Source organism: Ischnura elegans, chromosome X (assembly GCF_921293095.1).
Source record: "Ischnura elegans chromosome X, ioIscEleg1.1, whole genome shotgun sequence".
Taxonomy (NCBI): Eukaryota; Metazoa; Arthropoda; class Insecta; order Odonata; family Coenagrionidae; genus Ischnura; species Ischnura elegans.
Genome location: NC_060259.1, coordinates 120379160 through 120508270, shown reverse-complemented (window position 1 = coordinate 120508270; position 129111 = coordinate 120379160). Strand labels below are relative to the sequence as shown.

Genomic DNA, 129111 nt, shown 5'->3' with positions numbered 1-129111 from the left:
TTCACGTAGAGATTCGAGCCGGTAAATTGTTGGGGACACTTTCCTCATGACACAGTACAGACCTTTGAATTTAGGCTCGAGTTTCTCGGCGTGGTACTCAGAGGGATCTGATAAGACGTGGTTACGTTTCCATATGAGGAATACCTAAATTTAAATGAAAAGTGAAAATTCTCAAGCGTGCAAAAATGTGACTGCTAGGTATGAATGTCAGGAAAAGCCAGTGTGACCTCATTCAGGTTCCCACTGTTGCCGTGTGAGGTTACCTTGGGGCAAGGGTATGTGTGCTGATACGATGCAGGGTACTCTGCTAGCAGGTAGCAGAGTACCCTGCTAGCAGGTAGCGCTTGGCTGAAATAAGTATTATTAATACCCTATCAAACGAAGGAAACTTTCCGACCAAAGGCAGTTTAAATAGGTGATTATTGAGAGACGTTTCCCTGAGCTCTGTTCCTCATGCATGCATTGGTAATCTCGGACGATGTAAAACTCCTATCTACTCGTATAGAAACTAGGTCCCTGTGACGTCACGTGGAGTGGAATCGTATGGGCACCAATCTGGCCTTTTTCAAATGAGGTTAAAATGGACCATTGCCATTCGTCTAAACTGGAATTTCTCAAACCAAATAATTTGTATATTATGAATACACTAATGGTGGGTAAGGAATCGCAATCAATGCCTTTCGTTTCCTTAGATGAAGGTAACTACCCTATTGATTCCATATTTTGCAAGGGGTGATACAAAAAGACCTAGCGTAAATAGATGTTTGATAAGGTGGGGGGGTAGGGGGAAGATGGTAAGGTGGTGGGGGGGGGGGGTATTTCTGAACAAACATTTAAACATTTCCTAGAAAACAATTTGAAAAATTGATATAACCCTTTTACTGCCAACGGGCTGATATATCAGTCCTTGCTGGTTGAGCGAAATTTTTTCACTTTTTTTGTGATTGTGGCCTTATTATCGGCTGTAATTTAAGTAAACCCCCTTAATCTATCTATGGTTATAAGATATAAATATATCTTAGGAATTGGGAAAACATCTAGAAGTATTAAATATTATTAAGTAGCTGAGAAATTTTTAAACCTGAAATGTTGCTAATTCCGGAAAATAGCCTTGGCAGTCTTCGTGCATCCCACCTGAAATAGGCTGCTGCAGTAAAAGGGTTAAAATCGATCATGTATTGCATAGTGAAAATGTTTAACAGGTGATATAATTGATGAACCATTTCTGGCGATACTACGTTATATCATTCATGGAAGACGGAAAATGTATTCCGTCTCCTTTGCTAGGAGATGACGACAACTTAAAAATTTCTGTTCTCACAAAATATCTTCTCCCAAACTACCTGATCATGTTAACAATTCATAATTAATTTCCTCGATTAATCTTAGTTGTTTGCACTGGAACAAATTTTCATTTTTGTCTCGCAAATATTATTTTCATAAATTTGCTTTTGCCGAAAACTTTTACATGAGCATCTTCCAGCATTTTTATTTCACGATGAATGGAACATGCAGGAGAGAGAATTGCAATGAGGGTCTTACGAGATTCTTTAGAGTAATACCCCGAAAATGAACCAGGAGAATCTTTCAGAGACCAAAAGTTAGTCAGAAAAAAGTTACAGATCTAAGACTGCAAAGTGGCTGTTTCCCAGTGTAATTAATGATCAATATATATAGCATTCAAGGTTATTTTGACAAAGTTAAAAGTTTATCAAAGGAGTTTTATGGTTTAGCAATTCGTGACAATGAATAACAAATTTAGATCATGTGCCTCTCACGTGCTGTTTAAAATGTTTGGCTGATTGTGAGTGTGGTATGACTTTACATTTTGCCTTTTTGGAAGCTGAATTTTGTGGTGAATTTTCTACTTTTTTTTTGCATATACAGTAAACTCTTGATTTTACGAAGTCAGTGGGACCGGAAAATTGGCACTTCGTAAAATCGAGTTTCGTAAATTCAAACCTTTTTCATAAGTCACGAGAAAATGCTCGCTTTTGTTTCTTCCGCCATTTTTTGTCTTCATTGGCCTTATTTAAATGTTTTTGGTGGTTATTCTCGGTATAATTCATAGAAAAGGCTTTTTGTTATCGATTTATGATGTGAAAAATCGTTAAATAATTATACCACCATAAAATTCCCATTTCTTGTTCATACTTCAACATCAACGATCGCTAAAGAAATTCCTGACCAGTTTAGGAAACGTAATCAAATAATGAATTGCAATGTTTATTATGAGAATTTAATGTTATAAGTTTGTGGTTAGGAGCGAATAGCAACTATTAAGTATGCTAAGTATAGATATTTGTTTCTGACACCCACGGAATTATAGCGGCAGCCAGCCTAACCGCCATTTATGTCGCCCTCTATCGCAAAGTGACGAGAAAAAAAGAAAAACAAGGGCCTTAGCCCGTTACCAAAATAACCTTCGTAAGTTAATATTTCGAGTTACTTCGTATTTTCAGCAGAATGTGCTCTATTTTCACTGAGATTCAATTACGATCATAAATAAGGTAGGATGTGATTATCTTCTGGCGAATATTTGAAGTAAATTCTGTTTGCGTTATCCGTCCGACTACTGTGCTCCATCATCTTTGCAGACGTTGCCATAAAAGACTTAATTTTTCATCAGGACCATATTTTTCATACTGGGTGTGAGGTGACCTGTTCATATAGTATGTTTTTCTCCTTTTATGCCGACAGGAGCAAGGTTCCAACCGGAAAAACGACAGGAGAAACATCTTACAGTTTCGGAGAAATAGGGAGAGAAACGTTATTATCCACATTGATTGTTTTCCTACAAGAGACGTTTTAACATTTCTCAACGTGGTGAAATATTGGTTCACTTGCGTGGATTCCCAAAAATGATACGCAAAAACCTGTACCTTCACCTCATTTAGTTTTCGTGTTTCTTTTTCCGCCGTATTGAAAGTTATGCAAAGGATCATTGACATAGAGAAAAGATTTTCTTCGTTTTAGCACTAAAAAATAGGCGTGTCATAATCGTAAATAAATATAGAGTGGAAAGCGCAAAGAAAATAATTAAATTTCAATTTTTAAGTCAGCAGAGAAGAAGAGCGACAATTTTATAAGCACGGCACCATTTCCCTGACAATGGAAGATACTTCTCCAGCCTCTCTCCGGTTAAAAACTTACCCCCCCTTGCCAGTAAATATGAACCATGCCCTTCTCTACAGTCGGAGAACATTCCCAGTGGATGGGGTGAATAGGAGTGGGATGGGGATTGCCTGAGGAAATAAGTGTGGTCAGCATAAGGAGAGGTGAAGGGGGCAGGAGAAAGAAGGGTGGGGAAAGGTCCTTCAGCTCTGCCTCAGACTACGTTTGGGGGCCGTATTTTGTTGCGACGCAAGCAAGCTCCGTGACCTTAGGAAGGGAGTGAATGGGATATGCTGGGGAAGGAGGGGTTTGGGATGCGTAAGGTGGGTGTCAGCAAGATCAGCCAAAGGCGGCAGGAGGGAGTAAACAAAGAATTGGGAAAGAAAGAATTCTCAGCATGGGAAAATGGGGAAGCGCATGAGAAGAAAGTTGATGGTTAGACTTGGAAGTGCGTCTTCATTACAAGAAGCCTGAAAAATAAATTGGCGGTAAATAGAGCCTGTTACTTGAGATATTTAAGTTGTTTATTCACAAAGGCCTAGATATATACACGAAAAGATATTACCCAAAAAAATCTGTTATTTTTTTGCTTTTTCCCTTCTCCATTGCCGCTTCCACCATGGTTTCTAACTTGCATATGTGGTAATTAAATTGGGGGTCCAAATCGTTAGCCAGATCAAAATGTCTTGAATGTTTGGAAGGCAGCGTATACTTCTTTTTTATTAGGTGGAATTACTTCCTCACTTTCATCATCGTCGTCACTGCTATTCTGACTAGTCCCGGCCGCTGCTTCTTCGGACACAGGCACCGGCGTCGAATCATCGCAAGCCTGGAGATCATCATCTAGCACAATATAATCACTAGCTGTTGCGCGCTGTGCTCCTGCTTTTTCCAAATATTTTTTAAAATCTTCTTTTAAGCCACTAATCTCCTCCGCGATTTCATCTGCCGCGGCTTCCTGAAGGTACAACATAACGATTCAACCAGAGCCGTGATATTAAAGCAGTAAAATTACTATTAGGTTAGTTGTATCAATTACTAACCTCGAGAACATCCTCATGATGCGCTATCGGAGGGAATCCGGCCGATTTCCAGCAATTTGCGATGGTAGTGGAGGAAATCTCTCTCCAGGACTCGGCTATGGCGTGGATTGCATGTATCAACGTCCATTTCGGGATGTTATTCATTTCTGTTCCCATTTCTAAAAGTAGCAAATAGATTTGAAAGAATGATAATCATGAATAAAAATATCTAAATCGATATCCAAACGCACATGAGCAAAATAGATGAATGTATACATACCGATCCATCGCAAGTAATACCGCTCAAGCTCCTTCTGGTATAGGACTTAAAAATCCTGGATAATGCCTTGGTCCAAGGGCTGGGACTTGCTAGTCGAGTTCGGGGGTAAAAAGAGGACTCGAACATTAGCCAATTTTAGATCTTCCACGTATTTATGAACGGTGGCATTATCCATTATTAAAAAAGTTTTGCGGTTCTCTCCAGCAATTTTTCTCTGTAGTATAACTGTTTGCTGGAAAATTTCTCGGGTCATCCAGCTGTTTTTATTTGCATGGTAAAAAACTGGGATGGCTTCCAATTTTACATGTTTTAAGCACCGTGGCTTTTCAAATTTCCCAATGACAACGGGCTTGATTTTGTCCGTGCCTGTTTGGTTGACGCACAGCCCCACAGTAACATGCACTTTACTCTTTTTCCCCTCATGGCACCCCTGCCCTTTGAAACCCAGGGTTGCGTCAGGTAATGTATTAGAAAATAGCCCAGTTTCATCAAAATTGTAGCGATCTCTGGGACTATATTCTTGAAGTATATCATCGTTATCGATGTGCCATTTATCAATAATTTCAGTACTAACAGAGCCTTCTTCCCCACTTATCTTCAGAGATACAATGTTGAATCTTGATTTAAAATTAGTCAACCACCCACCAGAACATTTAAAATCGTCAATTTTTCTGTTGCAAGGCTATGTATTCGGCCTTTTCTTGTAATATTGGTCCACTAATTGGAAGATTTTGCTCACGGCACTTACAAAAGAAAGTGTATAGCTCCTCTTCAACCTCCGCGAACTTGGCGCAGCTCAGATATTTCCTTTTCAGCGAAACACCCGACCCCACTTTTTCTTGTAGTTTGCCGCTGTTTGCTAGAATTGTCGGCAAAGTCGACAGTGGGATTCCAAACTTTTCCGCTATCTCACTTTTAGTTAATCTCTTTGCCTTCTCCTCTTCAATAATTTTCATTTTTATTTCTAAAGGTTATACTCTTCTTTTTTGTTTTAGCTGTGAAGGCTCCATTCTCCCAAATTTCAAACACACTCGCTAAGAAAATGTTACTATTGTAGATCCAGAGAAGCACTGGTTGTTGCTTACGCACTCGCAAGGCACAGACTGAAGCCCTTCGCACCCTCGTGAATTAAGCACAAGCCCATCCGGTACGATTCAGCGCTTTCAGGACGAAAGACAGCCAGACAGCCTTGTGGATAGATACCAATGTGCTTGGGCGAAAACTTAATGCACAGAATCATCAAATCCCCATTCGAATTAGCAATAGAGGAGCCATTTCTCCCTCAATATAGGCTCGTGTATAAAATATGATATCATCAGTGATATCCTTACTACTTCTCCCCCATCTCTTGTCGCTGGCAACCGCAGTATTTTCCCCGACCTTCCCCCCCTCCAAAATATAACGTTAGCGTCTAAAATGAAATATATTTCCTCTATCACCGAGTGCATTAATTCTCTTCCTTCCTCATATTTCCAACTGTTAATGAGAAAAGTGTTGTCACGAGGTTATTATTATAGATTATTAACCCGCAAGAACGTTGAAATTTGAGTATTTTTATGGACTTTTGACATATTCGTGGTATGATTCAATTACGCAGGGTTTAAGTAGGAGTGTAAGAAATACCCTGAGTGACCTTCCTGACATGTTAAACTACGAATTATTGTCGATGATATGTTTACGAACAGGCACGTAAATAGGGGCATAATGTCAGCCGCGATATTTTTACTGAACTCCTACTTCCCCTAAATTCCCACAGTGAGGTTTTTGGCGATCCATTTCTCTCCAAAGTTGCATTATCATTTACGATTTCGCACTTTTGATGGACCACAGTTGGAAGCGCTGATTTTTTAGCTTTTTATGCCGGCGTAACTAGTTTGGTTGACAAATTTTTCGCCGTAGTTCGTATAAACGAATGCCATTTGCTCCTAGGGACCAAGCCGAGGTTCGTAAATTCAAATCATTTCATATAATCGAAACTTTGTATAATCCAATAGTGCCATGTATTTAGCATAGGCTTTTCGCCAGGACCACAATATCACTTCGTATAATTGAAAACTTCGTAAAATCAAGAGTTTACTGTAATCCCTTTTCAAATACTCCAAATTATCCAGCTGCGGCATTAATTATAAATGATCAATATATATAAAGCGTTAAAGGTTATTTTGACAGTTTAAAGTTCATCAAAAGAGTTTTATGGTTTAAAAATTGGTGAGAACTAGTAACAAATATTGGTCATATGCCTCCCACATGCTGTTTAAAATGTTTGGCTGAGTGTGGTATGACTTTACATTTTGCCTTTTTGGAAGCTGAATTTTGTGGTGAATTTTCTACTTTTTTGCGTATAATCCCTTTTCAAATACTCCAAATTATCCAGCTGTGGCATATCAGTGTCGCAGATTATCAATGCATGATTTTAACTCTCATTTGATGTTTTCCGCAATCTTCATTATAAATAAAATTGTATGCAAAATCACTAGAATGACTGCATTTTAATGTTAGAAAACACAGGGCTTATTATTCCAATCGTAAAATGGATGCGATCGTGTGTTAGCTGCATTCATGGGAGCTCCGTGTTCCTTTTTCCAAGCGTCTCATATTTCCAGGTCTTATATGGACCAGTAGGGATACAAGTACACTCGTGCTATCATCTCTAAAAAGATTGGGTGAAGAAAGCTCTTAGTGAACCCAGAAAGCAATCTTAAATAAGAGAAAATGTACGTAAATAAAAATAAATTGTTTGCTTTACCTTCATTATAAATATGTAAGCACTAAGCTTACAGGAAGGGCCAGGTTCGTAGAAGGCAGAATGCGATGACAAGTCTGGTTCCACACGTTTAATTGTCAGAGCGCAGGTACAAACTCCCCCTCCGAGATACAGCGTAAGACTATTCCCTCCAAGAGGCTTCCTCCCGTGTCGCGTCCGTCTCGTGACCCTCTCGGCATCTTCCTATTGGCCGGAAGAGGTCGCATGATTATGCACATCATACGCCTTCCCACGCCAAGATACTGCAACGTGTTACGGCATAAAGTGTTGGAGGAATACGCGGAGACCAATTCCCACGCGAGAGCATGTTGCAAGTTGTTAATTGGAGTAGGGTGTCAGAGTCATGCACGAGGATGGATCCCACGCAAGAGGTTGCAACGTGTTATGAGTTTCAGATACTGGACCCATCACTCGAACGCGACTCTGCGATTCTTCCGTTACCCTGAGAGCGAAACCGAGGTGGCACGAGACGGCAATCGAGACACCCTTACAAATATTAAAAAAAATTAAAAGTCGAAGTTTGGTTTATCCGTGTATTCCGATTGTTCGTGCCGTCTCTTCTCCCTGTCATCTCAGCCCACTAGGATATATGTAATTGGGAGTGTAACGTACCTCAATGCGGCCGTTCTTGCACCGTGTGAGATGGGCTGTGGTTATGAAATATGTTCATGTGCAGGCAGGAAAGTTTCATTTTCACTTGCTCACTTGCTATCCAGTGGTGTAGCGAGGAATTTCGTTCGGGGGGGAGGTCCGAAGCCATGGGGGAAAATGTTTGAAAAACAGGATAAAAAGTAATGGTTTTTCAACTAATTTTAATAATCGACAAAACTTTATTTATTAAAGAAATAATTTTTAAATTCATGATTTTTCAATGTTTCATTTTCTTTTATGAAGGAAAATAATTTTGTTTTTATATTCTGGGGGGGGGGTCCGGATCCCCTGGACACCCCCCTGGCTATGCCAATGATGCTATAACGAGATATGAATGAATTAAATGACTACCTCTGTAAATGGAAAAATATTCATTAAGCTGTCCTAAGGAAATAGACGTCATAAAAAGAATATAAGCACAGATTTGGAATAAGAATGAAAAATATATCTAAGATCGACCAACTATGTCTCTAGGACATAATCTATCTTGAACAGTGTAAATAATGATGTATATAATTTTCACGATTATTTTAACAAAGTTTTAAGTTTACCAAAAGAGTTCTATGGTTTAACAATGGGTGAGAATGAATAACAAATTTAGTGTATGCCGTTTAAAATATATGGCTGTGTGTGGTATGACTACATTTTGCCTTTTTGGAAGCTGAATTTTGTGGTGAATTTTCTTATAGGTTTGTTAAACAGAAATTTCATTATGCTGAATTGTGCAAAAAATATTGCATGAAACCACACGAATGAAAGTACATAAAAAAACTCAATGAAACATCATTAGTGAAAAATATATTTTGTCAAATACAATTGAACATAACTAAAATTCAAATTCATGTACTTACTAACGGTATCTTCGATGGTGCTTATCAGTTTTCAATGTAGCGCCCATTTTCTTTATTTTAAAGGTGAAAAGAGTTCAGGAAGGCGATCCTACGAGAACTACCGATAGTAATTGTAATTATGACGACTTTTCCACAGATTGCAATTACCCCGACTGCTATTTTTTACTTTCCTCGTTAGCACGTTTTCCTGGTTAGTACGTTCATTTTTTGTGGTCCCTTCAGAAACGTACTAAACAAGTTCCACTGTATATCTAAATACTTTACGCATGGCTGATGATATTCATGAACTATTAGCTGATCAAAATCATTTAAGTTGAATGTCAGATATCTGATATTTTCTTCTACTCTTGTTTGAATACTCTAAATTATAAGCATTATGCATTTTGCGGATACATAGTAAATAGTCTTAAATTGTAGTTAAAATGAACTAAACTCACTATGGTCCACAAACCTATTGTTAAATTTTTAAAATGCTCAGGATAGTTATTTTCAATATACTTGTAATGGTAACCAATTAATTTATAAAATAATAATGGGTTCTAGTTACTGATTACAATTTTTATTGCCAAATATATTTCACGCACTCATGATAATCTTCTTGGACTGTTAGATGATCAAAATTTTCTTTTCATTCCAGGTGAATTGCAGTTGAGTGTTTAGTCCAACTGATGCCAAAGAAGATGAGAAAATGCCCTAATACATATTAAGCGGAGAGAAGGTGCCATTAGCCATCTGGGCTCTGGTACAGGATTTTTTAGTTAATAAAGTGAATAATTACTGTTCTGGAAGTTTCTATACAGTCAATTCATATACATCGTTTTGCCTCATTTCTGGTTTTTTATAGAATTCTTTTTATAAGATTTTCTTTTATATATTTTTTTTCAAGAGTGGGGCTTTACTGGAGGATTTGCGGCGTTTATATTCCCTTATTGTTGATGCCAGTTATCCCCCAAGAGAGATCTGTCTCCGATGCAACAGTTTACGTCCCTCGTATCAGTTTATCTTTAGGCTGCCCTACATCAGGCGGCGATTCAGCCGAGAGTGACTTGTGTCCCGACAACATCATCATGGTGGTGATTTAATAAAAAATTCTGTGGAAAAACAAATTTTTAGGTATTCATTAAAAAATGTCTTGCCAGGTACAAGATGGTTCCTTAACCAGAGTAATTTTTAATAGGAGAATACTCAGTCAGGTTTAAATGGAGATCACAATCACTCAATTAACCACGCTTTCACTTAGCTCCTGCTATAATTAAGGTTAGCAATTCTCAAGTAATGCAACACCTTCACTTACCTGCAATGAAACAATTTACATTAACTTATCCCTGTAAATGTATGTAATCAGATTTCAGTTGCCTACTTCAAAAATATAAGCCCTGGTTTTTCCTGAACCTGCTTTCATGACGGCGTGGAATAAGTAAGTGTTATTTTTTATTGATTTGGTATTACAAGAATCATCAGTATGTTCAGAGAAACATTACCCAGGATTCCAGGACACATACAATGGTCTCTCAGGTCGGCCTTTGGTCTGCGTTGGGTGGCAGTGACATGGGGAATACGATCGGGGTGGGACTGTCGTTCTTGTTCTCGATATTTTACCATAAATTCCAAGTTTCCCACTTGTATGGGTCCTCTCCTTCCCTATCAATGCGAGGGTGGCATGCTAGTATTTTTAACAATATTTGCTTTTTTCAAGCCAAAAAATTAAACAAATAGTGTGTTTTTTCAGCACGTCATTCCATGTATGTATGTATATGAGCAATGTAAACACAGTATGTTAGGTGGGCATATATATGTATATGGTCATCTGCTATATTGCAAGTTATTTTGACTGCTAATAATCAGGGAAAAAGATTACATATGCTTACTACTTCCCTTTCAACAGAGGATATATGTATTCAATTTTTTATTTAGAATCTATCTGAAATGGATGATTATTTTTACCATAATTACTTGTCTCAGGCGTGACATCATGGAATTGAATCAACTTAATAAATAATTTGGGTTGATTTTATTAATAAGTTATAAGTTACAATATGTTAGAGTTCCACCAGATTAAATCTGAATCATTTCTCTCCATATACCGTATTTGCACGAATCTAAGACGAGGTTTTTTTTCCTCCTAACTCCTGCAGAAAAGAGAGTTCGTCTTACAATCGGATGCAAAATTCTCGACGTCAATCGGGTTGCATAATTTACGTCAGAAAAATTATGGACACCTGAGTTTGCCACCTGATAACTATTCAACGAAAAATCAACGTCAAAAATATCTTAACAGTAATTTAGCATATTTAATTTTGTGTTCAAGTAGAAAAAAAAACATTTTCCATTTTTGGGCAGCAGGCAAAAATTCGGCGCGTGCCGATCAGCCGCCGGGTGCACTTTTGCCGTGTCTGCGAGATTGCCTGCTTTACCCTGGGTTTGGCTCCATTCAAGTTAAAGCTCGATCAACTCACAAAATGTTCGTGTGATTGGTTACAATTTACCTAAATTGTAATGTTAAAGCCTCAATGCCTTCGCGGAATAAACTGCTACAAAGTCGTTGCATTTTTCTCAGAGCAACGGTAAGAAGGCAACATGATTTGCCTCTGATTAGAGAGATCGATTCAGTTGTAATTCCGTGCCTTTCAGAGTATTACGATGGCAGAGAAAAGAAGTTATTAAGTTGCCGCTGCCACTGCCGCTTTCAAAAGAAAAGTTATTCAGTGGAACCCCGATCTATCATACCTGTATTGAACATTTTCCTGCATTCATCGTTAGCCGTTTCTGGTCCCAAATAAAGTTCCATATAGACAATGTAATTTTTTCCTGCATCTCCGAAGTATCGCTTTCCCCGCATTGATTGTTTGAAGATCGTGGTCCCGATGTATAATTTTTCCTGCATCCATCTTTTGACGAAAATGAGACGAAATAAATAAATATCATGTTACACGAGAACAATAGAAATGCGTTTCACACCCCCCATTTTCTCACCCGCTAACCTTTTTCAGCCTACTTGCTTCAAAGTTCCCAGTTTCTGGAGGTCAACCGCTGCATGAATCACCTATTAGCTCAAAAGGTGTCTAACAATGAATTTCGGCAATTTTTATTATACTTTTATTAGGCTGGAATATTTGCAATGTGCTCGTAATTCAAAAAAGAATGAGACCAAGCATGACGTATTTCTAACGTTATTTAAGTATTTGCAAGGAAATAATTGGAAAAATACGATAATGATTTTTGGGGAAACTCTATATCCTCGTAGCTGAGCTTCTCGGCAATTAATGCCGCATTTTTTTCTGAAAACAGGATATCAGGTTATTATCAGTTGTCAATTTACGAGTTATACCATAAGACTCACTTGTCAGAGTTACTGACGAAGGGATATCTTCTCAGGATATTTTGTTCCTCCCTACTAGTAATCCGAATTCATCCGCCCATCTGGCGCTACGCTAATTAGAAAAGAATGGGTATCTTTGGGACAAAAAATTTCATGGCGCAGTCAAATGGCCATGCTTCACCCTCAGCAGTATACTCTGCGTACGCCGAACGCGATAGCATAGCTCGTACGATTGGTTCCCTACTTTCCAGGGTGTCTTGCCTTCATACCACCGAGTGTTTTCCGTGTGGGTTTAATAAAGTCAGGTTTCATTTTCACTAGTTTAATTTTATTGGTCTTCGGACCATGGCCCCTCCAAAGAAATTATTAGTCGAATCAATAATAAGACCTAAGTGTCTCAATAAAGTACTACTATTCCTGTCATTACGCACCAAAAATCCCTCGTTTCCTGGGACATAGACAACCTAGCCAAACATCCCCACATTGAACGTTTTCCCTTAGAAAAATTTTTTCCCCATAGTGGAGTTCCAAAAAAGGGGGGGTTGTCTTAGAATCGTGTTCGTCTTAGATTCATGCAAATACGGTAACATTGATTTCTGACTCTATATTGTTCTCTGGAATAGAGTATGTGCACATTTTTGGGAAGTGATCTTAAAAAAGAATTTACACCTCAATTAGGCTAAATTCCGAGTCTGAGAATAGAGAGGTACTTTTTAAGCGAGATATTAATTATTAAAATTTGCAAAATTAATGATGCGCTGAAACACCAGTCGGCCATATTCTCAAGGCTGTTACGTCATTTTGTTCGACGTATTCTCAGGCATTCCTTGTTCTTTAGGGTGAGCCCCTCTACAGCGTATACTGAGTTTGGAAAGAAGCCATGGAATGCCTTATGAACTAGATTTAAAGTGTGTACATGCCATCATCTACATATTTTAATTCATTTGTTTCTCGGTTACGCTGACGACAAGACTCTATCAACTTTTCTACCTCGAACTACGTAATCGTATTTCTTACTCCTCGGTTCCCGCATTTGCGTTCGTTTGCAGATTTATAGTGACATTAAAATTAAGAGACACTTAAACAGTGATGATCCTTGAAATAGTACGACTTAATTCGTGAAAACTGAGTCACTAATTAGTAACTAACTTAGTAACTGTACCCGTACTACTAACTAAAAAACGGAAAATTAATTTTCGATAAAAGTGATAGTTTGGGTATTCAAAATGTTTGTAATTTAATTCCAAACACAGTGATGCTAATATTTTCCAAATTGGATGTGAAATAAGCTCATTATTACGTAACACAAGTCGGGACTACTTTTTGGAAATGCACCGCGCGCAGGGATTCCTCGCTTAATGGATAGTCATAACAAGACACTTGTACCTTGATAACCAATAAGCTTATGCTGTGAAGAAATATAAAATGAACCAATTATTAAATTGTGCTAACAAATGCTTCGAGAAGCATATTGAAACCGAATGAATGAAAAGTAATCGTCTCATCTAACTATCAAACATTTAATTTCCAGCCCGAGAGATTTCCGTCATTCATCCGGACCAAGTTTTCAATAACCAATTTTTAGATATACCTCACAAATGCTATTCATAAACCTCAACCAAGCAAATGTACATCTGACTGACATATCTATGTTAGCGAACTGAAAATAACTTGTAGAAACATTGAGATAATCAGAACTCTGCTTTTGAATACATTAATTCTACGAAAGAACAAATACGTCGACTAAAAGTGCGTTTTTTTTAAGAAATTAAGATCAGATTACTCCTTAAACTGGACCAAAATGTAACTTCAGTTAATTGTGCTTACGTTTAAAACCTTAAATAGCCCAGAAGAAGAAGAACCCAGCTCAGTAACGGCAATTTAATAATTAACTATGGATATTCATCCAGTCACCACGGGCCATAACTGAATATGAAAAATTATTTTTCGTGAGTCAGTAGGTTAAATAATAATAGAATAGAAAATATTTCAATAGATAGATTAAATTATGATCGGTATTTGAAATGACAATAATACAAATATCGATAGTTATCTACCTACCGGCACTTTTACTTCCGTAAACCTTCGAATCGTGCTAACAAACTTTTGGCCAATTACCTACTGTAAACAATCTCACTTAATTCACTTATGTTAGACCTAATTTCCGATGAGGTTTCCCGTCCATTTCTCTTTATTATGAATGAGACAAGACAACAAAAAAGCTCCAGTTCAACATTAAAACTTCGTGCCGAGGCATGTAGGTATAGTCCAACATAATCAGCACGGTCAATCATTGAAGCATCCACCTTCGGGATATTATTTGAAGAAACCCTCACGAAACCTGATTCCATGATAAGCACTTAAACGTATTTCTCTTTACACAGATCAGCTCCACCAACTTTTTCCAATGCATACGTAGTTTATTGAATCATAAACACGATCATAACACGATAAACACCTTGCACGCTGATGAGATAGACCAGAATGACGTCACATACCGAGGAGCCAATAGATGACCGTTTTCGTCTGCCTAATATCGTTGCGAAAACAATGCATATTAAATAGCAATTATTAAACAAACTAAGTAACAATTAATGCTGTTAATCGAAAGTAATGATATTTACGATACACTTTATCGAATAAACTGCATTTCAATCGAATTCCTCCCGAGTGCACATACTCTATTCTACGTTCCTATCCTTACTCTTCAAAAATCACTCCCCATTGTGTTGGAAATTGTCCTCTTAGTAAATAGCAAATATAATTGCACCGTAATACTCTACACACCAGTAAATAAACCTTTCTCCAACCTTTTCTTTTGCCCTCCTGTACTGTGCGTAGAAAACTTTTGTGAAGGACATTGTTGGGTATCTCGAGGGTACCCCATTTACAATTCATAAATTATATGCACTGTTTTAGTATTTCCTGTAATTCAACACCATGTCTTTCTTTTTTAATTATATAATATCTTGTTATGCATAATTCATAAATACATAGGAGGCTACATTTAGGTTTTTACATTTCTTTTCTCCGAAATGGCAGTCGAATATTTCATATTAATTGCTATTGCATGTAACTGTGCATTGACTATCATGGAATGGAAAAACAACTACTAAAGGTGCCATCATGTAGAATGTAGACATTGTTGAAGTTGAAAGTTAATAAAATTTATTGAATTCAACTTTTATTCCTGCACTCATATGAATAAACAAGTTTTTTTCTTCCCACCAACAGCTGTGGGGTAAAATTCAAAGTTTTCGAAATAAAAATTGAAGTTTTCAAAAACAATTTAATGTTTAAAAAATCATCCATCACCTAAATAATGACCAAGTGGTAGAGCTCAAATACAAAAATTGTCAAAGGGACAAAATAATTAAAAAGTGAACAAGATTAACGTAATTTGGGGTGACTAAGTTATTCACACAGCACAGTCACGGAAAGGTTGAAACTCTCATGTGATGATCCTCTCAGAAACTCTTTCCCGTTCATGAATGCTTTGGTTAAGGGTTTGCCCCCTTGTATACTAGTATTTATAGATATACTTTCCGTTACATATATATACCTACTCTAACGAATTGATATACAAACTAGCTCTAAACATATGCCCTATTTTACGTGCTCTTTTATTATGTTGCAATTGAGTGGTATAAGTTCTTTAAAGGGCCACAGCCCTCCCCTTGGGTGTCCAATGTGTGTATACACACTAGATAGAGTGGTGATTTTGTTCGAACACCCACTAATGCAGAGAGGTAATAGATACCCCCTGCTTTGGCCCTTATTCTGCATCCACCGCTGGCTGTTACAATTATACTTGCAGAACCTATTGTGCGTGTTTGGTTTTAGTATAAGAAGCAGAGAAGAGTTTCACAAAGAAATAAATAAAGGCCTCTGGACTTATATTACCTTGCGTTCACGCTCTTTGGCCAATATCCGCCCAGCTGCGAATAATTCAACCCCTTTACGACCCTCCCCTATCAGACCGTTGTGTTTTTTAGTGGCACAGCGCACAGGGGGATTTAGGGGGATAAACCCCTCCCCCCCCCCAGAGCTCATAAATTTTTTAAAGTTTAATCCATCTCACTTAATTAGATCGATATTACTAATAATATAGAATAGTGTAAGGATTAATAAAGTTTCCCTCAGAAAGCCATAAAACTCACCATTTTGAACCATTTATCTTTAACAAATATTTCTTGGGTTTGCATCCAGGTTAAAGCTTTAATGCAAGCCTGACGTTTTGGAAGACGACTTGTCTTCCATCCTCCGAAACGTCGGCTTGCATAAAAGCTTTAACCTGGATGCAAACCCGATAAATATTTGTCAGAAGTATTCACCAGGAAAAACTGAAATCGTTTATTTATCTTTAAAATTCCGCAATTTATTAATCTCGCACCTACCCCGTATCCTGGAGGGTATTCCATACCCCCACACACCCCGCGGTATTAGTTGCACGCAAACCTCTTTCCCCCCCCAGCCTTAATTGCTAGCTGCGCCCATGGTAACTGCGATTCTTACCTGTGATTGCGATCACCGATAGGAGAATCACTTTTAAAAGTCAGCCGTGATTTGTGGCGATGCTATTCTTGCTATGTATTTTGCCCGATTCCAATGAACGAGCTCCCTATAAGACCTTTGCGTTTGTGAGATTTAAAAAGAAAATACTTTTGTGTGTGTGACTGTTTATTCTCTTGTCTTCTATGCATCTTCTGTTCCAGGCGTCGAAGGCTTAGGTCGTAGCATTTTCGCACCGAACTTCGGGTTAAGCCGACGGACGTTTTCATACGCGGAAGACCAATGACGTTGGGTATAGTTGTCGCGGATGTTTTAGATGTAAACGATCGGAGGTTGTGTCTTGCTGTCGAGAGGGAAGGGAAGCGACCGCTGAGGTAGAAAAATCTCTTTTTCTAAGATCGTGGTAGCAATGTCGGATGCATTCAGGCCCAGCCTGAGACACTCAGCTTAGCGAGTCCTTTAGGGCCATTCTTCGACAGTTAAACCCAACCCTTCAACTCATTTATGATCATCTTCACTGCAGGAATCCGTTGCTATGTGGTTAAATAGTCGATAGTTTTTTTCAATGATAAATTTCGATGAATAGTACTATTTTTTCTTCTTTGAAATGAATTCTTCGGCTTTTTCTGTGCGTAAGCAGTTTTTAAACACAATTTTAGAATTAAAAATTAACAGACTTCTTCGGAAAATGGATTCTGGGGTTCCGTGGGGGAACATGTTGAGCGATCCTTCTGCGTCTAAAGAACGTGAGTGTACATTGTATTTCGATAATAACCATTAATAAATAGTAATGCCAAGAACGCACCATAACCAATCAACCAATGAAGTGTGTGCATCAGAAAAAATCACTATCAAGTGTTGAAACTTTAAAAGCAATTCAATGTGTGAAATGTAACTAAACAAATTCATGTGAAAAGTTTCATGACCTTTTCCACACAAGAAATTAAGAAAAAAATTGCTCAAATATAGCATATATGCCAATGAAAAAATAATTGTACAACAAAGTATGCGTTCTAAAAATACGCAATAGCCATTTTATCAATCTGTATTAATGTTTGCAACTTATTGTGGAAGACGAATGTTGTAGACGTATTTGTTATACCTAGGTTGAGTTGCGAAGTTCACGAAGTTGACAAAACGGCTAATTTTATGGTGCGCGGAGTCATTTATAGCACTGGCGTGTCTTGATTATTGAATTTTTCATAAAAGAAAAATATGAATCAGAATTGAGAAAAAAAATCATTAAAGTGACGTATTATTATTTACTTTCTTCACCAATATGTGCGGTTTTAGAAATCCGAGTTGAGACGAATGGCAACGGTCAATTTTATCCTCATTTGAAAAAGGCCAGATTGGCGCCCATGCGATGCCACTCCTCGTGACGTCACAGGGACCTAGTTTCTATACGAGTAGATAGGAGTTATACATTGTCTGAGATTACCAATGCATGCATGAGGCACAGAGCTAAGGGAAACATGTCTTAATAATCACTTATTGAAACTGGCTAAGGTCGGAAAGTTTTCTTCGTTTGATAAGGTATTAATAATCCTTATGTAAGCCAAGCGCTATTAGCTAGCAGGGTACTCGGCTACCTGCTAGCATCCTGCGTCGTATCAGCGCCCAGAGCCTTGCCCCAAGAACAGCTCACACCGCGACAGCGGGAACCAGAATGACGTCGCACGGGCTTTACCCAGCATACATACTTAGGCGTCGCGTTTTCGCGCGCTTGAAAATTTTCACTTTTCATTTAATCGCAAAAAATAGATATCGTCATTTAAAAATATAAAAGCGTGAAATACGTACTCCAGGAGTAATTATCTTTTGATTTAGGCAATAAAAAATAATAGGAAACCACCCTTTTTATGAATTAGGAGATATTTTCAGCAGAACGCATAGATATGGGAATTGACTTCCAATGGCTTGCCTCAACCATGCGTTACACCACTTTGCCACGTCTCCAGACCAGAAGAGAGACAGAGGAGAGGAAACCCGGCGCCACGCCGAAGAACCGCGATATTGTTGTGAGGTGACCTTGGGAAGAGACTTTGAGCGCTGATACGACGCAGGATGCTAGCAGGTGGCAGAGTACCATGCTAGCAGGTAGTGCTTGGCTTAAATAAGGATAATTATTACCCTATCAAACGAAGGAAACTTTTTAACCATAGGCAATTTTAATGGGTGATTATCAAGAGATGTTTCCCTGAGCTCTGTGCCTCATGCATGCATTAGTAGTCTTAGACAATGTAGAACTCGTATAGAAACTAGGTCCCTGTGACGTCACGTGGAGTGGCATCGTATGGGCGCCAATCTGGCCTTTTTCAAATGAGGATAAAAAATGACCATTGCCATTCGTCTTGGGACTAACTGGGATTATTAAAACCGAATAATTAGTATATTATGAATACACCAATGGTGGGTAACAAATCGCAATCAATGCATTACGTTTTCTTAGACGAAGGAAACTAACCTATTGGTCGTGCCCCTGGACAAGTTTATTATTATGGGATAGGTTGCCGCCAATAGGTCTCTGAACACCTATGTAGATAAAGACGTTTCTGAAAAGTAGGTGTAATTATTAAGCTCGAAGTTATAACAATATGGCTGTAAAGTCATCTATTTTTTTATTATGAGCATTTAAAATACGTCTTACAAGCCATCAAGGAAAAACGTAAGTCGCACCGCCGCCATCTTCAATGACGTCAGCTCATGCAATAGTGTTGTTCTTAACCACCTTGACCGTGTGCATTATTGAAGTATACAGTGGAGATATTGTGGTTATTACGCCGTATTTTTCGTGTCGTAGTTATTCCTCGATATGTCGCAGCGTATAGCTTCAAGTACTGCATTGTGCCTAAGTGCAGAAATACGGCTAGAAATGCTCCAAATAAATATTTTCATACGGTCACCAAAGACGTAGAATGAAGATTGGTTCAGATGAGAAAGTGCCGACGAATGTGAATGAATGAAAAAATTGAATTCTAATATTAACGCATTGTTTATCAGATTTGACACAATCCTATACCTACTCATCTTCACCAGTGGAAAGTTTTTTCACTTGCTGGCTTTATCCATTTCGAGGGGATCTCTGTCCGACACTTTTTTAAAAATTTATATTCCTCAGGGAGACTAATGCAACCATATAGAGCAACATTTGAGAAGTTTTACTTTAAAAAATAAAATATATATTTTTAAAACATACCTTTCTCGTGTACTATTTGTAACTATCCTTACGAGCAAAAACAGGTTAAATATTTTTTAAGATCTCTTAGTCTCCATAAGGAGAGGTGGGGTAAGTGCGACTGCGGGGTAAGTGCGACCCCCCTTCAGGTAAATCGTATTTCCGTTCTCGAAGCAGGTGGCGGTCGTGCAACATATTCCACACATTGTTATGAAACCAGAGCGAACGACTTTGTAATACTTATCCCTTAATTTCTCGTTCCCCATGCTTAGGAAATATACCCGTCCGTTCATCTCGTAGACTTAGTTGGTTGTGAGGAGAGGCTACACCGCAGTTCCCTCTGAATCAACGCATCGGAGGTGTTAGGTAAGAACTATATCTTGTTTTCTCTTCTTCATGGATTGGTTTTCCTTGCTTTACTTTAAATTTAGGAACTCGGGTCATTATATTTAGTTTAGATGGGGGGTCGCACTTTCCCCGTCGTAACCATTCATTCCTACCTTCCGGGGCAAGTGCGACCCCGTTGCCTGGGGTAAGTGCGACCCCGTTGCCCGGGGTTAATGCGACCCCCTGCCGCACTTACCCCAGGATACGAGGTTGAAGTAGGTATGGATTGAATTTTTAGCTTCTGTGTAACAGTGTTTGCGTTAAACTTTTAGTTTCTGTGTGGCAGTTCTTGCGTTAAAATTTCTTAAATAAATGTTGCAAAACACCGAAGTTTATAAAACTATGTCTTTTAATTAGAGTCCTCTCATTAACTCTTATTTCGAAGGTTTATCTGATAAAGATAGCTTACTTCAGTTTGTTGATTGATTATGATAGGGCATTGGATATCATGTCTTCTGACGAGGAGGATGTAGACGACATGGCATTAATGCCTGAAACAAGATAGCATGAGCCGAAAAAGCTTAACAAATTCGGTGACTAACATTCAAAGTGGGGATTGGATTCTGGCTAGGTTCAGCAGCAAAAAGTCAGATGCTCACTCTGCAGGGAAAATTCTGGAGATTAATGAATAAGGTGATGCCGTGGTTTGATTTTTGAGGACTTTTTTGGAACTGAAATAAGTTTCACCTGTCCATGGAATGAGGATTCCAGCGAAATACCTATGGAAGGTGTTGTAAAAATATTACCGAAGCCGTCTGTCGGCCGTCGACCAGCCGGCTTACAAATGTTATTTTTTTTTTTTTGAAAAAGTATTTCAAATACTGTTTTAGATTTCAAACTCCCAAGTCACAGGTTTTGCGCATTTCAATTTTGCCCAGCCCTACTTACACAATACTTGAACTGCTCTCAGAACTAGCTATGCAATCATTGCAAGAAAGGCTGTTAACTTCCACCTCACCGTCCTCCTCAAAAACTCGTGCCTCCACATAATAGGTTGTGCTCGGGGCACACACGAGCTCGAACTATACATTCGTTTTCATTGTGCATAATTTGCACGCAACCAATGGCAATCTGAACATATGTTTAGATTGTGCCAATGGCGTCGTCAGCGTAATCTTCCCGTCCGACCCTAATGAATGGAATTTCATTGTTAAATTTCATAAACACATTTAATATTTATTTTACAAGAGCCGGTGATATTATATTTCCATGGCTATGCATCTTCACTCCCCGGCTTTCAACCTGCATGTAGCAATTTCTGTTGCTTACGTAAGTAAACATTGCTGCCGTTGTAATTTTCGGCAAGTTTCCGGTGTCAGCCTTGGTGAAACCAGGTTCCGTGGCGTTTGTTTTTTACGATAAAACCTCCGCAAGATGTATAAGAAATAAAATCTCACGTCAAAGTCGTTAATTAAACCGAGAAATTTGGTGACAATGCGCAACGCCACTGGATTTCCCACACGATTGCATGAGCTGACGTCACTTTCCGGCTGGCCAATGGAATTGCGTTTTGAAGTGGGTGTGTTTTTGGAGCTGTTTCGGTCATTTCTTTTCAAAGTTCTTAAGAAAATATGTGAAATGAGTGCATTAAAGTGGCCTATATGACAATTTTACTATATTTTACGATTTTTAGTTAGTATTTGAAGGGATATTAAAATTTTGTCCAGAGACCTATTCAATTTATCATGTACACTGCACACAGAATGACTTTGAGAACCAAGGCAGAAAATGTGAAGGCGGCGTGAACGGTATAAATGTACATGAATGTTGAGGACCATAAACCTACTACAGACATTATTGTAAGATGGAGGAAAGCGAATTGAAAGCAAGGAGAATATGTAATGGCCTCAGGTGGGGGATGGTATGAGAAATTTAAAAATAGACCTATTGAAACTGATTGATGCTGAAAAGTACAGTAACACCTCCAGTTAACTCACAGCGCAAATAAATGCTGGGGAAATACGATAGCCCAATCAATGTATAACAACTGCTTAGGAAATACAACATCGCTGTGCCTAGGAGTGCAGCTGACGGAGCAATTAATGTACATGGAAACCTCAGTGCACATGTACTATTCAAATACTAAATTCCAGACAGCTCCTTGACAGCTAACGCCATTAAGAACAACTTCATCACTAAACTATTGTCCAATTAACGGCCTTGTGGCTTCTGGTCAAATTTCGATGAAAACTCTCCATAACAAAAATGAATGTTATTGAAAGAGACAATGAAAGATATTATTTAGAATTTAATTAACTTAGGTTTTAAAATTGGTAAAATAACGTCATATCAATTGAAGCTAGCAAAATCCAAGATTAGCTCAAAATTTAGGCAACTTGTGCTTGATAGGAAGCATCAATTGATAACTTACAGTGATACTGTGGATTTATGAAATTCGCCGATTCCGTAGAATGCTAACTTGAAACGAAGCTAATTAATTATTTTAAAGAAATTTATTTGATATCAATATTTTTATTCCCAATTATTCACTATGCATTCACAAGCAGAAAAACCTACCTCCAAGCTGGACGTCGTCTTCCTTGGTACCACCACGTCATCCAAAAACGCGCATTGGTGGTACCACACCAACGATGGCACATAGATATCTTCGGGCGCTGACCCAGTCCTACCGCTTGCCTTCACTTTCTTCTTCTCCTGCAGATACGTGGACCGTATATTATTTATTTTTTTTGACCGCTTCCACCGACAAGTTAAAAGTCTCGGCCAGGTTCAAATATGCTCGATTTTTCAAGCCAAGCCTCCGATACTCCGGTGCTTGAATGTTCCAAAGGCATTCATGCCTTTGATATTCATCGATAAATTATATCGTGTCTGCCTCGGTAAACGGTACCCTCCGGCAACTCATCTACTCCTATAGAAACTAGGTCCCTGTGACGTCACGTGGAGTGGCATAGCATGGGCGCCAATCTGGCCTTTTTCAAATGAGGATAAAATTGACCATTGCCATTCGTCTAAACCAATATTTCTAAAACCAAATAATTTGTATATTACGAATACACTAATGGTGGGTAACGAATCGCAATCAATGCCTTTCGTTTTCTTTGATGAAGGAAAATACCATATATTGATTATTCTTATTCACCGAAACCGATAGGGAGGCATAATAAAGGACCACGGAATTTTGGAAGGAGCACACGAGGTTCAATAGCAATCAATTGACCCATTGGTTTCGAAGTTAGCAGAGATTTACGTTGATTGCAACAAATCCATCAATTTTAATTGTATAGACAATATGTTTTTGCAAACTGTTAATACAAGTTTTGTGTTTCTTACGTCAAAATTGCTAACTACTGGAACGAAAATTACGGCGAAATAAACGCAAAAACGGGTACTTTTTTTTTGAAAAAAATTAAGTAAGGGAAATGCTGTGGAGCTGAAGATTTTTTAAGTAAAGATTTTTAAGTTCCACAGTTAAGTTTTTTAAGTATCAACAATCCTTATTTAAGCCAAGCGCCACCAGCTAGCAGGGTACTCTGGTACCTGCTAGCATTCTGCGTCGTATCAGCGCTCAAAGCCTCGCCCCTAAGGTCACCTTACTTGCGGCAGCGGGAACCAGAACGACGTCACACGGAGTTTACCCAGCATTCAAACTTAGCCGTCGCGTTTTCGGGCGCTCGAAAATTTTCACTTTTCATTCAATCGCGAAAAATAGAAATCGTCATTTAAAAATCTAAAAGTGTGAAATACGTACTCCAGGAGTAATAATCTTTCGATTTAGGCAATAAAAAATAATAGGAAACCACCCTATTCTGATCGCTTTGTCTCTTTTGCAAAGCCGTTTAAATTCGCGGTGAGAAAAATTCGCTGCTTATAAAATTCTTTATTTTGTAACATTGGTGTCTCTTGAATTAGCGTTTGCCGAATCTTTCCTGTTCAAAATAAATGTGCCGAGGTCCTGCCCAAGTGTAGTGCACAGTCCCCGTGGTACGTCTCGTGGGGGACATCTATGCTGAAATGAGCCGATGGAGAAATATGACGATCGTTATAATATTATACTTATGGATTTATGATTCCCCACCTCACCTTACGCTTTTACTTTACTGTCGAATCTATTGTATACCGCGGTGAGAGTTGGTCTTTTATCCCTCGCTTCATAATGAATCAGGCAATGCACTCGGAGCTAAGAATGCCCATTCGAATCCACCGAAGTGAGTAATAACTAAAATTTGCGCGTGCGGTAGACAAGGCGCATCACTGCCGTTTAACCGGACGTACCTATGCAATTTTTTAGGGACTAACAATTTGTGGGGTCATGTACTGACTGGTTGAGTTGATCGTGGCTTTAGGCCTTCGGCATGACTCAATATTGATTTGAGGGTGGAGAAAATTTCCGATCGGTGCGAAGCCACTCAGACCATAGTCCAGTTTCTGGATGGCCGTGTGATGAGAATGTCGAGTTTTTCCGAAAGGCGTGCCTTTTCCGTCTTGTGAAGTAATTGTTCCATTTTTCAATAAATTTAAGGAAGTGATTTATGCATCTTAAAACGTTTACTGTTCGTTGCGCATTGTGAACAAGTGCATTGGTCTATAAGAAGTGGGATAAAATCGGAATTTGGAAATCACTGAGTCAGTCCATGGCATAATGATAATTGTGTTCGATGGTGTGTGTGTGTGTGTGTGTGTGTAAGCACATGTGGTGATTGTATTACATTGTGTTTAGCATTTTGTGATACAATGAGAGTTACAGAAGAGGAATAAGACATCAAACGATACTCGGACCTTAGGATTAAACTTCATTCCTGTTGAAAGAGTCGGGGCTACAAATCCAAGGAAACAAGCAAGTAAGAATGATTTTAACATTTTAAAACTAATTATTAACTTTATCTAATAATATCCCCATGAAGTTCGGATCACCCTCGTTTGTAAACCAGTTAAAATGCATAGCGAGTGGCAGCTGAATGGAGAATCCTATATTTGATAATATTATAGCCTCTTTCATTTGAAATTGGCACTCAGAATATAGTTCAATTGTTGGATAACCGTTTGACGGGTGTTGATTTTATTTCTCTGTGGTGTGCCTGTTCCGCCTTGTGAAGTAATTATTCCAAATTTTCCAATGACACGTATTATTTCCACGTAAATTCAATTCCACGCATGTGAGAAAATTATTATGTCGGAAAATTTATAATTGTGAAATTTGTAATAATTACTTACTCTTAGTTTAGTTAGAATTCTTTGCCTTAAAGGCGCAGCATTAGTATAGTCTCGGAGACAAAAACCTTACCACCCAGGAGCCGAAATTTTTCTCGAGAATAAACGTCGAATTGGCGACGACGCTAAACCAACCTTTCGACTTCGCAGAACAAAAAAACCCTCGTGAGTTTGAAGGGAGGGTCAATTGTTCGGACTCGAGCGCACCCAATCACAAAAATCACTCTGCTACTCAAATTCCCTTCCTCAATAACTAATCACTCCATTTGGACCCCACCTAAGAAAAGTCTCTCCCATTGCAGCGCTTGTAGGTTTGTTGTGCTCCCACGAGGAGGCGTGGTTCATCTTATGGTCTCCCACCTAGCACGAATTCCTCGCCGCGTTGACTTACGAAGTAGACTAAAGTTCTCATTTCCTCCGCGGCTATAATTTCAATAATTATAGTGCGCTTTGCTGGGAAGGATGTGTGAGAATACAATTGAAAATGCAAAATGTCGCATCCATAGAATATGTCGCATTTGATAAATGGAAATGCCATCGTGATCGTGGTTATGTGGGATGTCTGACTGCTACGTGACGCCTTTCACAACATTAAATTTTGGCAAAAGCGACCCCCCCCCCCCCTTGGCAATGACTTATATTGAGGTCATACATGCGTGTTAAAGATTCAGCTCAGAATTTTCAACGTTTAAAGTAGAAATTTAATATTTTCCTTTGGGAAAATATTCCTTAATATCGTTCTTATTAACACGTTGGTATCTGAGTAATATAAGTTTGCACTTATGAAGGCTGATTTTATAAATTAAATCGCATTATAATGAACATATAATAACATTTTTCAAATTTATAGCGACAAATATATACACAATTAATGTAAAATCTACTGACGTACCTTCTTGAAGTTGATCCATGCCCCAATTCCAATGCCTCCAAGTAATAATAAATTAGGTACTACTCGAAGTGGGTAGGGCAAGTGTGAGGAAAGAGTTTTTCAATTACTAACTCCAGTCTGTTTCATAGATCCTACAATTCTGGAGTTTTGTGATTGGTGAAATGCCGATTTAAATAAACTGCCTAACATCCTATTCGGTAAACACGTATGTCCATCATATGTATCACGTGACGTGGGAAATTCAGACATTAATGAACCCGGGGATGGAGGAAAATTAGGTGCATATCAAAATGAAATACAATATATTAAAACTTAAATACTTTAAAATAAAATACTTTAAAACTTAATAACCAATATAAGGCCACTAGGCTTCCCTCGAATGATTTCTCTTGTCACTCAAATGCGCATCAATTTGTTAATCGTGCGTACATATGTCACGTGATGCAATACCACATTACCATTGACGCTCTGAGGCATGTTGGGACCAAAGTAGTGACGTCACCCGTCCATTAACAATTATTACTATGAGCTCTATTGGTATGTACCGGAAATTTTTTATTAATACATGGAATAAGCAGTCATCACTACGACATCCACGCATACAAAGTGTTCATAAGACGTCCGGAAGTTAAAAAAACACTTTTCCCAGATGTATTATAGGTAGAGCTACTCTACCGGCTAAAATTGGTTCACATGGAATATTTTGTGCACCATCCCGGCGTTTTGTGTATTTTGCGTATTCCCCTTCCCAAATTGAACAAGCCATGGAATGAAATTCTACAAGAGGGTTTTGTGTTGGATCACACCACTCAAAAATTCTATAACTCTGCTAAGGATGATCATCAGCTGATGCTGGCTAAAATTTCTATTGATATTATCCGGTATCAAGTCAGATAGTTGTATCTACCAAGGAAAACAATCGTAATGAAATTAAACTTCTGATATTCATTTCAGGATTGATTCGCGATTTGTTCTGTGATTGAAAGATTAAGTGGTTTATTGTTCTGATCCACCATTAATCAAGTGATGAATTTATTTGTGAACAAGGCTTTGGCATAGCTGTACAGTTACGGGCGTCGAAAATTCGGATTCATATTTAGCGCAAAACAAGTCGAGGTGAATATAATTTACTTACATCAACATAATGTTATGTCTGTTGGAAACACTTCGTGATAAATTTTTGGAAATTGATGCCTATTATGTTCGCGCGCAAGGACATTTCGTGTATGGAGTAGCTGATATCCGTAAACACCCTTATAGTAACCTAAGTCAGACCCACACTCCAAGAAATAATAAATTAGGTACTATTCGAAGTGGGTAGGGTAAGTGTGAGGAAGGAGTTTGGAGGTGGGGGCTCAAACGGTTCCTCAAAAATGTGCGAAAATCTGAAGGTCGTGGGAGGTAGCAAATCGGTCCAATAGTCGCTTGTTAATTCCATGGATTGCATTAGCGGAGGGTATATTTCGAAATGAATTTAATTTAAATTTCGATCTTTTTCTTCCATTATACACTGGAGACGCGCAATAGCAAGGAAAATACTCGTCGTCACAAGTGGAATTTTTTCGAAGATAAATTCCCTCCCCAAGAGGGAACTCTCTAAATGCATGTTCGTATAAAATTACTCTTTTACCCCGTCCTAACATTCACTGAGCTATCCAGCGGTCCAGACCAATTTAAGGGTCATCACCAAAAAATGTGAATATCACTTAGGATGGGGATGAGGGGCGATTGTGAGAAAAAGTAGGCTTATTGGAATATACAAATTAATGGTTATGGGAGTAGGAGGCGAGTCATCTGTTTTGCAATATTTAATCTTCAGGTTTGTGATGGTGAGCCGTGGAGGGAGTTGGTACCCCTGTATAGATTGCAATATCACTTGCATGTACATGAAAATTAACTTTTTCACTTACGATTATTCCGGTGTGTTTCCGTTCCGCAAACATGCACGTAACGGTGTCCCCCACCAGATTTTCTTCTCACTTCATAGGCGTGACAACTGTCCCGACGAACACCGGGATCATTTGGCAGGACGACTCGTAGTTCAGCAACTGCAAAATTGCACACGCTAGAAATATAACTGGAAGTCGGGACAGTTGATAATCATCATAAATGAATGCTTTGAATAAATGCTAAGTATTATCTTCATCTGCAGTACTTCTTGGGAATGTATAGATAAAATGATTAAATGAACCAATGGCACCAGAAAATGTAAATGATTAACCACAGATTTGTATGCTAATTAAATCTTGCTAAGAAACAGGAATGTAACTTGAGGAATTGAAACATTTAACTTTTATGGGACTGAAAATTGAGAAACAATGCCGATAATACATTAAAATCCACGCGATAAGTTTCGGGAATATTAATCATGGGTGCCAATTGAAGTGACGGTACTAAGTGCACGACTGAAAATTTGGGTTGGGGCGTAGAAGTTTAATTGAGTGGGATCATAAAAATCTAACCAATTTCATCGCTCACTCATTTCCTCAAACTAAGTGTTGGTTTGTATGCACGCAAACATGGAAGTGATAGCTGAAAGGAGAATAGTATTGAGTGCTGCGTGAAACGGTTTTCCGAATTTCCGATCTAAGATGACGGCACTTAATAGATAGGACTTCAACACTCACGTAATAATCACGATCACTCAATTGGATTTTGACTCCGCGAGCACCTCCGTACCAAACCTTCTCCTTTCACTCCGTAACAATCAGTAAATCACATTCCCCGTAAACAGAGAAGCAGATACAATGCTAGACCATAGGATCGTTGTCAAAACACACGGCGATGAAGAAGGATGCTGAAAAACGCACGTAAAAGACAGACACTAAGAAGTTTTCATTGCATTCCCGAGAGATTATCGGAGAATACCAAAGTTCGAAGTAATATCAGTTCTTACCTTTTATCAGCTCTTAAGGAGCTATTTAGAGTTTGCTATATATTGGTATAGTATCATTTAATTAAAAAAATCGACATTATCTTTGAATTTTGATGGTAATTTGTCGAGAAGCCGCGCACTAAGTGATGGAATGAAAATTATAATGGCAATAAAACTACACAACAATTTTGTACTCACTCGCTTAATCACGATCGATAACGTGAATTTCGTCCAAATAAGCCGCTGTTTGCGCCAGGTTATCTTCTAACTGAAGCTTCACTTGTACACAATTTTCACTCCTTTTTAATTTCTCCAGCGTGGTATGTGTGCAATAAACAGTCACGTCGCTGCATCCGTGAATCCGTTGGGCGTCACATCGATGTAAATGGTGTAACTGACGGTGGTATGTCGGAGTGGACACTGTTGCGCTGAGAGTGCGGAAGTAGTTTGAATGGCACGTGAGAATGAGTCATAGTCTGTCGAAGGTAAAATAAGATCGTTAATATAGGGTGGGGGAGGAGATATACCGCGAAAGTTAGTGGGTGTGGAGGTCAACAATGGAATATAGTGGGACATGAATGAATAGGGCATTGAGACCGTCGGAGAGTCAAAAGCGGCCGGGCACCGAGACTAGCGAAATTATTGGGAAAGACGTCACAAGAAAACAAAAGACAATCAATTTTCGCCAAAGGCGAACAGCATGTGACGTACCAATATTTACTCTCCGTAAAAACTAGATTTCGGAAAAATTAACTATTTTACACGAATTGATATGAAGTATTACATTTTAATATTTAATTCAAATAAATCCTATTCATTAATATATTATAACAATCCATTTTATATTTTTTTTGCGAAAATATATCTGACTTTCTCGTGACGTCACATTCGTTGTCCAATCAGGTAACTATCCTCTGGCGCTATTCATTCTGAAGCGCTTCGATTCATCAGTTTGATGTTAGCCGGCTTGGAGTGAAGAGGTAAGTAAGCAAGCCATCTTAAAGTTATCGGTTCCTTTTTATATGTGTGCCATTACTGTTTCGTGTTAGAGTTTATGATATCATTATATTTGGTGCGATTAATGCCGATAATTATTTTCGATTACACTGCTTTATTTCGCCTACGATAATATTTTACCGTTTGCAAAGTACGACAAGGCTTGAAGGGAGTGTGCTATAATACTTGGTAGGTGATATAATTTTCATCGTTGTTTCAGTAGGTGATTTGTATTCTTGCATCGTTCCTGCCAATACGAGAACAGCGAGAATATTTTTCCAATCCGTCCATTGTTATTGCCGCTTGTTCTTTTTCACGGGTGAGACGCGATTCGTCTGGATTGTTCATCATTAAGTGCGATGCCTCGTAATGTAGGTTCGGAAATGTCAATTTCGTGTCACACGTTTCAGATGGCGGTAGATTTTCCATTGATGCTATCGTGTACATCTTCCCAGATAACACACACTTCTGTAATACAGCTGTAAGAATACACCAGTTATACATATGTATCTATACAGCTGTATTACACATGTATTACTCGCGTATTTTTACATGTGGAAATGATGCACATGTAATACAGCTGTAAGAATACACCAGTTATACATATGTATCTATACAGCTGTATTACACCTGTATTTTTCGTGTATTTCTACATGTGGAAATAATAAGCGTATGTAATACAGCTGTACGTATACACCAATTATACATATGTATTTATACAGCTGTATTACAGTGGTATTACATGTGTATTTTTACATATGTACAAATACAGCTGAAATACACGAGTATGAAGGCATCATCGCCTCTAATATTCTTGAACAAATATTCAGGTAGTAATCATTTCATAATAGGATTTATTTTCGATCTATAATTGTATTTATAATGCCGGTACCCTTTTTGGAACCCATATTTAAATATGAACGCTGATGGTAATGTTTTGTTGTTAATTAATATGCTTAACGTACTACGCTGCGCCATGGCCTCCTGCGCTCAATCGCCATATTATTAGACAGTCCTCTTTTTTTTCTCCGCACTCGTTGTTTATGTTGTGAAAGTTAATGTGGCCAGCTGTTGCTCGGCAAGATTTTCCGTTAATTGTAGAAGAAATACGGCACAATATGTTGTAGCTCGGCTCCTAATTGCTCCATTAGCACCAAGGACGTGTTTAAAAATTTTAGTTTCCCTCAAAATACTGAGAGAAGAGCGAAATGGCTTCAAATATGCCGAAGGGACAAGTGGCACCCGACAACGTCTTCCCGCTTGCGTGAGGTAAGTTTTTCTACACATAATGGTTCCTGGAATACAATTACCTTAAATTTTTAATAGTGTTGATCCACGTATTTCAATCATTTGGTTTGAACTGTGCACAAGTAGTAATTTTTAAAAATTTATTCCGGTTCAGATAATCCGGCGAGGTTCGTGACGAGTGTTTTAATGCTTCTTTGTTTTCTATTCATCAATGGAATGTGTGAAATTTTGTGATTAAAATACAATATTTAATCTGGGTTACTGAGATGATTGTCGTAGTGTTTACTAAGTACCAGAAAGTGTAACAATAACTTTTTAATGATGCTACTTTTGTATTCAATAAAAATATTTGTTTGTGTCAATGCCGGTATGAAGTAATCTTACGGTCGTTTACAACAAATAAAGACAATTACGTTTTTTGACTAGAATCTGCATATTCCGATACATAATAATGGATGAAACTTCGCTTTTCATTGCTTTATTTGTGTGTTGTTCATGAGAAGATTGACTGTGATATTTCGTAGTATGAATGCTAAATTTTAAGATGCAATTAAAATCTCGACGAGTCGCTTTTGCGACGAATCTTTTCCTTGATTCATTTCGAATTTTTTAATTCCAGTTTTGTAATAATAGGATTACATTCCTTCGGCTGGTTAAAACGAAAAAATACATCAACACCGAAATTTTGTCGTGGCCCAGGGCTGATGCTGTTGTCTGCTCCTGTGTACTTGAAATTTCAACATCTTTGGCCGAATAATTACTTGTGGTAGGTATTCGAGCTTAGTAGCAAATTGTAAGATTTGAAAATTTACAATTAATTAGGTTTTTTTTTAATGGTTTCAGTGATTATCAAAGAGGACGGTGCCATTCATGCCTAAAAATTTAGAATCATTGAAAAAATATGGCTTTGGAAAACTAGGAGTTTTTCATTATTTCTTCGTACATAATTTCAATTTCAAAACGTTATTGTCAGTGTATATTATTCATATACATTTTTCTAGGACTTATTGTTTTACTTATAGATTTCCTTTTACTAAGCCTATGTGTTTAAGTGTGCTTTTATAAATGCCATGTAAATAGTGATTGTGAAGAGTGGAAGCTTATTGCTAATGGTTAGATATAACTTATTCAAGACCTGATGTGTTGTTGTGTGAAAGTATTATGGTTTTAATGATATTTTGGAGATTTCATGTGCAATTAAAACTTCTTAACACTAGAATGCCGGGAGGGTGTCATTTTGACACCCATGCTTTAATATGCATTTTACGTTGCAGATTAGTTTTATTTTGGAGTAAATAGTGTCAACTTTTGTTTAATACTGATTTTTTGCCCTAACATTAAAAAACTTAATGTTTTAATAGAGTATCACTGAAGAAAAAAATTTACAAAAAAATACTCTCCTGGAATGCGGCATCCATCGAAAAGATTGCGCTGAAACGTCGGAGGACGCATGAAGGTTGTAATAATACCTATATATAATCATTGAATACTTTTTTATTTCACTGCAATTGGTTAAATTTTATGTGCATAAAAAAATAAAATGAATATGACAGGAATGAATAGATAGAATAAAATGAATAAGACATTGTTTTTCTTCTTATTATTATTGTTAACTTTTTTCATTAATTTTTCGTCACAGACTGTAGAAGTGTGCTTCAAAAGACGAAAATTAAAATAAAACCATTGCGGTCACAAAACTACGACATTTTTAAAAATAATATGCAAAAACCTCGTATGAACCCAAAAAGAAATCGAATGCTTTTTCATACAGACTTACGAAAAGCTTCATCAAAATAGTAGATTCTCTACATTCTGGCACTTTTGGTCTGTTTTGGCCGTAGGTTTACTGACTTTTCACTGAGCTTACAAAAATCAACAGTTCTGTTTTCGTTGCATTTTATCTATACTTAACAATCCCTTGTCAGTTCTGGATTTAGTTGCAAGATATTCGTTGACTCAATGTAACGGAAAGCAAGCTATTCCGATAAATTTTGTAAAAATAATTCGGGACATCTTTTGTGAAGTTATTTCCTTATATATAGTATTCAGGAATATATAGTCACCAAGTCAAAAGTATTCTGGAAAGAAAAAAACAGGCAATCACCTGATTCTAGTTCTGACCTAGTATCAAGGACGCCGACTTACAAAAAATATTGGGGGGGCCCAAACCGGGGACCATGCCCCGGGAAATTTTCTAAGTAGTGAGTTTTAAGTTTTTTAAGCATTTTAGGAGAGTCATATGATCAACATTAGAACCCTGATCACTCGAATCTCTCGATATCTGGACACTCCGTATAAAATCGACAAGCCTGACACATTTTTTCCTCACACCCATTACGGATTTTTGAGGGGGCTCGGGCCCCCTTAAGTCCCATGGAGTCGGCGCCTATGCCTAGTATTTCCGCCCCATATGATCAATAATATTTACTTCAAAGTTTATCTCATTACAATACCTTACTGTTTCGGGCGATTTGTTAGAGTTGTTACTAATTTCAATATGAGGGCGAAGAGATCATAGAACAAGAACACATTTTTTTCTGTTTGCCCTTATGAACAGTAAGTCGAGATTCACCATTTTTGTTCAATTTATTTGAATACAACTCTTCCCGAGAAGCTTTTATTTCACCAGGTATTTCCATTCTTCCCTTATTTACGGTTCCTGAAAGGCAAGAACCCTTTTGTTTCGAGTAGAGCTAGCAAAAGTGATGCGAAACAAATGCTAGTGGTTACATTCCTGCCCTTGCTCATGTAGGGTTGCATACGTTTCATTACAACATGATCTGAAACGCGATCGCCACCTTGACGAGAGCCGTCCTTGACGCCTCTGGTCAATCTGGAATTTAATGGAATCAGTTTACCAAATACATACTGTCTTTATATACTGCAAACCAGTATTTATGCCCATACTTATCAGGATTTGGTGCCATGAATTGCTTGAATGGACATCTAGCTTTGCTTGGAAACAGCTGTTCGTCAATGGTTATGTTTGGCCCAGGTTATGATTCCTCAGCATGGCCATCTCCTTATGTAAAACAAACATTCATGAAGGTAATATACTATACTAAAATATACTATACTATACATAAAGGTACTACACATGAAGATAATGTACTACACTATACTAATTTGACAAATAATTATCAAGCCACATCCCACGAGACACCTAAACCAAAGAAAGAAATGATATAATATACTGGGTGTCAAAATGACACCCTCCGGCATTCAAGGTAAATTTGAATTTTTGAGACGAAAAAAATTAGGGGGGGTATCCCTTTTACTGTCGTTTTGTTAAGATCTAAAAATGAATAAAAGCCACGAAAGATTTTTTTCTACAACACTCTCTAAGGGCCAGCTCCGTAAAAAATGTACGCGTAGGGTGTCAAAATGACACCCTTCGGCATTCTAGTGTTAAGGCATTTCTTAGCGACATGTTGTGATAAACCTTGGATATTGTACTCCTAAATCCATTTGGTGTTTATCCTTCCTTTTAGGGGGAATTTCTGCCATTTCATTTTGCACTGATCCTATATTCTAGTGATTAGTTATGTTTACCATTGGTATACATTAATAAATTTGATTTGCATGATCACTTGCATGTTGTTGCTGCTGTTCATACAGATTCCCAATTTTATGCATCACTACTTCTGACCTGAAGCTGCCAGCAGGATGGCTGGAGAAACTGTCGACACCTATGGACAACTCAATGCGGAGGAATGCCCGGAAGCCAAGGCTCTTATGATATACCTACTTCAGTATATAATGAACTTTAAATTAATTGAAAATTTTTGAATGACAGAATATGCACAATTTGTGTGATATGTGATTTGTGTGATAAATATTTAATAATGTATACATTTTACATTAAATGATAATTTTATATGAAAGAATTTGTATAGTTCCTGTTATATTTAATGATGTACATATTGTGCATTAAATGATAATTTTTAAATGAAGGAATTTTTTGTCTTCACCATATTCTTAATTTGCATTACAAATGGTTATTGGATGCATTCCTTTCTCATGGAATTCAGGATTCCCAGCATGACATTCACTTTGTCATTGGTCAGGAATTGCTAGGATTGACTCCTTCATTGTCCTAACCTCCACTCTTCCCTGTGCTAGTCCTCACTGCTTGATAACACATCCTACGTACTTCCCTTTCTTTTATCCGTGAACTTCATAAAATGTTTTCCATCGAGAACTGTTCCATTTTCCCTTCAATCTTGCTCTTCATGCACTCAGGGTTTGTCCAATCCATTTTATTCCTCTCTGGTATCGTATATGGTCCTCCTTTTTTACTACTCTGTAAAATGTATTGTTTCTGTCTGTTCATATTATATTGTCAATGATGTTCGATCTTCAGGTTATGAGGGCCATCACGTTTTCTCAAGGAAGATGAAGGGCCTCTGCATTTGAACTAGTGCAGCTGCTGCTTAGAGTAGCTATGGTAAGATGATGTGTGATCAAGTGAAATTAGAAATACAGAGCATAAGTAAGGTTTAGGCAGATAAGTAATTTTTCCATTGATTGCATTTATGTCAGAGAAAATTCTTCTATTAATTCCCAGAGCAGCTAATATTAGAGGAATCAGCATGTTTAAGATAATGAGGTCAGCTAATGAATACTATTGAGCAAGAAACATAATTTAGATGTATCCATACATAGGATATACAGCTACATACATGTGTATATGTACATGTACAGCTGTAATACACGTGTATATGTACATATACAGCTGTAATACACATGTATATTTGCTGTACATGTACATATACAGCTGTAATACACATGTATATTTGCTGTACATGTACATATACAGCTGTAATACACGAGTATTACAGCTGTATTTTCCAGAAAAATACAGCTGTAATACATGTGTATTACAGCTGTATGGCAGGACTTTTGAGCTACTTTTACACGTGTAATACAGCTGTATTACAGATGTATACATCTGCTATACACCATGTATAATGCATGTAATACAGCTGTATTACAGGTGTATTACATGTTTTGTGTTATCTGGGTTGTCACTTCGGTGGACTCTGATTAATTTTACCTGATTTTTGTTTTTTTGGATCGTTGACGAAGTGCTTTACCCAAGGTCATTCGTGTGTGCTACTTGGTTGATTTCTTAAGGACTTGAGAACACTCAAAATGTTATGATTTGTCTCCCATCGTTGGCTAAAAACTATTGTGATCGAGTTTTCACCTAATCGCCGCAAGAAAATTTTGGAAGATATACCGGTGGCTTGTCATCAAGAGGTCATTGAGTTGTGTAGGACTGTCCTATTTGACAGCAGACTGCCTTGCATTGATGTTATCAGTCACGTAGTATTATGCGGAGCCTACGGGACTGAGTTCTTAATATTTCGTGTTCTGAGTTGGAATAGACGCCTCTCTTTAGTGTACTCGCCTAGTGGTTGTCATTCCTTAAATTTATCTCAATTATTCGGGAGTTTCCTACGAATACAACCAAGAACTTTCAGTTCTCGTCTTTTATTTTCTCTCCTTGTCCGTCGACTTACATGGCCTGAGCAATCAATAAGTAAAGACGATTGAATAAGTAAGTGGATTTACTATCATTTCTCGCTAATTTAATTTCTCGTTGAAAATTTTCCGTCGCCTTGGTAGCCTGATTTTGCTGCAATAGTACAATATATTCAGATTTTATTCATTTTCTACTCCCGATTCGTGCATGATAACAGCGCTTTGTTAATATATGTCTTTTTTCTTATTATTTTCAGAAAATCGAGCCGTGTGAAAGTAATGGTGTGCTATTTTACAAGTGATATTTCTTGGAATCCTTCCACATCGTGAGGAATGAAAGGTAAGCAATTTTCTTCTTTCAACATTGTATTATGTTATATGCCAAAACGTTGCCATTGGTATGCTAATCTTCATTGTTTACTAGAAATAGGAGTTTTTTTATGACGGGTGTGATATACTTAAGCGCAGTTACAAACAATTTCATTTTTGTTTGGCTTCTTCCTCCGTGATTTCTTAAAAACTTTCAAATACCAGATAAGATACGAGGTGATTTTTGGGTTCGAGTTTTTTTTAAGCTTTTCTCGACATAAGTTGACGGATTCTTGTATTTATGATCCCATTCATAGTTTACCTGTTTGGCTAAACCTATAATTAGACCTCTTAGAATCAGAGGTATCTAAAATATTACCTGCACTTCGATATGAATATTAGCGTCTTCTGAATACACTTAACAATTTATCTTCTTATTACATTGACACTTGGTGTATAGTTGACCTGATTCATTTCGCAGCTGTCATTTTTTTGGGGCACTAGATTGGTTCTCATGTAATATTTACACGTTTACGTCTCATTATTATTTTCTATCGATTTTCCTGCTGTTATTCGATAGTATTTTAACTAGATAAAATAATCTTCTACCATAGAAATTTTCTGAAAATCTATTCGCCTTCAATGCACTCTCTTTTCTTTGCAACGGCAGCAGTTTTTGATGAATTCTTGCGCTGGTATCTAAATTTGGTAAAGCGTTTAGCAAAGGCTCCCAACTTAATCGTTCACTTCTTCCAAACGCATTTAGTTATAAAGCCAGTTAAGGATTCTGTGCAATTACGAATTCCTCGCTATAGATACTCCCGTGTAACGCTTGAATAACCTATCCTGCTGTTTTTTACTCTTAGGAACACCTATCACAGTCCTTTTATTGTTTTCCAACGTTGTTTATGTGGATATTTTTCAGTCGCACATTTCCATTGGAGTATTTGACTCCGCAATAAAACAAGAAAACAAAATTTTATGAAACATACGGTTGAAAATACGATCGAATAATTGTAACATATTTGCTTACTCCTGAACTCTGCTTGCTGAATTTTGCGGATGGGAGGCGTTTATCATTAGAGTAGTTGAAATTAATTTTAGTCTTTCGCAAATCTTTGACTGTTCCGAATACATTTTTTCTTAAGTTCCTTCCTTTTTTAAAAGTTGCCCTCACTTCTGCGGTGATGACTTCAACAATCTCTATCTTCGGCCATCCTTTTCATGTCGTTGTTGTAGTTGCATCCCATTTCCAACGCCAAAACTTGAATGCATCAAGGTCTCGGTCGTCCTTTCTTTATTTTCCAAAGAATATTTCCTTTTATGAGATTCCGTTTGAAGTTGTGTTGCTTGGGTAACTGTCCGATGATCTCAAGTTTCTTATTTTCCTTCTTTTTACCATTTGTTCTTTTTCTGGATGGACTTCATTGGGTGCGTGCCCAATAGGGTGGTTTCCTATTATTTTTTTATTGCCTAAATCGAAAGATTATTACTCCTGGAGTAAGTATTTCGCGCTTTTAGATTTTTAAATGACAACATCTATTTTTCGCGATTAAATGAAAAGTGAAAAATTTCAAGCGCGCAAAAACGCGACGCGTAAGTAGGAAAGTCCGTGCGACGCATTTCTGGTTCCCCCTCTCTCCTTGTGAAGTGACCTTGATCGAGGCTCTGAGCGCTGATAGGACGCAGGATGCTAGCGGATAGCTGAGTACCTTCCTGTCTGGTAGCGCATGGCTTAAAAAAGGTTTATTAATACCTTATCAAGCGAAGAAAACTTTCCGACCTTAGCCAGTTTTAATAGGTGATTATTAAGACATGTTTCCCTGAGCTCTGTGCCTCATGCTTGCATTGGTAACCTCAGACGATGTATAACTCCTATCTACTCGTGTAGAAACTAGGTCCCTGTGACGTCACACGGAGAGGAATCGCATGGGCGCCAATCTGGCCTTTTTCAAATGAGGATAAAATTTGACCCTTGCCATTCGTCTAAACCGGTGTTTCAAAAACCAAATAATTTGTGTGTTATGAATACACTAATGGTGGGTAACGAATCGCAATCAATGCCTATCGTTTTCTTTGATGAAGGAAACTACCCTATTAGAATTGTGTCCGCATAGTTCTTATACTCCTCCTCCTAACCTCATGTCAGCTTTTCTCAAGTTTGGTCACCTTCTTCCTTAGTGTTCATATCTCACATTCATGTGTCGGCGCACTACATTCAAAAAGTTTAAGCAATTTCTGCCTAGTCTCAATACTTAAACTGATATTTAATGCGAGCCCTCTTAAATTGAACGATTTAATTAGCTAACGCTATACTTTTTTGACCTCAGAATATAATTTTTTATCATCCCTCAGTGCATCTCTCCCTTTAAATCGAATACTGAATAGTGATGTTTTTTGGCATTTTCAAAAGTTCTCAAGGTATATTCTCAAAGTTTATTTAAACGGGGCGTTAAAAAATGGATGGAATTTTATTGCTAATGATAAATAATGTCCTCCCGTTCAATAATCGAATAGCCTTATTCGTTCGCTACTTCACGCCCTTCGCGTAACCTATGGTTTGATTATCAAGGGTCGAGGGGGGGAAATGCTATAAAGAAATAAATGGCTCTAAATTTATATTATCTTTCTCAAAACTTAAAACTGATAAATTCCACACGGAGTGAAAAAACAATTCGTTCATTCTATGAAACAATATTTGATTGAGGGCAAATGAGGTAATGGCCCTCTTGGCATGATAACAATAAATATTTCTTGCTGTGTGTCTGTTGCCTGTGGTATGCGATGGCCTTGGAAGCAATATGGTGAGCTACACATTGCTTAATGATCTTCCATTGGAGGATCCTACGATTTTAAAAAATCTTCGTAAACCTTTATCGCAGATTATTGAATCTGATGTTTTCATTTTTCATTATTACAAAGCGTGAGAGTTTTTTCCGCTTTCTTCACCTTAGGGATTTCACGAAGAACTCAATCTTACCCAAAAATTGACTGTTCATACAAGGAATATCTGAATATTGATATTTATTAAATGTCTTTGAAGAACGCTATAAACTGTGTAGCATTTTTATAAAATGAAATTATAATTTACTTTAACTTTAAGAGTAAAAATAACGGAGTTAATAAGACTACAGTAAATTTTCGATTATTTTCATCGGTCCATCATTCTTGAGATGTGGCAAATTAAAGTTGCTCCGCCTTCTTCTAATGGTTTTTGAACTTCTTTTTGCTTCTACTCTTATTACCCCTTATTTATGACTTATTGAAGCGAACCTATTTATTTTCATTAGTTTTCGTCAACACCACTATACGAATCCTTTGACTCATGGCTTTTCTGCCGCTTTCGTTGTCCATGCTTAACTCTCATTAAGAAACGTACTCCATACGTAGCATGTGAAAACGTATTTCCTTGATTAAGCTTGCATTCTAAACTGTGCGTAGATTATTTTTTGCGCGGAATACCTCCTTTCCTTAAGTTACTGTACTGACTGTTTCTTGTTTGTCTTCGTCCTTCGCTGCTTTCTCTGATTTCCTGGGTAGTGAAATTCTTTCTCATCTTAAAGCTTTTGTTTTTTTTGGTTAAACATTTTTCCGAGTCTCCTCTCTTTTGATGCTAACATTTGAGATTTTTTCGTGGATGTTCGGCTGCGTATTACCCTTTTCATATTTATTAGGTTCTTCTCTTCTATGTGTCGTTTTTCGCCAGCAAATCGTTAATTCATGCTAATTCTCTCGTCACGGATGTCGTCTTCTGTAGCCCTCTCTGTGATTTATTTGACTGTTTTCTCGATTTCACATGAAATATTTCGAGAAAAGGTTCACAAATTGTCCCGTTCCTTTCGATATTTATGTTCTGCACGGTTTGGTTCACATTTCATCACGGCTTTTAAATAGACTGTGGGGAATTCTTCGATCATTGTACGAAAAAAAACATTACATTGAGAACTATGACAATTAAATTCAAATTCACGCAGTCAAAAGGCCTCTCCAAGCTGACAAATGCCATGAACTTTGGTCTGTTCTTTTAATTCTTTTGTTTATTTTCAGTCTAGTTAACAACATTGATTTTATAGAAAAATCTTCTCGGGATTGCGCGCGGGTTAGATTATTTAAGAGCGCCGACGTTTCGGGTACCGACTCGCTACCCTTTCCTTGGACCTTATAATTTCTGAATTTGACTTGGTCCACTTCCAGGAATTATTCTGGTCTTCGTTCTATTCTCCTGTAAATGATTCTCTTCGATATCTTTAACGAATATTTCATTACTTTGATCCTCACACTACTCTACTCCCTTGTTTTTCGGAAGAGGAATAATGATGTTCTCCCTGATGTCACTTTGTATATCCCCTGATGTATATATTTTGCATATGGTTTATAGAGCTTGTTTAAAGTCTAATTTTTTTGGATTTTCAATTAGCTCTGTAGACATATCGTCCATTTATGAAGCATTATTCTTTCTCAGGTCTGACATTACAGTTTCAAATTCCTATCATAAGATGCTAGCTCTCATTTCATTCTTTTCTGTATCGCATTCCTCTTCGATCATTATTTCTCTTCCTTTGTATCACTCTTCCAGGTATTCTTTCCATCTCAAAGTTCGGTCTTCCATTACAATCAGCACACATTATTTCGTGCCACTTACAAACTTGCATTTTACCTTGAAATGGTTCCTCAGAATTCTGTAGGCAGCTCCCACTTTTCCGTGGAAGAGGATATTTTCATTTTCATCGCAATGGTTCTTCATCCATGTTTATGTACCTTTCCTCGGTTTTCGACAATTCTCGTTCATTATTCTCCTGGAGTAGTACTTTTGCCCTTCCGTTTTCACACTCCTGAGTTATCTTCCGTCTCCCTTGAAGTCCAAGTCTTCATCTGAGAACCATTAATTTTCTCGACTACATTTCTTTCCCTCTGAGCCTCGATTTTTTTCTCCCTTTTGTTTTTATCATAAAATTAGATGGATTTTCATCCTCATTCCATTATGTTCACGGTCGACTTCTGCGCTACGTCAGCTTTTGTAGACCTTCTAATTTTTGAACTTATGCTTCGCAAAAGTGCGCAATGCATGAAATATTATTTCTGAACTAAATATTGCTTACGTATTTTCGAAGAATATATTTTTTGCATGCGATTCTTAAACAGTGGGTAGGCAACCACTTACTTGTGTTCTATTCAGAATTCTAGGAGCATTTATCGTCATTAATTTAGTTTTATTGATCCGTAATTTCCCGTTAATCTAACATTCTTCCACAATTCCTAATCCATGAAACAATAAGATTTTATTACGTTCAAAACTGCTTGATTTTCCCGCTTACGTCTTCTACCACTTCATTTTCACTGACTGAAGTTGGTGTGTAAACTTGTACCGATACGATATCTAACGTTTTTGTCTCTATCCTGACCATTGCTAGCTTTTTCTGCAGGAAGTTTTTCATATGCATTTTGGACATTCCGGTCAGGGAGATGGTTCTTAGCTGAATTTGTATTTAAGCCTTTATGTAGACATTCGATATCAATTTAATGTGTTTGGTTCCATTCCCAATCACATTTCTTTATTTAATTTTCCCGAATCTTATAACGTATCTCGGATACTAAATCTCGGAGTTCGACTTTTCATGATGATTAAGGAATACCCACCACGCCTTCTTAAAGAAAATTTTCAACGTAAACTCATGAATGCATTTTGGATAATATTTTAACATTCTCATCTTTCTTGCTTTGTACTCTCTCCATTGCAAACACATACAGAAGACTTTTAAAATACTAGTGGATGAATTTATTGATTGCTTCAGACCTCGGTAATATGGCCAAAATCTTCAATTAAATACTATCAACGACACCATTTATTGTTAATTCCATTATTAATAAATCATTTTGAAGAAATTTATGCAAGAGCTGGACTTCATAGTACATATTATACAGTATAATAGTATATTATGTACTGGTGCTCGGCAGCGTAGCTCTCTCAAATATATATTCATTGTCAAAGGAGAGGGAAGAAAAGAAATTGGTTAAGGGAGTTATGGGCGATGCTTTGGGGATGCACCAGGGATTTTTATAATTAGTGAAAAATTGTCTTGGACAAAGGCGGAAATAAGATTAAGGGAATCAGAATCAAGCAATTCACTAGATATCCGCAACCAAATGTCGCAGATAGATGGTTTTTAACTTATATTAAGATTAAGACATCTATTTCTAAGTCTACATCTACATACTACCACGCAAGCCGTCTAAAAGGCGTGTGGCAGGAGTTTAGGGCACCAGCCATTTGCGCATAAAAACGAAATGCTCTAACGAAATTACGACTATCATTTATTAAAGTTCTTTATGGTTTGGGGGAAAAACGAATTCTCATATCCTTCTGTTCGGTAAAATATCTCTCCCAATTTATCGCTTTTGTCGGACCTGGAAATATAGTGGGGCTCTAATATTATGTTCTCCGTGTTGCTCTTAAAGATATCCATTCTGAATTGTTCAAGCAATCTAATCCTAGCGCGCAGCCTCCGAGTCACCAGCGGCTTCAACCCTAATTCGCTTAACATCTAGGTAACGCTGTCTGTACGCCCGTAGCAGTTTTTGACGAAACGCGCAGCCTTCCTTTGAATTTTATTCAGTTCGCGTATTGTCTTTCTGTAGCTGATCCCATATGCTCGCTGTATATTCAAGGTGCGGTCGGACGAGCGCGAAATATCACCTTTCTTTTACTTTCTCATCCGTAAATATTTACACAATACGCTGGACGAATACTAATTTCTTCGGGGCTATGCCGCAAATATTCTTTATATGTGTTCCCCATGTAAGGTTCGAGGTTATCGTAACTCCCAGGTACTTCACTTCCTCTGTTGCCTTTTTGTTAATACCATTCACAGCATAAGCATGGTTATAGTTGGATGAACTCTGCAAAAAATGCACCGACATGCATTTGCTCAGATTAAGTTCGAGTCCCCTCTCTTGGCTCCATAAATGAACGCTGTTTAAATCCGATGATAGAATTTCATAGAGTAATTTGCGATATCTAAATCTTTTGCTAAATCACTAATTTTGCGATAGAAGACAGCTCCGTCAGCAAATAAACGTTTTTGAAATAAAATTCGATGCTTTCCCGGCGAATATATTCAAAAAAGATTCAACTCCCTTCATTCTGCCAGATTGGAAGCCCGAATAGCCTTTTTTGAAACGTAGTTTTTTGCTAATTCGGGAGCAGGGGTCATTAATGTATAAAATGTACAAAAGAGGGCCGATTACTCTTCCTTGTGAAACACCTGATGTCACTATTATTACATCAGAGCTAATTCCGTCAGAAACTACTTTTTGTTTACGATCATTCAGGAAGATGTCGCGTCGAAAGCTGATGCGTATGCAGTTTACCACTGTTTTGTTTAATCCGCATGACTGTGATTTGCATTAAAGTTTGTTGTGATGGACCATGTCGAAAGCTTTCTTAAAATCAATGCATCAACTTATGTTTTCGATTCACCAGATTTAAGAACTTCGTGTATAAAGAGCCTGAGCTGTGTTTCACATGATCTACCTTTTCGGGATCCGTGCTGACAGCCGTGGAGGAAGTTCCGACTGCCCAATCAAGTCATGATGTTGCTAACGACGATATGCTCAAGTATCTATCCTATAATCGTTGTTAATGAAAATGGTTGATAGTTGTCTGGGTCATGTTTGTTTCCATTTTTGGATATCGTTGTTACGCTTGCAATTTTCCAGTTTAGCGGTAACTTTCCTTCAGATTTCACACTTCAGAGACTTCTTGAATATATTATATCTAATTAAGGTGCGATTTGTGGAGCAAACTCCTTGACGACACGCGCGGGTATTCTCTCCGTACTCGGAGATATACCATTCTTTATTGATCTTAGTTATTTAGTTACCCATCACGTGGTATAGAGATTTCTTTCATCGATTCCTCAGTACATGGGACGTATAAATTGAATTTGGTATCTTCTGTACTTTATATCTTTCGAAGTGGGAATTTAACGTTTTAGCATTTTCAATATTTTCGGTGACAAGTTTATCATCTTTATCAAATAACGAATCTACGGTTGAAGATTTTCACGGAAGCTCTTTCGCATACGACCAAAAGGATTTCGCGTTTTCTTCTAGTAATTCATCGAGTAGGGGAGACTGGGGCACAGTGGGACACGGGGCACAGTGGGACAATTGATTTATTTAAACAATTTACTCGGTCAAAGGGCAAATGCATTAAAATTAAGGAAGTCATATCACGAGGAATAATGCACAAAAATCTTATTTCCTAATCTTATGTAGCTTCGCGTAAATGTTATAAAATATGTTTTTTGCTATAATTTTCGTAACTTTCATGTTATGAATATTTATGCAATTCTCTTAATTATAGCAAGTTTCATAAGGAATGACTTGGTGAATACATTATTTAGAGACTTAGTAATATTTTTCTAAACATATTTTTCGAAAGTAACATGTTTAAAATTTTTGCTGACAAATACAAGACTTCAGGACATGCGGGGCACATTGGGACAGCTGAAATTGGGGCACAGTGGGACAACATGGATTGGGGCACAGTGGGACAACTCGAATTGGGGCACAGTTTGATGCCGAATTACAGCCCAGGAGCTTCGTACTATCAATATCCGTTACCTAAACGCTCTCAAATTTCATATCATGCTTACTTTATAATGTTTTGGCTCCATATTGATGCTTTAGCATTTGAAGCAGTACATTTCAGTTAGTGAATGTGAGGACAAAACTAAAGAATGGCAACAGCAATGAACATGAGAAAAGTAATGCCGAAGTAAATAATTAGTGTGAACCCCGATCGTATGGACAATTTGTCTACATTTCCGGAATCCCACATCTGTTATATAGATGTGCTCTTTGTAAGGAACAGTTCAGTCTTGGTCAGAAGCGAGCTTGAGGTAGTGAGAGGAGAGAGTCTCATAAACAATAGTTGCTGCCACATTCCTCCTTTCTACAAGCCTGCTCTGGGAACATTCAGTGATTTGCGTGAAAGGAAGAAAAACAGGCAATAAAACTTGATTTTTAAAGAGAATTTTGAGGCAAGATTGTTTATTACGTATTATCTATTTAAATCAAATTATTTATAAATTGAATTTTTGAGATTCATAGCTTATAAAATAAATTACCACCATAGTAAACTGTGACTTAAAACTGCAGCACGACTGCACCACAGACTGTCTCCTCTGCGCACGAAAAAATTAGTATATGAGTTAGCTCAGAGAAATAGAAAGAAATACCCGCCATCTTGCGATCAGAAAGACATCGCTGATGTTGGTTTATTTTACGTTTTTTTGAAGCGGAATCCTTCGATTAGCCTTCGAAAACCAGAAGCAACCTCACTGGCCAGAGACGTGGGCTTCTATAGGACGGTTGTGAGTGCATTTTTTTCCGATCTATCAGCTCTTTATGTCAACATGTATTTTCCGCTGGAGGTGTAATCATGATGAAAGTGGTTCCACTACCGTTCAACTCCAGGGAAAAGTGATAGCCCTCAAAGGTGAAAACAAGTAGGTGAAGTTACCTCCTCTGAAAGAGGCTCCTCGATGTCATTGTGCTATATTATAAAGGTTCAGGTTAATACAATTCCTCCATTTCTTGTGTTGTCTAGAGTGAAATTCCTCCAAAAAATACTGTTGAAGTGTCCCATAGGATCAGTAGGTGCCGCATGTCCTTCTGAATGGATGGCTATCAATTTATTTTTACTGGTTTTAAAATATTTCATCGATCACGCAAATTTTTTTAAAGAAAACCCTGCATATAAAAAAGCATTTACATCTAATAATACATATTATTTTTACTTTCGGTTCAACCCTGTTAACCCAAGTATTTTTAATGACAAAGACCTTGCCCAAGAAACTGTCAAAGATCAGTTTGTTGGACCTTTAGAATTTCACTTAGAAACCGAGTAAAATCTCGAAAGCCCAGGACAACCCGGGTTGAAACTTCGTTTTAGAGAGCATAGTTTTCCCCCCTGAGGAATAACGTCCAAAATCTAGCAGGCTAATATCTAAACATGCTAGACAAAAGAAAAGATAGGAGATACCTACGGACACACCAGTTAAAAAGAGACTGGAAAATATCATCAATAATAAATAAAATAATATCATCAAAGGAAAGAGAGAAAAAAAGCCTGGTCATAAGAAAATGTTGAAAAATGAGCGATAAAATGTCAAGAAAATCAAGATTTTCACATTAAAGAACTAAAAAAAAGATTGGAAATGGAAGATATAGCTACAGTTTCAGAATAAAGTGACTAAATTTACCACCAAGGACAGTTGGCAGAACTTCAGCCATTAGCGTAATTAAATGTTGATGAAAAACATTGCATGCAGTGTTTTAAAGTTTATAATTACATGACTCAATAATATTTTTTATCAGCACATGTATCTTGAATAAAAATTTCTTGATTAAAATGTTCGCTTGCATGTATATTTCACCCATTAATGTTAATTAATTCATTTGTACCCTCAATTAATTTAAACTTTGTATTTTATTGAGTAATGCAAGCCTGTCCTACTCTGCCCCGTACACTGTCCCACTCTGCCCCAGCCTGGGGCAGAGTGGGACACTTTTCAACTAAGAAGAAACTTGACTATTTCAACTACTTTAAGTTAGTTGCATTACTTGCGAATTTTTTAATAAGTCGAGGAATATACTCTTTAAGCAATGGCACCAAAATCTTCCATTTTCCAATAATTATGTGGGATATAAAAATGAAATGCTAGAACTGTCCCACTGTGCCCCAGTCTCCCCTAGGTACTTTTTTCTTGAAATTTTGAATTTCATTTCGCATTGCTTTCTTGGTTATTGAGCGCTGTGCACACGGAAAAAAATTGATTAAGAATATCAAACAGGTTTGATAGGGAGTATTTTTGTTAAATATACTTAAACTTTGGTGTAAATTATTAAGCTCTTGATTTATTTTACCAAACGCTCTTGATATATTTCATCAAACATTTTGATATTTCATAATTTGGTCAGTTGCACGAGAGAGTTTGGTAAAAATAACTTAATTAATTCAATACAATTCAGAGATAGGTAACTTTTATCGAAGTTATGATTAATTTTACGGATTTTGCTGCGTGTTTGGTAAAAATTATCAGACTCTAATTTGTTATGCAAATTTGGTTCGATAGAAGTTTCGTAATCTATTGAACGGTCTGTCGTTCCTCTTTTGTTTATACCAATACACATTTGCAGTTGAAAGATTCTTAATCCGGCCTTGCATAAAAGAAAGGTTGGTAGAAATGACTTTATTTTCATTAAGTGTGATGGCGAATACGTTTTAATTTTGTTTGCGTTCATTCATCTGTTTATTTCAGGTTTATATTGCAATCCTATTGATTCTATTCCGTCTCCTATCCCTGTTAACTTTCAATTTTCACTATCTATGGTACTATTAATTATCCGTTATCGAATGCTGCGCTTCAGGATTCCTCTTAATGTTTAATTTCAAAGAAGACATATCCACCATACACTCCAAACTGAGTTCAGTTGGTCCTACCGACGGAATCCAGCAACTGTGAAGAGGCGAAAGACAATTATATCATCATTTGTCAAAGTGACTTCAGGATAAACCGAGTTCTATAAATGATTTTCTTTTTCCAAGGGGTTCAGCTCTTTGCACTTAAAAATACATGACATTTTCACCTAAAATCACTGTCATTGTAATTGCTTTTTATAAGTTTGGCAAACTCTGTTCCTTTTTTTGGCCAGCGTTCTTAAATAGCTTTAAAATATTCATATATTATCACATTGCTTATATTCATTTCCTTGTGCGCCCACATGGACATCATCACAGTCAATGTTGTTGAGAGGGCAAATTCCACTTTTAGCGATAGTGCCGAAATCATTGGGACTGCACGGAGGTATCTTTACGAATATGAATTTATGTCAACAGCCGCAGCCTCACTCCTTCGTGACTTTCGGCTCGCTTTGCCCGTTAGTGACGCGAGCGGCGACTTATGTAAGCCCAATGAAATGCGCGGTGGGCAAAAACACATTAATGGACCGAATGGGAAATCCTCTCGTGAAAATTTTAATTTTTTCTGTGGACGTACAGTGGCATAAAAAAGTATCCCAGCAGAGTCTGTGCCGCCACCATCGCTTTGTGGGAGAATGGATGAATAATGAGGCGAAAGGCGATTAAATAATCATCATTTTTCAAAGTGACTCCACGATCAAACGAATTCTTAACGCGATTTAATTTTTCCAAGGGCTCCTTGCACTTACAAATACATGAAATGTCCACGTAATCCATGAAGTTTCCCTCTCTAACGGTGTATAATCTTTGGAAAGATACGAGGGAAATTCAATTACGGTCTTATTTAAGCCACCAAGGTCGTGACGGTTAATTTGCCTGCCTCGAGCCGAGGCTCGAACGTATTTCGTACGGCTCACCAGAATGTTAGCTCATTCGATATCCTTATCTGTTGTGCCTTCCTTTTTCCTCTATCTCCCTCTAAACCTCCTTTCCTTTTCCTCTTCGAAGCTACTCTGGCTTTCGTCCTCGAATTCTCTGAATGCCCACCTCCACCTCCTCATTTCCTCGTCTCTTATAATTTACTGCATGAATATTCGCTAGACGTAATCTGCAAGGCAGCAATGGTGAGGGGCGATTTTGAGCATCATGAATTTCTCTAAACACCTAAATAAATCATCACTTTAAAATGTTTTAGTAACTTACGTTACTTGCGACTTAAAATGTTTCCTACTCACATTTGCTACAAATTTAAATGACGAAACACAATTTTCCGAAGTAAATTTCATAAATCGTAAAAAATAAAATTTTATTTTTTCTTAGGGAGTGGCCAAAACAAACAAAAAGGACTTTATTTTTCTTTGGTTTGATACATCGCTTTCTTTTAAATTCCTCTGCAAACCAATTTTTTTATTGAAACAATTCATGGCGTTTATTGCTGTCAAATTACTTTAGGCAATATTTAAGAGCCAAAGAAAATATCTAAATTAACGTGGACAAAAAAATCGAAGCACGAAAAACATACTCCAATGAATTCACACTTCACTTGGGACTATATCTCTTCCTTTAATTAAATTCGAAATCTTGACAGCATTTCGATGTATTATATATTAGCGTCAACATCTCCGGCTGTACACCCAGGTGTACATAATACAACTCTTCTTCGATTTGTAATGCTTCATTACACTCCTTGCTGCGTTTCTTCCAGTAGTACGCAGTACTTCTATTCATCTTTCGCTATGTTTCCGCTAACGTTAAGCTAGCTATCGCTACTGCCTCCAACATACCGACTACTTTTCTCTTCTCGCCTGTTTACAAAGGTATCTCAAAGGAAGATAGGAAGCATATCCTTCTTGATCCAAAGAAAAATGCGTTCTGGAGATGTGCTCGTCAGTTCTTCCAGAAAAGCTAAAACTTCTTCAAAGTCAACTGCATTCAAATGCGTGGCCCATCTAATCTGCGAGTTGACTGTCTTGCTTATCTCAAGTGAGAGCTTGCTATGGCCTGTAGTGATTTTTGTCGTTTCGTTGAGATATGCGAAGGAAAATTCAGAGTAGCTTTCCGTACGTGCGCGCGTGATGCCGTGGAATGCGCCTCAATTCTACGGAGTTCATCGCGAGTCATGCTGTGGGTTGCGGGAGACTCAGTGGTCGGTCGCGTATTTGGACGACGAAGAAAGGAAATGATTTGCCTTGTTTGAATTTCCTTCACTGACCAGAGAATAACAACCCATTGGAAAGGAAACAGACTCTCCCGTTGAGCTATAGTGGTGGCGCGAACTTTGTTGGGGTACTTCTTAGTACAGAGGCGGAAAAGTTAACGCAGAGCACATTTTATTCTGAAAGGGAATCTCAGCTCAGGAATCCTTGAAGACGATCACGCAGTGGGCTGAAATCGAAAAAAAGCTGGTCAAAACCTTAAAATCGATTTTTTTGAGTGCGGAATTTGAAACTTTACACAGTTGTTGTCAACACATAAGTGCATTTTTTGACGCAAGCTAGATAAATTTAAATTTAAACAAACTAGACATTTGGATAAATTTTCAAACAAATTAGTTGGCCTCAAATTTGAACAATTTTCGCAAAAATTGCCATCATTGAAATATTTTTCGAAATTCAGAATGTTAAAACTAATGCTACACCTTCTGTAGTGATTCAATACAAACAAAAACTTATAATTTTATTATGCGATTTATTGTTGTTAATTCTTGGCAAATTTCACGACTCAGTTGTATTATTTGTGGCCGATACGATACAAAATATTGGACCGTCTTTTGTCGAAATTTTGTGTTCGTTTAGGATTATAAAAAAAAGGATCACCGAGTTACCGTGAGATATTTACACCACATATACAAAAAAACCTATAGAGTATAATAACAAAAGTAGAATTGCGACCACCTGCGACGCTGAAATTAAAATTGGTTTTTCGAACGTTCGGCACAGTTCGCAGCTCGCTGTTGGCCACGGGGAATATCGTGATCGACAGATGTTGGACCTTTAATCTTTTAAATTAGATTAATTGTATACAAGCTATATTATATTGGTACCACATTTAATTTCCATTTCATACAACCTTATTTCTTCACTTTCTTGCGATATTTATCGTCGAAATGATACAAAATGGTGGACCCTGTTTTCTGTCGAAATTTGGTGTTCATGTGCAATTATAAAAAAAGGATCACCGAGTTACCGTGAGATATTTACACCACATATACAACAAAACCTATAGAGTATGATACCAAAGGGGAATTGCGACCACCTGCGACGCCGAAATAAAGATCGATATTTCTAACGTGCGGCGATATTTCTGCGGCGGACGTTGGGAAGTGAATCTTTTAGCAAGTGAATTGTGTATAAGATATAATTTATTTAGGGTCACATTTATTTTACATTTCTTATAACCTAATTTCTTCGCTGTCTTGCGATATTTATAGTTGATTCGATACAAATTGACAAATTGGAGGACTCTGTTTTTCGTCGAAATTTTGTGTTCACGTACGATTATAAAAGAAAGGATCTCCGAGTTACCTCGAGATATTTAAGTTAAAATTACATCAAACGTTTTAGAGTGTCCATCCAAAAAAATCAACAACTACCGTTAGTATCACGCAAAATAAAAATCGATGTTTTGCCGCGCGCGCAGTCCGCCGCAGCCCCTGATAGTATGGAAAGCCGGACGCGGCTAATGATAGGGTTGTTCACCAATTTTTTTTACTGTCGTAAATGAAAGTACACACCGAGGGGATACTGGCGGCAGTTTCAGCGCTTTTTTATTAAAAAATTTAACCCTTAAAAGGCTAAGCAAAAAGTGTGGAATACGAGGGTCGGCTCAAACGCTCCGAGAGGGCACGATGGTTGCCGAAGGCATGCTGACGTCACACACAGCGAACTTCTCGCGGAACCCGTTAATCCCGTCAACAAACCTGTGATCCTTCGTCTGCGAAAAAATAACGAGGGTGAAAATGGAGGGAATTAGGAAGAAGGCGTGTATATATATTGCTTTTTACCGCTTTGTAAATCGACCACAATGAGAAATCCGGGAGAACGTTTTAATGCAATGCCCCTTAATTCTCGTGTGCGAAGGAAATTGTTTACTGCAGCAAGGCGAGATGACCAAAAATCAGCGGAAAAACATCGTATTATTGCTGTGCATATCATTTTAATGTTAGTTTTATATGTATGTTAAATTCCATTTTTATATATTAGAACGTCAGTTAATGTGATATACTGTTTTACTTGCGGTCTTCCTAAATAAGTCGAACGGATTTCGATCGAAAACAATTTTTATTGAATCATTTGAAGGAAAATAATTTACGAAAGATTAAGAATAATGTTTATACTACTATTCAATGATCACCGAAGTTAATTGATGCCAACTTAGTCTTAGATTTAGTACACCAGAGATTGCCATACAGTCGCCAAACATAATTTTTGTTGATGAAATATTCTCGAGCACATACTCAGCTGGCAGTTTTGGAGTTGGTGGAAACAATAATATAATTGACTTAATAATGAAGTTACCGCAAGAGGTACTTAGGAATACCTAAAGATCCAATGTACGTCATTGATTTGCTCTTTGGAATATTTAAGTTAGCTATCAGAGACATTTTTATCACCATCATCAAAATTAAAATCAAATTGCAGCTTGGAGAAACCAATTCCAAATCAGTAAGACAAGAGTTTCTTCTACTATCCACATAACTTTATATCTTGTTTCAAATTACTTAAAAAATTTAATAATTTTTCCGAAGCATAACAAATTTGATCTACCTTTGTATTTTCAAGCCAATAGGGGTGTTAACCTCAAACGAAAATACCCATTTAAGTAGATGATAACGGTGAGTTTTGGCTAATAATTCACATTGGTGAAAAAAATTCTGCAATAGGTGCATTACATTTTCTTTAGTGCTCCGTTGAAATTTGTGCGCCTTTGAAACGGCCTGTTTCGGCGGGAAGTCAGGATCGAATGGCTGTGACGTCACACACAGCTACCTCGCTGACTACACGCTTTCGGTGAACGCCGTATTCCGAGCCGTGCTTGAATTTGTGGATGCCGTGGTGAGAAATGCCTTCGGATTGTGATTTTGTGAGGGCTAATTCTGTGCCTAATATGAGTGCTCTGGTGCTCATTTTTCATCATTAATAAATAGAGGGCAAGGCAAGAAAAATATCTAAATACGCAGCAATGACATTTTTAGCGCTCCGGAAATTCAAGGAGTCAAGCGGGCAAGTTAGGAGTCAATGCATATTAATTATGATAGCACTGTTAAATATGTTAATCGTACTTATGAGTGTATTTTGTATCAAATACTTACTTTTGTTACGATTTACCCGGCCTTGGCTGGCTTCCGTTTTTATTCGAATTATCCCCTGTTAAACGCTGAAGTGGTCCTAGAGGTATGCATTTCATATTATATTAACAATCCCTGTCACACAACGCTCGTTTTTTTTTCAAGTTTTAAAGGCTTTTGATCATTTCTAGCCTATGGTGACTAAGGGGAACTAATATCGTAAAATAATCAATTTTGTTCGCCTCAGATTCGTCTTCATCGTAACATAGAATTGCGAATTGTTGCCAGTATTTATTCTTGCGAAGATTACTGAAAGACCTCTTGCACACGCACCGATTTTGGATAGCCAGTAGTATACCGGCCGATATTTTACCGGTGAAGCGCTGCTTGCACACACGCCGGATTTTTACAGGTCAAAAGATAAGTTACTTGGTTGTTGAGCCGGCGCCCGAGATCCGTAGTGGCAATGATCAGTAGCTAACCGACTTTTTACCGGTGCCGGTGCGCGGTCGGTCATTGTGCAAGCTTCCATGCCCTTCCATTGTTCACTATTGGAATGTGGACGGCCGTCCAAAATCGGCGTGTGCTAAGGGTCTAAGGGTTGATAACTATTTCAGCGCTGCCAGAGAAGAATACGGCGATTCTGCAGTTTGCTATATCCAACTTAAAAGAGAATAATATATACACTATGAAAGGGAGAGTTTGTCCTGAGCACGTTACTCGGGGGATGCCTGTATTTGTGTATCGTCGACGAAGTGCTTGAAGGTCATCCGTACGTGTTTCTTGAGTGATTTTTAAGTGGGTTTGTGAGTGGGTGGGTGAGTGGGTTTTGAGAACAGCTAAAAATATGATTTGTCTCCCATCGTTGGCAAGAGGAGATAGTGATCGAGTTTTCACGTCGTCTTAGCACTTGCCGCAAGAACATTGTAAAAGAATTTTCGGGACTGTGTCACCAAGATAGTAGAATATTTGTATGACTGTGCAATTTAACCGCAGATTGCCTAACCTTGCAGTTATCAGTGGCATGGTATTCATCGGAGATCCTTCAAGATATATTCCTTAATATTTCGTTTTTAAAGTTGAAATATACGCCTCTCCTTTGATGAAGTCAGCAAGTGCTGGTGATTGTTTAACTTCACCGCAAATGCTCGGGAATTCACTCGGAATTTTACCAGCCAAGACCTTTCGGTTTTTTTCTTAAATTCTCTCTCACCGACTGTTGACTTACACCACCTTAGCAATCATAACCCAGTAAACACGTATGACTCATGCATGAGGTCATAAAGAAGTCTGACGAATTTGTAGGACTCCTACAAAAGAGTCCCAAATGGCCTCATAATGATGTCTCCGTGAGGTCATATGCACTCGTATAGGAATTCTTTTCGCGGTCTCACACGACTCTGAAGGAGCTCAGTCAAGAGGTCTTAAAGGACTCCTATAACAGTTCCAATATGATATAGGCGCAAATGTGGCGCCTCCACGTGTGTGATAATGGAACTACCTGGAGAACCAGAAAAATTACCCACTTCGTAATAATTCTGATAGATGGCTTTGAAATAGCCTAATAAAACGCCGGGGCCCCTACTAGCCCATTAATTAAGATTTCAAAATACTTTACGCACCTTTATTTAAGAAAATTCTCCGATGACATAAGTACCCGACGTATCCAATTAAAATAAAGCAAAATAATACATTTAATGAGAACCATAGGTGGAAATACGGCAGAAAAACAAAATGGAATAGACAACTTCATGATATTTATAAATTTATTCTTCATAATATAAAGTCAATAAACAAACATCGCGAGTTTTTGAATTCTTTCTCTCTGCATACTTTACGCGGTCTCCGCTTGATACAGCCGCTGCCTCTCCGCTCTCTCCAAGGCGACACCTCTTGCTGATGTCGGGTTCCATTTCATAAGAGAGGCTGCCAAAAAAACATTGAACTTAAGTTTGTTGAGAGTTATGATTGATAACATGATAACATCAAATAAACCAGATTAAGACTATTTATCTCATTAGCAGTCCCTAAATACTCCCAGGGCCGGTTTTAGCACCGAAGATGACCGTTTTAACTTGGTTAATTTTAGGAGTAACCGAATTAGTGAACTACTTTTGATTAACTCTTACACTTAATTACATTCCTATTGCATTAGAATGCTCTTAGAAGTTAACTTAAATACATGGTGAACGTTATTTCTATGCTTTACCGTTCCATAAGTTACATTACGAAGTAAAATCAAGCAAATTATAAATCGGTTAGCACTTTTGTTTGTTTACGTCATGATTTTGAGAACTGAGAAGTTTATAAACTTCAATTATCTTAGGGAAAACTGTTTTGTGAACCCGAGATAATAAAAACATTGCTTGAACACGTACTAGACATGATCGAGATAGTGTATATTAGCGGAGATAATTTAAAATGCGATAACAGAAAATTTATAAGGATACGATGAATGAATGAAATCTCGGGGAAAAATTTCTGCTGTGTAAGTCATTTGGAACTGTCATCTATCTGCTTTGTACTACTGATTTGTATGTGCTTTTGAACTACTGTGGAATTGAAACACGGTACACAGCAGTTCATGACGTCTTAGCATCCTACCATGTCATCAACTCATTTGTAACATATTTTGAACTGCCTTGGATTTCCATTGGAAACTGCTATGGGACTCATTTGGATTTGAATTTGGAACCCGTATGTACCACTCGTTCATCCGTTTTGAAACTGATTTGTACCAGTTGGACACCCATTTGGAACTTATTTGTACACTATGCCACCTGCTTTGTTGCAGTTCAAGATGGCGTATTCAATTTTCTTGAAGTTAATTTTAGTCTGTTTCGGATATTTAGGCAAAATGACTATTACGAATGGAAGTGCGGCAGTGCCGCCATTTCACTATAGCTCCATTGCTTTGCAAAGCAATAGTCATAAACGAAAGACCTTCAAGCTCGACAAGCTTCACAAGTGTTTCATCAGTTTCATGTTTTCTTATAGGGGAGTGAGGGGTAAGTCACTTTGGTGGTCAAGAAAGTCCTTATCGAGAGCTTAATTCCGATCTTACGTGGTTGATGTGGATCATTCAGTGTCCATTTTTGAGTGAAATGCCTTCGTTTCTGGATATTTTTTCTTGAAAACCGTCATGTTAAATATCTGAAAATGCAATGGGAAATGCGAAAAAAGGCCTTTCCGGGTAATCGAACTTGTCAACCTCGACATTGAAATATATTTTCGAAGGAGGGATTCATGGCGAAAAAATTCAGCCCTAAAATACGGATCCAAATATGGACATAAACCATTTCCTAGGGATCGCGAAGACAATACATCGGTATGTTTTATCATAGAGTAAGTATATTATATACTTACTCTATGGTTTTATGTATATTAATCTATGCAAAATACTACTTTTCCGGTAACATCAAAGAACGAAAGCAATGAAAGAAAAGGTTGCAAATATGCCGTAAAATTCTCAATATTTATAATTGCGAAGTATACTTTGAAAGTATAGACATTGAATTTTTACGATAATAATATAGTTGGAAACGCAAAAAAAACGCGAGCGCTATGAATTTGTTATTGAATACCTTTATTATACGCAACCAAAATTCTCGGTACGTAGTGAAGATAATCTCGTCGCATTTCAAATCGGACCCAATAATACGATTAAGCCACAAGGAAAATAGAATAATTTTTAAACTAATTCGAGTGATTATTTGGTAGTTCCGTTTCTATTAACTGACTTGCGATTATTTCTTATTAAACCACGTATGCATTTTTATTGCATATATTAAAGAATTTTCGTTTTCTCGACCAAACGTATCAGACTGAACCTGGCCATGGTATGTTGGCGCGTAGAAGACAGTTCCAAAACAAATGATGACGTATATAAATCGCATGGATTTGTTCATAAAGAATTACAAACGTATGGAAAGCCGTTATACATTAATCTTCTCAGTACACAACAGTTACAATACGAATGATGACGCCCGGAAATCCTGTCATCTCGTTCAAAGGGAGTTCCAAATGAATTTTCACCGTACACAGCAGTTACAATACGAATGATGACGTCTGGAAATCCTGCCGAATCGTTCAAACGTAGTTCCAAATGAGTAGAAAGCAAATCCAAACGAACACACTCTGTACAAAGGAGTTCCAAAGGGGATCACAAATGAGTTACAAACGTCTTCATATTTCTAATTTTTGGTACAAATGAGTGAAAATGAGTTTCACAGCAGTTCCAATGCAGATTTTGGTGTTCCAAAGCAGTTTCAAAAGGCTTCCAAAGCAGTTACAAAGCAAAAATTTTTCCCTGAGATGAAACGTGAACAACAACAAAGGCACGTTACAGAACGTGTTCCACCTAAATATTTTACATGGATATATTTACCGATAATCAATGATAAGCATGAACTTAACCAGCTTTGAAAATAGTATTATTAATGGATTTTCTCATTAACAAGTGGATAAAGAATCGGACACATAAAATCATTGAAACTTACCTTCCAAGTCTCCGTGCACGTAACACATCATGATGTCCACAAGGTTCGTGCCAATCTCAGATCCGATGGAATCCTGATTCACGTTCGTAGACACAAGGAAAAACACGAGCAAGAACTAGGCCATGGAGTACACACGATATTAATCATAAACTAGACGTCTGAGCTCAAGGCAGTAGAATAACACGACAACACAATGGCGGACCTAGCGGAAAGTGGAAGTGTCAGCTTATTTAATAGAATCGGAGGGAGAAGTTTACGAAACCATCTCTTAATATAAAGAGTTAATTGAAGGAAGAAAAAATATTATACACGCAGAAATATATAATTACGATTGAAATTATAATTCATTAACATATACATGACTTGATTTTTCAGGCCTCGTGTGTGTGTGATCTTGAAGACCCCATGAAGTGTGAGGTCTTCAAGACTTCATGAAGTATGCGGTCTTTAAGACATCATTCATGTGACCTCATGAAGTGTGAGGTCTTAAAGGCCCTTTCATGTCTCTTAATGTGGAATCTTAAAGGAGTCCAACGTATGAGTTCATATAAGACCTCATTACGAATACTGTGTTGACTGGGAAAGGGAGGATTATCGAATAAATTAGTGTATTAACTATCATTATTCACCAACTTCGTTTATTACCTAAAATTTTCCATCATCGTAATAGTCGTAGGGGTAATCGCACCAGTCTTTGCCCATGCACCAATGAATGTCCGGCTGAAGTGAATCTTCTATGCAAAAAGATTTATACGTTTATTCCTCGTAGTAATTGGGTAAATTGGTTTCTTATAATATTACCCAATATATTCTCATTCTGTTTTTGAACGTCTGGAAGTTTATAACAACATTATTTTGATCTCCAAAACGAGTGCGTGGCATTTCAATGATCGAGAGGCATTTGAAAAGTCGATAAAGACAAGAGGTTACCAAGTATTTTCTTCGCCAAAATATTTACGCTGGTTACTAGGTGATAGCGTTGTTTGTATTTGATTGCTTGCTAATTGGAGCTCATTCAGGTATGTTTAATCTTAAAAATATATAATTATTACATTTAAAATTTGGCGGACACCTTACTGGTATCGGCTATAAGCGGAAATACCAGTAAATGCCCATTTCGATCATTTACTGGAACGCGTAGAAAACCAGTGAATGTCCCGATTTTTTGGGGGGTAGATATGATTGTTTACCACCAAACTTCTGGATCTTAATTTAGAATATTTTCGCTTTCTGTAGCATGGCGGAAGCAGTTAATAAGAAAAGGCCCTACTCAAGATTTCGATATACCGAAAAAGAATTGGAAAATGCAGTGGCAGCAGTACGGGCGGGATCACTGAGTGCAAATAAGGCTGCCAAGCAATATGCAGTTCCGAAGTCGACACTTCTCAATAAAATACATGAAAAGGTGCCCAGCCATAGAAAAATGGGACCCCAAAGTATTTTAATGGACCAAGAGGAGTCAAGAATTGAAAAGTGGATATTAGAAAAAGCTAAAATAGGCTACCCAGTACGTACTAACGATGTGAAAGATGCGGTGCAAAGGATTATGCAAGAAACTGGACGACAAAATCCATTCACGAATGACCGACCAGGAGTGAAATGGATGAAGCTTTTTCTTAAACGACATCCCCAAATAAGCTTCAGGTATGCACAAATACTATCAAAAGCTCGTGCAGCTGTTACTGAGGAAACATTAAGGACGTGGTTTTTCGAATTAAAATCGTTCCTAGTGGAAGAGGGCTGCGACGATATTCTATCCGATCCTGAGCGCATTTTTAATTTAGATGAAACGGGAGTCCAGCTGTGCCCAAAATCTGGCAAAGTCTTAGCGGAAAAGGGGACGAGAAATGTCTATGCAATTGAATCGGGTCAAGAGAAAAAGTCCATCACGGCTCTTTGTACCTTTTCCGCGTCTGGACAAGACATATCTCCGATGGTGGTATATCCTTACAAGAAAATCCCTCGAGATATAGCCGCATCAATGCCTGAAAATTTTGTTATTGGAAAAAGTGATAGTGGATGGATGACCAGTGCTACTTTTTATGAGTTCATTGCGAATGCCTTCAAACCTGAGCTAGAAGCAAAGGGGGTGAAATTCCCTGTTCTGTTGCTGTTTGATGGCCATAGTTCGCACATAAACTTAGACTTACATGATTTTTGTGTGAAAAACAAAATTATTTTATTCTGCTTGCCAGCGAACGCCTCTCATATTATGCAGCCATGTGATGTTGGCATATTCCGACCCCTCAAGAAAGCTTGGAAAGAAACGGTGATAAAACACACCCAAGAGTCCACAAAACCAATTACCAAAATAAATTTCGCTCCATTATTCAAGATAGCTTATGATTCAGCAATGAAACCCGATCTCATAAGAAAATCATTTGAAACTTGTGGTATTTTTCCGTTCAATCCAAACCGTCCTGATTACTCCAAGTGTATGTCGAACAGACACAGAACAATTGCTTATGCACCTGACCAAAATTCAATTGATAGTGCTGGTGAGGGAACCTCAGTCTTTAAAGAAATTGAAGCCGACATCCCACCAGATATTTTACAACTATTTCAAAATGCTGAAAAATCAGGGAAAAATCCTCCATCCCAAACAGTTTTGTACAACATCTGGAAGAAATTCAAACACAAGACGAATAGTTTAACTGAAATTACCCACCCACAGGAGCAACCCATTGATGACCCCACAACCAGGTCTTCGACTTATGATGACACGATTTTTGATAGCCTTAATAGTATCCCAATTGAAAATTATGAGAATCTCCAGAATAACGGCGAGATATCTCTTTCATGTAAGACAGGTGTGCTTGAGACCCTCATAATTGAGGAAAACCCGACACAAGTGATCTTCGAGGTTTTTCCAGAAAAGAACCAAGACTCCTTACTTTCGGCGGTTCCAAATTCCTCAAATGATGAATGTTATACCGACAATGAAGTGGCCCCCCGTCGAATACAATTTGAAAAATGGTCTACATCAGCCTCAGAATTTCAATGTCCCGTGTCCAGATTCACCCGAAATAGACACTTATGAGACCTCAGAAGAAGAACTAACCCCTTTAGAATCTCGTTCGAATCAGGTAACTTTCAAGAAAAAAGAGTATGAGACAATTTGGAGCAAACACCTGAGTTTCCCACGCATTGCTACAAGTGACCGAAAAAGAAAAGCAAAGAATAAACCCATATATGCTATAACATCAAAACAGTTTAAAGAACTAAGAGAAGAGGAAATGCAAAAAGAGGCTGACGAAAAAGAGAGGAAAAGAATTCTCCAAGAAGAGCGCACAGCCAAGAGAAAGGAAAAGGACCAACAAACGAAAAGGAAATTGCAGGCCCGAGCAGAAGCTCTAGCTTTGAAAATTAAAATGCTAGAGGATAAAGAGAATGTCGAAAATTCCGTTCTCCATCTCCCCGAACCGAAACAGCCGAAGAGCACTAAAAGATCATGTAAGAACATTCAGCAAGAAATAGCCACCAAAAAACAAAAAAATAATTATTGACAATATCCAGATTTCATTCAGCAAACTTATGTATCAATACTTATCATAATATAATAATATCATGTTTTTTTAATTATTTAATAATTTTAAAATTAATCTTGAGTGGAAATTTTAAAGTTGGAATGATATACTTGTTGAATACTATTCGAAGCTGTTTGAACTTCTGAATAAAATGATTTAGTTCATGACTTAGTGATGATTTTCATTGGCTTGGACTTTCATTGGTACTACCTGTGGCCATTCACTGGATTTTGTGGACATTCACTGGGTTTTTTACGAGTATTTCCTTTCATCGCTGTACTTTTGATCGTTATCCATTTGCACTGAGAAGAAAGGTATTAATTTCACACATGAACCTTCAAGACTAAGAAAATTCTATACTGGGGCAATTAGACGACATTTCATTCGTCTAAAATCAAAATTTGTAATTTAACTTCTAAAGTGGACATTCACTGGTGCGATTACCCCTATGGTGCTGCGATAATATTTAAGAATTCAAATTTTATGCTTTTCGTACTCTCTGTTCGTGTAAACTATCAGCATTATGTTAATGTGTGTCTTTCTTTGGTTATTTTCAGTGCATCCATTCCATGTGAAATTTGTGGTGTGTCAGTTACACGAATGATATTTCTTGGAATTCTTCGGAGAGCGAGCCTGAGGAATAAATGGTAAGCTAATTTCAATTTTCATTATAACACAACATTTTATTATGTTATGCGCCAAATTGTTGCAATTGTTAATACTTCGCCTATACTTGAAATAAGAGATTTTTCACTTCGTCATATACTTAAGTGTAGATATAAACAATTTTTTTGGCTTCCTCCGCCCAGCATGGAGATTTTAAAAATTTCAAATTCCAGAAAAAATACCGTAAAAGATGCGTGGAAATTTGTGCGTTTAGGTTTCTTGGTGTTCTTAATTTCTTAATATATAGGCGACGACTAAAATTTAACTACACTTGTATATTTGTTATGGATATCAACGCCTTCTGAATACGCTTGACGAGTGATTCTTTGAGTATGTTGGCACTGGGTGAATTAGAAGATGGGTTCTCTTGGAACATTAAGACGTTTATGCCCCGATGCTACTTCTTATTGGTTTTCGACAACATTTAAATGTAATAATAGAATATTGATAGTGTTGTCTAGTAGAAACTGACGGAAAATATACTGAAATGAGCTCCATTCTTTGCAACGCCAACAGGTTTTAGATATTTCCTCGCGTTAGTATCTACACTATGGTTAAACTTATGGCTATGGCACCTAACTTAATTATTCAATTCTTCCGAATGCATCTAGATTGAAATCAGTTGAGAATTCTTTATATTTAAGCGATCCTTGCTATAGGTATTTGCGTGTTACAGCTAAATAATATAACCGCCTGTTTTTGAAGTTTAAAACACTTCGTATTGCGTTTAAACGCACTTTTTAAATTATAGCACTTCATTTTTTTCCAAAGATATTTAAACTGTTTTTTTTTCTGAAATTTTTTATTGAAAATAGGATTAAATAATTGTAACTTGCTAGCACACACGTTTGATTCCTGAATTTTGCGGAAGAGATAACTTGTCCATCAGAGTTATTGACGTGGTTATTTAGTCCTCTGAAAATGCTTTGGCAGTTCGAAAGACGGGTTTGTTTAGGTACAGTCACTTTCAAAAGTTTTAGGACAAAGTTTGTGGCGCCACTTCTGCTTCTCAAGAAAATTTAGTTTCCCTTACTCCATTTGTTTTCCTTGCTCACGCACTGCAAATATTTCGCTTCCATGTGAAGATATATGAACAAAGAGGGAGAAGTTACTTACTAAATTTTTCGTTTTGTTTTGATCTTTGATGGATTTAATGATTAATTTCGTGTGCATACTCTGTGCCCTTGCTCCGGTTTTCACTGCTGTTCCGATATTATGTATTATAAAGACCTCAACGTCAAAAGTCGTGGTGGCGTAGTGGAGTTGATGCAACGTCGTCATAGTAAATGTTGCTGGATCGATTCCCCTGATCGGAATTAAGATCTCAACTTTTTTTTTCCTTGGCTACTCCTTTTGTAATAAATAATGGTTTTCAAATAATTTAAATTCGCTGTAACCGTTAGATACTTTTTTTAAATGGTAACTGGTAATATACAAGTTAAGAGTTGGGCAAGGGTTGACGTATCCTTTTTATGGATTGCTAGTACACATTTTGAACGTTAGGGATTTGCAAAAGGGGTATCCGTAACCCGACGGTAAGGGATGCATTCAAACCCAGCGTTGATATTCACTTAGTGATTTTAGATTGGCGATGAAGGGTCATACATAGCAGTTGATTATTGCATTAATTAGTTTAGAAAGCTGTTGATTATTATGATTTTCTGCAATGAGCTCCACACTTTTTCACCCGTCCCTTGAGACGGGTGATATGTGTGTCATTATATGACGTCCAACTTGACTTACATACAGCAAATAGCCTTTATAATCATCACATACTACTTCATTTGGGTTTTGCGTTGAATGTCTTTTCTAGTTTTCAATCAATGCAAAGATCCAACTAATTTGTCAGAACGGATTCATCCAAGTAATCGGCGAGCTGATAGTGGAAACCTGTTGATGTTGTACCCTATTGCGAATGCACAATCTAGAATTTTATCCAATGAATTAGAAGAAGGCCTAAACAACCCGAAGAAATAAAAAATATCTTGAGAGACCTCTATCCCATCATCAGCGCAAACCAAAGTACTTCCAATCTCCTCCCTTCCCGCCCTTCTATCACCTACAGAAAGGCGCCCAACGTGCGCAAATATTCCGATCCATCCGCCCCTCTCTCCCCCGCACTGCCCCCCTATCTTCTCCCTCCTCAACATGCAACCGCCAAAGATGCAAGTGCTGCTTCTTGTTTCGCTCCACCTCCCCACCAGTCATCAACAAATCTTCCTCTTCTCCTTTTTCCTTTAAATACTTCCTTTAATTCCATCTGCCGACTATCCTACAATTTCTGCCCTGCCTACTACATTGGAGAATGCACCACGGCATTCTCGATTCGAATGAACAACCATCGCCTCTCCACCAAGTCCCCCTCATTCGTTGAACCAGTACTCCAACACAAAATAGTTCCTTCGAGCAGTGCTTTTCCCTTTCCTAAATCGAAATACTACCAGAAAATTTACCCAGCACACCTGGGTGGAAACAGCGTTCAAACCGCCAGGGCTAAACGTCGCTCAGTAGCCACCAGCCTATCCCTCCCCACCTCCATCTACCCCTTCAACCTCCCCCCCCCTAAACTCCACAGAAGACATCAGCAATCCTGTCTCACGCATTGAGAATGGTGGGTAACCCCAGAGAAACGTCTGAAAAACATTTTGTGAGTGTCCCTTTTTCAGTGTTTCTATGATATTTATTTATTTAATCGAAGTATATTTATATTCATAAAAAAGTCGTAAATCGTGTTAGTTACACTATTTGTAACTCGAGAACGGCTACATATGTTTGAACGATTTTCTAGATGAATAGAATTTTTTGGATTCGTATCAACCTCGAATAGCAGAATTAACATTTAAAAATAATATCAGTTCATGGAAGAAATTAATATGGATGCTAGGGGACATTTTTAGGAAAGTTCAAGTCGGTCATTCTACTTACTAAATGATCTGTTTTGTTTTTACCAATTTAATAAGTGAGCCTCATAAAAATGTTTGACTATCGGTAAAGGCCGTGTTCTTGTCGACGAATCGAGCGGATTTATTTCATATCCTCGGCATTTTTGCAATTTCGTTTCATCGAAAGATGAACTCCTCAACAAAGTGCTCTCGAACATGACTGATGAGCACAATAATCACAAATTTTAGAGCGAGCAAGCAATTTTGGCGGCTCAAGACAAAGATGTGGATTACTTCTTCGAAAGTTCGAAATTTGCAAATAATCGGTATTCTGCATTCACTCAAATCTATTGACTGTGTTACAAAAATAGATGAAGTCACCAACTATCCATCTGCATTTTTAAACTTCTTAGGTGTGACCAACGCAAAATGTACAGCAGAAGGTTGACTCGGTGGTCATGAACCTTTGAAACCTAAAATATGCAATGGAACATATTAGGTGATAAAAAACGATAATCAATGTGATTCACGCGGTTATATTCAAAGGAAAATTCGAAGATGAGGATATTCTCATTCCAAGGATTCCCATGATCCCATCTGATATGCCCTAAGAGTTCAAATAAATTCAAATTTCGGATTCGTGCTTCATTCGCGATGATGATTAGCTAATTCCTATGTCAACCGTTGAGTGTTTGTAGTCTGAATTTAGGAAATCCATGTTTTTCTCATGAACAATTATATGTGTCATGTTCAGTGTTGGTAAACTATTCGCTTCATTTGTTCGTGCGTCTAATAACAAAGCAAAAACTGTTGTATATCAGAAGGTGCTAGTGCAGAATAAACCCAAATGTGTAGTGTACACTCGGGTTCGTTTACTTACGGGGCACGTTTACGGAGTGCACTTTTACCAAACCGAGTTATAAATGGCTCGCCACAATTTGGACTTTATTAACTGCTTCATAAAACCACAATGTCTAAATTTTGATAAGTTAAAACATAAAAATTAGAAAATTCACAGAAAGAAATTCTGCGTAACATGCCCTGGTCAACCCTATGTAGATAGAGAAAATGCCTTTCTGACAAGCAATTGTAATACTAATTGTTGTAGTTTTATTAAATGTTTTCCTTACGGTATTATAATAAGTCAAAAATGATTCAAATCGGTTCCGCCGCTCATTATTTATAAATGCTATAACCAAAATGTTCATTGTGAAATATGATTTTACACTTTCTCGGCGAATAATGTGGGTAAACTCTTCTCGGGATTCCCACCGGGTTAATGTTTTTATAACGGCCAACGTTTCAAGTACCGTCTCGGCACTCATCATCAGGGCGGAATGTTGATTTATTTCAAATAAATGTCGCGCACCGAAAATACCACCGATCAGTTCATTTCTCGAGCGACGACCGACTGTCAACAATATATTTCCCTCAGCCAAACTGCACACTCCTCGCAACAATCCCGCACACATAATTAAACAATATCCCCAGCGTGCCATTACAACAATATATCTCATCAATTCACCAATAGTTCTGTATTATCCTCCCAAACACATTCAAATAATCTTAACAAAATAATCTTCACAAAGACTCCAAGTCTCCCTTTAAAATGCGAAAATACTCATTGACTAGCTGTTAAAGTATGCGGCTTCTACCACAATTGTAATTCGAATTCGATAAAATTTCAAAATTGAATAAAATGATGGTAATTAAGCGTAGTTTATATTTAATTTTTATTGTTTTCCCTTTTATCATATTAGAGATTTTACGTAGCAGTTGTATACCGTGCAGAATGTATTCAGGGAGCTCACTAATACGCTGGGCTATAGATTCTTTAAAGCTCAAACGGCAAATCTGATCCCACCACTTAAAAAAACGAAAATATAATTTAAAAATCGTTATTAATTGACATGCGGTAGAGTTTATCTGCTAAAAAGTATGGGGAAAACACCAAAAATTGGGTTTTTTCAAATTTTGAAGATTTTCCGGAGTAAAAATGGCAAATCTAACACGGCCATTCAAAAGAACAATAAAAAATACACAAAAAATGATTTTTTAAAAGTTTGCCAAATATTACTAACATAACCTAAAAATTCATGAAAAAATTAAAATAATTTTCATAAACTCAATTTTGACCCAAAAAGTATGAAAAAAATCAGGGTGTATTTGGGCATAAAAATATACTTTCATGAATTTTTTCAGATTTTTTAAAGCAAAGAATCGCTCAGGAAAAATGTTTTTCGAAAAAACACGTTTTTTACGATAAAAGGACCGTGGGACCACCTAGGCATCTAAAAATTTCGCTGAAGGGGTTTCTAAATATTTACTTTCGAGTGCATAATCCTAAATAAGATTTCAGCCCAGTGCAGATTTTACCATCTTAACCCGCTATAGCCTTTGATTGACGACACAATTTTTCGAGGTAAATTCCATAACTCGCAAAACAAAATTAACATTTTATTTATTCCTAACTAGTGGCAAAAAAAAATTTTATTTTCTGCAATTATATAACTCACTTTCCTTCCATTTTTTGAAAACCAATTTCGTAATATTAAATCAATGCTCGACATATTGATGTCAAATTATTTTTTACAGTATTTAAGGGTCAAATAAAATATCTCAGTTAATGCGGAAAAAAATGAAGAACGAAAAATATACTCCATTGAATTCACACTTCACTTGGGACAATATCTCTCCTTTTATTAAATTTGAAATCTCAGCAGCATTTCGATTTATTATCTGCAAGCAAAAACATCTCAGGTTGTACACCTAGGTCCTAATCGGTCACTTCTCAGGTGGATGTCTTCTACGATTTTTCAATGCCTCTGTTGCGTTTCTCAGAGTAGTACACGGTGCTTCAATTTTTATTCATCCTTAGCTACGTTTCCGCTATGAATAAGCCTGCCTCCAACAAGCTGACTTCTTTTCCCCCTTTCGCCTGCTGACAAAGGCATCTTAAATCAAGATAGGAACATATCATTCTCGATCGAAAGAAAAACGCGTTCTGGCAATGTGCTCGTCAGTCATTCCGGAAAAACGTCTTCAAAATCAACTGCATTCAAATAAGTGGCCCTTCGAATCATCTCTTTACTGTCTTGTATACCTTAAAAGAAACCTTGCTATAGCCCGTAGTGATTTTTGCCGTTTCGTTGAGATAGGCGAAGGAAAATTCAGAGTAGCGTTCCCAATGTGCGCACATGATGCCGTCGAATGCGCCTCCATGCTACGGAGTTCATCGCGAGTCATGCTCTGGCTTGGGGAGACTCGGTGATCGGTGCGTATTTGGACGGCGGAGAAAGGAAATGGTTTGCCTTGTTTGAATTTCCCTCACTGAGTTATGTAGATGCAGATCCGCAAGTACAATATTAAATAAAACTATCTAATAAAAAATAAAACTATTTAATTAAAATCAACCATTTCTACTTCGCAGATTACCTTCCTTGATGTCAATATCTCTCTCGTCAACAACAAATTCCTCACCTCTGTCCATGTAAAACCCACGAATAAGCAGCAGTACCTTCATTTTAGCAGTTGTCATCCTTCCCACACTAAACGCTCCCTTCCCTATTCCCTTTCCATTCGAGGCCACCGTATTTGTAATAATCCTGATGCCCTGAATAATTTTCTTCACAGCCTTCACCGTTCCCTCATCCATAGAGGCTACCCAGAGTCCCTCCTGTATAAAAAAATTCTCAAACACCCCCCCTCCCCCCAGCAAACTGCCCCGCTGAACCATGCAATAGAAGCAAACCACGTGACCTTACCCTCTGCACCACTTACTTTCCTGGAATACAATCCCTGCAATCTATCCTCAAAGACCTCTTCCCTATTCTAAAAAATAATAAGTCGACAGCCAATCTTTTTCCCAAACCCCCTACTGTCACATTCAGACGACCTGCTAACCTTTCAAATTTATTCCGCTCAACTAACCCCTTACAGAAGTCACCCACTACTTCGCCCTGTGGTCATCCTAGATGCAAAACCTCCCAAATTTTTGCCCCTCCTTCTATCCCTAGTCATCTTGTCACCTGTCTACCACCACCCCTTTGCGGCCTCCTGTACTTCCAAGAATGGAGTTTACCTCATTCAATGCCAACACTGTCCCTCCTTTTATATAGGCAAATCCTCAACCCCCCTTAACCTAAAAATCAATAACCACAGGGCATCGTGCACTTCCTCTCACTTTGCGTCCCTCCCAGTGGCGAAACATGCGGCCACTCATCGGCGTCAATTCAATGATTGCTACAATGTACCTATCAGTTTTGGCCTCCCTTCCCCCCACAGACCACCCACTCAAACTTAATTCCATTGAATTGACGCACATATGGCTATTCAAAGCATTTCTTCCTCCTGGCTTAAATATCAATCGATAATCCCTTAATTGCCTCAACACACTCTTTCCCCCCTCTTTGGACCCTACCTCCCCACTATTTCCCCTTCCCTCAGCTATCCTTTACCTACAGTCTCTTACCTAACTCTGAGGAAGGTGGTAATACGCCACCGAAAATTTAGTACTAACTGTGAGTGTTTTTTATCCTTTTTTTTAGTGTGTTCTATGATTCTTCCCAACCTAGGGTTTTTTACAATATTAAAGAAAATAGTGTACGAGGGTTAAAACTCTCACTCTGCCAAATACATTTGCGGTCTCCACCAGAATTTCGGATACGCTCATACACGTGGTCAAGCTAAAAAGTGGAGTGGGGGAAGAGAAAGGATTATTTTACTTTTCCCCTCCCATCACAAAATTTCGGCGTTGCAAATCTCTGGAGGCAATCGGCGTTAATTTTATCACTTTTCATAAAATACTTATTTTTCATCGTAGAATCTCGATCAAAAGACGAATTTAATCGCTCAACCGCGAGGAATATGATTAGCGCCTTTATTTACCGCTAAGTATTGGAATTAAAAAAGCAAAAAATTTACTACAACAGGTGATATCTGTAGGGGTGAGCTCGTGCTGTTATGGCAGTCTCCAGAGGTCCCGGATAACCTCTGGGTGACCGAGGAAAGGGTTCGCAAAAGGGTCGCGCTCGACCATTGTTTGGGTCCAGTATACCTGGCTGGATCTTGGTCCTCCCAAACTACTACGAATCTACGATTTTTCAAATTTAATTCAAACTGCCATGCATCGTATCATGCTTGGATAGCAGCTAGGTCATTCGTTAGTTCATCTATGTCTTTGCTGGAACGGATTTCTCTGTAAACTACAGCCTCCTCTGCAAATAATCGTAGCTTACTGTGGACTATATCACCAGTGTCTTTCACATAGAGAAGGAATAGGAGTGGGCCTATGGCACTACCGTGAGGGACGCCAGAAGTGACTCCAACCTCGTTGGAGACTTCACCGTCCAATACTACTTACTCTCTGCAAGCGGTCGCTCAAAAGTTCTCTTATCCAGGAAATGACATCTTCATCTAGGCCGTAAGGCTTCAGTTTCATTATCATTTTTCCGTGGGGTTCATTGTCAATACCTTTTTTGAAATCGAGATCGATCGCTTCTAATTGAATGTTGTCCTCTTCGGAGACTAAAGTATCAGGGCGAAAAGCACTCACTGGGTTTCGCATGGTCTACTTTTCCTGAATCCATGTTGAGTTCTCATTAACAGTTTTGCGCATCTAGGTGTTTCATTGCTGAGCTGTCTACGATATTTCGAAGGACTTGGCATGAGATGGACGTTAAAGATATCGGTCCGAATTTAGATGGCTCTTCCTTGCCTCCACTTTTGAATATTGGCGTTACATTAGAAATTTTCCAGTCATTAAGTACTTTGTGTTGCTCGATGGATTTACTGAATATTAACTGCAAATATGGAACGACATCTGAGGAAAGTTCTTTGTACACGCGAGAAGGGATTTCGTCGGGTTCAGGTGATTTATTTAGACTGAGCGATTTCAATATATTTTCTATTCCGTGCGTACTAATGCCAATAGGCGGCATCTTTCCTATGCAGAGATTGACCACTTTCTAGGATGAGTTATCAGAAGTTTCGGTGACCACGCTCTTGAAGTAGGAATATAATGAATTTTCTTTATCGGAACTTGTCAACTTATCTCCATTATCGTTTCTCAACGAACATACGGTAGATCTTTTACCTTGAACTTCCTTAAAATGAGACCATAATCCTTTTGGGATATCCCTTAACTGATCTACTTGTGTTTTTCCTTTGAAAATTGCTGAATGCATTCCTGAACGCTTCCTTCGTGGCGGAATTAAAAAAAAAACTATTTTTTAATTATACCACGCGTTCATTAGCGTGGTGGCAGTTCATTTTAGTATGTCACGCTCTTTTTCGCCTCAATGATTTTCTCATTTCCGCGTCATACCATCTCGGTCGCTATCTTCTTTTTTTTGGTTCACTAGGGATGTAGCTATTCACTTCCGAGGATACGAGCGAAAGAAGAGCTTTCCAAGTACCACCTACATTTAACTTTGATAATGATTCTTGAAACGCAGGTGAAGCATTTTTCAGATGACTCTTAAACCCATCAAAATCAGCTCTTTTAAAAATTAAAAGTTTAGGCTCTTTAAAAATTTCAGCGGTATTCAAAGAAGATTTTGCAGTTACTAACCTATGGTCACTAATTCATTCGACGGTGCTCATGTTTATTACCTGATGAGGTATATTTGTCGATATTATTCCAAGAATACTTTCTCCTCTATTTGGTGCGGATGCTATTTGAAACAATGAATCTGATGTAAAAGTGTGTACAAACGCCTCGGAAATCACTTTATCCCTCCCACCAGGAATGAATCTATGCGTCTCCCAATCTATAGAAGGTACAGTGGGATTAATTATTACAAAGAATGAAGCGATGCCACTTTCACCGCAGTTTGGAAACTAGTTTCAGCACTTTCTATGGTATCTGTGGGAGGGAATTTTGTCGGAGGGAAATAGGAAAATATTTCAGTCAGGTATTCTTCTCCATCAAGTCCTTTTTCGTATTACATAAATGTTCTATCGTTTTAAATAATATGTAGACACTCACGATACACCCTTTATTGATGGGCTCGGGTCGGTGAAGAAATTTGAAGGTTGGCACAGGAAGCAGCCTGCATCCTTTTCCTTCACGGCACCAAGAGCCGACGACGACGAACGCGGACGCGACCGAGTTACCGGACCTTGAGTCAAACTCCAGGAGCGTTTTTCAGATGACCCTTAAACCCATCAAAATCAGCTCTTCTAAAAATGAAAATTCTACGTACTAATCGCTCGAAGACATACGTATGTCCCGAGGCCGTAGTTATGGTCGATTTTGACTTATTGCCCGGCCATACGATTAGAGGAATAATCCTGCTGGAGTCTAACTCCAGGAGCAAATATCCCATCGAAATTAATATTAGCGGGTGGAATGCACTAAGGTAATTCACGTCCCCTCAGGCGTCGGGCCGTTGGAGTGTTTACTTTCGGGCTCCGGGACGAGGTTTTTTTCCTATCTTTAGAGTTATATTTGAACTCACCGTATACCTTTTCCTAGTGCGTGCCTTCATGGGTGAGTAGGTTTATACTGTGCGCGGTAGTGGCGGTAGATTCATGGGAGGGATCTAGTCCACAATAATCATACTTTTTCTCATTTTTTAAAAGACGCACTCTTACCATCAACATAATCTATGCGGGATATTCGGGGAGAAAAATTCTACACTAAATATTAGTTATGAGTAAGGTTATCCTCAGAGGTAATCCGCATTGGGCAATTCTTCACGTCATGTGAAGTAAATTTAAGAGTAGTAATGCCGGAAACTAAGGAAAAATCCATAACAATTAACCCAGGGAAATTATATGAAATTTTATGAGCACACCCAGTGTAATTTGCCCATCTTAACCACATTAGCGTAGATAAGGACCATCCGAAATTCAACCTTCAAAATATGACATTAACATTGTCGCAATTCATACTATTGCGTTATAAACAAGAGCGCTAAAATCTAGTACAAATTTCGAGACGCGGTTATGGTCATAGTGACAGAGAATCGACTTACGAAGGATATGTGAGACAGCGAAGTTTTTCCACTATTTAAAATCTACTATTGCGATGGGGAAGGTGGCGGAGTTTTTCTAGCAGTCAAATCACATTTATACATCGCCTCCCATGTATTAACAGACATTGAAATAGAAAGGGTATGGTGTACAATCAGACAGCGATTTGATATTATTTCACTATTAGAAAATAAAAAATCTGCATTTTATTTGAGACACAGTAGAAGTGTTATAATTATTCTGCGAGATTTCTATCTCCCACGCATAAATTTGGATTCTTGCTCTCTATAAAACCGTATTCAAGGAATAGAGAAATCTGCGAGATCTTATTAAACGGAAATCACTCAATTGCACAAGTAGTTGACATGTTCACGAGGGGAAATAAACTATTAGACTTTTAAGCAGAGAGCCGTACTAAGGTGATAAATCAAATCGATATCGTGGACGGTATATGTGATCACAAAGTAATATTTGCAGCCTTAAAAATTGGAATAGAGTCATCTGGAAAATCAAAACGGATAATTATTTCTTGGTATATTTGGGGGTTAAACAGAGAGGCACTAGGGAAGAGAATACACCACTAAGGCACTAGAGAAGTAACCATGAGTTACATAAAAATATTTATGGCGTCAAGCGCATTGCGAAAATATTTTCGGGCAAGAAAGTAAAAGAGAGTGCGATTAATGAAAAACTGCTACGTCCTGAACTATGTGCTCGATTTTAGCGCTCTTATTTTTAACGCAATTGCAATTAACTATGACCAAGTTAGTGACATATTTTGTAGATTGACTTTCGGTTTGATCTTTTACACGCTTTTGTGTATTTTTTTTTACTTTAGAAGTGCTTTTTACATTTGGTTTAATTTTTCCCTGAGGAGTACGCATTTTGGAATGTTCATTATTTATTTTCCAGCATCACCGCATCTTAGTTTACTCTGATGTGAGCATTTCCGCAAAATTATTTTAACTTGTAGCTACTCGTAGCCTAGACTACGTTCGGTTTAATAACTTTTAGTCGTTTAAAAAAATTCAGTATCAACTTTTTCTTGAGTCGTCTGCATAGATTATGCTGATGTAAATAATATTATATTATTATGCTGATAAAAGCATATGCCCCTTTGAACGAGGAGATTCAATACTTTCAGGTGCTATAGTATAAATAATACTTTTTATGTTATTTTTAAAAGGTTTCACTTGATATTCTGATGCCCCATTTGTGGCAGTGTGATAAGGAGGAGAGAAAAAAGTTCTGGGCGGGCTGAGGTGATCGGCTGCCCTAGGGCACTCGATCCTAGCTAGGCTGGGGCTCATGATATAGGGTCCGTATCACGGGAGAACGCGGGTGTCCAACCCCGGAAAATTTTCAGAAACTGCATACCGGGAAATGCATTTTGTCGCTTTTCTGGCTCTTAAAAACTAGATAATAGTTAACAAAATAAATATTTCGTGAGAGAAAATACTATGAAAAGTGAAAATTTCACAGCTTATGCAATTTAATAATGTGTTATGGCTCTATTATATATTTAGTGAATCCATTCCATGAAACTGCACTGGAATCTAAAAATACCTCCGTAATAACCTTTTCGAATAGCCCCTTAAAAAAGGCAGGATGTCTGTTTGTCTATCCACTATACATTTCCATACGACTCCACGGATTGCAACCAAAGTTTGTACGTTGGTGCATCTCATGCTCCCAAAGTGCGTAGTGCCACCTCGGTTTGTGCCTGACGCGTCCTTTACATCCTTTTCTCATTACCCTTTGTTATGTCACTGTATAGAACTTCTGTGGTTGGACATCCTGCCGGGTAGGCACACCTCTTGACACTCTCAATGACAAATATAGCTCATATGATTCAACACTTTACTATTACTCCTCTCCATGCAAACCTTTTTGCTGAGGTATGCATTCACACGATGCTTTTCGTCTAAAACACATTAGGGTACACATAAAGATCAATCTTGTCGAGCAGGGTAAAAGCTGTAGTCAGTGGCATAGCCAGGAATTTCGTTCAGAAGGGCTCCAAAACCAAGGGGAAAATTAAAAAAAAACAGGGTCCTAATTAGAGGGTTTTTGACTAATTTTTGACATTTTTCATAATCGAAAAAACTTCATTTGTCAAAGAAATCTATTGTAAATTCATGATTTTTCAATATTTTGTTCTCTTTTATGAAGGAAAATAATAGTGTTTTTATATTTCGAGTGGGGAGGTCTGGACCCCCTGCACGCCACTGGCTGTAGTATACGGAAATTGTTCTTTCCATTGGTTGCTTTTACATATGAATACCATCACTTTGTATATCGCTTCTTCCTTCCTTGTCACAATGAATTCCGAGTTCAAAGTTTCCCACTTCTCTGGTAACTATCCTTCACGAGCAATTCCAAGTGGCCTGCTAGCCATATTGGAAATATATCTTGAATTCAATATTGTAAGATAAATTATCGGAGGATTATCCGGAAAACAATGCTATATGTCTATTTGTCATCTTTTACACAAAAAGGAGTGTCATAAGGTCACCAAGTGGCAAATCTCTTCGTGTTAAATTGTCAATTTCTTCGAGAATAATTCTTGAGCAATGAACTTACTGCATGAGTTCCTTGGCAGGGAAGAATAAGAAATCATGGTCCTCAAATGAGTCTTTTTGTGATAATCCTGGTAAACTCACTTCTAAAGAGATGGTGAAAAGGAAAGGGTTACTGACTCAATGATAATTGGGTCTTTTTAAGATAGCTCTGATGAACTATGTACATAGTTGCTCAGTGATCAATGGAATAAAATAGCATGCATGCATACATATGGGGACTAAATACATATTGTGACGTGAGGAGGTGGGGGTTGGTTGGTTTATTGGAAAGAGGGGAGAAAGAGAAGGGAGGGAAAGAGGGGAAGGGAGAATAGGGAGGTTTCCTATTATTTTTTTATTGCCTAAATCGAAAGGTTATCACTCCTGGAGTATGTGTTATACCCTATTAGATTTTTAAATTACTATATATATTTTTCGCGATTAAATGAAAAGTGAGAAATTTCAAGCGCGCGAAAATGTGACGGCTAAGTATGAATGCTGGGAAAACCCCGTGTGACGTCATTATGGTTCCCGCTGTCGACGTGTGAGGTGACCTTTTGGTGAGGGTATGTGCGCTGCTGTGATGCAGGAAGCGGACTATCCTGCTAGCAGGTATCGCTCGGCTTAAATAAGGATTATTAATACCCTATCAAACAAGGGAAACTTTCTGGCCACAGGAAGTTTAAATAGTTGATTATTAAGATATGTTTCCCTGAGCTCTGTGCCTCATGCATGCATTGGTAATTTCAGACGATGTAAAACTCCTATCTACTCGTATAGAAACTAGGTGACGTCACATCGAGTGGCATTGCATGGGCACCAATCTGACCTTTTTCAAATGAGGTTAAAATTAACCATTGCCATTCGTCTAAACTGGAATTTCTAAAACCAAATAATTTCTATATTATGAATGCACTAATCATGGGTAACGAATTGGAATCCATGCCTTGTGTTTTCTTTGATGAAGAAAACTACCCTATTATTATGTGGGGAGGCTCATTGCGATGATTGGGGTACACAAAAAATTAGAGCTTATAACATAGATTCTGAGTTCTACAGAATATTTAATGCAGAAAAAAAGGGAAATGTACACATAGAACACGTGAAATTGTTCAATATCTTTCTATGCTTTGAACATTAAACTGGCCAGTGGATATTACCAAAATGATTAATTCAACAAAACAAAGTAAACTTAATAAAAAGAAAACAGGGAGTTTCCTTCCAATCAGTCTTTGGCCTGGTTTCTCACCAAGACATGAACACCCAAAAATTAGTTAACAAAAAGAAAACATTAACCTTAAGCATACTTATAGATAGAAAAGTACACCCTGTCCTAAAAAACTTTAGTGCACGCAATCACTCAAGGAAGGGGGGAGGGGAAAAGAGGATAGAATCATAAATGCAATTAAAAAAACTCATGGGCAAAGGCTCTTCAACAAAGGTTCCGGCATCTTCTTTCTTCGTTTCTGGGGGGGGGGGAATCTGGGTTTCTTTAACAACACTAGATCAGGGCTTTGAGTGAAGGTTCTTCTTTACTAGGGGATACAATTCAGGATTGTGGTTCGGCTTATCAAGTTTTCCTGTCTTGTTCACGGCTGAGGGATGACGTCCTCAAATGGCTCCTTTTCGGCAATCGCCGAGCCTAAATTGAATGGATGAGGCAGATACTTTGTGGAGATCCATTATGAGATATGAAGTGAAACACTTTGCACTTTCCACATAAAAATGTATTAAACTACAGTCGACATGTTTTGCTGCACTGCAGAATTATCAAGACTCCCACAAAATATATCGACTGTAGTTTAATAAATTTTTATGTGGAAATTGCAAAGTGTTTCACTTCATATCTCATCGCTAAACCATCTACACACCCTGGGCTGAGAGAATACTCAGTAGGATGACATGGGTTGATCTTCTTCTTATTGATGATGGAAATCTACCATTCATTCTCCTGTTTCCTGTTTCCGCTCATTTCCTCCTTCCCGGTCCAAACTCCATTGTCTCCAGGTTCTCCCTCTCTCTCCATAGACCACTCATGTAATGAGCCGCTTGCCCTGACAAACTGGCAGAGCCTCCGGCAGCATGATAAGGCCAGGGTTGATGTATCTCTTTCAGGTGGTGGCTCCTTAGGTTTCATGCCTCAAAGAGGGTTGGTTTTCAGGGGGTGAGGAGGGTGGGGAGAAAATGAGAAAGAGGCCTATTTCTAGAGGTAAGTCACCATGGGGGAGTTAAAGTATGTTTAATCTATTTTGGGGGAGAGGGTGAATGTATAGGTGAAGGAGAATCAGGTGGTCGTAGGCAGCCTTGCACCATCACTCCTCGGTGGGTGTGGGTGGTTGAGGAGGAGTGCACTCTTCTCTATTTGGGGCCAGCTCATACACAAAGTCACGTGATGGGAAAACCCCAAAATCTGGAGGTGGGGAATTGGGGGGAGGTGAAATGCATTACACACAAGTCCATTCACACTGAACTACCCACACACACACACGGTCAAACTTATATAAGACAAATAAATGAAGCTCTCCTTCCCTCAAAAATATCCATTCAAACCAATATATGTAACCTGCCAAATTTCTACGGTTACAATATGCATTCACAAATGGTATACATATATTAAGCTAACATAAGGAACTGGCATAAAGGTACCATATTGAGGAAATTTATGTGTACTATGTATTATAATTTCTTCGATTTTACGATACATATTTGGATAACTTACAGTGTGGTATATTTCATTCATGTCATTTATTCACTCTCTTCCAGGATTGCGTGGAGGATGAAGCAAAATGATGGGAGTTTGAAGATAGAATAAAAAAAGCAAAAAGTGTGTGAACCTTGCATGCACTTTATCTGATGGGTTGCATGATTGAGCAAAAATTTTGAGCCTTTTGATTGTTCAGAAACAAAAGGATGGGTGTGATTCTCGAGTCCTCCAAATTTAGGAGAAGAGAGAGACTCCAGGACAAGAAGACCACTCCAGGAAGAAGAATGCGAGTGACTTAGCTTAGATTTGGCCCTTAGGACTATGAATCATTGTGCCAAGTAAGACTAAGTTATTTTAGGTGAGTCAATTATACTTTTTTGTCAAACTGAGGTTTGACATGGGCATTGCAGCATTATGGAATAGAAACTGTCATTTGAATGAAAAGGTAGTAACTTCCTCCTTGTGCCACAATGACTTGTATACCGCAATGAAGCTTATGCAATTCCTTGGGGGAAAGGTATTTACCTTGCATGTACTCTCTCCATAGGCTCAAGACAAGAGGATCCCAGTTTCACACGTAGCTTACTTTTTGGGCCCTCTGGGTTTTGAATTATTATGTCGAGTAAGGCTAGGATTTTAAAGAGCGTTATCTAGAATTTTATGTTGAAACAAGGTTTGGCATTCACAGCATACCATTGCAGTGCTCGGGTTAGAAACTGTGTCACTTGAATGAGAAAGGGTTAATTTCCTCCTTTCCCACAGTGACTTTCCATATGTTGCAGTGCAGAGTGTGCTATGTCTTGGGGGAAGGATCATTTATTTACCTTGCATGAACTAACCCACTCTCTCCCTAGGCTCAAGACATTCCGGTGGCCGAAGGAATGTAGGCATTGCAAGAGGTACCATCAGACAACTGAAAGGAGAAGAAACATGTCAAGACAAAGAAGAAGGAAGGCGTCAACCTATTAAAATTTAATTGCATTATCAGGATGATGTAGAAACGTTTGATAGATTCACTAAGGTAAATTTCTCCACAAATACTGTCCTGAGCACCTTTATCTTTCTTCTGCGCAAACCAACTCCGCTTAAATATGAATAACAATCCAAAATTTGTATTACAATGAAATCAACTTTTAAGGACAACCAATCAATATTACCCACTTTCAATTAAATTTTGCATATTAATTTCATTTATAAAATAATTTCTTCTACATTCAATTCAATTTTTTAAAACGATATCCGCATGGGTTTATTTTTTTAATTCATGATGCATATTCTGCCATTAAGGATTTCTTGCTTTTTTAGCCTAATTTATACTAATGCAAAATGAAGTCAACATCTTTCAGTTCTTCCAAACAAGTTTAGATACATTCATTTAATCTCACCTCTTTGCATAATCCTGATGCATCATGAACATTGTATGTAATCAGTCACCTTTCATTTTTTTATTATTGCTCATCCAAGCACTGCATTGAAAATCAGTTTCTTTAATTTTTATTCATGTTTTTTTTTCTTTCTCAATTGATAAACTAAATATTTTCTCAAAACATTTTGCAAAAGTTCTTTTTCAAAAAATCAAATCATCATTTTTTTGTGAATATGTTAAGTAGAGAATGAAAGAATGTAAATTATGTTCTTCAGAATTATTTTTAACTATTGATAGATTATAAAGTGAATTATATTTTTAATGCCACTTCTGAAGAAATACCTCGTTGGCTAAGTAAAGAATTCTTGTTGAATCCCAATTGTATGAGTCTCCTCCATTTTATCAATTCATTAGGAAAATACTCTGCCCATTTAGATATTTGCTCTCTGGCGTCCATAGCGTATCACAGGAAGTAACTTAAAAATTTGCTGGTATAAATTTGATAAATTTTATACAGGTCCTAAATTATAGCACTAAACACATATTAGAACTACTTTCAGCTTTAGGATTTCAAGTTTTTTCTAGAAACTTTATAACCATTTTGAACATATTCCCTTGAATTCTGTTTAAATTTCATTGAAATTTTCATGCATCCCTATCGAAATGAAACATCTTTTCAACTTTTCATGCAGAGATAAGACGCGGGCTTCTTATACCACTAATGTTGAATTTTCCCATGGCTGTTTTTGCAGTGATTCCTCATACCCTATTAAATTTCAGTGCACTCACATACAGTTTTTATAAATCCGCGATGGAAATTCAATTTCTGTACCATCTTTCTCCCCTCAGCTGCAAGCCATCTTGGAGGGTGTGGGCAGAAAGGGTGGGGTGGGATGGGGTGGGATGGGGTGGGGTGGGGTGGGATGGGGTGGGATGGGGTGGGATGGGGTTGGATGGGGTGGGATGGGGGATGGGGTGGGATGGGTTGGGATGGGGATGGGGTGGGTTGGGGGATGGGGTGGGATGGGGTTGGATGGGGTGGGATGGGGGATGGGGTGGCATGGGGGATGGAGTGGGATGGGGCTGGGGTGATAAGTGATAAGTATATTTAATATAATACTACTTGGAAATAGCAAAGTTTTTGATCCTTCTATTCCTGCAAGGATGACTTCGACGACCACGATAATTATACATGCTGAACATGATTAAAATATTTATTTTTATCTGTATATATATATCTCTCTAAGCATGTAAATATTTGTAATGTAATTTTGTTTAAATAAACGTTAGTGTGTAAATTTACTTTTTTCCTATTTCTACCTATTTTAAGTAGTTTGTAAGAATTGAAATGTTACAAGGGGTGGTTTTTAAGGGTTGTACATATTTAAATCGGCATCGTTCTTAAATTAGGGCATTTTGACGAAAAATATATTTTTGGTGGTAAATAATTATTTTCCTTAACCCCGAATAAGGGTTGATTTTTAAGGGTTTAAATATCATGAAGTAGGAGGAGGTTTTCACCCCCAAAAAAATGAAAATAAATTACTTGAATTCATGAGCCTCATTGCATAAAAGTTGTATTTAATACCCTCATGTATGTATTTATATTGGAGGGCCCAAGAGATGTGCGTGAGAAAAATGTGAATGTTTAAATTTTTTCCCACAAGCATAAATGAGTTTCTACTTTAAGTTTATTTTCGGAATGGTATGTATTCATTGAAATGAAAAGATAACTCGACTTCTGAGATGGATTATGAGAGATAAATAACAAGTTTAGTGACACCCAATTAAAACTTAATAGTGGTCACTAGGGTATAGATTTTATTTATTTTATCAATATCTAATTTTAAATTGAGCTTAATTTAAATTGTTATGAACAAAATCGACCAAATATTGCCAACACTAAACGTAGCGACCCTTTTTGCTTTAGAATATATTTTCAGGCTTGCGGAACGATCAAATTCAAAACTCTTTCTCTCTTTATGTCCCTCTCCTTCGTTAACAGCGAGGCGATGACGGTTTTGAGGCGACGATCACGCGAGTTCAGATTTTTTTCAAGAAGGCGCACAAGTCCACGTTATCAGGAGTTGTAAATAAGGTTTATTGTAACGACTGGAAAAAATACGCCATTTTCGAGTAGAGAAATTGAATATAGATCGTGAATTGAATATAGATTGAAATGAAGGGGGTTCGTCGTAAGAATTGTGGTGGTGCACTTTCGGGCGACTCTTAAAGGGTTAGCCACTAGTCAGCCGACAGTTATTCATCGAAGTGTGATTCGCTCCTCATATCAGTGATCGGGAAAATGTCGAAATGGGATCTACTATACAGCAAACTCTCGATTATCCGGGCTAATGATGGGGAGATGGTGCACGGATAATAAAAAACACGGATAATCCAAACTCCATTTTATTTCTTAAATTTTCCGTAATATGCACAAAATTATCATACGTATATTCATTTTCGCAAATAGTCCGTTAATTTAGTTTGTTTTAAGGACTCGTTGACAGCTTTCTTCACCTGAACACGGATTTTTTTTTGCTGCAATAACGTCATTATAATCGTAATTACAGTGTTCCATGTAGCGCAGCAAATTTTCTACGCAGGTGAGCGCTTGGCTGTGAGTCATGCGCATGGCCCTTATATACTGGTTACTAATCTTCCAAAAGGTTCTCATTGAAATCGGTAGGGGGGCGCTGTTGCCTCAATCTTCCGACACCAAATAGTTCCTCTTTTGAACGAGTGGCAGCGCGAGGGTGCCAATGGTTTCTAGTTGTAGGAAAATTAACATGGCGAGTATAGGCTAAACGCTGACTTGTGGTGTTTTTTTCCATTTTTTCAGTGGTAAGGAGGCCTTCTGGAGGTTTCATTTTTTGACAGTACGAAACTGAGTGTAGTGGCTAGAAATTAGTGCTATTAGCTCAGAAAAGTCAGCGATGGTTCAGGAGTAGTGACTTGAAACAAATCCCGTGCCCTCGCTCGTAGTGGGATCCCGTTTACTTACCTGTGAACACCATGGCTTACGACAAGGGATCGTTTTTGTGCGTGGTTTTAAGTCGGTATATAATGCTAAGAAGAAATAAAATTCCAAACTGGGCATTATAAACTCCCATTTGTGGAAGGCGGCGGTAAGTACACTGAATGTTTACATGTTGCATTTTTGAATAAGTTGTTTCTTGTGCATGGTACCGAAGTTATGATAACGGTGAAGGCCCGAAGTGTCACTAATCTTAGCAATTAAGTTTAATAACAATGCAAATGTTTCAACTGCGTGTCCATATTACAGCATTTGTCGAAAATGAAACTCCTATCCCGCTCAACATTTTTAGCCGACCTTATTCCAAGATGGCAGAATGTGGTGGACACGTTAATTTTAATTTTGTAAGTAATGTGTGCCGCCTACTGTCCATCGCATGGCACAGTGAGTATTCGCATTTAAAGTTGATATTTTTTAAACATTGTTTTGCTCTATCGGAAGTAGAATCAAACTCTTGAAAAGTTATTTTTAAGTTTTTTTATCTGGAATGGACCTGATGTTTTGGTTTGGGTTTCTTGTTTATATACATTACTAGCTGAGAAGCCCTTTGATTTTGAGCAGCTCGGAGATGAGTTAGAGAATTTGCCTAATTCTTTGTGCATTGAAGTCGGCCGTTGTGCGTGAAAATGCTATTGTTTATTTCTCTTCGTCACAAGGTTCATAAGTTTTGTTCATGGTAGCAGAGAGGAGTACTCATCGATCGTATCCTACTACACACCGCAAATAAGTGTATTTTTTCTCTATCTTGGCCTCTATTTTTAGCGTATATTAGTGCCTTGCAGGGTTAATAGTCTTGAAGAATTTAAATGCATTGCAATTTAAACAACCGATAAATATTCTTTTACGTTATTTTAGCTCGATCGGATAAAAACCACATTTATATGATGATTTTTGTATGACAGACACAGACAAACATTAACTTTTTATGTAGGATTCATAGATAAAGCGTAACAGGTATCTCGCAATGTCGCGCACAAGAATTTCCTTTGGTTGATTTTGCGTTTAATGTAATTAACTTCATTTTTGCTCTGCCATTTCGAAGTGTTCTACGTTCTACTATGATATGATATTTTGGGAATTACAATTAATTATAATCAATGACCGGAACCAATGACTGTTTTACTCGGGAGCTTTTAAAGACTAGATGCGTGAATTAACAAATTGAAATAGTTATTTAATAAATGCCTTGCAATAAATTTTCTGGAAATAATTGGATGTCGAGGCTACAATTGCTGAGATTTATCGATTCGGTTCAGTGCAAATTATCTGGATAATCAAGAGAAATTGGCTATCTTTCCCTGCCAAGTCATAAATGGCCTACTAACTAGCCAGTTGCTGACAAGCCTTACACATCCTGCATGTTTCATGAACAATTTCTGTCTAACCGTGCTACTATTTGAAAATACATGAATGCATATTGATGTTGGATCTGTAAGTGGCTTTGAGAACTAATTATTCTTTATTTTTCCCCAGGATTAACTGATATATAAAACCAGTGAAGCATGAAGCTTTGTGAATGTAATTTAATGTGAAGTAATTTTGGGAGATGAAACCTAATAATACTGTCTGGAGGAGTCGAACATTTAGATACAAAGAATGATGTAGACCCTCAGATCCAAATATACTGTATGTCCTCAAGAGAAATACAGCCGCCTTCCAGCAATGTGAGTAAATTTGAAAATATGTAAATGTATATTGATGTCTGATCTGAGCTTGTTCTTTTGAACATTTGTGTCCCGATTTACTCATAGAAGTAATATGAAAATTTTGCTCTCATATTTATGAATATCACTATTATTGTTTATTAATTTAAGTAAGGTGACATGAGCCCAAGTTTTATTTTATGGATGATTTTTACATCTTCAATGTCCAACATCTGTGAGAGGTTTAGGTAGTTTAGACCATTAAGCATAACATAAAAGTTGGTATATGTACTACCAAGCTTGGGTGATCAATCACCTATTAGAGTATGTATCAACGATGTGTAAGCACACCTTACATCTCGCCATCTTTATTGTTCATCACTCTTACACCGGAACTCTCATTCCCAACTTCTGAGCATGGTGGCAAACCTTAGGACTCAACATCCCTTTTCTCCTTTAAGAGACATTCTTACCCTTACATAAACGTAAAGTCTTGAACAAAAACAAATGCAAATCCTGATACTTACTACACCAATTCACTTATAAACCAAAATAACATTCTTCATTCCAGATAAATCAAAAGTCTTTTTACAAGCTTGGCATATGTTAAATAATCAGCGCATGTTAAATACTGAGTGTTCAGTATATAAATAATAAATAAATAAATACTAGTTATTCAGTGATCTACATTTTATAATACTGCAAAGAACTAGATTTATTACATTCTCTCATTGACCTCATCTCTCCTGGAGAGTCTCCTGTTTTCCTGTAATTGTTTCCTGCCATCACAGGATTAGGTTGCAAATTCTTTCCTCCATCTACAGTTGAGGACCTCAAATCCGGAAAGCTTGGGAGCAAAGGGTTTCTGGATTTCTGGTCTTCATGGTATGTTTTGTTAATTAATTAATTTATAAATGTGTTCAGGCTCTTGTGCTTGATATTTGAGATCCCTAAGTGCCCAGGTTGTTAGTGTATGTTTACAGAGTGTGCTAACATCCTACTCGTCCCAGAACAAGGCTCAGAGGCCGGTGCCACGAGGTGTCTAGTCGAAACCCTATGCAGAAGAATTTTCAAACATTTTAGATTTCTGTTTTTTTTGGGGTTTCTGGATTCCGTATTTTTGGTCCTCAACTGTACTATATCCTCCCTTGGTGTTAGCTCATTGTAGTTCTCTTCCTTATTCCCATTCTCTTGTTCCCTCTGAAGATATGGTTTAGCATGAGAAGTATTCCTTCTATGAGGTTTCCCTTGATTATCATAAATGAACTCCGAATTTCCATTAGATTCTATAATGGTCACAGGATCTTGTCTAAAGGGAGTGGATAGTTTGTTTTCCCAAGCTTGTTTCATTAACACCACATCCCCTGGTTCCACAAGACTAGGCTTTGCAAGACAGTTTAAATGAGCATACAATTTACCATCATCTTTCAACATTAACTCCCTGTCTCTAATTATTACAGCTAATATCAGGTTCACCTGCATACATAACTGTAAATCAGGAATTTTTTTACCAAATCTTGCATCCTAAAAACAACGCTGCTGGTGGGCAACCTGTTACCAAGTGGGGAGTGACTCAATATGAGGATAGGTATATCAGAAGTTCCTCTATCCAACTTATCTTTTATGCGCCAGCAATCCTTAATCTTTTCATAATGTTCCTGTTTTGGCATTCTACCGCTCCATTTGCCCGGGGCCAATATGGTGTAGAAAAATGATGGATAATATTTAAATCTTTCAGAAACCTCTGAAATCCTGCATCTTTAAATGGTGGTCCATTATCTGATGAAATAGATTTTAGCAAACCATACCGTGCAAACAAGCCTTTAGACAAATAAGGACTGTGCAAATCTAACACTATCAACAAATTGCCACCTGATGGTTAGGGGCCAAGGAAATACAAACTTACAATGGTTGACATGGCAATTCAGATCGTACTATTGGTTCTAGTGGGTCACTACTAGCCACTAACTGACATTCATGGCAGGATCTACACCACTGTTCAACATCTTTTTGCATACTTTTCCTCCAAACCTTGGTTCTTAAAATTTTCTTCATACTAACAACCTCCATATGACCTTTGTGAACGACGACTTGACTTACACTCCTGGAGAACTTTTGGTAATATGTACTATTCTTGCCCCTCTCATTATTAGCAATTAATTAATTTCACCCAATTCATGTTGGATAAGCTCATAAAATCTTAACTCTTTAGGCCAATTGTCACTATGAAGACAATTTTTTATCACTTTTTATTCACTGTCCTGCTCAGAAGCCTTTTGAATTTATTGTTAAGCCATTCGGAATTGATGCCTCTACCAAGCACATCACTATCCACAGTTCATAGTAAAGTAACCATCAAAGTTCATAAATGTGAGCGTATACACTCTGAATATACAGTAGGGCACCACAGTTATTTGAAGCCGATGTCCAAGGGTCAAATTTGTATCAAAATTTGATACAACTGACGTTCACCCTATCACACGGTCAAAATTTCATCCAACTGGCTTTTGGTCCTTTGGTTTGTACAAAACACGGTTTTGTCCAAATGGGTAGGACAGGTTCTAAATTTTCATCCAATTGGATGAAACCAACCAATCACTGGACTGGACAAAAGAGAAGCGCCAAACGCTGACACACAGGCCACATAGGTTATTTATCGTCTGCATGAGCATATTAATTAATAAATATATATAATGGACACAAAAATAAAATTTGTTGCATTCCATACAGTATGCATCAAAAACCCAACCGGTTTCTACCTTTTCAGGTCATGTTCATTATCGTTCACCTCTTGATAAGACCTGAAAAGGTCGAAACCGGTGGAGTATTTTTCATAAATATTGTATGGAATACGCGATGGAAACTCTCAACTAGGAAATCTGTAATGTGTAAATGAGTTCATGTTTAATGAGAAGGAACCTTCCTTTTAGACTCACAATACAAGGAGGGGGTGTTTTGGAAAGAATAAAAGATTTACTTTAGGTATTAAAGCACTATTAATTCATAACATTTCAATGACCATGTCCATCACTTATTAATAACATTTTCCTTGCGGGAATAAACTGCCTCACGTTTGTATCCTGGCATTTTATTCTGCCCTCAACCTTGCTTATAAGGGACATGAAAATATCCTCACTTATCGTCAATTAATATCAGTAATATACAGGAACATCAGTGAGCAACTCCTTCTCCAATATGTTAAGCACGCTTACTCCAACGCTTTCCAGCCAACGCCAAGTTCAGCATTCCTTCTGTTTTCTTTCTCTTTAATGTTCAAGAGGCCTGTTCAGATGATTTCAACTGCTAAAAAGACAGAATACTTCACTTCCACAAGCTTCCAAATTTGTATACATAAACATTGTCTTTCGTTTGTTTTTGGTCCATCGTGGGGAACCCCTGTCCCATTGCATGCAAATTTTTGCAACAAAATTTTTATTCCAAACATATTGAGACAAATATTTGGATGCAAATTTGACTGTGGGACACCGGCTTGATTTATTTAACCGAGTTTTCTGCACATTTGCCCCAGAGGAGGGCTTACCTTAGCATTGAATTGAGATGGGGCAATGTCCTTATGGGCTATGTTCTCATCTCTAGCAAATTCCAGGTTTTTAAAATGATCACTGGCAAATCTATTATATATTGGATCATGAGATACATTTCACCTGCATCTATCCTGCTTCTCAATTCCATTCTCACAGTCTAGAGAAGGACTCATTATTGTTCATATTTCCACATGATAAACTGGTATATGAAACCAGTGAACCATGAACTTGTGAAAATAATTTGATGTGATGTAGTTTTGGGAAATGTGTTCTAATAAAACTTGCGCTTTCAGTGGGATAGTGTTTACTGCTGATGGCTCAATTTTTTTAGCTCATGCTATGAATTTTACATTTTGACTTTTAGGAATTCATGGATGACTATTTAATTATTTATAAAATCATTAAGAAATCATTACTTTAAATGCCAAATTTGTGAACTAATTTTGTTTATTGATCATTATCTAATTGTAAGCCTGAATATTTATTTTTTTCCTATTCTTATTCAGTTTATTCAATAATTTACTCTCACTCACATTACTAATATTTGTGTTATTTGTGACTTAATATGTTTTAAATGCCTTGGTCTAATTTCTTAAATTTTGGACATTTTTTATTTTAAATTTCTTATCATGGTTTTGTTATTAGCCCTTATACTTGTACTAATACTTTTTTATTATTTGTTCTATCAGCTAATATGATGTCTGTGAAACTCCTTGAAGGCTGTTCCTTAAGATGATTCATCAGTGGACTTCAATATTCAAGACCTATGGTGGCTGTTTCCTACTAGAATTCAAATGAAGAACTTACAGTCAGCTTTTATTTAATCCGTTTTCAGGAGAATAATTGATGCTTTTTATGGCTGTCTGTTTCATGACATTGTAGAGAGATGTTGTTTGACGAATTGATGTGGAAATTTACTTCCTTTTGATAGAATGTATACCTGAAAATGTTTGCTTATCAATTTTTCTCGGAAATAAATGTTGGTAAGCTTCAAAAGGTGTTTTTTTTTCCTGATAGAGGTAATCCTAGTGATTATTTCCAAAAGATAAGAGAGAACTTTTTACTCTCTCAGATTTTTCCCAACACTGGAGAGTAGTGCATTGAAATGGTCTTGTATATTTTACAGCCGCTCTATATTTCTAATTCAATAAATGTTATAGGGTGCACTTCTAAAGAGACATTAAATAGCATAGGTTAATAATTAACTATATTTCCTTTGTGATCTGGATATTGTGTCATTAATTTAGAGTAATAAGAAATTGATTAAGTACTGTCTTTAGGCCTCTGCACATTTTTTCCAGCGACTGTGCTGTGACTGAGTACATGCCCAAGGAGGTTTCTTCGGAGGCTTCTCGTAAGGTCTTTTTCATGGCTGTTTGTATCTCTTCTATGGATGAATAATGGGTTCATTTCAGGGCTGCCTTAATCCTAACTTGCACAAAAATATCTGATGGGGTGACCTCCGGACTACAGGTGAGGCAGCATACGAATCTGGTGTTTGGCCGGGAACCAGGGTGTGGATTCGTAGCATGTTGTGGCAAGGAGCCCTTCAATAGGTGGAAGAGGGGACTTCATAGTCTCAACCTCGCCTGAATAAAGGCATATTATTATTATTGTAAAGGCTTTTAACTCCCTCAAAACTTGTGAGTAGGGCAGAACAGAGTCGCTAGAAGCCTCACAACTTATTTCGTTTCCTAAAGATATTTAGCATAAAACTTAAACTTTGCTCGACTGTTGATTCCATTTTTTTTCCTTGACAAGGTCGGCCAAGGGGGGGGTTTATAATAACTTACGTCCTTCCATAGCTTAGAAAGCGATCAGATTGGTCTTGCAACAATGATTAGAGTCCATTCCTCCTACTCCAAGTAGTTTGATCCCACTCCAACCAATTGGGGTGGCACGGGTTATTCAATTGCATCACTTTCAGAATTCACCCTGTATGTTATGTAACTGCTTGCATAACATAACCCTATATAAGCATGTGTAAGGTGAACTGATCAATCATATCCTCACCATACGTTGGCATCTGGGAGACCGGACCCTAGGCGACGAGAGAGTGATTCTTTGTTGTGTTTTGTTAAAATGACCATTGGAAGTGTTGACTCACTCTGTAAAGAAGACTAGCAGTGGCCATCATGAGATCTTATTCTATCCCCATCTGGCGTGCAATTGCACGGATATTTCAATGAAATTAGAATAGGGGCTATTTCACCATCTTGCATGTATTCGTTCTAGCACTTTATCGCTTTGCACGATGTTATTTTGACAGCGCCTTAGTAAATTCATCAGTTTGTGCAATTATGTGCACGGTGTAAAATGGCTGTTAACGGGAGAAATGCCTTTTAATGTACCTATATGTTTTTTTCCAACTGCCGCCGCCTTCGATCAGAAAATTCCGAGAGTTAGGTAAAACCCTAATGCAGATAAATTTATTGTTACTTTGGCTTCACTAGGTCCTATTTACCCGCCGAAACTAAGGAACTAGTGATTTACAGCCCATAGCGCATTTCCATGGTGAAATTATTCAATGAATCTAATCGTTCCTCCTATAATTCGTCCACATCCGACTCTTATCACTCCATCTCGTCCCGATTTGCTTTCGAACCGCCGCCGAGACCGCAGTTAGTTCCATATTTCCCCTAGTGGTAGCGCCACTGCGCGCCAGAGTTTCTCTGGAGGGGTTTGAGGGGTGGGAGCGTCAGTCAAGGCAACAACATTGAGCCAAAGATTAGTAACCAGTATATAAGGGCCTTGGTCATGCGGTCGCTACTCCCCTCCTCTCCGCTCTCGTCACTTTCACTCCCCTCACTCCCCTCCTCACTCGCCACTCCGGTAGAGATCGCGGCGTTAATAATGTCCTCATCCGTCATATGACGGAATCCCGGTTCACTTTCGTCTCTCTCCAACCACTCGTTTAAGTTTTCTACATCAACATTTTCGAACCCTTTCATTATTTTTACTAGTTCCCCCAAGTTGGGATCACTCACATCTGATTCTGAAAATCCCTCGAAATCACCTTCGAGGTCTAGCAAAAGTTTCATCCACGAACGAACTAGTGTGATAGCTTTCACCGAAAGCAAAGCCTGAGATACACCGTGAATTGCATCTAATATTGTCATTTTCTTCCAGAAGTTCATCAAAATTTCATCTTCAATGGATAGGGTTCGCAGAAGACCAACGCGATAATTTCTTTTCATTGATGCAATGACGCCTTGATCCATTGGCTGTATAATTGATGTGACGTTTGGGGGCAAAAATTTAGTAATTATTAATCCGTCGTCTGACGTTAAAATTTTCTAATTCGGACTGCTTTCGGAGGCAATCCCTTGTCTTTTAAAAACAAACGAACTTGGGGAACAAATTTTGAGTGGAACCAATACTCAAATATCTCTCGGTCCATCCACGCTCCCTTTTGATTGTAATCAACGGGAAGCTGACTTCCTTCAGTGCCCTTAAAGGATCGAGGCCTTTTCGATTTTCCAATGACTAACAATCTAAGTTTATGGCTCCCGGAAGCATTCCCACAGCACATCACTGTCAATCGTTCTTTGGAGGATTTGTGGCCGGGTGCATGCTTCTCTTGCACGAACGCTAGCGTTTTAGACGGCAGACATTTCCAGTATAGCCCCGTCTCGTCAGCATTGTAAATTTGGCTGGAGTCATACCGTTCTTCAGTCACAAACTGCTGAAATTCTTCCCGAAACGCTACTGCAGCCTCATTGTTAGCACTCAGTCGTTCTCCTTGAATACTTATTTCACGTATGCCGTGTCTATTTTTAAATCTTGTTAGCCACCCAGATGATGCGTTGAACTCGCCTTCGAAGCCCAGTTGCTTGTAGAAAAACTTTGCTTTATCTGTGACAACTGGACCAGAAAGAGGTGTGCCTTCCGCTCTCCTCTGGGTAAACCATTGAAGCATTGCGGCGTCCAACTCCTCGTATGATGCACTTTTCATTGTCTTGCGATTTGATGGTCCTGCGCCACTGTCACAGTTCCTAGCGTATTCCATTAGCTTGGTCTTATTTTTTTAAATATCACGCACTGTTTGACATCCAATGCCATAATCTCTGGAAATCTTTATCACCGATTCCCCCTTCTCTAGTTTATTAATCACTTCCAGTTTCTGTTTTACAGTCAACACAATTTTCTTGCGTTTATCAGCCATGCTACTTCCTCCAGGTGGATGAATTGTTCACCGGACAACCTAATTAACGATGGCACATGCAACAGAGAACCACGAAGCATAAGCCGCGACTGCGGGAGACCCACAAAACTCAAGCCTTAATCGATATGTTGCTGCCGGCAGTTACTCACACGTGTCAGCAAAAAGTAATCACTAAGTTACGAAGTTTAGGACGACTTCATCCCTCCATTCTTCATCAGGCCTCAACCTACCCCTTTTACCCCTTCCACCTTTCTAAGACCATCCAACAGGCCCAAGTCACCCCAGATTATGTTTCGCGCAGGGATCATATGTTACGTAGGTGATACATTATTGGCCTCAAAATAAAATATCATATTACTTTAAGTTCCCAGAAAGGTTCACTAGCCTTGAGCAAAAGCTTCAAGTTACCTGAGGGCAATAGGAAATGTATCTTTTGAAGTCTTTCCCCTCCTCTCCAGTAGAATTCTATTCACGCAACCTGACTTCCTTGACCCCAATATATGAACCAAGCTGCCAGCATGAGTCACCCACTGTGTTCTTCGCTGACAGTAAGCAACTTTCCATAATTACGGTTTTGCCTCCATATGACTTCGATAATAGTAGCGTGCACCAAGTATAAGAAAGAATGAGTCCAAACACGACGCATTTCTGACTTTTTAAAAAATTGTCAAGCATGGCACCATAACTTTCATTTATCGATTTATCCAAGAATCACCAGTTCCTGTATTTGGCTGCACGAAAAAACCGCTAAGATGTTTTCGCTACAAATGCATCTTTATATTTTGCTTTCTTGATTTCTTATGAGCGTCATAATTATTTTCACTTCCTGCACGAGTCATTTATTCAAGGATCACCTTCCTCTCTTTAACTCGAAGGGAGGAGTCAAGAGACGAACGTTTGTATAACCTCGTAGCAGTCGTAAGAAAACGCGCTCCTTCCCCTCCAAGCCCCCTCTTCCTCCAAGCCCCCTCCTCCTCCCCCCTCTCCTCGTGCTTCCGCTGCCCAGCCTAGCCCCTTCCCTGCGGCCGGTCGTATTCTACCCCCATGTCGTCGCTTGTGACGCGTTCCGACTGTGCGTGTTCTTGTTATTCTAATTGTTCATTATATTAGTAAATCCATCCATTTCTGATGATTTCAAAACTTGCATTTGACTTTTAACGTAAGCTAGAATTCTTTCGTTCAATTAATTTTCGCAAAAACTGTAGCGAGAAGAAATTAGAGTTAAGGCTAAATAGTCGTCCCGGAACTGGACATTTTTCTCTTTAGACGAATTTATATTCACTACTCCTTACCACGGATGACACAATGAGCACCCATTTAATGTGAAACGGCTTTAAGTTTATCCTACTAAATACGGAACTCCGGCGATTTTTTTTTAAAGATCGCGAAAAATTTCAACGAAGAGTGAAAAATCATGCACGGATAATCCACAGCACGGATAATCCGCACCCGGATAATCGGGAGTCTGCTGTAGTTGCTAACGCTCAAAATATCAAGATGGTAAGCTCATTTTTTCGTAAGGTTAACAGTAAACCCGTTTTGGTTTGGGTGATGTTATCATAGACGTTAGTTGACACTATTAAAGCGATAGAAAGACTTGATTTGAGTTATTTAGATTAGGGTTTTTAGCAGAATTTCATGCATGCTGATTTATTTTACAGATAACCTTGATTAATGTCACTTTAATTGGTCGATCTTTTTCAGGGAGACGGAATTCCATAATCTTTCGTATATTGTTCCTTATTTTGAGTTCAATTGAATTTAATTTACAGGGATGAACTGCGTGTTTTCCTGGATCAGTCGTTTTTCCGCCAAATCCTTAACTGTGTATTGCGCCTGCAATTGCAATTCATAGTGGTGAGTATTAATTATCCAGGATTGTGAATGAGTCAGATGGCAGTAAGTTATATGCATTTTAAAGTTCATTCGGGATGTTCCGACTTGAAATAGTAAGGTAATCGCTAGATTACACATCGTTAGTTGGTTTTTTGTTCACTTGTCCATATCCCAACCTTCTTCTTTTACTAGCATCTCGACGTCACCTCACCCGCATTCAGTATTATGTCCTATGTTTAGACATAGTGAAAGTAGTCATCCCTAGACCACCAAGACTAGGGGCTACCCTGGATCACAACTAGGGGAGGGGACAAGCCGTAGTCGTGCATTTTCTAAATATTTTGCTTGAAAAAATTATTTCTTTAAGTACACGTTTTATGCTCAAACCATTTTTATTCAAAATAAATTTTGTTCCAAACTTTCCTTTTGAATTACATTAATTTTCGATTCTGGGGAGGGGGGCAGTTGGCCCCTCCTGACCCCCCCAACTGAGTACACCCATACTGTGCGATTAACACACTCCTTTTACATCGCGGAATGACTCAACTGAACCATGCCATCGAGGCGATTGCCGGTGAGTGCGGTCTCTCTTTCAGTGATAGTCTTAGTAGCCCAGAGGATTAATGGCAACTTATCCTTTTTGAGAGTCAAAGACTGCAATTCCAGTTAGAATTTAGATCGTATTGTGGACGTGAAATATCGCTAGGGAGTTTTTCTGTTGTTCTGTTAATAACAGCTCTCAGAATGCGATGATTTTCATTCGTAAATAAAATATAACACCCTCTCCCCCCAGTCATTGTTACCTGAAATAATTCACCTTGTCATGGTCAATACGAGTACTTTATTAATAGCTTTATCCGCTGCTCTCGAATCTATTACGGGTATCGACAAGCGCTCTCTAAAGAGGCATTATGATTGGAAAAAATCTGGGTTTTAGTAATAAAAAGGCGTGATAGTTATAAGCCAGCTGGCGATAGTAAAAAGAAGTTATCATATCGTTTTTCCATATGATCCAGTGGTCTAATACTTATATTTACTGCTAATTTGCAAGTATTGTTCTTGTACGTCAATTTATGGATGCGAACTTCTTTTTTTAAATCAAAAGTGTTTTCATGATCCGTAAAAGTATTTGTTGTTAAGATTAAAACAAGAATGGATTGGTAAAATTACATAGAAAAGAATTTATATACTTTTCTCACTCTTAGTTTAAATATGCTTGCAATGGTTTATTACAAATAAGCAAAATCTCTCAAAAATTAAATAATATATGTATGACAGTATCTTTTATTCATTTTAAAAACCTCTCCGGTTAGTTAGACCCACCGCGACTTTCCAGATGTTAATCCTGCCTCAATATATAAGCCTATTACTTCCTCCTCTTGTCTAACAAGGAAAGTGGCGAAGTGAGGGTCTCAGATTTCGATCTAACTTAGTAGTGTCGTAGTCCATCGGGAGCTGACCACGAATCATCCCCCATATGGGGTTATATAACCGATAGTTTTAACAAAAACGAGGTTAGATATTTACAGGTTGGTTTTATTCCCTCAGAAATACGGTCTCAACAACTGGGAGCGGTGGTTACTGTACTTGACTCCTACCCGGAGATCCTATGTTTGATTCTTGGCCGCGGCATAATTTTTTTCTACCTTCCATTTTACAAAAGGCTGCTGTTCATCATTATTTCCATGATTTTCAATGAAAATTTTATTTTTATGAGTTGAAATCTCTTTCTGCAATGTGGTAGCATCAGATGTCACAAAATATGATTTGGCACTGATAATGTAGGGAGGAATGCGATGATAATAAAATAGAGGCTCTTGTTGATCACTCTTTTCCAAAATCATAATGAGCTTATTATTCATACTGTGTAAAAAATAAAACCATGGTCTATTGCGCAATTATCTAAAATACTGTATTGAAGCGTAATTTCTTCTAAATTCAAATCAAACTAGAACGCGGATTAATTTGTCAAAAATATGCTTTGGGATACCGGTGAGGCATGCCCATTGCATGTATTGTTATTTTGTGGTCGATTCGCGCCAATCATCTCCGGGCTATATGCAGATGTTGTGTAATACGCAAGAAGCAAGAACAAACTGGGGTATTTCTGCAGTGTCAGTCATTTGCAGACAATGCAGCAAACTGCGGAAGCGACTTTTCAGGAGCCCAAGGCCCTCTCAATAGATATCCTAACTGACAATAAACAAAAATTAAAATGATTCTGACGTCGCATCAGGTGTCCATTATCTCGATAGGGGACAATGAGGTTTGAGTGCAGCTTGTAAGCAGCATCGCGTAATAAATGACTGTCACTTGGAAATTTTGTTGCATCGCCAAGAAAGTCTTGCACTTCCGACAGACGGAAAACTCGTTGATCATGAGGAAACCCACCGTAGCAGTTTAGGAAACGGGCTTTATGGTCACATATTCCCTGTGAGAAATAATGAATGTTATATTGGTATCTTTGCATCATTCGAATTGAAATTTGACCAGGGTCACATTACTCAGTTAGTAATTACCTGCAACTGAATGGAATGATATTTTTTTCCGATTAATATAGGCTTCCGGATTATGTTTTGGAGCAGGAATATGATTGTGTGTCCCATTGATAGCTTCCAAAACTTTAGGAAAGGCACTGATGGCCTCAAAACCTCCCCAAACGACCTGCGCTCCATGGCGCCTAGGCCATCGAATTACGACAGGTGCTAGCGATATCAACGCCTTTGTCACTATCCGCACAGTCAGCAAGGCAGTTGCATGGCTGACGTCAATTTTTTCACGAATTGACCTGGGGCCGTATTCTGTAACTCCAAACCGATCGGTGCGGCACCGATTCGTCGGGTGCGACGTCACACCGACTCCTGGTAAGAAGTCGTGCGATTCTGTACGAACCCGATCGGTGCTGCACCGACGAGAGGACGGGAGATCGTCGGTAGCCGTACCGACAGCAAAAAGGTGTCGGTACGGCCACCGACCAGTGGGTTTCATGAACTCCGGGTGGGTGCGCATTGTACGTTTTATTCTGTTTTTACCTCATCACCGAGTAAATAATGAGGTTTTCTGCAATGTTATCTTTTTCTGCCCCTTCGAATACGCCTCTATAATTCACTGTGTCATCATCTATATTAATTACCTTGACAGAAATATAAGATAATGGTTAATAAAAATGAGGTTTGCTAACATATAATGACTTTCTCTCATTTATGTTACCACTTTCACTCGCTTGTAATAGGCTTTATTTCTCTCTATCATCATTTATTTGCTCCTTTGACATAAAAAATATATTTTTGATTAAATATGAGTTATGCCGCAATGTTATCACTTTATCTCACTCTGAATAGGCAACTATTATTTCACTCAATTTCGGATATATTCGGATTTTCCCTGTTTTAAAAGGAGGGGGAACCGTACCGTCTGGTTTGATACCGACGACCATACTGAATCGCTGAATTTGCCGTCGTCGGTATGGAAACCGTCGTCGGTACGGAATGATCTGCTGTAGGTGGGCTGGGAAGGGAAACCGACCGGTGCGGTACCGACGAAATACAGAATACGGCCCCTGAAAAGAGTACAATAAAATAGAACAATGATATATGCATGTTCAGACAATCCCCGAGTTAAGCAGTAGTTATTTTACCATAAATCTTGGGTTGTAATGACTAACGATATTATCAATTTACTAATGTCAAATGATTAAGCACTTACTATTCAATTCACTTACATCGAGAATTTTAGACACTTACTTGAGACATCTGAGACACTTGAGATTGAACGTTAGATATAAGAATATTTAGCTCATACGTTAGTTTTCTCAATTCTCTGTTGGTTCTAGAACGTCGACTTAAAAATCATTGTTTGCATCGCATTTCCGCCAATTCGTTCCTAATTCCCAAGATAGTCGCGAGCCGCGCTCAGCAGGCCTTTCTGCCACCGGTGTCCTCTCCTTGGGGTACATGAGGAAACTGAGCCAAAGTAGTCCCTACTCGGTGACCAGCGACTTCTTTTCTGGTCCATGATAAGGGAGGAATAATGAAGTGTGAGGTGCTAACTGACTAAAATGAGTCATTCCGAGCATGGGAAATCCTGATTCCACAAGCTTTTATCGTGCATGTAACCCTAATTGGCTCAAATTTATCCTACATGATACCCTGTAAGCCACCACTAGGGTGTTTGGCAGGGGATGATCATTTTTCAGCATGCAGCATGCAATTGGACTCCAGCATGCACACCACACGGTTATAGAAATATTACGAATTATAGCAAAATATAGGTGATCACTCATGCAAAGACAAAACTTTCCAGTGGTTTTTAGTTCCTGTAGCAAATCCATTGCAAATCCAGTTCCTGTAGCTCACCGTTAAAATTTAATTAATGGTGTTAGTGCATAGAGGGTGGCGCCCTGAGACACTTCCCCTCCCCCCCCTCGTCTCGCCATCGCTCTATTACTACCTCCCCTTAGCCACCGACTCCCTCCCTGCCTTGCTAGCCCAATGACGCGTAAACCGAAACTCACCCGTCTGACTTCGTGGTGCACTGTGACTCAAAATCAGTTCAGTGCATTTTACTCTGCATTGGACTATTCTTGCCGAGGAGAACCCCATACATTTCTTAGCAATTTCTCATCCCCCAAGAGGTGTAAGTAAGAAGCAGTGCAACCGCTTTCGGTGTTTCCACTTAGTCCTCATTCTGTTATCGTGAAGTCGGAGTCTCACAGCTGTTTTATTGGTGGTGAGAGGCGGATGGTCTGTTGCTGAAGAATAGAGGTAGGTCTTTACTTGTAACTATTATTCCATGCTTTTTCTGCTTATTAAATCAATATGTTTTGATCGTTAGGTGCAAAGTAAAGATATACTCTTTGGCAATAAGGTAAAGTAAAAATTATTGTCGTTTATGCAACTTGCGTTTTTGGGGCTTGACTCTCTAGATCCTACCGGAAGGACTGGTTACGCCATAAAAACACATTTTATTATTATTATATTATTTTAATTATGGGAACCCTGTGCGGAACGAGGTCAGCGATTTATAAGTGCCGAAGAATGTGCTCCGCAAGCGGCAACAACTATATCTAGTCCAGATTATTGTTGATGAACTTATGAGCAACACCAATCTGGACTAGCTGTAGTTTATTACCGCTTGCGGAGCACCTTTTTCACATTTTAAAATCGCTATCCCGTTCCACCCTCGGTTCCCACTATCTTATTTGATACAACGTGCAATTTTATATAAGAATTTGCCATTTTATTATAGTTTAATGAATGAGCCAAAAATGTACGTGAAAATTTACCTCTTAACGAAGCCATGTTTCACGAATGCATTATCAGAATACTTAATCTCTTCAAATTTGTTTCTCTAATTTGGAAAAGTTTCCTTTCATTTAATCTGTTCAGAGTTATACATCAGCTTATTATAGGTTATTTTTATTCTTATCATGAAAACAGGTTCTAAAGAATGGCTTAAATACGCATGCATCAAATTAATTTTCGAGGTAACCATACCTTCTTTTCATAAAATGGATATACTATGTCCTCATTTCAGATTCATATTTGGACTCAACGTTTAAATGTGAGATAGATGTGGCTCCGTAGCTGAGTAGGATAACTTCAAGCGGATTAGTAGCGCTTGAGTTTTTGGCGGGTTCGAATTCGAAGTAATTATATTTTCTTCATTTTGTAAAAGAATCATTCTTAAAATCAGCATATTAGACACAGTAAACTCAATGCGTAAATAATACCGAATTTTTTTTAACGACCAAATTTATTAAAATAATGACTATCTCGGTTAAAATACATTTACTTCGAGGCAGATTAATTCACTGAGAATAAATAAGCAGAGGAAGTGGCAGAGGTTGCATCTTCGTGTCCTTTCGGCTAACTACTGTCCAATCTAAGTTAAGAATAATTCTTACTCATATTAACTACATTTCTTAGTAAATAACCAGAGACATTCATATGTAAAATCATTTTGAATTCCGTATCCTAAGAAAATTAATTGTAATTCAATCGATAATTATAGTTTTCAAATGTCTAGTACTTAATTACGAAAACAAAATGCGTGAATTTACGTGAATTAAAGAACAAACGCTTTCCTAACTGTGTGAGACCACATTTTACTTACTTATTACAAATAACTGCTATTAGGCTTTTCTCTGGTGGCAGCATTAGATTTAAACAAATGAATGAACGTTTACCTATGAAATAACGAATTAAATTGTCAGAAAATACACAAATATTATTTAAAAAGACATTAATTCTACTATCAAATAACTAAAATGTGAACATTGACCAAAAATAAACCTATTCCAAACTCGCCATAATAAACCGCAATGTCATCAAACAAGAATCGATGAGCACTTATTCTTAAAATTGTTGTATTTACGGGGAATATCTTTAAAATATCTTCAGGGACGTTAATCCACTCCTTTATTCCTCTTTTTAGGGTTTTTTTTTACAAAATATCTGTTTTCCGCTTCTTGAACTTAATTTTGAATTTATGATCGTTCCTTCCTATTTCCGGCCAACTCCGCTCTTTTATAAAGGCTTTGAAGACACCACATAACCTATTAATGGCTCTCACCATTGAGGTTTCTATCCCTAAAACCCTGGCATAACTGTGACTCTGTTCCCACTTCTATGCTTCCTTACGGGACCCCTGATATTATCGCTATCTCCAAGGAATGTTCAACAATTACTCCTACCCTCCGGTATCTATCTTTCAAAAATTCTCTTATCCATGGTTAATCTATCTGTCTATCTGTATGTGTATCTGTCGATCCAATTTATTTTATATATCAATTGACCATCTGACACCTTATCATAAGCTTTTTTGAAATCAATGATCACTGCATCAATTTCACTGTCTTGATACAGGACTTTAGCAATGTCTTGCGATAACCCCAGTAACTGGGTAACTTAAAAAAGCCCTTCCTGAAACAATAGTGATACAAAAATAGCCTGACATTTTAATCCTAGAATTCGCACTAGTACCTAGCGATAACCTTTTCAATTGAATTCCACACTACTGACATTAGTCTTGATTGGTTTATAACATTCTAATTTAGTTTTATCGCCCCCTTGAAAATGGGTGTGACGGTAGCCATTTTCCTATCGCAGGGCAAGTACCCATTATTAGGGCGACGAAAAAAATTATTCTAATATATTACCTCATCCCCTAGTTTCAATGTATAGATGGACATATTATCAGGGCCCATTGATTAATTTCTCAACTTTTTCCGCATTAGTTTTAATATTTCACGATCTGTTACGCTAATAGCTATAAGAGCCTTCTACACCGAAAAAATATATCACAGTAAAATCACGGACTAGCTTGAATAAACGGTTGGGAGACAAAGGTGATCATTATTTCGGTAATTAATGAATTATTATGAATAGTCGTTGGATTAAGTAGAGTAAAGAGTTCATTTACCAATTTATTTCTCCTTATTTCCACTGCTTGAATGAATCTGTGTAGAAATGAATATGGTAACGTAGATAGATTCATCAGTTTAATAATTAAGCCTTTTAGAAAATTCGATATTATCTTTTCGTTTAGCCATCTGCATAGAGTATGTTGGTGTTAAGGTGTCTTCTATTTAAAAATGCATAAATTATGATTACTTTGGACTCGAACCCTCCCAGTACTTTAAAACATCTACCGCGCACAGAATAGAACTAATCGGCTGCATTGCTTCGTATCAGTGAGACATAAATGGTGAGCCCAAATATGAATCTAAAGAGAGGAATAACCTCGCCACGGAGCCCGAAAGTATACAAACCTACGGCCCAACGCGTGCGTGGAGGGGAGTCGCCTCAGTGCATTCCATCCGCTTATATGAAATCCGATAGGCCTTTAGCTCGTGGAGTTTGACTACGGCTTCGGTAGCTCAGTCGCGTCCGTCCTCGTCGGCTGTTGGTTTCGTGAAGGCAAAGGAAAAAGTTCTTCATATGCCAACCTTCCAAGTCTATTCCTACCCGTCCCCATGAGTTAAGTGGGGCTCGTGGTCGTCTACATATTTTTGGAAACACGGATGTTAGAGAAGAGGACTGACGGATGGCATAGGCGGATTTAGGAGGGGGCATAGGGGGACATGCCACCCCGCCCCCAAACTCTTAAAAAAATATATATACAAGATTTTTAATACGGTCATCATTACGTTCGTTTTCTTTTGTGTATTGCGGAGACTCAATCATTTAATTTAATGTTAATAACATTCATATCAAAATTAAGAGAATTAATACTCTCTGCAGTAATTGTTGTATTTTGTTTTTTAATCTCAAATTTGAGGAGACCTATTAGATACCCTTGCTGTCCTCCAGAAAAAAAATCCTGGACTTTCCCCTGATCTGAACCTCTTTCATAAAGCCTCAATATTTAATATTTTACATGGTTCCTCCATAGATTGCAATGATGAAAAAATACAGATTCGATACATATTTACTTGTAATTCGATGATTAACAACTCTCAATCCAAATTTAAATTAGTATCAATAGAAATATACGAAGGGGAGTAGAAAGAGTAATCCATTATGTCACAAATTATGATTTAGCACTGATAATGTAGGGAGAAATATGATAATAGTAAAAAAGAGGCTCATCTTGATCACTTCATTCCAGAATCATAATGAACTCTATTCTTAATACTTTAAAAAATAAAAGCATGGACTATTGCTCAATCATCCAAAATACTATGTTGAAACATAATATGCTCTAAATTCAAATCGAACTGGAACGCGGATAAATTTTTCCAAAAATATGTTTGGGATGCCGGTGTGGTATGCGCGTTGCATATACTGTTTTTTACATGTCAATCCGGTTCCTTTGGGAAACAAAAAAATGCCATTAAATTGGCAGTATGTTTCGCTTGAATAAAACCTAAAGTTAAATTCATCGTTGGCAATTGGCCGACATTATGGAATATATCTGTATACCGTAAGAAGGAGGATCAGAGGGCGGTTGCCTATGGACTAGTGGTGATATTACGGACGAGTAGATGCTAGATGAAAAGTTTCTCTAGCGGCTCCTCTCCTCTCTTGAGAAATATGGGTTACGTCTCATCGAATATTAGAGCAACCCCGTAAAATACATATTTTCATTCTATGTTTAGTTTTTTACTACCTCACTAAGTTTTTTTTGAGTGCCCATCCTAGGTCAAGAAGAAGTAAGTTATTTAGGGGCACAGTGCAACGGGTAAAGCTTCATGAGTAATCGCTAGCATTTGCGCGTGCGGAAACAACAGCTGGTGCCCTGCCTGACTTACTTTACTGCCTTACTTACTTACGCGTTGCGTTGACGCCGCGGTTAGCGAGTCAATCAGAGCCTGTCTTTGAGAATTGATGACGTCATGTCTCCAGTTCGCTGCGTCCTCGCGGAAAAACTGAACCTGCCGTATTTTGTCTGCGTGAAGGCGGCAGTACGCCGACGATTTCGAATTGGTGTTTGTTTATGGGAAGCTTAGGTAGACAAATATGCAAGATTAGATCTAATGCAGGACCCCCATCCTCTCAGACAATACAACCACTTCCAGATTTTTCCCGCGATGCCCTTCCCTCGTCTTTAAAAGACCACCAAATCTGGCCAGCATTTTAAAAACAACAAAACCGCTGCCCAAGCAACAGTTCCTTATTAGTTTTTTTTAATTATTTGCTTGAAAAAATATTATTTTCTTTAAAGAAATCGGGGATTTTTGCTTCTAGGGGGGGCCGCTGCCCCCTCCTGCCCCTCTTTTTGATTTATTGCGGTCACTGGTAGTGTAACAAGAATTGCACGTCACTCGTTAAGGGTTAAATCTATGTTACTTAATTGGATTAATATTGCTTACAGAATAGTGTGATGATTAACAAAATATCCCTCAGAGGGCAGAAAAACTCAAACTTTTGAACCATTTACCTTAATTTTTTTCTGGCGGAAGGCCCCCGCACCTACCACTTACCCTAGCGGGTATAGCACACACTCAGGCAACCCAGTATTAGCTACGCCTGAAACCCCCCCTATCCTTAATTCCTAGCTGCGTCCCTGATCCCAGCTATCCACGATCGTTGAGGGATTTGAAAATATTTGGCACGACGCATCTAATAGCTAGGCACAAATGGCTCTTGTATTCTGACGTATTCTGGGGAAAAATGACTTATTCGGACGAAAGGATGGCCACGGAAAATTCCGTGACTCAACTATTCAACTCAACAGATTCCCTGTGTCACGGGGGCCTATACGCATGATCACCTCATTATCGCGAGTCAAAACGTCTTACTCTCCTCCCCACTTCCAGAAGCCACTTCTTTTCCTTTGCAGCACACAGGGCCGGCCCTAGCAGGTGCGGGGCTAGGGGCGAACCTTCAGTGCGGGGTCCGTCACTTAAAATATTAAACTCTACACCCCATCTACAAACTCGAGCATTTTGAATCCCTACCACTCTCTGGCTAAGTATGCGTTCCCCTCCCAAATTCGGACTTCGTAATAACGCCGTTATGATACCATCACGCAGTTGAGTTCAAAATAGTATGAGATACAAATAGAATTTATAATTATATTTATTCATAAATTTATAACGTAAAATAAACAAAAAACGCGCTTTTTCAATAGGTACATATTTTTATAAGTTAGATTATGAGTTTTCATTTTCATTTATTTATTAATTTTTTTGTCAAGCACGGACTTAACAATACAGTAATAGTTGAAATTGCATTTTCAAAACTATCGTATATTTTAATTTTTTTTCACGAACGCGTGGCCCCCCAAAGCGCGGGGCCGGGGGCTCTCGCCCCGGTCGTCCCGCCCTGAGGCCGGCCCTGGCAGCACAGGATGGAATAGTTGTCTTTCGACTGATAAGCGAAGGGGCCGGTCACAATCTCATCCTGGGGCACACAGTCATGAAAATCGCCGATCAAAACGTCTTCCGCCGCCGTGGGCTTCCAAGACTCTTTTTGACCGATAGGGAGTAGGCCCTCACTCGACGCTCGGATTCAGGGGCGTAGCCAGGACGATTGTTAGGTGGGGGGGGGGGCGGAAAGACGGGGGGACGCTCCTCCCACCATTCTCTTCGATAGCTATCGCATCGGTTGACATTGTCGATTGAAATGATTGTAACCGGGGGCGGTAAGGCCAGATCGGCTGGTGGGCGATCGCCGAAGGCCCCGAGCTTCAGGGGCCCCCACAACGCCCGCGTCTATCGTGAAGCTTATATGAAAGGTGTAATTAATAAAAAGTTATTTTGTAATTGTAAAATTCCAAGTATTCATTAATTTGCTTTATTTATGACTTATCCACCGAAAATAGGTCGTATAAAAATAAATAAAATAAAGGAGTCAGAAGAATAAAGGCAACCTGATTCTTTTTTGAAAGGGTCACTCGAAAAGCTTATTTTAGAGGTTTCTTTTTAGATTCGTATTCCTGAATCATCTCGCGTAATTCGAGGTAAACATTTTTCTTCTCTATAATGACAGTCTCCCCCTAAATAGTATTTTCATCGTGAGAATATTGTGGGAATTGTCGAATTCAATGGTTAGATCACGCCTTTTAGTTAAACCATCTGGAAAAAACCCTTCCGGAAACATTTAAACTGATCGGTTATTTTTTTAATGCATGGCGACCGTTAGAAATTATTATGTTTAGTAAACTTATGCATATCGTAAAATATCCAGCCATAAAAATTCAGTGATGAAAAATAATAGGATAAAAAGATTTGTAAAAATATAAACAATGTGCTCTATATCGAGGGTTGATCTCACAATATGTTAGAAAAAAGCCAATGCAGTAAAGGCAACACTAGGTTACTTTAAACTAAGGCACTCGTATCCACAGCCAAAGGTTCTCGAAGTCATCGCGATTATAGGGTATATTTGAAATCCCTCAAAATATTAATTCCTCCCCCAAAAGTCACCGTCGTATATCTCCTGCGGACAGCCATGACTAAAAGATTGCTTTGATATCATGCACCGCACGTAAATATCTTACCACCAAGAAGCCGAAGTTTTTCAAGTCTCGATCTGAAGTCGAATTTGAAATGCCTCTTAACCTCACCCCCGATGCAAAGACTAACGAACACTCTGAGCGTGGAAAGTGGGTGTACCCCCTACCGGTCGAAAAGAGTTCGCGGAAACCCTCGGAGGAAGGCGATATGACAAGCGATATTTATACGGAGGCGCTCATGTGTCAACGTGCAGGAAGGAATCGTGCATTCAGCAATGAAATTTTCGGAGGCAATCCTTGGCGAGGTCGTTCCTCTCTTCAAATTCCTATTTGGACTCAACATTTACATGTTGGGTAGATGTGGCTCCATTGTAGAGTAGGTTTATTTCACGCGGATTCAGTGGCGCCGACTCTACGGGGCATGAGGGTGCCCGAGCCCCCTCAAAAATTCCTAATGGATGTGAGGAAAAAATGAGTCAGGCTAGTCGATTTTCCCCGGAGTGTCCAGATATCGATATTAGAGTTATCAGGGTTCTAATATCGATCATGTGATTCCTCTAAAATGCGTAAAAAACGTAAAACTTACTACTAATAAAATTTCCCGGGGCAAGAGCCCCGGTTCGGCCCCCCCAATATTTTTTGTAAGTTGGCATCCCTGCGTGAATTAGTTGCGCTTAGCTTTTTGGGATGGTTCGAATCCGAAGTAATATTATATTTACTTCATTTTGTAAACTAATCATTCTTCACAACAACATAATAGACACAGTTAACTAAATAAACGGTTAATACTGATTTTTTTCAAACGTCTAATTTTAAAAAAATAATGACTATCTACGTTATTAACACATTTATTTTCAAGCAGATTTATTCATTGAGAGGAAATAAGCAGAGGAAGTGGCAGGGGTCCGTGTCCTTTCGGCTGAATAATGTCCAATCTCAGTTGAGAAAAATTCTTTCTCATATCAACTACATTTCTCACTAAATAACCAAAGACATTCGTGGTTAGAATCATTATGAATACCCTAAGGTAAGAGAAATTATTTAAAACTCGACCAATAATTATAATTTTCAAATTTATAGGACGAAAAAATATCGGAATTTACGTGAATGAGAGGACAAACGCATTCCTAACGGTATGTGTGCGAACCACAATTTATTTATTACAAATTATTGCAAGTAGTCTATTTTTTGGTGGTGTATAAAGCATTAGATTTAAGAAAATGAATGACTAGTCTACTCACGTAATAACTTAGTATATTAACAGAAAATACAATTATATTATAAAAATACATTAATTATAAAATATGGCGAATGACCAAAAATATTCCCATTTCAAACTCTCCTTAATAAACTGCAATGTTAACAGACAAGAATTGATGATTACTGCTTCTTAAAATTGCAGTATTAAAGAGGAAGATCTTAAAAATATCTTCAGATTGGTCGATCCACTCCTTTATTCCTCTATGTAGGAAAGATGTTAACAACATTTCTGTTTTCTGCTTCTTGAACTTAATTTTGAATTTATGATCTTTCCTTTCTATTCCGTAGGGTGAGTCCAGTTTTACACCTATTATCTTCCAGCCCCACTCTTTTGTAAATGCTTTGAAGACCCCACGTAATATATTATAGTTCTTCTCACCTTTAGAGGTTTCCATTCCATAAACCCTATCATAACTGTGACACTGTCCCCCCTTATATACTTTCCTAGAGTATACTTGGCTGCTTTTATTTGAACTTTTTTAAGCTTTAAAGTATCATTTTCTCAAAACGGATGCCACACCGAAGCAGCATATTCTAATACAGGTCGATCCGTAGTAATATAGGCCAATTATTTGGTTTCTTTTGTACTCTCTTTTATTTTTCTTATGACCCAATGCAGAGTTTTTAATGATTTTCCTACCACCTGATCAATATGCATTCCCAAACCAAGTTTGGATGTGAAATTAACCCCCAATTTTTTAAATACCTTAAAGTTGGAAATATTTCCCCCGAAAAAAATATGACCGATTATCCTCATTTCTCCTTCTCGTGAATGTATTTTTTGCACTCTGGTATTAAAATCGATTTTGAAGGGTATCATACATGAAGATATTTTATCTAAGTCATTTCGAAATGTAGGTCCTACACCGGTCTTCTCTGATTTTAATCCTTCGGTAGATTGTGCAACCATCCGTAAAAAAAGAGTATTTTGGAGTCAACTCCCACATGCATGTCATTAATGTATATGAAAAACAATATTGGACCCAATACGCTTCCTTGGGCGACCCCTATTGTTACCGCTATCTCCTAGACATATCCTTCAACTACTCTTATCCTCTGGGATCTATCTTTCAAAAATTCTCTTATCCATAGTTTAATCCTATCATTAGTCCCCAATATTAGTGTTACGAAAAAAGTATTCCGAAGTAAAGAAAAATAGCTTCATTCCCTAGTTTCGATTCATCCATGGACACATTATCAGGAGCCATTGATTGATTTATCTTCTGTTTGAGCGTTAGTTTTAATATTTCACAATCTGTTACGCTAATAGCCATAAGATCCAGGTGGTCATATTTCCATTCTACCCAGAAAAAATACATCACAGTTAAATCACGGATTAGTTTGAATAAAAGGTTGGAAGACAAAGGTGATAATTATTTCGGTATTAAATGAATTAGTATTAATAGTCATTGGATATAGTAGTGTAAAGAGGTCATTTACCAATTTATTTCTGCTCATTTCCACTCCCTAAATGAATCTGTATAGAAATGAATCTGGTAACATAGAGAGAATTATCATTTTTATAACTAAGCCGTTTAGAAAATTCGGAATTAAATATTTCTTTAGTCATCTGCAAGGAGTGTGTAGATGTTAAGAATTATTGTTTGAAAAAATGGATAAGTGATGATTACTTCCGACTTGAACTCTCCCAGAACTTCACCGCATCTATCGCGCACAGAATAGAACTAATCGGCTGCCACGCATCGTGTCAGTGAGACATAACTGGTGAGCTCAAATATGAATCTAAAGAGAGGAAAAACCTCGCCACGGAGCCAGAAAGTAAACAAACCTACGGCCCAACGCTTGCGTGGAGGGGAGTCGCCTCTGTGCATTCCATCCGCTAACATGAAATCCGATAGGCCTCTAGCTCGTGGAGTTTGACTACAGCTTCGGTAGCTCAGTCGCGTCCGCCCTCGTCAGCTGTTGGTGTCGTGAAGGCAATGGATGCAGGTTGCTTCATGTGCCAACCTTGCAAGTTATCACCGACCCGGCCCCGTGAGTAAAGTGGGGCTCGTGCGTGTCTACATATTACTGGAAAGATGGGTGTTATAGAAGACTGACGGATGGCATACGCGAATTCAGGAGGGGGGATGGGGGCACTTGCCCCCATCCCATGTGTCCTCCCCCCCCAACGGTTATAAAATAGGCATTTTAATAAGGTTATCATTATGTTCGTTTTATTTTGTGTATTTCGGAGTATCGAGTGAAAGAAACGAATTATTACTTTAATGTTAGCAAATTTCGTATCAAAATTAATAGAATATTCTCTACATTTATTTCTGTATCTTTTAAATCTCAAATAAGACAAGGCCTATCAGAGCCTTGTGCCCCCAGAAAAAACTCCTGGAACCAACCCTGATATGAATCTCTGTCATAAGGCCTCAGCATTTTATCCTTTACGTGGTTCCTATATATATCACCATATATGAAAATAAATAAAGATTCTCCACATATTTACATGTCATTCGATGTTTTACAATTCGCGTTCAAAACAAAAATTAGCATCGATATAAAAATGCGAAGGGGAGTAGAAAGAGTAATTCATTAATTGTCACAAAATATGATTTGGCACTGATAATGTAGGGAGGAATGTGAAAACAGGAAAATAGTCTCTTCTTAATCACTCCTTTCCAGAATCATAATGAACTCTATTATTCATACGGTGTTAGTAAAAAAAAACCATAACTATTGCGCAATTATCTAAAATCCTAAATTGAAACATAATTTGCTCTAAATTCACATCAAACTAGAAGGTGGGTTAATTTTTTCAAAAAATATACTTTTGGGTGCCGATGCGGTATGCGTGTTGCATATACTGTCATTGTCAATTCGTGTCCTTTGGGAAACAAAAAATGTCATTAAAGCGGCTATATGTTTAACTTGAACAATACCTAAACTAAATTCATCGCTTGCTATTGGCCGACATTATGAAATGTATTATATCTATATGTCAAAAGGAGGATCAGAGGATAGTTGCCTCAGGGCTAGTGGCCATCTCAGTAGACGTGTAGCTGCTAGAGGAAATATTTCTCTAGCAGCTCCTCTACTCTCTTCAGAAAGATGGGCTACGTCCCATTGAAAATTAGAGCAAAGTCAACCCCGCAAGCTCCATACTTTCATTTTGGTTTAGTTTTATTTACTATCGAATCAACTATTTTTGTGTGCCCACCCTAGGTGAAGAAGAAGTTAGCTATGGATAGAGGCACGAATTTTTCGCGAAACGATTTTTTCGCGGAATGACGCGAAATATCAAGATTATTTGGGATAACGCGAAATATATTATCCTACGCGAAAATAATGCGATTTTTAAAGAATTTTTACTGGATATTTTGCAAAAATGTTGCTTATGTAGCAAAACCTCTACCTATAGAACATCTATTCATCGTAAAATCCTCATCGACGGCCAAAATTCAAGCATGTAACAGAGGGAAACATCTCTGTATCGAACCCCATTATTTTCGACAAACCTCCGCACTTATATACTATCTTGTATACTATTAAGAGTGAGACCCCGAGACTGCGAAACTATCTCCACCGAATGAAATATTCCGTGATAAGTTTTGTTCTTGCTCCCACTTGCTATCTCATTTCTGCAGGAAATATTACTACTTCCGACTATTAAAATCTATCATTTTAAGCGCTGACAGAAAATTTCCAATTGAATTCATTCAAATACCCGTACAATACTAATCATCGGACGCGTTCTACATGTACAAATCCAACGATTTTACACATCTTAGAGACCTTTAATTGGGAATCAAACCATCCAATAAGTTACGTTAATCATAATCCGTCTTGTATTCTCATCTTTATTCGTCCGAGTATAGATGGGTAAATTCCGTAATTTTCAATTGAGGTAGTGGTCAAAATTGCCATGATTTTCAGGGGCAGCGGTAATTTACGAAAATTACCGCTGTAATTTCCGAGTTGCACGTCTCAACGTCTGAGCTCCTGTCGCCAAGCGATATTCGTTTGTTTTTTTCTCGTTGTCGCAGCGCGATTTCTAACTTTGTCCCGGCACGAATGTCACATTAGTGATTACATTGTAGTCAGTTCATTACATTGTAGTCCCCGCGGAAGCCGGGAGTGGAATAGAAGGAATGGATTGTGATTGGCTAGATGCTTTTCCACTAGCAGTCTGTTCCGTATATTCCACTCCCATGTGAACTCAGCTTGAGACATCCCTACATTGCGTAAATTGACCTAAGGAAAATGCCGAAAGCAGTAACTGTGTTTGACCGCGAAAATCAGTTTCGCAGTGAAGGTTTCTATGTTTTTGATAAACAGAAGAAAATATTAATGTGCAAATACTGCAACTGCCGAATTGAATGGGCACGTAAAGATACCTGTGCTAAGCACTGTGAGGGTGCAGGACATAAGAAATTCAAAGAAGAAGCGAAGGAGAAGGGTCAATCAGTGAAACGGCAAGCTTCACTCCAAGAAACCTACCAAAGTTCTAAAATGGCAAGAGTAGAAAAAAATTATTTCGTTATGGCCACCTGTAAAGCATTTTTGGAAGCCAATATTCCAATAGAAAAAGTAGATAACCTCAGTCTGCGATCGTGGATGAGTGAATACATCCCAGGTGAGAAACTATTTAATTTTTCTCTATATTTTTAGCTAGTTATATTGATCTTTTTCCATATAACCTTTGGATATGGCTTGCTTTAACTTCTAAACTTAACCTTGCTATACTTAAAATTATGTATACTATCTGTAACTCTGACAATATGGTGTTTCTCTATTCAAAAGATACTATGTACTGGGCTGGGCCAGATAACATGGAAATTTTGTGTTGCATTTAATATTTCGTATTTTTTTCAGGTGCTGGAGATTTGCCTTCAGCTGATATGATGCGGAAGACTTACATCCCTCAAGTCCGAGAAGAAGAGGAGGCATTTATGAGACAAAAAGTAAAAGACCAACAAGTTTCAATTCTCTGTGATGAAACAACAGATAGAAAAGGGCAGTGTGTTTTTCTAGTTTTAATTAAAATCCTAGAATGTAGTGACAGCTCCAAATTGTATGTCGGGGGGCAAAGATTTTATCCAATGCTAATGCTACTGAATGTGGTCGGGCAATAATGGATGATGTGCAAGTTGGAAATTTCTTTAACAAATGTTTCTTGTATCGTTACTGATTCTGCTGCATATATGAAAAAGTGTGTTGACAGCCTGAAAGTCCTGTTTGGTGAGTCCCTGGTGCACGTACAATGCTGGGCACACAAACTTAATTTAGTGAGTAATATTTTTCAGATTAATTTAAAAGAGTTAAATGAGTGTATACTGCAGGTGAAAAGTGCATTTCTGAATACGAGAAAAAGAAAACATGCATACCTTGCTTTCTTACAGCAGAAGTATTCAGAGGTTGAAAAGAAAGCTAAGCTTTTTCCATCTCCTGTAGCTACTCGCTGGAATTCTTGGCACAAGGCTGTCATTTATGTTAATGAGTATCTCTCAGATATCCGAGAATTTTTCTCATTGGTGGGGGAGGGAGGAAGTGCTGTACATTGGTTAAGTAGCCTGACCGAAGAAGAGGTTGCTATTATACAGTGCCAAGCAGCATTTGTTGCTGAACATTGTCAACCGATTGTGAAGCTGCTAGAATGCCTTGAGGGTGCATATCCTTATTCATACAAACTACAAAGCCAATTAATAGACATAGGAAATAGTCTAAAAATTATAAGTGATGGTAGTTTTGGGAATGACACATCTGGTCTAATAAAAAATCTCCCAAAAAAACTTGCACCTGTGCTGACAGCAGCATTAACTAATACAGCTACGAAGGCAAAAATCAAGCTTTCACAGTTACAGTCATGGAGATACTGCCAAGGGATTTCTTCATTCTATTGGCCAACTTTTTGATGAAAGATTCATGAGATCCACTACAAATAATGATATTATCAGGGCCTCAAAGCATCTACCATTAATGGCAGCACTATCTTCACAAGTGGTTCTTGAGGGCCATGCTGCTGTTAAAAGTGCACTCACGAAAGCACTCTCTAATGGATCTGAATTTGACCTCATGTCAGAATTACTCAACTTAAAAAAAGATCATGCTGAGTTTGTACATGCAAGTGTTAAATCACTGTCGGTACCAGTGTCTAATGTGGACAGTGAACGTGGATTTTCAGCGTATACAAATATTGTAAGTGACCGTAGAACAACTTTGACACCAGAAAATGTTGAACTTATGTTATCTTTGACATTTGGAGATTAATTGTACTGCAAAATATTCAGATGAATAAATAAATACTGTATTTTTGTGCATGTACCTCAATCATTGTAACCCTATGTCTACGTTATACCTATGTAACCATTTCTGTATGTTATAGACAAAACCATGCATGTACATTCCAAGAGTAAAATAAATATATTATTATTAACTGTTGTAAATACATTAAAATGCAAATAAATTTTCTCCAGAACAGCCATAAATATAGTGAATGCAAGGTATCACCAAATGGCGGCTGAGAAATCTTGGATGAGTCAATATTTTTTAAACACCGAAATTTAGAGCCATTTCCCATTTTTTATCCCGAAATGGGTCATTTTTAATGACGAAATTCGAGAGTTTTATTCACCCCAAATTCTTGCCTCTAGCTATGGAGGGGCATCGTGCAACGTGTAAAGCTTCACGAGTATTCGCTAGCATATTCGCTTGCATGCCTTTCATTTATTTTAAGTGAAAACAACAGCTGGTGCACTACCCAACTTACTTCGCGTATCATGGGTGACAATGCTTCAGCTAATGGCGAAATATGGCGCTCGTCATTCCATTGTATGGATCTATGACTCCACGTCTCACCGTACACCTTCAATTTTGAGTTCACTCTAACGTATGACGCGGTGAGGGCTGGTTGTTCATCCCTCGCTTCACATTATAATTGGAAATGCTCTCGAAGGAAAGAATCACCCTTGATTCCGTACAAAGCCATCATGAATAATCGCTAGCATGTACTCGTGCGGTTTATGAGACGCATCACTCCTGCTCAACCGGCAGTATTTGCTTTCTTGCTTAAGGACTAACAAGGTTGTAAACCGCCGCCTTGTACCGTCCTTAGAAAGAGGACATGTCTCCAGGCCTTTAGCATGACGCAGTTCTGAGTTGAGGGTGGAAACAATTTGGGATCGGTGCGAAGTCACTCAGAAAATAGTGCAGTTGCTGGGTAACCATGTGACGATAGTGTTGGAATTCATTTCTAAGTGGTGTGCCTTTTCCATCTTGTGAAGTTATTTCAAATTTCCACTAAGTAACATGAAGGAAGTAATGTGTGCATCTAAAACACGCAAATCGTTCGTTAAAAATGTGAAGCGCATTGGTTCGTGTGGAGTTCGAAAATATCTGAATTTGGAAATCACTGGTTCAGCGCATTACATATTGTTAAGTATGTTGGGTGGTTTGTGTGTGTGTGGAAAAATCTTGTGGTGATTGCGAAGTTTTTTGTGTTACCATGAGAGTTACAGAAGAGGAGTAATGATACTGGGGTGCTAGGATTTGGCTTCATTCTCCTGGAAAGTGTCAAATAGCTCCAGATTCAAGGAAATAAGCAAGTAACTATAATTTTCACCTTTTAAATCTACTCGTAATTATTTTATTTTTCTATGCAGTTGATTGGGAGAAAACAATTATATTGGCTTCATTAATCACACTGGGTGTATTTAGAATTCTTAGCCTTCACGGTGTAGCATATTTAGTACATCCCAGACAAAAAATATCACCTGCTATCGGCGCAAAAAAGGCAGAAAGCTGACTTTTGATAATTTGTATGAAATTCTGCCTAAGCTCTAGAGGGTTGCGTCATCTATCGTTTTACTGATTGTGAATTTGACTACGACAATAAATAATTAAATATTGTTTAAACGTAAACTTTTGGATTCTATGGTTGAAAGTGTGGAGAAGAACACGCGAGAAACTCTGATAACGGAAGAACGGTCGTATTCTTCTTCTGATTACGGGCAAAATATTTAATCGATAGATTGTATTTATTAATAGAGAGAGCGACAACTCCGCATTACAAATAGCGTTTAAAAATTATATTTTACCCAATATTTGATTTTTTAAATGGCACAAAGGTAGATATCAATTTCCGAGGTGTAGTAAAGTACTTGAATATTGAAGTTACGTATGTTATATGAATAAAATATTTCTACACTTTTTATGTATCGAAAGGTGTATATTATTCCTCATACTAAAATTAAACCACAAAACAAAAATCGCCCGGCGGCAGAGCATATTACCAAAGTAGAAGCCGAAATTTTTGTCCAGAATAGACGTCGAATTGGCAATGCCGCTGAACCACGCCTACGAATCGGAGAACGAACACCCCTTTGAGTTTTGGGGGATGGCGTATTCTTCTGTGAAGTTGGAAATGAGTATGTAGTTCATCGGGGAATGGAATTTGGCAACAAAGTGAGCGTTATGAAGGGATATACAAGAGTCGTGGCCTCCTATCAAGCGTGAATTCCTCACGGAGTTGAGATACGAAGTCACCCGAAGCCTTCATTTCATTTACAGAAAGCATTTACGTGAATCGCCCCATCATAAAAATCATAGGCTATCCCTACCTAGTGAAAAAAATCATAATGATCTGAATACAATTTCAGAAGTGGTGCGCAGTTTGTTCCATGCTTTGAAGAATAAGTCATTGATTGATCTGATCTTTAATTCATCTACTCTGAAGAAAATTTTGCTTTCTGGTCGATATTTGCGTGCGAGACTGAGCGAACGAATGAATACGAAAATAACGAAATTTTCTGAGTGATGTGACTTTGGAATTTATACCGAATAACCATTGACACTCGACTTATATTGGGACCGAAGTGGTTACGTCACCGTCATTCTACCAATCCTTATTCCGGCCATCATATGTGCAGCCGTTTTTCGTGCACTCATTTTTTTATATATTAAACGTTCGCAAATTCAAAGAGACTTTTCCTAAAATTCCGAATCTTAGCTTTAGCTTAGTCATGAGTTGATACAAGGAAATTCTTGAATTTATCGGGTAGCAGGTAAGATATGGTTGTGTCCAAGGTGATAAAGAAGCACCTTGGGTTGTGTCTACCTAAATAAAATAATCTTAAGTCCTTTAAATTGAATTTCAGGATTAATGCGTGGTTTATTGTGTGATTTAACAAAAAAGTCATTGATAGTTTCAGTCCATAATTAGTCAAATTTTTATTTTTAGTGAAAAAAGACTTTAGCATTGCAGTACAGTAAGTGACTAATAGGGACGTCGAAAATACGGATTCACATTACGGCCGCTACTATTAATTAATTGGATTCACATTTGACGAAAAGCAAGTTGAATGCAAGGCCTGATTGCTCAGCAAGGATGTTCGCATAGAGTTACCCTATTCCCCGTCGATATATCTACTGAGCTATTCAGCGGTAACCACTTATTTTAGAATAATCACCAAACACAGAAATGTTGCCAAAAATATCACTTAAGATGGGTGTAGTGTGCCGCCACTAAGAAATTGTGGGCAATTAAGATAATAATTAAAAGTTACGTGGCAGGAGGTGAGTAAATGACAATCAATTTCTCCACTCACGCAGTCAGGATTAATCCATTGAATTCCTGCTCCACCGGCGTGCTCGTACCATATGTTCTCCTCGCACCAAATTTCTTCTCACTTCACGCTCAAACCTGAGACAGCATTCATAAGACTTGCATATTAGCTTTCATGTAATCATGATCCCTTTCGTGTAAATCTGCTCCTCAAACACGTCCGTACCAATTTTTCCCCTCACTCCGTACCTACATTCTCTGCAAGTAGTAAATAAGAACCGATGCAGTTACTTAAGGATATTTGCCAAGAAAAACCGTACCAAAGAAGTATGCTGCAAAAATGCGAATAAGATACAGGAAATAAAAGATAGAAAGGAAAAAATAAGAAAGACAGAGAGATTCAAAAAATACTACAACGGTTTTTTTCCGAGAATCCACCGGAGAATGTCAGATTGTGAAATAATATCAGTTTTACCACTCAACAGCTTTAGAAAAATCTTCTCGGGATACCGCGCGGGTTAGATTATTTAAGAGAGCCGACGTTTCGGGTACCGACTCGCTACCCATTCTCACGGCATGGGTAGCGAGTCGGTACCCGAAACGTCGGCGCTCTTAAATAATCTAACCCGCGCGGTATCCCGAGAAGATTTTTCTAAAGGTGTTCGCCGGGAAAGTGTAAAATCATATATACTCAACAGCTCCCTTAGGAGAAATAGTAGTAATATAATAGAAAAACTCATGCAATTCAATCATAAATTGTATAAATCGACAATATTTGTCGTGTTATTATAACAAATTGCCGACAACCGGCGCATTAAGAAATGGAATGCAGATTATGATGGCAATAGGTGCCCACAAAATAACAATAATTTACTCACTCACTAAGTCACGGTCAATCACGTAAATTTCTTCCCAGCCAGCCGCTGTTTGCAACAGGTTATTATCCTACTCGAACCTCACATGCACAGATTTTTTCACTGCTTTCAAATTTCTCAAGCGTATCCTGTGTGCACGCCGTTGTTGATGAAGTCAGGGACGGTGGTCCGTTGGTGTAGACACTGCAACACTCACAGTGTGGAAGTAGTCTTCGAAATGACACTTGAGAGTGAGTCATAGTCTTCTGACGGTCACAAGACTAGAAATTTCGCCAGGGTGAGGGAGTGGCGAGGATCAATAATGGAATTCAGCGACGCATGATTGAATTGAGCACTGAAACTGTTGGAGAGTCAAAAGGGCCCAAACTCTGAAACTATCGAAGTTATTACGCTACGCAAGGTAAGAATGCAAGTTCTTTGAAATAGTAAATTATTATAAATACATGTATATAAATTATTACATTTTAAATTTAATTTCAATGATATCCCATTTATTTATTTTTTAACTGAAAGTCTATTTTAATATCTATACGAAAATACATCGGCCATATGTTCGTGACGTCAAAGGTGTTATCCAATCACATGCCGGCTCAACCTACGAATCTTCGGGAGCCTCAGTTTGGTGATAGTCGTCGTCGAGTGAAGAGGTAAGTAACGAAGCCATGTTTAAGTTACCGGTTCCCTGTTTAATATTTACGCCATTACTTTTTACTTTAATGTTTAAGATATCTGTGAATTTGCTGTGATTAATGCCGAAAATTATTCGTGAGCTGATTGATTTATTTAGATTTATTACGCTTAAGAACATTTATCACCCACATAATTTGAGGGAAATGTTTTTCGATATCTTCGCCAGTAATTTGAATGCTTTCATTGTTCCTGCCAAAGATTCGTGGATAGTGGGCTATTCGTTATTCTCTTTCACGATCGATTGCTATTGTGATACGGGATACGTCTGAATTATTATTCATTGAGTACGATGCCTAGTAATCAAGTTTCAGTAATGTTGTCTACATTTCTTACGTATGAGACAATTTGAAATTGTCCATTGCAGCGATCCAGTGGCCATATTGTGATAATTTAGTCCCTAAGGTGTACTCTGTTTAATTTTATCTGTTTTGAGTGTTTGTGTGACGTTAACGAAGTGCTTGAAGGTAACCCGTACGTGGTTCTCGAGTGATTTCTTAAGGCTTCTGGGAACAGCTATAATATAGTGATTTGTCTCCCATCGTGGTTTAGAGGGGATTATAATAGTATTTTCATGACGTCTTGCCGCAAGGTATTTGTACTCGAATTTTCGGGACTTTGTCACCAAGATATTTGAATATTTGTAAGGCTGTGCCATTTCACCGCTGATTGCATAACCTTGCAGTTTATCAGTGGCATGATATTGTTCGGGGATCCTTCAAGATATATTCCTAAATATTTCGTTTTTAGAGTTGAAAAAGGACGCCTCTCCTTTGTTGAAGTCGTCAGGAGGTTGTAATTGCTTAAATTTATCGCAAATATATCGGAATTTCCTCGGAATTTAACCAGCTAATGCATAAGTTTTTTTCTTCTTTTTTCTCTTCGCGGCCGTTAACCTCAGCATTCACAAAAGGAAGGATTATCAAATAAATTAGTGTATTAACTATCATTATCATCAACTTCGTTTCTTACCTGAAATTTTCCGTCAACGTAATAGTCGGTTGGTGCATGATAAAAATTATATGTTAATGTGTGTCTCTTTTTCATTATTTTCAGTGTATCGATTCCATGTGAAAGTTGTGGTGTTTCTGTTATACGAGTGATATGTCTCGGAACTCTTTAACACTGGAGAGTGATCCTGAGGAATGAATGGTAAGTAAATTTCAATTTTCAATATTACACGACATTTTATTATGTTATATGCCAAATTGTTTCCATTTCTAATCCTTAGTCTTCACTTGGATTATAAGAATTTTTTCACGGGGTCATATACTTAAATCTGGGAATAAACAATTTTTATATTTGGCTTGTTCCGCCTTGAATGGAGTTTTTTTTTACTTTAAAAGTTCCATGGAAAATACCGGAAATGATTCGCAGTAATTTCTGCGTTTAGGTTTTCTGATGCAATTTTTAAGATACAGGCGACGGTTTTTCCTTTGCATAGTTAACTTGTTTCAAAAGTGGCTCCTATAATTTAACTGTTTTTTACTTACAGTAAAGCCACTAAATCCTCACTTCTCCGAAGACCACGCCAGCCATTTACAAACAGAGCATTGAGAGGGAGGTTGAGTAGCCCTCCGTCAAGAGCAATAGCTCAAGTCAAGTGGGGCAGCTTACAGGGATACCTTCTTTAATGTTATTCTCGCCGTGCAGGTACAATCCTAATATCTCTCAGATATTTGTCTCGTGGACGTCAGATTTGCTCTAAAAAGGATTTTTTTCGAACCAAGGTATTAGTGCCGTAAGTCATCCCAGGAGGTGTTCTTGTAATCGGTATCATTTGATTTTTTATCTTTTTCTAGCCTTCTATTGCTTTTGGGCGTCTTCACTGTCCATTGAAACACTCAGCTACCTTCTTATATGCCATTCTCGAAGTGGAGACACAACACTTAAAACTCGCAGATTTTGCATCTAGTACGTCAGATATGCTTTCAAAATTACTTTTTCGTCGCCATCTTTACGTGGTGCTTGTTAAGGGATGTGGATTGCTCGAAAATGGTACCCTTAGAATTTTTTTGTTTTTTCGTCACCTTCTGGGCCTATTGACTGTCCATTGAACGGCAGGTTTGTCGTCCTCGCCTCAACGGCTGGCTAGTCTAAATGCACTCCCTTCGCTCTCCCTATTTTCACTGAGGACCACGCCAGCTGATTACAAACATAGCATTGGGAATAGGATGCGTATTCCTCCGCAAAATAAATGCCTCAAGTTAAGTGGGGCAACTAACAAGATCACTTTCTTATAATGTATGCTCACCCTGGAGATAGGAGACTCAAATCTAGCAGATGTTTACGTCTGTGACGTCAAAGTTGCTCTAAAAAGGAATTTTCACAGTCGGCTATTAGTGTCGTACGGTATTTCATGACGTATTCTCGTAGATAGTATCATTAGACTTTGTTTACGTTTTTGCGTCGATTTCCGCAGCTTTCGGGATTGTTGGCTGTCGATTGCGGCTGGCTTATCGCGTCTCCCCTTAACGGTTGTCTAGTCCTAATGCACTCCTGCGCTTATCCTCTTTTCGCTGATTCCATGCCAGCTAATTATAAAGAGAGCATTGTGAGGAAGGGTGAGTAGTCCTCCGCCAACAGGAACAGCTCAAATTAAGTGGTGAAACTTACAGGGATACATTTTTACATATCATTGTTGCCGAGGAGATACAAGCCGCAAATGTAGCAGATTTTTGCCTCTATGACGTTAAATTTGCTATGAAAGGAAATTTTCACAGTCGATTATCAGTGTCGTATGTTATAGAGAAGGTATTCTCGTAAATTGTTTCATTTGATTTTGTTTACATGTTTTTGTCGACTTCTGCAGTTTTCGGGCTCTTAGATTGTTGACGTTATCTCCTTGGCTTCTCGCAATGCAACTCCCACGGTTGGTCTCACTCTGCTGTATGCTACGCCACCCAAGGTGAACACAACGGTTTGATTACTATATTGAGGAGAATGCTCAAAGAAAAAGGACATGTGTACCATTGGATGATAATTCTGCTATCTTGAAAAATTCGCGAGCATCCTCTGACACCACTCCAAATCTAAGCTCGGTAATATCTACATCTTATTTCTCCCAGCACCTGCTTACTTCATTTTCTGCCAACATATGAAACCGTGGGGTTACACCTACCACCCTTATCATGCATTAATTATTTAATACTCTCCCTTTTTGCCATTTTGATGAAAAATGTCCCCATGATCGACAGTGGTTTTTTAGCAGAGCCGAGTAGATTTGTCTCTATACATACCGTGAAAAATAATAATCCTATGCTTGTTTTAAAAAAAAAAGTTCGAACCGTTGCGCCTGCCACAAACAGCATTGGCTAAGCTATGCAACCCGTGCAACACAACCCCGGTTTCCACCGGCTATCTGAATGGCAAGTGCTACCACCTTTCCTCACTCTATTTTTGGCACATACGCTGCACTTCTTTCTTCCTTTTCTTTACATTTCTTAAGAAGTGAATATTTTTAAAGGAACTCATTGAAGGCTTCCCCTCAGGTAGGACATTTAGCAATGATTTTATCATTTCATTGCAGTGTTCTAACAAATGTATGGGTGTTCCTTTAAATCTTGGGTGTAATGTGAAATAATTGTTCATTATTATCTGAATAAAGTATATTCTCAATGTTAGGCACCAACTTCTTCTTCGTTTCGCAAATATAATAAGCAACAATTCATCAACCTTGTCTATGCCTCCCATATGTTTATTGTGAGTGTCCATCATAGCGGGTTTAGTGGACTTCCCTCCCCTCTTGCCTGAAAAGTCCATACTTGGACGAAATCATCTTTGCATTCGTTTATCCCTCCATTTTAAAACGCCCATTCCCTTTCTATCGAAGCGAGCCACAAGATCACCCTTCTCCAATTTTTATTTCAATATATCGGGGTTATTTTTCCTCTTCATTTGCAGTGCACCTGTAACGTATGTTTCCTCTCTAAGCAGACAATTGCATGTGTTCAGGCTGTTGTAATAGTTGCCCATGTGCACTGATTGCACCGTATTTTAAAAATTTTCCAACAATTCATGAGTCACTTTCTCGACGTGACCTGAACTCTCTACTCCTTCATCCTCACCGCCACAATATATCAAGCAATCAAAAACTAAACCGCATGGTTCAGTGATCATGTACAATTTTATTCCATATTTGTGACGTTTCTTAGGAATGAATTTTAACCAGTAACCGATTTCTACAAAGAACTATGGACTTTCGTCTGGGAATCTCTTCGTTTCATGGAAATTCGTCTAGACTCACTGCCCTTACTGGGTATTACCCTTCACTCGTAGCTGCACGTATTTGGTGCAATGGATCACTGGGTTCGTGTTCGCCTTCTGTCACATTTCTACCATAGTGCATAGCGCGCAATATTTGCAAAAACCTATCGCGTGACATGTAATTGGAAAAAAACAGGGAAATTATACATTTCAGTTTTTTTCAATAATATTTGTAATCTTCTAAGAGATATATTTCCATTAGAAATAGACAGCCAAAAAATGTTTCCAATTCTCATCGACTAAAGATTTTCCACTACGCTATTCCGGCATTTGGAGGAGTATTATTTCGAACCATATAATCACTATTGGCATTCGTTTTTTTCACAAGTAACTAAATAAATCATCATTGGAAATGAGTATAGTATAGTCGTAAGGATTCTCGTCGGAAAGATTTACTTTTAGTCCTGAGGGGCCAGAAAAAGGCGTATCCGTTACTTCGAGTTTAGCTGCGTACCATAAATCGTAAGTCATTTAAGTGCCTTCGGAAGAATTTAGGTGAGGTGCATTGGCGTTTTCTTCATCCACTTCCTGACTCTCTTCGGACGAGTTCTTGAATTCCTGCATTATCTTCCTCGCTTTCCATCTCTTTATCAGGCTGAATGGTGACATCCATCAAGTCATAATCCGTCATTATCTTCACATCTAAGTTATTGCGATCGTCTTGGAAATCCCGGTATTACATTTCCGTCAATGTCGGCATTGAATTCCACTGCCAAGGTCAATACTAAAGATCCTGTGTGCAATATTTCATCTCAAAATGGTGTTCGATATCATACTCGAGATAAACTGCGGCATCGAACCTTGGTCAATTGCGTGAATTACATTTTCAGGGGACTTATCATCGCTAAACATAAAATCTATTATTTTTAAAATAAGCAACTATGAAAATTGTCCAAACTAATTTATTCACATTTTTTTTTGCTTCCTTGAGATGCATCTGCACATTTACAGTGCTAATGTACGAATAAAAGAAATGTAAAAACTTATGTGATAGAATTATTATTCAGAGGAGTTTTGAATGCATACGTGACACATTAATCTTCGATTTCGAGACAATTAAGTTCAGAAAAATGAAAGTACCATAAACATTACGAAAAAATACAAAAAAGAAGGAAAAGTGGTGAGATAAAAATGAAAGATGATTCCTAGAAACGACGGCCAGTGCTGAATGGTACGGAATGTAATAGAGAAGCGAGAGGTAACTTGGAGCGCCTAGGCCGTTATCGGTTGATTGTGGGCGCATTTGAAAACTGGTGGGAGCAGGACTCGCGAGTTTTTCTCCGCTCAGGTCAAGAGTTTGCGCAGGAAGCACTGCCGCCGACGCGGAAGTATGTAAGGGTACTAACCATATATATTATAACTAAGGGTATATATACTAACGTGATGCAATGAACACTGCATTTACCCGACTGGATTCGATGAAACCATATTGTTGGGTATTTCCCCCCCTCCCCTGCGGCGAGTGTCGTCGCACTCGGGATTTTCCAAGGCCGGGCGAAGTCCCTTTCGGCCCCCTTTCTCTTGGTCTCCGCCAAGGGGACTCGACTCACACCCTTTTGGAGTGAGAGAGTGCCGTTACTCAGGGTCAGTAACCCTTTTACCCTAGCATCGATGCCCTCGCCGACGGCGTGGGTGTTTGTCAGTGTTTTACCAAAGCCGGGAGCGTGTGGACGCGGAGTGTTCAGCGTGCGCTTCCCCGCGAGTTGCGCGCGAATAAACTAAATTTGATTGAAGGTGTCCTCGCCTTTCATTTCATCATAACCCGGGGCACACGTCCCCGCGCGCATTTCTTCTGTGCCACCTTCGGGCCGGATTGCGCGAACATTTTTGGTCCTTCGGGCCGGATCACACCAGTGATCGGCAATCATAATTGGAATCTTTGTGCATCGGCGCAAGATTATTTCATCGCGAGGCATCTCCCGGCAAACACTCAAATCGGGGTCTTCAAGCAGAGGACCATCAGCACTATTCATCAATCAGCATCTCCAGAGAGGTGCCATCCAACCAGCGGAGGACACATCAGTCACCGCAGCGGCATCGGCGCACCAGCAGCGCAGCATTACGCAGCCATCGCAGCACAAGGTAGGCAGTGAGTGCATACCCTTTCCTGTCATTTCCCCACTGCTAATTGACCCATTAAGGCACGTTTCTCAGAGCGATGGCAGAGAAAATTAAAGAATTAATTATAAAACGCGGGCATATCAAGGCTAGAGTCACTAGATTTAAGAATTTTGTGGAAAGAGTTGAGATTCCTGATGGAATCCATGAATTGCGTCTCCGCCTGGAGAAATTTAAGGATATTTGGCAGAAATTCGAAGATGTGCAATCTGAGATCGAATTATTGAATGCGGGAAGCGAAGGAGAGTGGGAGGAATTCGAAGACGCGTATTTTGATGCCGTCTCAAAGGCCGAACAAATAATACAATCACCCACCGCAAGCAAATCAAAGGAAAAGGGCCACGATGTTGCTCCCGTGAAGCTCCCGCAAATAAATCTATCAGCAAATTCAACACCATTCATTCCGTCTTCAACAAAAATACAGTCCACTACAGCAAGTCTTCCATGCCAGGGGGAGGCGTCAACAGCGTCATCGTCATCATCATGCCATTTTAGCGTGGAGACAAACTTGGAAGACCAGGTAAAAAACTTCTGGAAATTAGAGGAGTGCAAACCGGCTTCAAAACTCTCAGCAGAAGAGGTGAAATGTGAAGAACATTTCAAGAAAAACACCACAAGAGGGGCAGATGGGCGCTTCATCGTTAGACTACCCATCAAAGGAGACATCAGTCACCTTGGAGATTCTGAGCAAATCGCCAATCGCACCTTTATGATGATTGAGAAGCGACTTCAAAGGGACGAGGAGAGGAAATTAGCATATTCTTTATTCATGAAGGAATATCGAGATCTTGGGCACATAAAGTTAGTCGTAGAGGAAGAGGACCATCCACCAAGGAAAGAATCGCATCGTGATCCTCGCGCTGCAGCAGTGGTGATGAAAGATTTCTACGTAGATGATCTCCTCACAGGCAGCAGCTCGATCGAGGAGGCTGAGAAAATTCAAGAAGGAATTATCACATTGCTAGAAAGAGGAGGTTTTAAGCTTCGAAAATGGTGCTCTAATCATCCCGCATTGCTGAAGAAAATCCCATTGAACCACAGGGAGGCATCTTATCAGATTCGTCCGGAAGGAAACAACACCATCAGGAGCCTGGGAATTCTTTGGAATCCAAACGCAGCAGTCCCCGCGCGCATTTCTTCTGTGCCACCTTCGGGCCGGATTGCGCGAACACATATAGTCCCTTGGTGCCTTCATAGTTACGAGAAGCCTTGAACCATTGCAAAGTTTATATCCTCTAATCCATGGGCGAACCCAGCGGGGGACAGGAGGGTGCAACTGCCCCCCATTAGGGCGGAAGTAAATAAATCCAAAACGAAATGTTTGAACAAAGTTTCTGTAAAAGTACGTGACAGATAACAAAAATAAAAAATCACACCTCCAAGAATATGATAAGAAAAACAAATAATTTGCTTTCGTAATTTTCTTAAAATTTTGGTTTCATTAACCTTTACAATGCTACGATGCTACAACTTGCACGACCACGCCTTGCTCCCCCCAGTTTTGGTCCTGGATACATCTACACAATACCCTGCGAGCCACCTCTAGGGTGTTTGGCAGGGGGTGATCAATCATCGACATGCATCATGCAATTGGACTCCCACATGCACAGCACACGATCCAAAAAATGTCATGTATAGTAACAAATTATGCTACCATATGCCGCTAGAAATAACAATAAAATTAAGGACATGCACTAAGTTTTACATGGGTTGGTAGGCTACACTACAAGTCATGAAATCTATTTATGAGTTCTATGGCTGCCGTTATAATCTCTTATTGATCGTGGAAAAAAGACATTCTGAACCTGTCTTAGTTTAGTCTATTTTTCAATCTACGGTCCAATAGAGATTCCTCTTCGAGTTTATCTAAGAGGTCAGCTGCACTAACAAGACTATCGTAACGACCTTTCACATACCTGGCGGCTCTTCTTTACTCGCGTTCAATAAGTTTTGACCAATAAGTTTTGCGCGTCTAGGTATTTCATTACCGAGCTGACTACGATGTGTTCAAGGACCTTGCATGAGATGGACGTTAAGGATATCGGCCTGTAATTAGATGGCTGTTCCTTGTCTCCACTTTTAAATATTGGCGTTACATTAGCGATTTTCCAGTCATTAGGTACTTCGTGGATGATTATTTGATTTTGATGGATTTATTGAATATTAACTGCAAGTAGGGGGCAATTTCTGAGGCTAGTTCTCTATATACGCGAAAAGGGATTTCGTCTGGACTAAGTGATTTATTTGGACTGAACGATTTCAATATATTTTCTATTCCGAGCGTACTAATGTCAATAGCTGGCATCTTATGTATACAGGGATTGTCAATGGTCTCGGGTGAGTTCTCGGAAGGCTCCGTGAACACGCTCTTGAAGTAGGAATTTAATAAATTGGCTTTATCGCAACTGTTTGTCAACACATCTCCATTGTCGTGTCTCAGCGAACGCACGGTAGATCGTTTACCTTGAACTTCCCTAACATATGACCAAAATGCTTTTGGGTTATCCTGTAACTGCTCTACTAGTGTTTTTCTTTTAAAATTCGTAAACGCATTCCTGAACGCTTCCTTCGTGGCGGCTTTAGTCATCCTATATTTTTTAGTTATTAACTCGCGTTCATTAACGGATAAATCCGTGCTGACTTTTTTTCATTTTAGCATGACACGCTCTCTGCGTCAATGATTTTCACACTTTTGCGTCATACCATCTCGGCTCCCTGCCTTCTTTTACTGTTTTACTATGGATGTAGCTATTTATTCCCGAAGTTACGAGTGAAAGAAAACCTTTCCAAGTACCCTGTACATTAGGCCGATCCTTATTTTGCAGAATCGAGAAAAGTTATGTTTTCCTAGTCTCACAATGATCCAAACGAGGTTTCTATTCACGTGTTAAAATTTGGTTACTTTAAAATAACGGCAACCAGTGGCCCAAGGGTCCAAAGTACTGCGGACCCTCAATTGAGATTTGTGGGGCCGAAAAAGTGCTATTTCTATGTACAATGTATTCTTAAAGAACTTTAGAGCCGATATTCTGTTTATTTTGACCAATCTCTAAGCGTTTACGAGATATCGTCCGTCGTAATGCAATCCACCCCCCAGGGCACTATCCCGCACCGCGGCGCCGCTGAGTTACGGCCCGCACCACTTACATAGAGACTTCCCCTCCACTCCTTCCCCTCCCTCGGCAATGACTTTGCTCCTAGTGGTACAGAATTGAAAAGGCTGTTCCTCTTGTGTCATGATTAATGTTTTTAAGCGTACAATGTCAATTTTAACCCTACAACGCCGTCCTATGTACTGTGCGCCAGCCCCGTTAAATCTTAGTTTATTGCCACCATACGACCGTGCATCATCACCGCATGCTTTGTTCAAAACTGCTCTTTACATACAAAATGTTATTACTATTTATTACGTGATAAAATTTTGTTAGCAAATTATAAAGAAATGAAGGAAATGAGCAGGGCTTCGAGGGCCATAGCAGTTGATATAAATATTCATGGAAGAAGAAACGAGGCAGTCAGTTTACATTTTTAAATCAATGTGGAGAGATAGTTAGTTCTTATGTATAGTGCGCAAAGGATAGGAAGTGCTAAGTTTTTTTTTTAGGATTTAAGGAGAAAAGTGGTGAATAAACTAGTTTGTCATGAATACACGTGACGTTCATTTTAAGAATAGGCCAACAAGAAAAAGTATTAAATCAAGGCTTAATTCAGAAATTGAACTGGTTGGAAAAGAAAGTGAAGAAATACTTGGCTCAAAGTTACTTAAAGTGAGAGAAGTACTGTGTGTTTTTCCTATAACCTGATGGGTTTAAATGTATCCGACTTAGTGCGTGAAAAACAGAAGGAAATGCGTTTCAGCCATGGAACTAAACGAGAATTCCTGTTATTACGGAAAATAAGGCGACTGAAAAGTTAGAAAATTTACTCAACAAATGGATGAACGAGCGACGACATTAAGAGAGAGTGGAATCTATCTTTGATGTGCCCACGCAATAATGGTATGAACATCCTGATTACAAGAACATTTTGCAAATTATTCAGAGTCTTTAAGAGGTATGTGATTGTGCAGAGAGAGGGGTGAAACTAATTCAAGATTTTAAGACAGTCATGTAGAAGGAAGCAAACTTCCAAAATTAATTACTAACAATAAGTGTGAATTTTCATCGTATCACAACCCCTAACGTCCGCAAATACACTTCAAATGCCAAATACGGGTTGCCAGTGAAAGATTAGAAATACGAAAATGCATTTTA

The 129111-nt window shown here is 38.2% G+C and overlaps 2 protein-coding genes and 5 long non-coding RNA genes across 8 annotated transcripts; 5 read left to right on the top strand and 2 right to left on the bottom strand.

Annotated features, from left to right (window-relative positions):
* Positions 1 to 8864: 8864 nt before the first annotated feature.
* Positions 8865 to 9798, top strand: LOC124171549. The gene is made up of 2 exons (XR_006867833.1): positions 8865 to 9424; positions 9569 to 9798. It is a non-coding gene; the product is annotated as an uncharacterized LOC124171549 (long non-coding RNA).
* LOC124171548 lies at positions 9574 to 30181 on the bottom strand. Its single transcript, XR_006867832.1, has 4 exons — positions 29216 to 30181; positions 28770 to 28939; positions 28053 to 28190; positions 9574 to 9773 (listed from the first exon to the last, which is right to left on the bottom strand). It is a non-coding gene; the product is annotated as an uncharacterized LOC124171548 (long non-coding RNA).
* On the top strand, positions 24263 to 84546 carry LOC124171546. Of its 2 annotated transcripts, none has more exons than XR_006867830.1 (7): positions 24263 to 24880; positions 37006 to 37088; positions 62416 to 62505; positions 78708 to 79006; positions 79503 to 79669; positions 82857 to 83142; positions 84525 to 84546. It is a non-coding gene; the product is annotated as an uncharacterized LOC124171546 (long non-coding RNA). The 2 variants fall into 2 exon arrangements; XR_006867829.1 differs by lacking the exon at positions 84525 to 84546 and adding an exon at positions 83301 to 83344 and having other exon boundaries at positions 24264 to 24880.
* Positions 31242 to 35184, top strand: LOC124171547. Its single transcript, XR_006867831.1, has 3 exons — positions 31242 to 31282; positions 31881 to 32027; positions 34880 to 35184. It is a non-coding gene; the product is annotated as an uncharacterized LOC124171547 (long non-coding RNA).
* A 104-nt stretch (positions 84547 to 84650) lies between the features above and the next one.
* LOC124171545 lies at positions 84651 to 89738 on the top strand. Its single transcript, XR_006867828.1, has 2 exons — positions 84651 to 84715; positions 88929 to 89738. It is a non-coding gene; the product is annotated as an uncharacterized LOC124171545 (long non-coding RNA).
* Positions 89739 to 91525: 1787 nt separating this feature from the next.
* Positions 91526 to 92248, bottom strand: LOC124171296 (jerky protein homolog-like). The gene has a single exon (XM_046550443.1). The coding sequence runs from the start codon at positions 92246 to 92248 to the stop codon at positions 91526 to 91528; it is 723 nt and encodes a 240-aa protein (XP_046406399.1).
* A 19114-nt stretch (positions 92249 to 111362) lies between these two features.
* On the top strand, positions 111363 to 113179 carry LOC124171544 (CGG triplet repeat-binding protein 1-like). Its single transcript, XM_046550724.1, has 2 exons — positions 111363 to 111986; positions 112226 to 113179. The coding sequence occupies exons 1-2, from the start codon at positions 111614 to 111616 to the stop codon at positions 112483 to 112485; spliced, it is 633 nt and encodes a 210-aa protein (XP_046406680.1). The 5' UTR covers positions 111363 to 111613; the 3' UTR covers positions 112486 to 113179.
* Positions 113180 to 129111: the final 15932 nt, after the last annotated feature.

Coding starts and splice junctions, on each gene's coding strand:
- LOC124171296 (XM_046550443.1), bottom strand. CDS start 92,248: ATGGAATACGCTAGGAACTGTGACAGTGGCGCAGGACCATCAAATCGC.
- LOC124171544 (XM_046550724.1), top strand. CDS start 111,614: ATGCCGAAAGCAGTAACTGTGTTTGACCGCGAAAATCAGTTTCGCAGT. Junction 111,987..112,225: donor GATGAGTGAATACATCCCAG/GTGAGAAACTAT, acceptor TATTTTTTTCAG/GTGCTGGAGATTTGCCTTCA.